Below are 144,179 nucleotides of genomic sequence, written 5' to 3'. Positions count from 1 at the left end.
AGTTCTTGGGAGGTAGGTGGATCTCTATAAGTTCAAGGCCAGCCTGGTATAAAGAACAAGTTTCAGAACAGCTAGGGATTCACAGGGAAATGCTGTTTCAAATAAATAAGTACAGAAAGAAAGAAAGAAAGGAAGGAAGGAAGGAAGAAAGAAAGAAAGAAAGAAAGAAAGAAGAAAGAAAGAGAAAAGGGAAGGAGGCTTCATATAAATGTGTTAAAAGAGACTGAAGCTATAGGACAGAAATAGACCACGTTTTTGTTTTGTACAGCTTGGTCCAAATTGTCTAGCACAATCACTGCATATACTCTAAGGTTGCTGCCTGAAACCATTATTAAAATGGTCCCACCTCTGGCCAGCAGCACACTAAGAATTCTTGGAAAGAATAAAATTATGCTTGCATTTTAAACTCTGCTCTGTAATTTAGAGTTCCTTCGTCACTCTCCGTCAGCCTGGACTTGCCTATAATTGAAGTGAATAAATCCCCCAAAATAGCAAATACTTAATACGCATTATGTGCCAGGTCCTCATCTGATCCTTTTACTAAACATTAATATCCACAGAAAATCTACAAAGCAGACACGAAACTTAGAGCCATTTGACAATGGCAAACCAAGGCCCAGGGAGGCTAACTAACTCATCGGAATCTACACAGCTAATACTGACCAAAGACAGAATGCAAAGTCAGGTAAAGACCCTGAGGAATACAAGATGAACTCAAAACAAAAAAGCAAACAGCTCAGACGTCTGCCGTGTACTACTTAGTTCTCATGTCAACTTGACATACGCTAAAATTGTCAGAGAAGATGGAACTCCAGTTGAGAAAATGCCTCCCTAAGAGACTGTGGGGTGTGATCAAGCAAAAGGTTCCTGAATGTAAGAGATAGTTTCATAACATTGCATCACTGAGTTGATTTAATGCCAAAACGCTCTTCTGCCAAAGGGGGTTTCTCAGATACTGTGTTGGTTTCGGTTTGGGGTTTCTTCCTGGAACGGAGGTCATGTTTCATGTTCAAATGTCGCTGATGGTTGTGCGGGTGCACAGGTGGAGCGCGTGTCTTCCGTGTGCCCACAGCAGATTTCACAAATGGTTCTTCCCTTAGTCATTCTTCACAGAACCTGCCCCTGTTTGGCTCTGCCTTTTCCTCGTGGCCTGTTTGCAGCTTCGCTTAAGATGTTACTCCTTGAGGATGGAGACATAGCTCAGATGTCGGAGTGCTTGCTGAGCATACATTAGAGGCTCAGTTTCCAGCACTACACAAACTGTGTGTAGTGAGACATGCCTGTGATAGCAGAACCTAAGATTTAAAATGATACATATGTGCTTATTTATATATGTCTTTGTGGGTTATAAGGAAAGTAAGGGAGAAGATATCTTAAGGAAGTTTGGGAAAGAGCAGATAATGAAACATATGTGATATGAAAACAGAAGGGAAACTATCTGGGCATAGGAAAGGAATAAGCCAGAGGTAGGCAGAGAGGTATGAGAGGGGCCATGGGGAGGGGAATATAAGAACAAAGTATAATAGCTCATATGCTTGAAGATGCTGTGGTGGTTTGAATGAGAAAAGCCCAGTTACCGGGAGGAATAGAACTGTTTGAAAGGACTAGAAGGATTAGGAGATCTGACCTTATTGGAGGAAGTATGTTACTGGGGGGTGGGTTTTGAGGTTTCAGAATCCATGCCAGGCCCAGTCTCTCTCTCTCTCTCTCTCTCTCTCTCTCTCTCTCTCTCTCTCTCTCTCTCTCTCTCTCTCTCTCTAACTGAGGATCAAGATATAGAACTCTCAGCTACTTCTCCAGAGCTATGCCTGCCTCTGTTGCACCATGATCTTGCCATGAACTATAAGTCTCTGAAATTGTAAGCCAGCCCTCAATTAAATGTTTTCCTTTATAAGAGTTGCCTTGGTCATGGTATCTCTTTACAGTAATAGAATACTACCTAAGGCAGATACTATGATACTAGCCATTACTGTTTGCTAACTACTTAATTTCAAAAATGCTGTCTCAAAACAGTAACATTGATGCCATATCTGCTATTCCTCCCTCTGTCTCCCTCTTTCTTCATCTCTTTCCACTCATCCACATTACATTCAGATATCATGAATTTCCCCCTTTCCAGCCATCCAGAAGCTAGCTGCAGCTATCAGGATATATCGCCTGTTATCATTCCAGTTCTGAAGAACTAACTGTCCCACTTAAGAGACTCACCAGCTGGCTCACGGACAACATCAGCATGCAACCCTCACCGAACCTTCACAGCTGCCCCACCACATCTTTTATTTCTGAACCATCTCAGTCCAGCTTCCGGTCAGTATTACTGTGATATACTTGGCTGTTACTCCTGTTCGGACTATCTCAAATTTGATTTTTATATTCACTTCCTTTGTTCATAATACAAATCTTGAAGCCCTTTCAGAACAGCCTGTAGTCTGGACCTGCCTTGGTACCTGTGGTTGGGCTCAAATCAGACATTTTACCAAGAGCACTTGAGTAGTATTTTTATCATTTACTTCCTTGTTTCCAAGACAGTAATTCAGGCCATTCCACCAGTCAAGCTCTGCCTGCATAATGGGGCAACCTATACTGTAAAAGCACATTTTGTTTCTGGAATTGCTGGGTCCTCTGGGGGCAGACACTTTAATACTACAAGAGCACTCTGCTCCCATAGAGCACTTGGTGGTTTGTGCATCTCTTCTCAATGGGTGGAACCGATTTTTCTATTGGGGAAGGGTGTTAACCCCCTATGTTTATTAGTAGTAAAGGTTGCTTTACTCAGCACTGAAAAAGAGAAGAGAGTGATGGAAACCCATGCAGCACCATCTTCTTAGTTCTTCCGGAACTCTGTTCCTCTGTTTAGCTGACCTCTACAATTTCTTTTTTTTTTCCTTTTTTCTTTCTTTTTTTTTTTTTTTTTTTTTTTTTTTTTGTTTTTCGAGACAGAGTTTCTCTGTGGTTTTGGAGCCTGTCCCGGAACTAGCTCTTGTAGACCAGGCTGGTCTCGAACTCACAGAGATCCGCCTGCCTCTGCCTCCCGAGTGCTGGGATTAAAGGCGTGCGCCACCACCGCCTGGCCTGACCTCTACAATTTCAAAGGTAGATTATGCCATTAAAAGTTCCTGATGCTGCAATCATTAGTCACTTAAGGTGGTCACTTTCACATGTTGGTTTGACTGTCGCCACCCTACAGGAACCCTTCCTTGTTGACTCTAAGCAAAGACAATAAATAGTTCTCTCTTGTGCCCAGGCTGTACCTTGTACAAACTAACACTCTACTGCACATAATTATGTACCGTTTCCTTCCTGAGAGCCCAGGAACAATAGGAAGCTGGTCTTACTGGTCTTCATATGCTTCCTAGTTAGGTTTTTATTGGCAGCTTGATACAACAAGGCTTCACTTGGAAGAGGAAACTTCAGCTGAAGATTGCATTGATTAGATTGATCTGCGAGCAAGTCTGTGAGGTATTTCATTGACTGTTAATTGATGTAGGAGGGCCCAGCCCACCAATGGCAGTACCATCCCTAGGCAATGAGCCTGGGCTGTCTAGGAAAGCTAGTGGAACATAAACTGGGGACCGAGTCAGTAAGCAGCATTCTTTAGTAGTTTCTGTTTCCGTTCCTGATTCTATTTCTACCCTGACTTTGGTCAACGAAAGACAGTGACCCGGAAATATCAGCCAAATGAGCAGTTTCCTTCTTAAATTGCTTTTGGTCACAGTGTTCAGCAGAGGAACAGGGAAGCAAACTATGCAAATAACCACACCCCCAGCATGAGGCTTAGTGGGTACTAAAGTTACTATGGAGTTCACACACATGGTGTACATCACCTAGCAAAAGTCCTGAGAGTTAAACAGACCACATAACTTCACATAGACAACTCAGAGAGAGTGAGTGGCTTTCCTCCATGGTTGGATTCACGTCTGGTGACAGTCAACAGCCTTGCAGTGACTACCTAAGAAATTACAGTGGATCTTGCTCAGCAGACAAAGGTTTCCAAAAATAAGAAAATATCTCAATGGCAGCTTTTTTCCCAAAATGTCTGACTCATTTACAGCAAATCTTACTTCCTTGTACACATGCTCCATTTTCTCCCTGATTATTAAAGCCATAGTATATGGATCTCATTTTGCAAAGGGGAAACAGAATCATAGAAAGAGTAAAATAACTTGCCCCATCACACTTCTAGATTCCCAAAGGTCTGGGAACTTACTCAGAGAGTCTAGGGTGAGGACCTCAGTGGTTCTCAGTGGAGTTTGCTCATGGCTTTAGTATAGAGCAAGTATTAGGACTTGACAAAGAAGAACCAGGCAGACAGGCCAGAAAGGATCCTCTATGTCTGTCCTAGAGAAAGACCAAATAACCCTCCAGGTAATAAATAGTCACAGACAAACTCAGCCTTCTTCATCCAGTTGGCCTGACTGCAGCGGGAGCCTTTGGCTATTGCCTTGCTGTCTTTAATGGTTGCTCCCTTATTGGCCTGAGCGCACCCTTTATCTACCTGTTGGAAATCAGTCTTGGGTCAAGAATTACAACCAATATTGACTGAGCACTTAGCTTGTGCCAGGAAGTTTCTGAGCGTCTGAAAGAAATCATCACATTTTATCCCTAATTTCAACCTATTAAAGAAATGTTGCTCTGAGCAGGGTTCCTCAGTTCTCATTTGCTCTGCAAACCACCATCTATGTAAAATATAATGATATTTATCTGAGCTGTATAACTTCCTTAGGAAAAGATTCACACTGTTGGTCACTTAGTTGATGACAGCTCACAGGGACCTTCAGGGAAGCTCAAAATGTAGTGCATAGCTGTGAGGGGCTGTGTCATCATGGTGGTGCCTCACAGTGACAACTACCTTCAGTGGCATTTGATTTCTTCTGCAATAAGTTTTATAGTTGCAGAATATCATTTAAAATTCTATTAGTTAAATATATACTGTGGTTATTTGAATGGGAACGGCCCCCATGCTCACATATTTTGAACACTTGGTCACCAGTTGGTGGAACTATTTGGGAAGAATTAGGAGATGTGTTCCTGGAGGTGGACTTTGAGGTATCAAAAGCCCATGCTATTCTCAGCTAACTCTCTCAACTTACGCTTATGGATCCAGATGTAAGCTATCAGTTGCTACTCCAATACCATGTGTGGTGGTTTGAAAGAAAATGGCCCCCAAAGAGAGTGGCACTATTAGGAGGTATGACCTTGTTGGAGGAAGTGTGTCACTGTGGGGGCGGACTTTGACAAGTTGACTTCCTGTTGCCTCTGAGTCAAGACGTAGGACTCTCAGCCCCAGCACCATGTGTACCTATAAGCCACCATGCTCCCTGCCATGATGATAATGGACTGAACCCCTGAAACTGTAAGTGAGTCACCCCAATTAGATGTTTCCTTTGTAAGAGTTGCCGTAGTCATGGTGCCTCTTCACAGCAATGAAAACCCTAAGACACCATGTCTGCCTGCCTGCTGCCACGTTCCCCATCATGATGGTCATAGCCTCTAACCTGCTGGATCTGTGGGTCCCAAATTAAATGCTTCCTTTAATAAGTTGCCTTGGTCATGGTGTTTTGTCATAGCAATAGAAAGGTAATTAAGATATGGTGATAAGGCAATCTGAAAATGTTCAATACCATGTACTTCCGAATACATGATACTGGAGAAGGAGCCATGGAGACAGCAGAAAGATTGGTGGTTTCCAGGGATTCAAGGGAGGGGCAGGAGGGCCCAATGTGTGGAACACGGGATTTTTTTTTTTTAGAAAATTAAATAATCCTGTATTGTTTTGTACGTATCACTGTACATGTTTTAAACAGAGTGTGCACCAAAGGTGAGCCCTGATGTAAATTTTGTACTTCAGTGAATGATGTACCAACCCCTGCTCATCCATAGCAAATGCACTATATGATTCAGTGTGCTAGCAAGAGAGCAGGATGGGAAGGAAGATAATGGGTTGTAGAAACTCTTTGTATTTCCCACTAACTTTTTTTTAAGGTGCTGGGGATTGAACTCAGAGCCATTTAATGCCCTCCAGTTTTACCATTTAGCTACATCCTTGGCTCTTTTCATTATTTTTATTTGAACGCAGAGCCTCCTATGAGCCAAGCTAGCCTCAAGCTCACTATGTAACCCCGGGCAGGCCTTGAACTTGCAATCCCCCTGCTTCTATCTCATGAGGGATTCCAGGCATATACCACCATATCTAGCCCTACCGAGACTTTTACAAACTTGAAGTTGATGAAAAAAGAAGCCTATGTATTATATATATCTAGTCTGGAGTATACCTGTGATACATACATCTGTGAAACAATAAGAATGAGAGAACAGTGTTTCCAGATGTTGCTGTAGTGTGTGGTGAAATGTCTTAAAACTGACTTTATGGGACTTCTTGGATACCTTTTCTTTATCAGAATTGGCAGTGGTCGGGACCAGATTGAGCAGTACAACTAAAGGGTTCCAGGACTCAGAAATGTATCCCCAGATACAGTCATCAAAATCCATCACTGCCTGGGGTTCAAGGAAGGAGTTAGAGAGATAGAATCATTGCTGGGGGGGGGGCCTGAGCGGCCTCTGTAGTCAAAGAACAGAGAAGGGGTGTTCAGCCCATGAATCCTCACAGGCACATGAACTCCTGAGCCCTTAGCTTGTTTCACACAAGTTTGCAAAGCCAAGCTGAAGAATGAACATCATGAACTGATAAACAGAAATGAGGGAAAGTGAAATAAATCTTCAAGGGTCAGCTGAGAAAAACCACACACACACACACACACACAATTTATAGTTCAAGAGGATGCTTTCAAACTATTTTGATGTAACAGTGGCAGGATCTGACTCTGTTATTATAGAGGGGTGAACTGTACTCCATCATGCGTATAAGTTATCCTAGAGTTTATATGTGATTCTAAAATAAATACTGCTTCTTGCCAGCTCTGTGGTAAGCTCTCCAGGTTTGGTTTAAGCATGTGTAGATGGATACATGCCACACACACAGAAACACACTCACACAAACATGCACACACAGCACAAACGTGTTCACACACACTCATACAAACACACAATCATGCACACAAACATGTGCACACACACACGCATACAAACACTCATGCATACAAACATGCACACTCTGACACACACAGTTGCACATGTGCACACACACGCATTAGCACACATGCATGCACATGCACCTTCTTTAGAAAAACTGTTTGTGGTTCATGCACTTGTTTGGAAGAGTTCTTCAGATGACAGCAAACCTCAAAAGCAGAAGCTCCAGGCTGCTACTGGAGTGGAGACCAGAGGAACCCGGACACTTTCTGGTGACACTATCCAATTCTCTGACGTCTAAGTCGGGATCCTGGTGGCACTATTCAATTCCATGACGTCTAAGCAGGGATCCTCACAGCCGTACCATGTTTAGAACTGGCAGCGCCAGTCACTGTTCAGTTATGAGTCTATGGCAATGGCTCTCAACCTTCTTAATGCTGCGATCCTTTACTACAGTTCCTGGTGTTGTGGTGACCCCCAACCCTAAATTATTTCATTGCTACTTCATATTAACTGTAACTTTGCTACCGTTATAAATCGTAATGTAAATGTCTCCTATGCAGGATAATTGATATGTGACTCCCAAAGGGGTTGTGACCCACAGATTGAGAACCACTGGCCTATGTTCAAATCCTCATCATTGAATTTCTGTTGCGGGATGCTATTTTCCCCATGACACAAATAGCAGAAAGAAATGCTTCTCCCTTGATCCTCATAATGGCAAGAATTTTCACGCAAGGAAAGAGAAAGTTTGGTGGAAGATGCAAAGGCTGTAATTTTGATTCATTAAAAACGGGTTTTGGCGAGGTGTAGTGACATGCACCTTTAATCCCAGCACTCAGGAAGTAGAGGTAGGCAACCTGGTCTACAGAGTAAGTTCCAGGCAAGCCATAGCTACAGAAAAATAAGGTTTTTGTAATGATCTTTGGCACAGTTTATTTAAGGGAAACCACTTGAAGTCTATTTTCTCTTCCACATGATGCTTGGTGTTGATTTGCCTGACGATTAAATGTGACCTCTTGTATTAGCTTGCGTTAACACTGAAAAAGAAGGGCAATGGGGGCTGGAGAGATGGCTCAGAGGTTAAGAGTACTGGTTTCTCTTCCGGAGGTCCTGAGTTCAGTTCACAGCAACCACATAGTGGCTCCCAAACATCTACAATGAGATCTGGTGTCCTCTTCTGGCCTGCAGGCATACATGCAGACAGAACACTGTATTAATATTATTATTATTATTAATAATAATAATAGCCAGGCAGTGATGGTGATTATGAATGCCTTTAATCCCAGCACTCGGGAGGTAGAGGCAGGCAGATCTCTGTGAGTTTGAGATCAGCCTGGTCTACAAGAGCAAGGTTCCAGGACAGGCTCCAAAGCTACAGAGAAATCCTGTCTCAAAAAAACAAAAAGAGAGAATGGTGATGAATGAGAATAATGAATGGCTATGCTGTTGGAAAGTTTTCTCTTGTTGGTCATATTTCTATGGGATAAGCCATTTCTCAGGCAACATTAATTTTCATTTTATCTTTCCTATTGTTACATTTGCTTTTCAGGCAAAGAAAAATTCACTTAGTATATTAGGACTGAATTTTAATAAGTGCCCAGAAAGAATAAATGGCCTCATTACGATGAATCTTTATTCATTAAGTCATTTATCTAAGTAATAGCTTTTGGCTGTTTTGAGAACTGTGAGCAAAGCCCAGAGAACTCAGTACTTAAATCTGAAATATTATAACGATGACTTTGTAAAACTGACCTTTATGTGGAGACTGACAATAAATATATAATTTCCTGAGAATTTTATTTTTAACTGCACTTTCATAAACTGACTTCCATCTCTCCAGCGTTTCATGACTTGAAACTCAATTTATAGGTAAAATAATTCAAGAAAGGTATTTTGTTTAAAATAGCTCGTAAATTAGCACACTAATTTCCAAACAGCAGGATAATTGTGAAATTATTGTATCCTTGGTTTTCATGCTTTGGGGATGATTTCAACAGGAATTTAGTCTCTGAGCCCAAAAGAAACTGAGGATGATGTCTCATCATTTGCTTTGCTCTGTAGACAGGGCCTCTCACCATGTAGCCCACACCAGCTTTGAACATGATTTTCCTACTTCAACACCCCAAGTATTGGGGTTATAGATCTCTCTCTCTCTCTCTCTCTCTCTCTCTCTCTCTCTCTCTCTCTCTGAGACAGGGTTTCTTTGTTTAGCCCTGACTTTCCTAGAACTCACTCAATAGGTTGGCCTTGAACTCACAGAGATCCTCCTGCCTCTACCTCTGTCTTTCAAGTGTTGGGACTAAAGGCATTCGCCACCACCGCCCAACTTAATGTGTGTGTGTTGTGTGTGTGTATTTCTACATTGTGTTTATCTATTGTGTGTGCAGCCTGTTGGAGTCTTTCCCTCAAATGTATGCATCCTTGAGATAGAGCTCAGGCTGTCAGATTCCCAGGGGTAAATGTTACCAGCTGAGTCTCTTGCTGGCCCATTATTTTTTTCATTCCTAATATTTAATAATTTATTCTGAGGACAATAAGACCACCCCTTCATTGAACGTAAATTGTCATGTGTCAATCATCGCTAGGAAGTTTGGAAATGTTTCCTTGACTTATAAAATGACAAGAAATTTAATTGTAATGAGCTTGAGGAGATTAAAGGACGTTAGGCCAGAAAGAGACTTACTGGGGAATGGCAAGCTGCTGGAATTCTACTGCCGTTGTCACTAGTACTCTATGGCTCTGCTCAAAGCCGTAGCACCTCCTACCCTCTTAATCCCATTTCTTTCATGTGCACTTTAGGGGAAAGAAATCTTACATTAAACCTCATTATGCTGCACATGGATTCACACTGAGTTACAACCGCCTTGGTGTAACAGGCCCGAAATCATAATGTTCAAATGTAAACATGCCAAGTGACTGAATAATACAGTTTTACAAAGAATAATCCAAATACAGCCTCATCGCTTGGAATCTGCAGGTGAGTTCTTCTAAATCCCCATCAGGTGGCTACCTGTGGCCGGCCTGGTCTACATAGAAAGCTTCATACAGACTAGCCAGAGATACATGGTGAGACCCTGTTCAAAGAAAAAAAGAAAAAGAAAAAAATAGCAATTGCATCAGAAAAAAAGGGTGTAGAGTTGAGCAATATTTCTGTTCATTTTGAGAACTTTTTCTTAGCCACACACTCACAGCAAAGCAAAGCATCCACAAGTTTCATGGAATTTGAAGGGGAAGTTTAAGTTGGCAACAGTTTCCAAAGAAACTACTTCAGGACAACTCTTATTTTAATTTCCTACTTGCTTCTAGGAACACTTGAACACAGAAAGAGACATGTAGCCTGTCTGGAAGTTCCCTCTACTGCGGCATGTGGTCACTGTCCCTTGGGAGCAACCAAGTTTCATTGTCATGCCCACTCAGCAGGAAGAGGGGACTCCCTACCCTGCTAGGTTCTTTCTTTGATATGTCCAAAATTGTCCAGAATCTTCCAGAATGTTTACCCATCATGGAGGACCACTTGTGTTTGTTTTGGTCTTGCAGCTGGAACCGGAACTTGCCCTTCCCTGAGAGGAATGAACTCTACCATTCTATGAGACTCCTCCCATTGACTGGCCACACAGGACCTGCATTGTTTCTGCCTGCTATGCACCTGAGCCCTGCACAGTGTGAGGAAACTCGATCTCACTACGGCTGGCACTGGTGGCTGCAGACACCAGACTGGTGATTCAGGGTGCAGAATGGAAAATTGTCACCACCGACAAGAATTGTCAGAATCAAAATGGGTCCGAGAGTCCAGTGACAGTCATCCTGCTACTGAAGCAGCTCTTTCCACCTACAGAGTATCTCATCCCCAGAAATGACTAATTTGGAGTGGATTCTAGTATCTTTTGCAGTTCACTTGGCAACACACTCAGAGTTTCAGCATAAGGATCAGTCTATCCGTTTTCTCTCCTCTCTCTCTCTCTTGTCTCTCTTTCTTTCTCCTAGAAAAAGAACCTTTCGTTAGAGTTTTCTATTAAAGCAGAAACAATACGATGAATATATATTAAAAGAAGACTTGATAGGTTGGCTTTCATGACACAGGCTGCATAGGCCACCAACAGCCACCTACATGCCTACATTCCATGGAGGCTGGATGCCTCAGCAGTCCCAGCCTGTCATTGAAGACCTGGAGGATTCCCACAGAGATGTGAGTCTTCAGTTCCCAGGGGAGACTAAAGGATCTGGGTTCCAATGTAAGCAAAGGGATGGAAGTAGAGGCAGCAACAGAATGGGTGCCCTCAGTAACAGGCAGTGAAGGCACATAAGCAAAGGCAGCATCCTTTCCTCTTTAGACCTCTTACATCTGGGCCATGGCCCACAGGTGTCATCCACACTGGGAGGTGAAGAGATACCATGACCAAAGCAACTTGTAGAAGAAAGAGTTTGTTGGAGGCTTAGCGGGTGAGTCCATGCCCATCATGTCAGGGAGTATGGCAGCTGGCAGGCCTGGTGCTGGAGCAGTACATTTGATCCTCAAGCAACAAGGAAATGAAGAAAGAACAGATGCAGATATAGGTACAGAAAAACTTGGACTGAGTGGGGTGTATAGCCTGGAGACTCAGTAAGTTTATTTTATATATCTGTTTTGAGGTGATGGGTTTGTTTTATACAGTGAATAAAGGGGCAGCTTTAGGGCTGGGGTCTTTATAGGGGAACATTCTTGGGCTGTAACATCTAGAAGGAAGGAGATGCGGTCAATGTTTTCTTCACATACTGTCAACGGCTGTACATGGACCAGGGGAAGATTTTGCCATTTTCATGGGGTCTGAGGCATCGGGGTCCTTGTCATGGCTATCCTCATGTCAAACAGTATACATTCACTCAAGATTTTATCCGCTGCCCATAGTTACTCCTGCTGTAATGCCTTCACTACCATCATGATGGAATATGTTCTCAAACTATGAGCCAAAACCTTGGCTCTTTAAATTGCTTCTTGCTAAGTACTTGGTCATAAGAATAGAGGAATTCATTAATCCAGAAAATTGGTCTATGAACCACAACAATGACCAGAATGGTAATAGTCCCTAAAAATACAACAGTGATATTATGTCTTGACTGTAATCAGCATCTGTCTAATTGGATTTAAGGCATGCTCAACAGAGTAAATCATGCGTGGTACTGAAAACTAGCCAATCATACCAAGATAGTGAGAAAATAGATTGTAGAAGAGGAACTACCAGTGCCATGTATCCAAACCAGAATAATTCTGAACTTCATTCTAAGTGCCTATCCTCAGACCAAGAAAGAAAAATGTCTCTGCAGCAGACAGAAACCATGCATAGAAAGTCACCATTGATCTAAATGCAGAGAACACCTGATCATGGGGTCCCTAACCCCCCTGACACCTCTGCAACAAAGCCTCTACACCTAAGGTTCAGGGAACATTCAGGAAGAAGTCGGGCAATGCTGTAAGAGGCACAGAGCCAGAGAGTCTGCGGTGAGACTGTGAAATGAGGGGGAACTACAGCCATGAGCCTCAACAATATGACTGCCTAAAGAAAACCTGAACCAAAGCATCACCAAGAGACACGCTGTCATGGAAGAGGGAAGTCTTTCAGGACCTCTGCCCCTAGATGAAGAACTATGGGCAGCTGAGGACTGTTGAGAGATGGAGAATCAGTCTTCACCAGAGATGAGTCCTCTAACTGATTAGCCAACGCTACGTGGTTAGTCCTGAGAACATATATGTACAAGCAACAGTAAACAGACCAGAAGATTAGATTTAGATGTTAATATATATGTATGTGCATGCGAGACAGCAATAATTAAAGACAAAGAAGCCATGAATTTGAGCAGAGAGGTAGAGGATGTGAGAAAGAGAAAACTATCTAATCATATTTTCATTTTTAAAAATTGCAAATAAAAAAAGATGGTCAGCTACAGGTTGCCTTTTTTTTCTGTAAGGATTAGACAGAGGTAATCACATATCATTACAGTTGAAGATAACTGACTTGGGAATTTTCGCTGTTAAATCTCTAATCCCGATCTTCAGGAAGGATAGACAGGCTGGTTTCAGTTTGGTGACATTGGCCTTCAGCATGAATGACTCTATCGTGATATTCATTCTGACCTAGGAGGGACCACGAGCCTTAGTTAAAAGACATGGATTCTTGTTACTTTAATTTAACATTTTCCTTTAAGTAATAATAGCTAGTAGCTAGGGATTGAGGCAGGAGGATTGCTTGAATCCTGGGTAAGCCTGGGTAATGTAGGAAAACCTACACAGAGATCCACTTGCCTCTGCCTCCTGAATGCTGGAATTAAAGCCCTATGCCACCTTGCCTGGCTTTTTTGTTTTGTTTTGTTTTTCATTCTTGTGTCTTAACAAGGCAAGGCAGAGATCATTGGAAAGCTTCAGCACGGACCCAGGCATAGTATGCATATCTTTTTCTCACCAGCACGTGGGAGGCTGAGGCAGGTGGATTTTATACTCCAGGCTAGCCTGGAATGTATAGTGAGACTTTGCATCAACAAAATAAAACAAAACAAAATAGGGTTAGGGAGAGAGCTCCTTTAGTGAAGTTCTTGCTTAAAAAGGACCTGAATGACGTCCCCAGAATGCATGTAGCAACAGGTTGCCCCAGTGGTGTGTGACCATAAACCCAGCACTGGGGGTGAAGGGGTGGGGATGGACATAGGCACATTTTGGGGGCTCATTGACCAGCCAGTTTAGTTCATTTGACAAGTTTCAGGTCAATGAGAGATTTCTGTGTCAAAAATCAAAAACAAAAACAAAAACAAAAAACAAAATAACAACAAAAACAGTGGATTGTGAAATGATACTTGAGCTTATCCCTTGCATGCACACACACACACACACACACACACACACACACACACACCCCCATAATAGAAAAGAAAGCAGCAAGACAAAGCTCATTCCAATTGAAATCTGTGGGGCCCAGAACAGCTTGGCCACACTACTGCCATGACAGGCTTAATAAAAAACAGCTAAAAAAATAGGCCTGAGTTTCTCGGTTAACTGGCAGACAGCACCAGATTCCAGGAAAAGCCATAGCTGACACCACCCAAGGAGGGTCACCATATAAGGGGTAGTACCTGATATTACAAGCACCCCATCCTTTAGATGAGATTAGATAAGATCATCAGATGTCCTTGAGTCCAGCAGGCAACTATTTCCCTTTCACCAGGGCACCCTTAGATAAATGTCAGCCAATCAGGGTCTTGAACCCTGGAAATCCACTCATCACCAGTCTCTAATATGATAAAAAAAAAAAAAAAACAAAAAAAAACCCTAACCTGCCCAGGCTGGGCACTCTTTGATCTGGTACCATTATATTGGACACACGGTGAGTCCAAACGCAAGCTTGAAATAAAGGCTCTTGGCTTTTATATATGGGATTTGGTCTTCATGGTGGTCCCCACAATCTGGGCATAGCAAAAACAAATTCTTTAAATTATTTTGATGAAGTACTGACTGAGTCATCAATTGCCAGGTTTATCAATTGCCTTCTTTATGTCAGGTACTGTGACAGAGAAGGAAATCCTAAGACTGCAAACCAGAAAAGCAAACAATTAGTCAATGTTCAATTTCATGAACTGCAGTAGAAAAAGCCCCGAACTCTATGTACAGAGACTCCACCTTCACCTGCCTTTTATAACCTTTGGATGGGTTCTTAGCTCAGTGTGATTTTTAGTTGCCTTATCATTAATTAGATTATATCAAAATTGCAGTATAGCACTATCTTCCTTATGCTATTATAAAAGACAAATCAATTTTTTGCTGTAGGTATTTCATGCAGGTAGAAGCTGCTGAGAAGAATTAGCAAAATCAGTTATCACATGATGCTAAGGAAGCCATCCTCAGAATTCTCTTCTTTACCTCACTTCTGGACTTGACAGATACTTGGCTCACTGAACAGCCTTGCCCATGACAGACACCTGGGCTTACTGAACAGCCTTGCCCATGACAGACACCTGGGCTTACTGAACAGCCTTGCCCATGACAGACACCTGGGCCTACTAACCAGCTTTGCCTATGACTCCTGGGCCTACTGGTATTTAGGGTACCGGGGCCTCGCCCATGACAGTCACCTGGACCTACTGAATTCAATTCAAGGTTCAGCTTGGGTGTGGGGAGGGTGTGATAGGAATTTGACTAGATAAGGGATGAAGAGTTTCATATCTGTGAGCCAAAGGTCACAAAGATTAGATGATTAAGCCAGTTTTCTGTGGCAGGCACTAGTGGGGAATCACTGCAGGAATCTGGTGAACCCTGGAGAGTGTGAGTGGTGTTCAGACCAGGACAGTTTGACAAATCAGTGACTGAGAAAGGCAACCAAGAGACACTTTGGGAACAGGAGGGAGAGCTGTCTCTATGGTGACGAGGAGGCTGTTTCTGATGCTGTGAGGCCTTTGTGAGAGCCAACAAAGTGTGTTGCGTCTCGGAAGGTTAATTTTCATTTGTTTCTTATGCCTGGCCGAGTCCCAGACAGCAGCGATGAAGGTAAATCCCTTACTTGATGGAGTTGACATTGTAGCTAGGGGGAAAGACAACACGCATGAAGGAACATGTGAAATAACACAAGGAGAAGAGAAGGCTCTGAAAAAACCCAAGGCTTGTTCAGCGGAAAGAAAGTGCTAGTGGAGGCTGGGAGGGCCGTGGGCATGTGAAGGCTGCCCCGGGGTTCTCTCTAAGGAGGCCACATTTGAGATAAAGTGTCAGAATGAGGAGACAGACCACTTTGTGAGGATGGGCCGGAAGTGCGTTTTCAGCAAATTTTAAGAGGAGGGAGATGGAGCTCCTGAGCGTCCAAGAAACAAAAAGAAAGCTGTAGAGAATGGAGTCTGGGATGGGAATAAAAGAAACCTGGGCAGTGCTTTCAGGCCACATGCAGGTTTCAGCTTGTTCCAACTGTCCTAGGCAGCGAACCACTGGGAATTTATGGAAAGTGACACCATTTCCATAATTATACCACCAGCCACGATTGACATTTTTATGTTACCATGGCTTCTGTGTGTATTAATAAAAGCTAAAATCAGATTAATAAAAGGAGAGCAGCGGCTTCACCTGAATGTGGATCTGAGCCAGAGAGAGTTTTAATAAAGGCTTGATAAGGTCTTCTCTTATCTGATGTCCTGTCACTCCTGAAGCAAGAGAGTCTCAGAGAGCCGGAGTCGGGTGCGCGGTTGCGCGGAAACAGGACAGCTGGGTGGGTAGCGTGGAAGGTGACTCAAGGAGAAAAACACAGGCGAGAAGGCTCAATCCAAACAGAAGATGGGTATCCAAAAACAGTTTATGGAAAGCAGTTATAATGTGGGAGTTTAGGTCAAAAACTGAAACTTCCCTTAATAACCTGGAAGCGAGGCGTAAGGGAAGAAATCACATTTGTGCTTCATTTGGAAACAATATAAATTTCCCTTCCGAGTGTATTTAATGGGACGAGATTTGGAGGATTGGAGGACGCTTATTATCACATACAGAGAAAGAGTCCTTCTTAACACATCTAGACTTTCCCAGAAGAATTTCATAAGGACCTGTATGTGGCCTTCTTGGGGAACACTGGAGAAACATTTCCAGCCGTATGGGGTGCAGCATGCCTGTAATCCCGGCACTTGGTCAGCGGATGCAGGGGCATCACGAGACTTAGATGGCCAGCTATTTAGAGTGTGTGAGGGCACCCTGGGCTCCATGAGACCCTGTCTCAAAACGAACAAAAAGAAGATACATTTTCATAAAATGTATTTCATAAAAATATAGGCAAAACATAAACAACATAAAACTTCAAAAGATGTTTTCATAACTATGTAAATGATACAATTAACATTTTAATTATGGTTTCCTGTCTGTTTTTTCTAGGTGGGTACTGCCCCCCTCCCACATAAACACACATATACATATATGTTTTTTGAGACAAAGTCTCACTGTGTACCTCTGACTGGTCTTGAGCCACGGGAGAGCAGCCTGCCTCTGTCTCCCGAGCGCTGGTATTAAAGGTGTGTGCCAACTCTCCCAGCATAAATGGATTTAAATTTAAATAGTATTTACTATTATAAGTGAATGTGTGTGTGTGCATTTACATGTGTGTGTGTGTGCATGTGTATACAGTGTGAGTGTATGGGCATGCATGTGGAGGTCAGAGAACAACTCTGGGCAGCTGGTTCCATAAAGGACAATTCCTGGAGAGAAGCTACTTACATAGCTGATGCACTGATAACTTCAGGGGCAATGGGGTTGGAATATTGCTGATCCAACAGCCTAGTCACAGGCTCTTTGGCTTCTCATTAGCCCCATGAAGATCCGTATTCCTTGCCAATCTCTATATCAAACCTAACATCCTGATAAACAGATAAAAAACCTTTGCAGTGTGTTAATTTAACAAACTCCTTTTTCTACCCATGGTGGTACTAAGAACTATCAGATGGCATCCGGGTCCCACCGTTGGGATGCTTCTGCCTGCTCTCCCTGTCCACTTAATGCTTCCACCAATATATTTGAAAAGTGCCTTGATTTATTATTTTTCTTGTGCTGTTACTATAAAAACCCTATGAAGCTGCTTCCACATTGGAATATTATATTTGGGGAGACCTAAATATACATTCCTAGACCTCCGTTATTCACACTTGACTACAGAATGGGCAATCTCTCGGTCCCTTTGGGATGAGAGCTGGGTTCTTTTGTGTGTACTGGCTTCTTTCCACCTTTATGTATATTCTGGGGCCTGAACTCAGGTCACCGGGCTTGCCAAGTGCTTTTACCTGTGCCTCTCGCCAGCCTCCTCAAGATGTGTATTTTGACTGAGCAATTGTAGATGCTACATCGTTTATTGTTTGTGTTTTGTCACTGTACATATTCTCTATCAAGCTACTGACTTTTTCTCCTTTTTCTACAATAATTCTATACTTGCTAAATGTAAATATGGTATCATAATGAAATTAGTTGATGTCTTACAGGGAAAAACTGATTAAATGTTGTTGTATGGCCTAAGTATGGCACAGTTAAAATTTTATACATGATAGAATTGGATTTTTAAATTTATTTATTTATTTTTTTATTTTTTTAATTGGAAGAAAGCTTTTTATTTTTTTTCTCTGAAAACCTTTATTTTATTTTATTTTTTTTCCTTGCTGATTTTTTTATTAATTAATTAATTTAATTATTAAAGATTTCTGCCTCTTCCCCGCCACCACCTCCCGTTCCCTCCCCCTCCCCCAATCAAGTCTTCCTTCCTCCTCAGCCCAAAGAGCAAGCAGGTTTCTCTGCCCTGTGGGAGGTCCAAGGACCACCCACCTCCATCCAGGTCTATTAAGGTGAGCATCCAAACTACCTGGGCTCCCACAAAGCCATTACATGCAATAGGATCAAGAACCCATTGCCATTGTTCTTCAGTTCTCAGTAGTCCTCATTGTCCATTATGTTCAGCGAGACCGGTTTTGTCCCATGCTTTTTCAGTCCCCGGCCAGCTGGCCTTGGTGAGTTCCCGATAGATCATCCCCATTGCCTCAGTGTGTGGGTGCACCCCTCGCCGTCCTGAGTTCCTTGCTCGTGCTCACTCTCCTTCTGCTCCTCCTTTGGATCGTGAGACTTCAGTCCAGTGCTCCAATGTTGGTCTCTGTCTCTGTCTTCTTTCATCGCCTGATGAAGGTTAATATTCAGGGGGATGCTTATATGTTTTTCTTTGGGTTCACCTTCTTATTTAGCTTCTCTAGAGTCACGAATTATAGTCTCAATGTCCTTTATTTATGGCTAGAAACCAAATATGAGTGAGTACATCCCATGTTCCTCTTTTTGGGTCTGGCTTACCTCACTCAGGATAGTGTTTTCAATTTCCGTCCATTTGTATGCAAAATTCAAGAAGTCATTGTTTTTTACTGCTGAGTAGTACTCTAATATGTATATATTCCATACTTTCTTCATCCATTCTTCCACTGAAGGATATCTAGGTTGTTTCCAGGTTCTGGCAATTACAAACAATGCTGCTATGAACATAGTTGAGCATATACTTTTGTTGTATGTTTGGGCATCTCTTGGGTATATTCCCAATAGTGGTATTGCTGGGTCAAGAGGTAGGTTGAACCCGACTTTCCTGAGAAACCGCCACACTGCTTTCCAAAGTGGTTGCACAAGTTTGCATTCCCACCAGCAATGGATGAGAGTGCCCCTTTCTCCACAACCTCTCCAGCAGAGGCTATCATTGGTGTTTTTGATTTTAGCCATTCTGACCGGTGTAAGATGGTATCTTAATGTTGTCTTGATTTGCATTTCCCTGATTGCTAAGGAAGTTGAGCATGATCTTAAGTGACTTTTGGCCATTTGAACTTCTTCTGTTGAAAAGTCTCTGTTCAGCTCAGTGCCCCATTTTATAATTGGATTGATTAACCTTTTACGGTCTAATTTCTTGAGTTCTTTGTATATTTTGGATATCAGACCTTTGTCAGTTGCGGGGTTGGTGAAGATCTTCTCCCAGTCAGTGGGTTGCCTTTCTGTCTTAGTGACAGTGTCCTTTGCTTTACAGAAGCTTCTCAGTCTCAGGAGGTCCCATTTATTCAATGATGTCCTTAGTGTTTGTGCTGCTGGGGTTGTACGTAGGAAGTGTTCTCCTGTGCCCATGTGTTGTAGAGTACTTCCCACTTTCTCTTCTATCAGATTCAGTGTGTTTGGACTGATATTGAGGTCTTTAATCCATTTGGACTTGAGTTTTGTGCATGGTGATATATATGGATCTATTTTCATTCTTCTACAGATTGACTTCCAGTTTTGCCAGCACAATTTGTTGAAGATGCTCTCTTTTTTCCATTGTATACTTTTAGCTCCTTTATCGAAAATCAGGTGTTCATAGGTTTGTGGGCTAAAGTCAGGGTCTTCTATTCTATTCCATTGGTCGACTTCTCTGTTTTTATGCCAGTACCAAGCCGTTTTCAGTACTGTAGCTCTGTAATAGAGTTTGAAGTCAGGGATGGTAATGCCTCCAGACAATCCTTTATTGTATAAGATTGTTTTGGCTATCCTGGGTTTTTTGTTTTTCCATATAAAGTTGATTATTGTCTTCTCCAGATCTGTGAAGAATTTTGATGGGATTTTGATGGGGATTGCGTTGAATCTATAGATTGCTTTTGGTAGAATTGCCATTTTTACTATGTTGATCCTCCCAATCCAAGAGCAAGGGAGGTCCTTCCATTTTCTGGTGTCCTCTTCAATTTCTTTCTTCAAAGACTTAAAGTTCTTGCCAAATAGATCTTTCACTTCCTTGGTCAGAGTTACCCCAAGGTATTTTATGCTATTTGTGGCTATCGTGAAAGGTGATGCTTCTCTGATTTCCCTCTCTGCTTCCTTATCCTTAGTGTATAGGAAGGCAACTGATTTTTTGGAGTTGATTTTGTATCCTGCCACATTACCAAAGGTGTTTATCAGCTGTAGGAGTTCTTTGGTAGAGTTTTTGGGGTCGGTTATGTATACTATCATATCATCTGCAAATAATGAAAGCTTAACTTCTTCCTTTCCAATACGGATCCCCTTGATCCCCTTATGTTGTCTTATTGCTATTGCTAGAACTTCAAGCACTATATTGAAGAGGTATGGAGAGAGTGGACATCCTTGTCGTGTTCCTGATTTTAGTGGGATGGCTTTGAGTTTTTCTCCATTTAATTTAATGTTAGCTGTGGGCTTGCTGTAAATAGCTTTTATTATATTTAGGTATGCCCCTTGTATCCCTAATCTCTCCAAGACCTTTATCATAAAGGAGTGTTGAATTTTGTCGAATGCTTTTTCAGCATCTAATGAAATGATCATATGGTTTTTTTCTTTCAGTTTATTTATATGGTTGATTACATTGATAGATTTGCGTATGTTGAACCAGCCCTGCATCTCTGGAATGAAGCCTACTTGATCATAATGGATAACTTTTCTAATGTGTTCTTGGATTCGGTTTGCCAGTATTTTATTGAGAATTTTTGCGTCGATGTTCATGAGTGAGATAGGCCTGTAATTCTCTTTCTTGGTTGGGTCTTTGTGTGGTTTTGGTATCAGGGTAACTGTAGCTTCATAAAAGGAATTTGGCAATGACTCTTCTGTTTCTATATTGTGAAATACATTAAGAAGTATAGGTATTAGCTCTTCTTGGAAGTTCTGGTAGAATTCTGCATTGAAACCATCTGGCCCTGGGCTTTTTTGGAAGGGAGATTTTTGATAACTGTTTCTAATTCTTCGCGACTAACAGGTCTATTTAGATCGTTCACCTGGTCTTGGTTTAGGTTTGGTATATGGTACTTATCTAAAAAAGTGTCCATTTCTTTTGCATTTTCCAGTTTTGTGGCATACAGGCTTTTGTAGTAAGATCTAATGATTCTCTGAATTTCCTCTGTGTCTGTGGTTATTGGATTTTTAAATTTATAATAAAAAGAAAAAACAATTTTTTTCAAATTAAGTTTTTCCTAGGTGTCATTGTATCTATCTATCCCACTTGTAAAAAGTCTCTAATTTTTTTTTTTCCAAGACAGGCTTTTTCCGTAGCTCTGGAGCCTGTCCTGGAGCTCTCTCTGTAGACCAGGCTGGTCTCAAACTCACAGAGATCCTCCTGTCTCTGCCTTTCGAGTGCTAGGATTAAGGGTGTGTGTCACCACCACCTGGATTTCTTTTTTCCTTCCTTCCTTCCTTCCTTCCTTCCTTCCTTCCTTCCTTCCTTCCTTCCTTCCTTCCTTGTCTGTGAATTGATACAGATGATAAATGGATTCGAAAATACACTGAATGAATGAATGATCACAGACATTGTGTGGGAAGATGTGTGTTACAGATCAAGAAATTAGACAATAATTGGAAGTAGTGCTGAGTATAAAACCGTGCACAAGTCCAGCAGTACTCTAAAAGGAAGAAGCCAATTCAGCGAAAGAAAGGCTCGTATATCAGCTGAGCACCAACTCAGCAAGATGCTACCTGAGCCAAGCACAGAACACCAACTGGCGGGAGATTAGCTCCCAGAGCTCATGGGTTGTCCATGGCATTAGACCCAGGGGAGGTCTGGGTCATGATTACACCTGCTTTGTCACCTCTCTCTTCTCCTCCCACTCCTGCTAAGCCCCTTCATCTTCCCAGTCAGCCAGCCCCTTCTCTCTCTCTCTCTCTCTCTCTCTCTCTCTCTCTCTCTCTCTCTCTCTCGTGTGTGTGTGTGTTGTGACCCAGTGAGTTCCATTATGGTTATTTACAAGAGCATGGAAACCTTATTAACAGCTACACCACTGAAGAAAATGTCTATCTCTGCCTCTGCCCCATTTAAAGTTTGTGTATAAAACCTCAGGGAAAGATGGGAACCCATGAGTCCTTCCCCGTGTATGGCAGGTGCTGATGGGCTCAGCCTTGCAGATCTGTGCAGGTCAAAGCAACTGTGCACTCAAGAGTACAACAGCAAGGCTAAGCCCTTGGGCAGTGTCTCACACCTTTTCCCACCTTTCTCCAGCACTTTGCTCTCTCCACCTCTTCTGGAATGTTCCCTGGGCCTCTGAGGAGGTGGGAGGGATATTCCATTTACAGCAGGCCATTCAACAGTCATTTATTCTCTGTACATTGGCCAGTTATGAGCCTCGGCAGTCACTGCTGATAACTTCAAAAGGAAGCTTGTCTAAACAAAGCTGACAACAGCACCGCTCCGTGGGAATAAACACGATTATTTAGAAGGCAATTTGACAGGCACATCATGTCCATCTAGCGAAACAGCAGCAATAACTCTCCTACCAGGACTTATGGCCTCTCTAGCCACAGACTTTTGATTGCATTTATAGTACCTGACATAAATTCACCCCCTCTAAAGCAGGTATCAAGTGCAATCAAAAAGCTGCTCATGACTCCCATAAGAGATCTGCCACGACTGCGCAAGTGGGCTCCTCTTACGTGTAGGTCTCTTGTACCCAGGGGGAACGGACAGTGAGATATTGGTGACAATTTCCCCTTAGCAGTGTGCAATATTATTTGGCACAGGGGCCGAACCACCAGGGAGGAGCTTCCAGCCCTGTTAATTTCTCCATCCCGTCACCAAGACATGTGATGTCTTTAGCAAGATAGTTTTACTGCTTAGTTCTTGTGGGCGATCAACAGAGGCGGCAATCTTCTTGCATGGTTTTGAGAGACCTCAGGGGCCTCCTTGGCCAATGACTTGTAGAGAGGTCACCCACCCTTGGCACCGGGAGGATTTGTTTAATAACCTCTGGCTTCTCAGAGAGACTTCATTAACCCACAGAGCTGAATTTTGAGTCTAAATTGAAATAAATCACATGCTAATCTCACTGGTCAAGAATAAGACCACTGCCACAATTTAAAGTCAAATTTGAAACAAGCTTTACTTTAATCCTGAGCTCTGGTCAGGCCCATCTCTGGTTTTCCAGAAAATGGCCCCAAGTCATGGTTTGCAGGGACTTAAAAAGGCAAAACCCACAATTCAGTGCATTTCTCATCAGGTCCAATCAGGGGCAGGCATACATCCTGGCATATTTCCTGCTTATGTGCCTCCTGCCCACATGCAGTGTAGGTGGGTTAGATAAACTTGTTTAGGGAAGTGAAAACTTGTGGCCTGTTACCTCCCATAAATAATAACCTCCAGCATTTCAGGAAGTATCTGTCCTTGGGCAAGGAACTTACAGGTTAGAGCCATTTTTGTTTCATGGATCTCTTAGGCACAGTAATTGCAACTTAAAATACAACACTAGACTTTGACAATATATAAAATAAAGTCTGGCTTATATGTAGTAAACACAATCTTTTATTTCCTGATTTTGTGTATATGAAATGATAATGATTTGGACTTACCATTTTAAATAAACTATCATTAAAACTACTTTTTAAAAATGTAGCTTCTAGAAGTTTCAAAGTCACACATATGCATCATAGTTTATTTCGATTATTGATATTGCTCTGGCAAACTACTGCTACCCAGATTTGCTTTGGGTGTCAAGACCAACAAAGAGAAACCAGATAGCTCTGGAGCACCTCTAATGTAGCCTAGCAGACTGGAGGGAGAGTTTTGGTTGAAGCCCAGGCCACAAAGTATGAACTAAAATGTTACCATGTGCCCGTGCCAATGTTACTATGTTGATGGTGACTGTAGCATTTGTGGAGGAAGGAAATTCAGCAAGCATGGAAACAGAGGTGTTTTCGTGGGGCAGTGGTAATCTTTCTCTAATTAAAATATACAGTAGCACCATTTTATGGGCATACACATGGTTATTTGGAAGGCAGTCTGACAGGCAGATCATGTCTAGCTAACAAAACAACAGCAATAACTTCTTCCCTATTAGGACTTATGGCCTCCCTAGCTTTAAACCAACTGAATTAATTTCAGGTGAGGGTGGACTAAACAGTGGGTGTAATCAAGCATGGTTTTGCAATGAAATCTCAGGAAGGAAATGGGTTCGGGATAAAATTCGGGTGTCCTTTAAACAGATGGATGGAGTTATAAAGTTGAGTTGTGGCCAACGGTAAGTGAGAGGGAAGAGAAACTTTTGACCTGTGTAAGAAGTTTATCTTGAAGGCAAGAGGACACGACACTGGAGGCGACAGAATGCAGTCAAATGCAGGCAGAACCAGAGCAAGATAGTGTTGAGGAAATGGAAAGACAGGAGAGTTGAGGACAGCAGACAGTTCATTTGTGTTTCCTTCTCTGCTTCTCCTTGTGTTCTGTCTCCATTCAGTAAGTATTTATTAAACATCTACCTTCTGAAGTTACAGCAATAAATACATGGTTTAGAAGACAAATGAAGAGAGGACTATGTTGGGATGGATGTGAAAGTACAACCCAAAATAATCTAGAACTTATTGATCTTTGCCAAATGACAGTGAGTAACCAAAGATACTACGGAACCCAAATAAGAGCCTACACCCATCATGCGGTTAACTTTGTATCTCCACATCAGCACCACAGACACAAGACTAGATGTGCACACAGATGCTGTCTCATGCATTGTGGGATGGATGTTCAGCTATATCCAAGTCTTTACCACCTCAATATCTACAGTAACCCACCCCCTACCACATTTGTGTAGTTGAGAAATCCTCAGAGGTTGTTAGATGTTCTTTAAGGATGTGGAAAAAGTACTCCTTTTTGGCAAAGAATGGCCTTTGTACCTAAGTCTTGAATGATTAAAGAATGAAAATATATAGGGTAGAATATATGGGTCCACGCTGGCAGATAACTTTCTTCTCTTGGGATCATAATGCAGTAGTTTTACTTAACTTCTCTCATAAAGGTCTGTTAGAGGTGTGGATTTGAGAATAAGGCTTTGTTCATTTATAAACTGTTGTGGGATATTTGTACTGAAAGTGTATTGCTATGATTGGTGTAATAAAAAACTGAACAGCCAATAGCTAAGCAGGAAGTATAGGTGGGATTTCTGGGAAGAGAAAGGATGAGGAAGAAGAATCTAGGCACAGAGAGGAAATAGGAGGTACAAGATGGAAGAGAGATAGCACCACATGGTAGAATATAGATTAATATAATTTGCTGGGCAGTGGTGGCGCATGCCTTTAATCCCAGCACTTGGGAGGCAGAGGCAGGTGGATCTCTGGGAGTTCGAGACCAGCCTGGTCTACAAGAGCTAGTTCCAGGACAGGCTCCAAAACCACAGAGAAACCCTGTCTTGAAAAACCAAAAAAAAAAAAAAAAAACCCAAAAAACTATAAGAGCTAGTTGGGAACAAGCCTAAGCTATAAACTGAGATTTCATAACTAATTAAAATGTCCTTGTTGTCAGGCTGTGGTGCACTCGTTTAATCTCAGCACTCAGGAGGCAATTGCAGGTGAATCTCTGTGAGTTTGAGGTCAGTGTGGTCTACAGAGTGAGTTCCAGGATAGCCAGGGCTACACAGAGAAATGTTGTCTTGAAAAACCAAAAATAAATAGATGATAGATAGATAGATAGATAGATAGATAGATAGATAAAAGTCTCTGTATCATTATGTGGGAGCTGGCTGGTGGGACAGAAAAAGACTCATCACAATAAATACAGACTCTTCGGTCTCAATGATTCTTCAATTTTCAGTATGTGGCTTTTGAGATTCCCCTGTGTGTCAATACATGGTTGGCAGCGTCAGATAGGGCACAGGTGGCTTTCATGGGCCAGGTCTGCAAGAGAAAGGCCACTGCTCACTATACTCTACTGGCCACTACAAAGTCAGCATTTTTACAATAAAGAAGGTAAGGCTTCAGAATGAAGGAGGAAAAGTGCATATCTTGAGCTATCAAAAAGTCAAATGTCACTTTGTGCTTCAAATATAGTTTAGCTTTTGATTATCAAGTTCAACTGATTCTATGTAATGAAACAAATCATAAACAAAAGAATCAATTGTACTGTTGCTGTGTGCAGACACTGCTGTTCCTGGGTCCACACTACCGAGTTTCAGTTGTTAAAGAAAAACACAAAATAATATGAAATTTATTATTGATGCTACATACTCGGTATGAAAAGTGCCTCTGAAGCAAGCGAGGAAGATGGCAATCCTACCACTGAGAGATGCAGAGCAAAGTGATCAAGCCTTGTGATTCAAATCCTGGGACTCTTTCAAATCTTGAACTCACAGAGTCAACACACCAGAATGGCGAAGTCTGAGACAGGATCCGCCATTGAACTCATATCTCGAACCACGAGCAGGAAAAAGAGAGAACAAACTGGGAATAAAGTAAGACATGAAACCTCGAAGCCCACCATGATGGACATACTTCTTTCAGCAAGGCCACACCTCCTAAACCTCTGGAAACACCACCACCAAGTGGAGATCAGATGTTCAAATGCCAGAGCCTGTGGGGGACAATCTCACTCGTATCACTACAGGTACATATGGGTACACTCACACTCGTTCGTGTACATGTACCACATATACAACAGAGAGACAAAGAGGAAAAAAGAAGGCATCAGTGAACCCTATTGGGTTCTTTCACCCTTGACTGTATCTTTGTCATCGTGTCAGTAATATTCTATACAGCACTACACTACCTCGATAAAACTGCCACTTTCTGCCAACCCCACACAGAATGGGACACTAGGAGTACATTAAAGATCCAACAGAAAATACAACATCCAGTTCATCCCAGCTTGTGCTGGGAAAGGGTTTCCCCCATATACTGCAAGACTTGATACCCAGATGCATTTGTCTTATCTGTTGGGTCTTACAACGCTCTCTTCTTTAGAAACAATATTATAAATGTAATTTGGGGCTTTGACTAACTACAAAGGTCTACCTAGGTCATGCTGTAGCTGAATTCCAGAAGCATTCATTAAGTTTCTGCAGCTGACCATAAAGAGTGCCAAATTCCTGCTGTTAGATTTGGAGGCAGCATGGTGCAATGAGTGACCACCGGGATTTGTGACAATAGTGTTTCTGGTTGCAGCCAACTGGGCAAATAAAAGACACCTGGCACCAAATGTGGACAAGGAAAGTTGTTTGATTTCATTCAGTGTCATTCTTTTCTCCCACCAGAATGCAATTTCCTTTGCCCACATTTGTTTCTATGGAATTCTGCCAGTAAACAAAATGCTATCGTAGAGAATCACATAAGCAGTTTCTGCACCTGAGTCATCTTTGGAAGAGGCATGGCTCTTTACAAATCCCCCTCAAGCCAGCCCCAGAAAGTTGAAGGAAATAGTCAGTGTGCACATCCTTGATGGGAAATAAGCATACATGATAAACATGTCTCAGAACAGCACTTTGCCGTGTGTAGAGCCTCATCTTGAGGATTGTCTTAGGGTTTCTATTGCTGTGAAGAGACCATGACCATGACAACTCTTTTTTTTTTTTTTTTTGGTTTTTCGAGACAGGGTTTCTCTGTAGCTTTGGAGCCTGTCCTAGAACTAGCTCTGTAGACCAGGCTGGTCTCGAACTCCCAGAGATCTGCCTGCCTCTGCCTCCCGAGTGCTGGGATTAAAGGCGTGCGCCACCACCGCCCGGCTGACCATGGCAACTCTTATAAAGGAAAACATTTAATTGGAGCTGGCTTACAGGTTCAGAAGTTTGGTTTATTATTGTCATGGCAGCAAGCATGGTGGCATATAGGGTAATAGAGAGAAAGCTGAGAGTTCTACATCTGGATCAGCAGACAGCTGAAAGAGAGAGACACTGAGACTGGTTTGGGCATTGGAAACCTCAAAGCCCACCCCCAGTGACATACTTCCTCCAGCAAGGCCACACCTACCTCAACAAGGTCACATTTCCAATAGCTACTCCCTGATGACTAAGCACTCCAATCATGAGCCTATGGGGTCCATTCTTACTCAAACCACCATAGGGATGATGGCTGACTGCTGTACACATTTTTCAACAGCAGCATTCTTCTCTTTCTGACCTGCCACTGCACTGGACCAGCAAAATGAGTCCTACAGTGAGGAGAGACCAGTGCAGAGCCAAGGTGGTCACCAAAGACTTGTCTTTTCTCTTGCAGGGGGAGTTGCTGGTGACTCTGAGCCCTAGCATCCTTGCTAGTCATAGCAATCATGGGTTTAGTTATGGTCAATGATGTGAGTGACAGTAATAACTGTGGATTCCAAGCCAAGGTGACAAAATAAAACCCAGTGTGAATTCACAACACTTTTTTTCTGTGGCCATCTCGAGGGCAATATCTCAAAGAGGACAGTGTCTTGAGACAGAAGGATCCTGGATCCCCATATCACTACTTGAAGTTTTGTCAAATACCATTCCCTAACTTAGAACATCCATTTTGAGTGGGGCCTGGTTGAGAAGTCAGTTCTTATTTTTGTCTATCCTAGGTGTGTTAGTAGTGCTTGGTTGGGCCATTAAGCCTACTGTTATTAATGTGCAGTGTAATTGACCAGATCAAGATTGATCTGAAGATAAATGAATGGTACCAAGTACAACTGTACTAGAGTGTGGAGCATGATCCATCATTGTGATATGTCTTGATCAATGCAGGTATTCATGAGAAGAAAGCTGTGTGGTTCTCTAGCAGAGGAGAACTTATAGAATAACATGTAATATACATATATTTTTATATAAATAATATAACAATATACACGATACTATATATATGTATGTATATATATATATATATATGTATGTATGATTTGGGGATTTATTAGAGTGGCCTAAAAACTGTGATCCAGAAAGCTGGATCTACCAATGGAAGATCTGAGAATCCAGTAGTTGTTCAGGCTACAAGGCTGGCTGTCTCAGGTGGTCTCTAGTATATGTCAGAATCCAGAAGAGGCAGACTTTCATGGCAGTGAGGAATGGACTTTCTGGAGAGAGTGAAAGCAAGCAGGCAGAGGAAAAGCTTCTTTCTTCCTTGTCCTTTACACAGGCTGCCAGCAGATGTGGCCCAGATTAAAGGTGGATTTTTCCCAACTCAAAAAATCCATATTAATAGTGGGTCTTCCTACTTCTGATGATTCAATTTAAAAAATACCCTCACAGGTGCACCCAGCCACTTGGGTTTTAGTTAATTTAGTAATTCCAGATGTAGTCAAGTTGACAACCAATAGTAGCCGTGACACTGTGTTCTGAGGAACTCAAGAGACTCCAAAAGAAGTAAACCTAGGATGGAGCACGCATGTGCAGAGGCGAGGAGAATGAGAATACATAACGAATGGAACTCACTGTGGAAATAGGCCAGGGTGGCTGGAGAGGGGGACCTATGTAGAGTGACAGCAGGAAGAGGTGGAGAGATAGTTAAGGTACCAGAGAAGCTGGGTGTGGAAAGCATCACGAGTAACAGGAAGCATAAATCCAGACCTGTCTTCCCTCTCTTACAGACAAGCTCCCTCTAGGCTGTGTGTGTACTGCCGGAACGTGTGTTGCGGGAGGTCCTTCCGCTCCTCCAGCCAATAGCCACTGAGATACCAGCCCATTGGGGCGTGGTCTCTTTCCCTTTAAAAAAAAAAGCGGCTACTTCCCTCCTCGCTCTCTTTACTTCCTGCTCCTGTTCGGGCGACTAGACTTCTTCCTAATTGCGCAGAGGGCTGTTGTCTGGGACGGTGATCTGTAAGTTTATTCCCCTTTAAATAAATACCACCCTATTAATCACAATTCCAAACTGGTGTGGGATTGTTTATGACTTGCGCCTTCAAACGTGTGGGCATTAGTCTTCATGATGGACTCGAACAGACAGTTCCCGTTCCCTCTTTGCCAGCGAACTTCTCGACTTTGTGGCCACAGTGTGAGCTGTCCTGAGGATGAGCTGAGGTTACTGAAGCTGGTCATTTCCAAAATGCTCCCCTTTGTCAGCTGATGCTATAGAAGGGACAGATGTGTCGGTCCTGGCCAAGGATTTGTCAGAAGATGCCCACTGGGAACTTCTAGAGTCATTTCTGCTCACTGATTAAAGGAAAGCCATGCTTAAGAAAATGATGTTTTGCGTCTTTCTCTTCCCGTCTCTTTTCTTCTGAAAGTAACTGTGACACCTGGAACTAGTGAAGTCAGTTTGAGACCTATAGTGGTTTGAATAATAACGGCACCCGTAGGTGTGTGTATTTGAATGCCTAGTCACCAGGGAGTGAAAACATTTGAAATGATTAAGAGGACTAGGAGGTGTGACCCTTGTCAGAGTGAGTGTGCATTTGTTGGAGGAAGTGTGTTATTGGGACTGGATTTTGAAGTTTCAAAAATTCCTACCACACCCAGATTCTCTCTTTCTCTCTCTCTCTGCCTGTTACAGAGCAGGAAGTAGCTCTCTCCACTATTTCTTCAGTACCACGTGTGCTGCCATGCTTCCTACCATGATGACCATGGACTAACCCTCTGAGTAAGCCCCAATTAAATGATTTCCTTTATGAAAGTTGCTTTGGTCATGGTATCTCTTCACAGCAATAGAACAGTGACTAAGACAAGACCCTACAAGCAGGACAGAGAGGGAAATGGGCAGACAGTGTGTTTGACTTTCAAGGGTAAACTACATTGAGACTCCCATCGACTTCCAGAGTTCTGACAGAGGGAGACAGTTGGGTGTCTTTATGGTTTCAGCTATAAAGTTTACAACAAGGCAAAGATTTTTGCTATGTGTACTAAAAGCATGCCTGACTTATGAACTCCAGAATAAAGTCTTTCTCAAAGGTCAGGAATAATTTTCATATGTTCCAACGCTTGGCTGGCTGTACCTGATGATGTCACACATGGAAATGTGTCTACATGCTGAGCAAGGAGATTTCAAGCAGTTGACCAAAGACCCCACCAAACATACGCATAAATATCTTGGGCCCAGGTACAAAGAGACAGAGGAGCCAAAAGTGAGTCATCGAAAGCCCTCTTAAAAGCAATGTGGAAACAATGCCTTTAAAGGACAGTTTCTAAAATGCAGAAGTCAAATAATTCATAGATCATCCATCAGTGACAAGACTTAGAAGCAAAGAAGCCAAGCATTCAGAAGCTAGAAGGAAATTATATTATATACAAGGGACGGTGTCATTCCCCCTGAAAAGACAATACTACTGATATTTTTAGAGGACTTAGAATTAAAGTTTTATTTATTTTTTTTTCTTGCTGATTTTTTTATTAATTAATTAATTTAATTATTAAAGATTTCTGCCTCTTCCCCGCCACCACCTCCCATTCCCTCCCCCTCCCCCAATCAAGTCTTCCTTCCTCCTCAGCCCAAAGAGCAAGCAGGTTTCTCTGCCCTGTGGGAGGTCCAAGGACCACCCACCTCCATCCAGGTCTATTAAGGTGAGCATCCAAACTACCTGGGCTCCCACAAAGCCATTACATGCAATAGGATCAAGAACCCATTGCCATTGTTCTTCAGTTCTCAGTAGTCCTCATTGTCCATTATGTTCAGCGAGACCGGTTTTGTCCCATGCTTTTTCAGTCCCCGGCCAGCTGGCCTTGGTGAGTTCCCGATAGATCATCCCCATTGCCTCAGTGTGTGGGTGCACCCCTCGCCGTCCTGAGTTCCTTGCTCATGCTCACTCTCCTTCTGCTCCTCCTTTGGATCGTGAGACTTCAGTCCAGTGCTCCAATGTTGGTCTCTGTCTCTGTCTTCTTTCATCGCCTGATGAAGGTTAATATTCAGGGGGATGCTTATATGTTTTTCTTTGGGTTCACCTTCTTATTTAGCTTCTCTAGAGTCACGAATTATAGTCTCAATGTCCTTTATTTATGGCTAGAAACCAAATATGAGTGAGTACATCCCATGTTCCTCTTTTTGGGTCTGGCTTACCTCACTCAGGATAGTGTTTTCAATTTCCGTCCATTTGTATGCAAAAGAATTAAAGTTTTAAAATCAGAAGTATATAAAATTTTCTCCATTCACCATTTTAGTGAAGGATTCAGATTAAATTAGTACAAACACTACTTTAAAAAGAATCACAGAGATCCCATCCCAGCTTGTCCCCAAGCACCCCTTTCCATCTGCAGGGTCCTAGGATCCCCCAACTCAGCCTGTTTTGGGGCTGAGGATCTGGGGACACAGTGGTGAGTGCTACTGCTACAGGGGTTTCTTTGTTCCACAGGACCCTGCAACTACCAAGCCTGCCCTTTTGCCTCTAAGGTCCTTGGCCAGCAAGAGGCCCTGCTCCTGTACCAGGAGATCCATCTGGAGGGGTAAGTGTGTGTTCGCCTTGGCCGGCTGGACACCCTAAAAACAGAGTACAACCTCCCTCCAATTCCCTAAATATTCCTGGCCATTCAAAGGGGCATTTCCCCGGCTACTGGCTTGTTCTATTTACCCCATCCCATCTTGCCACCAAGCACTCCTGTTCATCTATGGGGTCCTTAGATCCACCACCACAGCCTACTTCAGGGTGGAGGGGATCTGAGAGTCAACTCTAGTGCTGAGGGGACCTGAGAGAGGGCAGACCAAGAAAACCCCCAAGTACACTGTTAGCCACAGCAAAGATTGAACCAAGACGCCGACTCTCCTGATCACATTTGAAGGAAGAGATGGACAGGCGCCAATTCAAGAATTCTTCCAACAACCTGAAAAGCAACATGATAACACCAGAATCCAGCAAACATGCAACAGGAAGACTTGAACACCCTAATCCAGAAGAAGTAGAAGAAATCAACTTTAAATGTAACATTATGAAAGTGATAGAGACCCTTAAACAGGATGTGAAAAACTCCCTTAAAGAAATGGATGAGAAGACTAAAAAAAGTTAGAAGAAATGAATAAATCCCTCAAAGATACCCAAGAAAAACAAGAAAAATCAATCAAACAGGGAATAGAAACAGTTTAAGACTTGAAAACTGAAATCAAGAAAACATAAACCTAGGGATGGCTGGATATGGAAAATCTGGGTAAATGAACAGGAACTACAGAGACAAGTATAACCAACAGAATACAAGAGATAGAAGAAAGAATCTTAGATGCTGAAGATACTATAGAGGAAATAAACTCATTGAACAAAGAAAACAACAAATCCAACAAATTCTTAACACAAAACATTCAGGAAATCTGGGACACCATGAAAAGACCAAACTCAAGAATAATAGGAGTAGAAGAAGGAGAATAATTACAGCTCAAAGGCCCAGAAACTTTCCCAACCTAAAGAAGGATATTCCTATGAAGGTACAGGAAGCATACAGAACAACGAATAGACTGGATAAAAAAAAAATCTGTTCGCTATATAATAATCAAAACACAAAACATACAGAATAAAGAAAGAATATTAAGAGCTGCAAAGGAAAAAGGTCAAGTAACATATAAAGGTAAACCTATCAGAATTACACCTGACTTCTCTAAACCATGAAAGCCAGCCAGAAGGTCTTGGATAGATGTGCTGCAGACATTAAGAGACTACGGATGCAAGCCCAGACTACTATACCCAGCAAAGCTTTCTTTCACCATTGATGGCAAAAACAAGATATTTCAGGACAAAAACAAATTTAAACAATATGTAGCGAAAAACCCAGCCTTGCAGAAAGTACTAGAAGGAAAACCACAACCCAAGGAAGCCAACAACACCCATAATAACACAGACATCTAACAACCCTCCACCAGCACAACTCAAAGAAGGGAAACACACAAACACTACCACCAAAAAAAAATAATAACCAGAGTTAACAACCACTGACCATTAATATCACTTATTATCAATGGACTCAATTCACCTATAAGAAGGCACAGGTTAAGAGAATGGATATGAAAACAGGATCCAAAATTTTGCTGTTTATAAGAAACACACCTTGACCACAAAGACAGACATTACCTCAGAGTATAGGGCTGGGAAAAGGTTTTTCTCAACCACAAAAACAGACATTACCTCAGAGTAAAGGGCTGGGAAAAGGTTTTTCAATCAAACAGACCTAAGAAACAAGCAGGTGTGGTTATACTGATAACTAACAAAATTGACTTCAAACTAAAATCAGTCAGAAGAGATGGAGAAGGACACTTTATCCTCATAACAGGAACAATTCATCAGGATGAAGTCTCAATCCTGAATATCTATGCCTTTAATATAAAAGCACCCACATTTGTAAAAGAAACATTACTAGAACTCAAAGCACACATCAAACCCACAGAATAATAGTAGGAGATTTCAACACTCCTCTCTCACCAATGGGCAGGTCAACCAGACAGAAACTTAACAGAGAAATAAGAGAACTAACAGAGGTAATGAATCAAATGGACTTAACAGACATCTATTAGAACATTCCACCCAAATAGGAAAAATGTACCTTCTTCTCAGCATCTCATGGAACCTTCTCGAAAATTGATCACATACTCAGTAACAAAGCAAACATCCACAGATACAAAAAAAAAATTAGTAACCACCTGTGTCTTCATGGAATAAAGTTAGAATTTAGCAACAATTCTACCTCCAGAAAGCCTACAAACTCATGGAAACTAAATAGTCAACTATGGAACCACCCCTGGGTCAAGGAAGAAATAAGAAAGAAATTAAAGTCTTCCTTGAATTCAACGAAAATAAAGACACAACATACCCAAGCCTATGGGACACTATGAAAGCAGTGCTAAGAGGAAAGTTCATAGCACTAAGTGCCCACATTAAAAAAAAAAAAAAAAACAATGGAGAAAGCTCACATTAGAGACTTAACAGCACAGCTGAAAGCTCTAGAAAAAAAAAGAAGCAGATTCACCCAGGAGGAGTAGAAGACTGGAAATAATCAAACTGAGGGTTGAAATCAACAAAATAGAAACACAGAAAACAATCCAAAGAATCAATGAAACAAAGAGCTGGCTCTTTGAGAAAATCAACAAGACTGACAAACCCCTATCCAAACTAATCAAAAGGCAGAGAGAGAACATGCAAATTAACAAGATCAGAAATGGCCCGGCGGTGGTGGCGCATGCCTTTAATCCCAGCACTTGGGAGGCAGAGGCAGGTGGATCTCTGTGAGTTTGAGGCCAGCCTGGTCTAGAAGAGCTAGTTCCAGGACAGGAACCAAAAAGCTACGGAGAAACCCTGTCTCAAAAATCCAAAAAAAAAACCAAGATCAGAAATGAAAAGGGGGACATAACAACAGACACTGAGGAAATTCAGAGAATCATTAGGTCTCACTACAAACACCTGTATGCCACAAAATTGGAAAATGTAAAATAAATGGACATTTTTTTAAGATAAGTACCATATACCAAAATTAAATCAAGACCAGGTTAACAATTTAAATAGACCTAAAAGTTGCGAGGAAATAGAAGCTGTCATAAAAAAAAAAAAAAAAAAAAAAAAAAAGCACCCAGGATCAGATGGTTTTAATGTAGAATTCTACCAGATCTAAGAAGAGCTGATACCTACACTCCTTAGTGCATTTTATATGAGAGAAACAGAAGAGTCATTGCCAAACTCTTTTTATGAAGCTACAGTTACCCTGACACCAAAACCACACAAAGGCTCAACCAAGAAAGAGCATCAATGCAAAAAATTTCAATAAAATACTGGCAAACTAAATCCAAGAACACATTAAAAAATTATCCATTATGATCAAGTAGGCTTCATCCCAGAGATGCATGGCTGGTTCAACATACGAAAATCTGTCAATGTAATCCATCATATAAATAAACTGAAAGAAAAAAAATACATGATCATTTCACTAGATGCTGAAAAAGCATTTGACAAAATTCAACACCCCTTTATGATAAAGGTCTTGGAGAAATTAGGGATATAAGGATCATACCTAAATTATAATAAAAGCAATATACAGCAAGCCGACAGCTAACATCAAACTAAATGGAGAGAAACTCAAAGCCATTTCACTAAAATCAGGTACAAGACAAGGCTGTCCACTCTCTCCATATCTCTTCAGCATAGTGCTTGAAGTACTAACAATAGCAATAAGACTACATAAAGAGATCAAGGGGATTTGAACTGGAAAGGAAGAAGTCAAACTTTCATTATTTGCAGATGATATGATAGTATACATAAGTGACCCCCAAAACTCTACCAAAGAACTCCTACAGCTGATAAATACCTTCAGTGATGTGGCAGGATACAAGATCAACTCAAAAAAATCAGTAGCCCTCCTATACACAAAAAATAAAGAAGCAGAGAGGGAAATCAGAGAAACTTCAACTTTAACGATAGCCACAAATAGCATAAAATACCTTAGGGTAACACTAACCAAGGAAGTGAAAGATCTATTTGACAAAAACTTCAAGGCTTTGAAGAAAGAAATTGAAGAGGACACCAGAAAATGGAAGGATCCTCCATGCTCTTGGATTGGTAGGATCAACATAGTAAAAATGGCAATTCTACCAAAGGCAATCTATAAATTCAATGCAATCCCCATTAAAATCCCAACAAAATTCTTCACAGAACTTGAGAGAACAATAATCAACTTTATATGGAAAAACAAAAAACCCAGGATAGCCAAAACAATCGTATACAATAAAGGAACTTCTGGAGGCATTACCATCCCTGACTTCAAACTCTATTACAGAGCTACAGTAATGAAAACAGCTTGATATTGTCATAAAAACAGAGACGTTGACCAATGGAATCGAATCGAAGACCCGGATGGTAACCCACAAACCTATGAACACCCGATTTTGACAAAGGAGCTAAAAGTATACAATGGAAGAAAGAAAGCATCTTCAACAAATGGTGTTGGCATAACTGGATAGCAACATGTAGAAGAATGTAAATAGATCCAGATCTATCACCATGCACAAAACTCAAGTCCAAATGAATTAAAGACCTCAATATTAATCTGACCACACTGAACCTGATAGAAGAGAAAGTGGGAAGTAGACTGCAACACATGGGCACAGGAGACCACTTCCTATGTAGAACCCCAGTAGCACAGACAGTAAGAGCAACAATGAATAAATGGGACCTCCTGAAACTGAGAAGCTTCTGTAAAGCAAAGGACACTGCCATTAAGACAAAAAGGCAACCTACTGAATGGGAGAAGATCTTCACCAACTCCACATCAAAGATTTGATCTCCAGAATATATAAAGAACTCAAGAAACTAGACATTAAAATTCTAAATAACCCAATTTAAAAAATGGGGTACTGAACTGAACAGAGAATTCCCAACAGAAGAAGTTCAAATGGCCAAAAGATACTTGAGGTCATGTTCAACTTCCTTAGAAATCAGGGAAATGCAAATCAAAACAACTTTGAGATACCATCTTACACCTGTCAGACTGGCTAAAATCAAAAACACCAATGACAGCCTATGCTGAAGAGGATATGGAGCAAGGGGAACACTCATCCACTGCTGGTGGGAATGCAAACTTTGGAAATCAGTGTGGTGGTCTCTCAGGAAATTGGGAGTCAACCTACCTCAGGATCCAGCAATACCACTCTTTGGAATATACCCAAGAGATGCCCAATCATACTACAAAAGCATTTGTTCAACAATGTTCATAGCAGCATTATTTGTAATAGTAAGAACCTGGAAACAACCTAGATGCCCCTCAATGGAAGAACGGATAAAGAAAGTGTGGAACACATTAGAGTACTACTCAGAGGTAAAAAAACAATGACATATTGAATTTTGCGTCCAAATGTATGGAAATAGAAAACACTATCCTGAGTGAGATAACCCAGACCTAAAGAGATGAATATGGTATGTACTCACTCATTAGTGGACTCTAGACATAAACAAAGGACATTGAGTCTATAGTTCACAAGCCTAGAGAAGCCAAATAGTAAGGTGAACCCAAAGAGAAACATATAGATCCTTCTGGAAATTGAAGCCAGGCAAAAGTTGAGAGCATGGGGGTGGAGGTGGAGGTGGAGGTGGGGTGGGGGAAGGGGAGAGGGGGATGGAAAAGGGAGAAGGGAAGGATTGGGGAGAGCTTGGGGGAGTGGGAGAGCTGAGATGGAGGAAGGGTGGATATAGGAGCAGGGAAGAAAATACAGTAATTAAGGGAACCATTTTAGGGTTGGCAAGAGACTTAGCTGTAGAGGGGATCCCAGGTATCTAAGGGGATGTCCCCAGCTAGGTCCTTAGGCAGCAGAGGAGATGGTGCCTGAACTGGCCTTGTCACACTTATGAATATCTTGAATATCACCATAGAAACTTCATCCGGCGATAGATGGAGATAGAGACAGAGACCCATATCAGAGCACTGGACTGAGCTCCCAAGGTCCAGTTGAAAAGCAGAAGGAGGGAGAAGATTAGCAAGGAAGTCAGGACTGCGAGGGTTTGGTCCACCCACTGAGACTGTGTGCCTGATCTAATGGAAGCTCACCAAATCCAGCTGGATGGGGACTGAAGGAGCATGTGACCAAACAAGACTCTCTGAATGTGGCTGACAATGGAGGCTGACTGAGAAGCCATTGATGATGGCACTGGGACTTGTTTCTACTGCATGTACTGGCTTTTTGGGACCCTAGTCTGTTTGGATGCACACCTTCCTAGGCCTGGATGGAGCGGGGAGGGCCTTGGACTTCCCACAGGGCAGGGTTACCCTGCCCTCTCTTAGGACCAGAGGGGGAGGGAGGAGGATGAGTGGGGGAGTGGGAGGGGAGTGGGGGGAGGGGAATGGGGAAAAGGAAGGATGTGGAAACTTTTGAATGGAAAAATATAAAAAAAAAAGAATCGCAGAGATTCTATTTATTGACCAAATAATGTCTCAGCTCTGTCATCAAACAAGCATGATGAAGGTGACTGGAAAGCTTGTAGCTGAGAGTCCTCCATAACTGGTGATGTGTCACCAAGAACAAAACAAAATTCTGAAGGGCACCTTCGGAAAATCTGAACGAAAGAAGAGGCATACCTCTTCAGTAATAAGCCAAAGTTCACCCTAACCATGGGTTTAACTTAAGGAATTCTGTCTTCAGAGTTTCATTAGTGTTTGCATTTAGTGTTTTTACATCAAATTTAAAACATCATGGTTCTAAATATGTTTGTTGAATAAATAAATAAAATCTGTGGTATTGCTTTTCTTAGCTGGTATTGTGGTTTGACTGAAACTGACCCCCCATAGACTCAGAAGTTTGAATATTTGGTCCCCGGTTGGTAGAGCTCTTCAGGAAGAATTAGGAGATGTGTTCTTGTTGGAGAAGATGTGTCACTGGGAGCAGGCTTTGGAGTTTCAAAATACTCATGTGAGCCCTAGTGTTCTGTTCTCTCTCTCTCTCTTTCTCTCTCTCTCTCTCTCTCTCTCTCTCTCTCTCTCTCTCTCTCTCTCTCTGTCTGCCTGGTGGTTGTGTATTAAGATGTGAGCACTCAGCTGTTTTCTTTGCCCCACCACCATGCACTCTAACCCTTCTCCAAAACTGTAAGCCAAATTAAATGGTTTCTTTTATAAGTTGTCTTGATCATAGTGTTTTATAACAACAAGAAAATGTAACCAACAAAACTTGTAGAAAAAAATTCCCAATAATATAGTGGCTTAAAATAACCAAAATTTGGGGCTGGAGAGATGGCTTCGTGGTTAAGGGTTCCTGTTCCTCTTTCAGAATACCTGGACTCAGTTCCCAGCACCCATATGGCAACTCACAAGCAGTTGTAACTTCACTTCCAGGGGACCCGGCTCCCTCTTCTGGCCAGTCTTGAACATAGTACATATACAGACATGTAGGCATACATTCATACACATAAGTTAAAAATCTTTAAAAAAATCAGAAACAGAATTTTTTTTCTATAATGTGTGAGGAAGGATAGAGGTCTAAAGTGAGTACTAGCAATCCTAAATCGGTATGTCAGCAGGGTCACACTTCCCATGGAAGCCATAGAGAAGAGTCCATTCCCTGTTCTTTCCAACTTCCGGTGACTGGCAGCAATTTTTGGCATGTGGCTGCATCACTCCTATCTATAGGACATGCGTCTTCAAACCCTTCTCTGCTGTCTTCACCTTGCCTCTCTCTATTCACAAAATCTCCTGGTCTCCCTCTTGGAAGGATAGGTCAAGTTTTATTTAGTTCTGATGCTTGTAATACAGAATAACTCTCACCTCAATATCCTCAGGCAAATCTTATCTACTCAACACTGTTTTTATAACATATAAAGTTACATTAGCAAATTCCAGGTCTTAGGATAAAAGGGGTTAAAACAAAGCATTTGAATAGTGTTTTACTTGTCTTTCCATACTTGCAATGGGAATACCAAACAACATGATTTATATGGATTTACATATTTATTTTGGGTAATTTTCAGAGTGTTCAATCCATCATCCATCGCCCTATGCACTTGAGCAGAATATTGTGTTGGCAGGAACAAGCCTAGAAGTGGGAGGCTGGCCCCAGGGCTGATAGGGTACTGAGAGGGAGAGACATAGCCCGAGGCCATACATGCATTTCAAAGACATCTCCAGACAGGCTAGAGCTCCTAAAGGTTTCCCAGTCTTCCTAAACAATGCCTCTCTCTGGTTAGGAGAGGTCCTGTGAGAGTCATTCCATTGTCAAACCACAGAAATAATAAACTGAAAACAAAGGAGATGCCCAAAAGAGTCTCCAACAGTAAAAGGATGTCCCTGTTAGACATCTGAGTGACTTTGATCATTTCAGTGTAGCTCAAATCTTTATATCCAAGGGAAACAAAAGTCAGAGACATCGTCATGTACTAAAATTAATGTGATAATAAAAGAACTCAAATCAAATAACTAACCTTGATAAGCAGTCATTGAAAAAGTCCAGATCTTTCCCCAGGAGGGAATTATAAAGAGTCCATTATTGTTTGTGTGGGGAACTCTCTCGTGGCTCCTGCAGTTCACTTGGCTTCTCTATGGAGTGACAGAGAGTTTAGTAACACCGTTATTATTTTTGCAGGCTTCTGCAGATACAGAGCAGAGAGGGGAAAGCCTTGCCAAGAAGTCTGACACTACAAAGGCTGGAGGAAGTGTGGAGTACTTAGAAAATAAAGATAATTCTGCAGTTCTTGGAACAATAGAAATCTGGACTATCTTGTCTTTATTCTTTCTCTCCTACTCCTCATCTCATCCAGCTGTGTGCTTCCAGAGTAGTTGCACACATTACAGAGCTCAACAGAAAAGCAGTTAGAATTCTTCAGAGTCACCTGAGTGAGGAGCAGGAGCCTGTGGACTGAGAAGTCATTGCTGCTCTGGGGTATGGGTATGGTGGTATTATGGTTGACGGTGCATCCCAGAAAATCCTGCCAGAGAAGAATCCTAAAAACATGTAACAGAGGTGGCAGAACCCTATCGTATCAGTGGTGGTCATGATTCAGTGGATAATTTGGGAGATTGCTTCCTCCATGCCCCTGAAAATAATCTTTCCTGTTCTTTCCCCTTCTTCTTCCTGGTAACCTCCCTTCTTGTTTTCTTCCTCACCGTCCTCCTTCTGTGTCTCCCCACACTGTGCTGCTTACCCAACAGATTTACTGTTTGCCAACTTACAAAAATTAGATGTGACAGACAGAACACGCAACAGTTTCAGGCTTTAGGAAGTGTTTATCTGGCGCTTTTATTTTATTTATTTATTTATTTATTTTGGTTTTTCGAGACAGGGTTTCTCTGTGGCTTTGGAGCCTGTCCTGGAACTAGCTCTGTAGACCAGGCTGGTCTCGAACTCACAGAGATCCGCCTGCTTCTGCCTCCCGAGTGCTGGGATTAAAGGCGTGTGCCACCATCGCCTGGCTATCTGGTGCTTTTAGTCTTCAGGCAGATAGAGTCTTCCCCAGAGCTGCTGGAGGCAGATTAAAAAGCTGCAGGGGTCATAGTTTCCCCACTGGGTATGAGCACCATGGTGACTTACTCTGTGTGCCTTGACTAGTTGTGGATCTCTGTAATTGCCTCCATCTGTTCAAAAGGAAGCGTATTTGATAAGGGGAGAGAGCTATACTTATCTATGGGGATAAGGACAAGCATTTAGAAGGTGGCTGGAAACTATATTAACAACTACACGGTAGCATCAGGCTCTCCTCTAGGGTATGTGACCTCTCCAGCCATGGATTTGTATACGTTTCCAGCACCAGGTATGAGTTCTTTCCATTTGAATGGACTTTAGGTCTAGTTAGAAAGCTGTTGGTTACTCCAAGATCAAGCGCCACTCTTGCACCATTGGAGATACCTCAGGAACCAGTCGTTGCTGTGGTTCGTGTGCTTTAAAGCTGGGTAGGACTGCTGATAGCTTCTTTCTGTTGGCAGCTTGCATAGCACCTTCTGATGTTATAGGAGCTAGCTGTCAGGGAGGATGCACAGGTCAATACCAGCTTGATTTTTCCAAGTCCTATCTTGGTATCTTCAGCAACTGGGCCTTACCTTGCTATTCTGGCCGTCAATCAAGATCAATGGCAGTAGCCAACTGTTTGAGACTCACTTGGACCTTCCTAACCAGGAACTCAAATAGAAATGTTTTTTGCCTAGCACTGGGGTTTCTGTTAGATAGACGATGGCTCTTGAAGGGAACATTATTTCATCATAGGCATAGCACCATTAAAACTGTGTGTGTGTGTGTGTGTGTGTGTGTGTTTGCTAGATTTCCATTGTTATAATAAAGACCATGGCTAAAAGCAACCTGGGGAGTAAAGGGTTTTATTTGGCTTGCCTACCCAGAGTCACAGTCCATCCAGGGAAGCAAAGGTAGGAACTAAAGGGATGGATTTAGAGGTAGGAACTGAATCAGAAGCGATGGAGAAGCACTGTTTAATGACTTGCTTGCTCCTAGCTTAATTTGCCTTTCCACTTCAATTGTCAATCAAGAAAATGCCCCACATTGATCTATTGAAGGACATATGGGTGGTTTTCATTTCCAGGCAATTATGAATAGAGCAGCAATAAATATGACTGAGCAAATATCTGTGCTATAGTGTGCCAAATCCTCTGGGCCTGTGCCATGGATGGTAACACAGTAGATTTATTTTTAGCTTTTTGAGAGTTTTCTACAGTGATTTCCATTTCAACTAATAAATGGATGATGGAAATGTGGTACAATGCAGCATAGAATATTAGCCAGCTGTAAAGAAAATAAATTATGACATCTGCAGGTAAATGGACAGAACTAGAACATATTAAGGTAACCCAGCCACAGAAAGATGAATGCCACATGTTCTCTGTCATCTATGGTTCTTACCTCCAAATCTTCAGCTGTGAGCAGATAACCTGGAGTAACTACAGAGAGTAGAAAAGTAAAAAGGCATCCCTGGATGTGTGTGGTGGGGGGATAGAGACGGAATTGTGGGATACAACTGGGGAAATGGGAAAAATGAAGGGGAGCTTAATTAAGAAGGAGAAAGAAAGGCCAACACAGAAGGAGAGGAAGGCAGGAGGGTAAAACAACAGTAAGGATGTCCAAAGGCCATAAGGAATCATATCGTTATTTATTTACTTAAAATTACAAATAATACATGTAAGTGGCTATACTTACACAAACACACACACACACACACACACAGTTTTAATGGTGTTATGCCTATGATGAAATAATGCTTCCTCCAAGAGCCATTGTCTATCTAACAGAAACCCCAGTGCCAGGCAAAAACATTTCTCTTTGAGTTCCTGGTTAGGAGGGTCTTCCAAACAATTGGCTACTGCCATTGATCTTGATCGACGGCTGAAGATACCAGTCATAGGACTTGGAAAAATCAAGTTGGTGTTGACCTGGAAGCACCCTCCTGACGGCTAGCTCCTATAATGTCAGAAGGTGCTGTGCAAGCTGCCAATAGAAAGAAGCTATCAGCAGTCCTACCCAGCTTTAAAGCACATGAACCACAGCAACAACTGGACTGCCCGATGGTAGTTCTACCTACCAAGAGTCATAGACTGTCTATCAAATACCCTAATACCGGCACGAGAAGCCTCTTTTGAGCTGTTGGTCAGGGGAGTTCAGGAGACTTTCCCCAAGTTGGTTGCTCTTGTTGCCCAGAAACTGACAGTAAGTCGCTGTTCTTGAAGACACCACACCCTTCAGACATAGGACTTGTAGAAATTGAACTGGATCAAGTCGGTTCTGACCTAAAAACCTCCTCCTAGGGACTAGATTTCCTAGTACCAGGAGGCCCCGGTGCAAATTTTCATGGGAGGGAAACAAGCAATAGCTCTAGGTGCTGGGATGTCCAGGAACCCAGCAATGATCAGCATGACAAGGTCACACTTAAAGTGTGACAGTGGCATTCGTATCCCAGCAGTAACCCACAGCTATCCTGTGGACAAGACCTGCTCAACAGAGGGAAATCAGGCACAGCATTGGAAACCTTGCCATCTACACCCGGTGACTGGGATCACAAGTTTTAGGTGAGAATCTAGTACTTCTGCTTACTTAAGCCAGTATCGCTCTGAGCTTCATTCTAAATATTTATTCTTGTGCCCATAGGGTAGATTTCATCCCTTATCAAAGAAACTTCTCTTTGCAACAGAGACTACGATGTTAAACCACAACTGGTCCATGTGCAGAGAACAAGTAACTGTGTGGAGCTCCGTCCCAGCAGATACATATATACTACAACTACTGCACCTAAAACTTAGGAACCATGGGTGGAGATGGGGCAGAACCATGGCAAGAGCCAGAGGAGCAGAAAATCTACTGTGAGATTCTTTTTTTAGAAATAACAGAGAAGCTACAGCCATGAAGTCTCAACAACGTTTCTGAACAAGTACACTAATAGACATGTTAACACCGAAGGGGACAATCTTATGGTGTCTCAACCCTAAACAAAGAACTAAAGGCAACTAAGAGATGCTGAGAGCAAGAGAAGTAGCCTTCCCCAGGGCAGAGCTCCTCGAGTTATCTGATACCAAGTGGTCAGTCCTGAAATAATAAACAGGAAAATTACACAGGCTGAGCTGACTGTGCTTCCATACTTAGAAAGATGCCAAGTCAGGGCAGTCTTCCTGGTCCTTGGGTTCTCACAGTCTCTGCCCTTTCTGCCTCTGTTTCCCGAGGTTAAGATACAGGGGGCGCTGGGGTAAGGAGCTCTAGAGAGAGGGGTAGCCGGATGCAGGTGCTATGAAGGGGCAAGAAGGAAAAGAGGGTACTTAACTAGGGAGAGAGAAGAGAGGGTAATCAGAGAGACTGTGAATGCAGAAGGATAAAGAGCACCAAGGATGTATGAAAAACCACCGACATCTATTATTTTATGAGCTTACTTTAAAACACACATCTTTCTTTCTCTGTCTCTCTGTCACTCGCTTTCTCTCTCTCTCTGTCTGTCTCACACACACCACATACACACACTATCCTGTTTGCTTTTTTATGTCAAGCTGGCCAAAAAAAAAAAAAAAAAGAGTCATCTAAAAGAGGGAACTTCAATTGAGAAAATGCCCTAATCAAATTGGCCTATAGGCAATCTTGTGGGCCATTTTGCTTTCTTTTATGTTTACGTTTTTTAATATTTGAAATTAAAATGTAATTACATTATTTATTCACTTCCTTTCTCTAGCCTTTCATATGCACCCCCTTGCTTTTTCTCAAATTCATGGCCTATTTTTCTTTAATTGTTGTTGTTATTGCTCAAATTGAGATTAATCAGGCTAAGATTAACTGACAGATGTCAAGGGCCAGCTGAGTAGCTACACCGATGTTCCTTGTTGCTAGGAAGTTTTGGTGTGGCCCTAGTATCAGGTGAGGAGGCAGCACCCATGCAGAAATGATCCCATAAACCTCTGTGGAATATGAAATTCTTTTGTTGTTGTTGTTTTTCTGAGGCAAGGTTTCTCTGTGTAGCTTTGGAGCCTGTCCTGGAACTAGTTCTTGTAGACCAGGCTGACCTCGAACTGCCTCTGCCTCCCGAGTGCTGGGATTAAAGGCATGCGCCACCACTGCCTGGTCAGAATATGAAATTCTTGACTCTAAAAGAAAAGTGTTTACCTACGCTCCCACTGAAAAAGAGAGGTTCACACTAGCTAGGTGTCCCACGTCATGGTGAGAGTCCGGCCTCAGGCCACTGGTGTGAGGAGGAAATATCCAGAAGTTTTCCTCCTGTTCAAGCCTAGATAAAATTCCCAGCTCTGGCATAGTCATTCCAGTCTTCCCTGGAATTTGAACTGATTCTTTTTTTTTTTATCTTATCTTTATTTTATTTCAACACTTCCGGGATACGATAGCTACAAACTCTTCCCTATGTGAGCTCTTGGTTCTCTCTTCCTCTTTTTAGCTTATTGAGTCATTAAGCAATCGGCAAGCATTTATTGTCAGCTGGAGAACAGAACCTCAACTTTGTGCTCCAAATAGAAGATTGTCTGTATTGTTAAAATGTCATGGAAATATGGGTTGAGGACTCACAGTAAATTACTTACTCCACTGGCCAGAACCTAATAAGTGGGAACCAACAGGTCAGGGTGACTCTTCCTTATTATCCCCATTATTTATGACAAGGCTATCCAATACAGATTATTTAATCGAGGTGAGGGATGATTCACTGGTCTCCCTGCAGGAAGAAATCCTTGCGCCAGTGGCTGCCTTGATCCTCACTGTGAGTGGGATATGGGCTGAGGATTTTCCTAGTCAAGAACCTCTGGCTGTAAACCCAGTCCTCCATTGTCAGTGAAGGGAAGGAGAGGAAGGAATTGTTGCAGTCGGAAGAAGTGTGGAGTTAAGGAAGCAACCCTGCCGGTGACTCTAGAAGTGTCTACTGCCCTTGCTTGCTCAGCTGGCCCCGTCATTGGTCTGGGTTTTACCTCTGTCAGTTAGGCAACCCTGATATGCTGATCCTGAGTGAATAAAGATATTTAGGCTTTAACTGGACCTGAGGCATGTTTCATTTCTTCTAGAAAAAAAAATACATTTACGTAATGAATTCCTTTTGGCGTTTCAAGCAGTGTGGCCATTCTCAGGCCTCTTGCTATGATCTTCCACCTCTGATCTCTGGCAGGTCAGAGCACAGACTCAGACCTGAGATGAGACACTGTGTATCCAGACAGGGCAGAATTTATGGAAATATACACGTCAGCTGGCCTGAAATAAAAATAATGCTTCAAGATTAATGTAATTGTGTGTACATTCTTTCAAATAGTATTTCTCTTCATTTTTCTAATATGTTTAAGAAAATTTGATACTCATCTTACCTTTTGCTTTAGGAGACATACTTCAAAATGATTGACCCATCAAACATTTAGTGAAATCTCAAATGATTTTCATAATAAAATGGAAAAGGGGAATTCACAAGCTAAAATGTTGATTTACCATTGGAAACACAAAGCAAACAAACAAAAAAGATGCTTCAGAATATGAAATTAATAGTTACAAGATGGATCTATAATTTAGAAAACATAACTCTTCCGTTCTTTGTCTCAACATTATTTCATGAGAAAATTCCACAAATGTTAGAGATTAATGTTCTATTTTGACATTAAAGGGTTTCATCTCTTTCTAGTGCTTGTTTAAATTTGAAACTTATAACTATTCTAAATTTGAGATTTAGAATAGTTTAAAGTAGCTTTTCTCAGAATGTGTTCCATGGAAGAACACAAGTTCCCTAAAAATAAATAAATAAATGAATAAATAAATAAATAAACTATTCAAAAGCCAGAGACATAGCTCAGCAGAAGACCCTTCAGTTCTGAGCCCCGACATGTCAGTCACAACTGTCTGGAACTCCGGTCTCAGGGGATCTGACATCTTCTTCTGCCTCTTTGGGCACCAAGTACACACGTGGTACCCAGACATGCATGCAGGCAAAACACTCCTACACAGAAAAGTAGATTAGGGCAGAAAACTCACCAAAAACTAGAAGATCAAGATGGGCATGGGGAGCAAACGGTCACAGCAGCTAAAGTGGGAACTTACTTCATAGCGTGCTCCTTCTCTCTCGGAAGCTCACATTGTCAGGGTTTGAAGACTCCAGAAAGAAAAAAGGAAAGAGGACAATAGAGAAGACTCTTAAGTGTGTGTGTGTGTGTGTGTGTGCCTGTACAGATGCATGTATGTTGGGGCCAGAGGAGGACATACTTGGCTGCTATTCCTCAGGCAGCTGAACACATTATTTACATCTGATACAGAGTCTCTCGCTGACCTTAACTCATCAAAAAGGCTAAGCGGGGTAAGCAAGCCCCAGGGATACGCTTGCCTACACCTCCCCAACACTGGAATTCCAAGGCTTATACCATCACACTTGGCTCTCTTTTTCCTTTCTTTCTCTTAACGTGGGTTCTAGGAACCAAACTCTGGTCTTTGGACTTATTAGGCAAGTGTTTACTGACTGAGCCATCTCCCCAGCCAGAGATTTAATGTTATCTTACCCGACCGCTCTTTTGAAAATGCTAAGCTTCTTGTAATCATCTCACCTTGAACATTCCTCCTCTTTAGATAAGAAAATCTATACAGTGCCATAAATATATGGACCTTCAACTCAAATAACCCGTCTTCAGACACCAATTCTGCTCTCGCCAGTCAGGTGCCTCTCATCACCCACATCTAAACGTCAGTCTCACCTTCTCTAAAATGGGCATCAAAATAGATCCATTTGCCTGGGGCTGTGGGAAATATTTAAATGCCAGTTTCTCTAAAGTACCTTCCACAGCGCATGGGGTGTAAACAATTACTGAAACCTCTGTAATTATGTTTGCTATGCTTTTGTCAGAGGCAGCTAGCTAGTGTTTGCCACTAAGCTGCTTTCAAGCGCAGAAGCTGGAAGCCTCCACACATACCTCACTCACGGCCAATGGATCATTGCTAATGGGTAGCACAGGCCAGTGTGGGCACCTGTTTTCTGCTCCATACCTGACTTCCTATATCAAAGTTTCTAGAACGTACTCTCCCGTGGAGGCAAACTCCGAGACAAGCAGAGACCCTTCCTTGACTTTCTGTTTTCTCAAACTTTCCATCCTCTCGCTCACTCTTTCACCTTCTGCAGTCTCCCTGACCAGCCAGTTTCTTTGCATTTCTCTTTTGTCTTCTGTCTGCCTTCCTTGGGCTACCTGGGCCAACCAATCTGTCACTGAATAGCTGAATGATCCTTAAATTTAAGAATCCCTCCAAGTATGCAACTCCAGGATATGATTTCCACAGAGGGCAGAATTTGAATGTTTACATAATTTGAGGGAAAAGAGAAGAAACAAATCACTTAGCTTCTTTGGCAAGTGACCTAATAAAATAGTGAAATTCAAGAAGCCCTTTGGCTGAGAGAGCCAGACTGCGCACACAACAGGAAGAAGCCCCGGATCTGGTGGCAAAGGTTGTGTTTTTTATCGTAAGTATGCCTCTTAGCCAAAAGCTTTCTCCCTCAAGGCTGCTGACAGAGGTTTGGCAAAACCTCTTCCTCCTGTTGGCCGATAGGCGCAAGCCCTGTTTTATATTTAACTCGCTCCAGTGCAGGCGGGGCCGGCCTGGGGAGCCGCTGTTTATAGAGAGCTGGCCAGCCTTCTCGTCCGAACTCCTCCTTCAAGTCAGCTTCCCTCCGGGAGTCTCCATCCCATTCCTTGGTTTCCGCATTCATCCCCGGAGTGGCCCGGTGGGAACTTGCGGGACTAGAAAGGGACACTGGACGCGAGACAGAGAGGTGTGGGAAAACAAAACCAGGCTGCCAAACCAGGGGACTCCTTCCGATTGAAAAGGAAAGCCAGCTGATGATAGTTAGTTAAATTTAACATCCTTTCATGTGTGACTTCTGACTTCGGCAGGAAGATGAACTTTGAGGAGGAAGAGCGCTCTAAGAGATACTGCATTCGCGGCAAACATGTGGCCATCATCTGCGGGGTGGTGGTGGCGGTCGGATTAATAGTGGGGCTTTCGGTGGGCTTGACGAGGTCGTGTGACTCCTCTGGAGACACTGGGCAGGACACAACCACGGCTCCTACCCAAGCTTCTTCCACCACCAGCACTCCTCCCCCGGACCAGGACATCTGCCCTGCCAGGGAAGATGAGAGTGGACCGTGGACAAACTTCAGGCTGCCAGACTTCATCACACCAGTCCACTACGACCTGGAGGTGAAGCCCTTGATGGACGAAGACAAGTACACTGGCACAGTGACCATCTCCATCAGCTTGAGCAGGCCCACACATTACCTATGGCTACACATCAGGGAGACCAAGATCACCAAGCTGCCGGAGCTTGTGAGGCCCTCTGGGCAGAAGGTATCAGTTCGACGATGCTTTGAGTACAAGCAGCACGAGTATGTGGTGGTCCAGGCTGAAGAAGAGCTTGCTGCCACGAGTGGCGACAGTGTCTACCTGCTGACCATGGAGTTTGCTGGCTGGTTGAACGGCTCCCTCGTGGGATTCTACAGAACCACCTACACTGAGAATGGGCAAGTCAAGTAGGTGCTGTGCTTCTCTGACCTCAGCTTCTACAGCATCTGTTTTCCTTTCCTTTTTGCTTTCCATCTCTTATTTTGTTGGTCTGACCCCTGTCTGCCCTTGGTTTCAATTCTGCTTGTTCATCAGAGAAGCAAAATGTCTTGCCTTACTGTATTTTGAAATTCTATCACCAAGCTTGAAAGTCGTAAGTGGAATGACCGGTGTAGAGAAGCCTTGTACTTTTAGAAGTCTTTCCCTAACTGCAGCAGTATAGAGTACCACTCACCGTATCCTACATTTAGCATCCACACAAACTACCTCGGATTTTTATGAAGGTATCTATTTGGAAAATTTCACTGCTGATATTTTGGGGACATATCACAACAATTTTACAAGGAGTGATCATTTCATTTGAAATGACAATTGCATTAAACGTCAATTGTTATTTCTTGCAATTTCCCAGCAAAGGCTCTTAATGAAAATTAGACAAGATCTGACGTGTTCTTAGGTGCTCATCCAAGAAGAAAAGCCTAGCTGTGTCTTGTGGTTGTCTGTGCTCAGAAGCAGGTTCACAGGGAGTTCTGGAAAGACAAACCCTTTATGGGGTATGGATAAGTCTTGGAGCTGCTCGCTATCATGAAGCCTGCGATATGATTTAGTGAAACCTTTACAACATAAAAGACAGTCACAAATTTTTTTTCCCCCTACAGCACTCCAAGCAGAAGTGTTTATAATACACATCAAATAGTTATAATTATAAGACTAATATATATTTATTCAATCTAATCTAATCTATTATCTTTCTGATATTCACATAAATCGGTGAATTATCAGATCTCGGTAAAAGGCATAAAGGCCTTCCTTGAACTTCAAAGCCATCACAAGGCCAGGGACCCAGGCGACACTACATCTGAGCTGTCACTGAACTTGACCCTGCATGGACATTTGCCTGCACAGATTCTACAGAGTTAAATGACTGAAAAAAAACTAGGTGTCACCAATCAACAATGGGAGCTGGGGCCAGTCCTCTGTGAATCCCTTTCCTCTGTTGTCTGAAGCATCTTGCAAAACAAAGCAAAATCTCTCGGTCAAATTTCTTCCAATTGTTTAACCAGAGGGGCTCAGGGAATAAGAAACGTTGAATCAACTTTGCATTATTGTGTGGCACATGGATTAACTGTAGAGAAAGAATAATTGAAAGAAAACATCAGGGGGATCACATAGATCTACCATGCTAGCAAGCTCATTGATTTTTTTTCCTATTTTTAAAAATGACAGCATAGCAAGCTCTAGAAAGAGTTTCAGGGCTCAATGGTATCACCCACTAAGGTGTTAAACTGTACTTTAATACTTCCCTAGGCAATCAAAGTGGAAACTGTTACATTTATATTCCTGTATCTATCCGTGTGGATTTTAAAATTTAATACGTCATAAACCTTTTCTTTTATCTTTAAATATTTACAAGAATTTGATATTAAAGATCTGTGCAGTATTTCATCTTATAAATGCACTGATTCTCTCAGTTCCTATTGTTGGACATGGGTGCTGCTTCTAGTGTATTATTATTAATTATTAACACATCAGAGAAGGATATCACTGTAAATACACTTTTATATGCCCATCTGCTTATTTCCCTAGGTTGGCTATTATGCTAAAAGTTGAATTACCAGGTCAAGTATACCAGAAAAATTTTTAACACTTAACTTTCTTTATGCATGAATAATACAGTCATTGCAGTGAACCTAAAAGACAAAACAGTGAAAGTTTAAAAAGGAAACATTCACCAAGGAGTTGACTTGTGATTCAGCATTCTTCCACTAAATGACATGCTGGACACACGCTTGGGTACGATAGACATAATGTAATTCTCCCGGCTTTTCCATTAAGCGTAGCTATTTAAGTTGCTCACACACAATGTAAGGAACAACCTTATAAACAATCACTTATGACTCTCTTCAGTTTGAGCTTTCTGGTGATTTCCATAGATATGGTGAAAACTGAATTTTTGATATTATGGTGGGGTTTACGTAGTGGCAAATGAGAAGATAAAAGGCCAGAGAAATCATGATGGGAAGAAGAAAGCGATTTTGTTGCTGGGGTGTATATACAGAAGCTAACTTGTGGGAGGACACTAGAGATAACTTTGGAGAAAGAGGGAAGGGTCACTTTGGGGACAAGGGAAGAATTAGTGAGGGTGACACAGGAGTCATGGATGGTGAAAGGCAGAAAGCTCCATCCACGTAGAGAAGATATTGCAGATCAGGGTGGAGAGAAAGGCCACCCAGATGACATCAAGAGGACCCATAGGGAAAAACAACTTGGAGGGAAAACAGCTCAGGCCTGCTTGTTGACTGATGAGGAAAGGAGGGCAGCAGTTGTGGGTCCAGGATGCTCAAGATGTAGCATCCGGGTGACCGGCCTTGCCTCTTAGTGGATGCTGGAAACACAAGGAGTTGTTGGTGTCGAAGGAAGGAGAGGTTGGTGTCGAAGGTCAGTGTGAGACCTGTTGAAGCCTGTGAGACACAGCTAGCAGGAATCTGGGGAAACACCTCTGAAGCCAAAAGCTAACGTTTACGGTATGATTTAGTAGCTGTGTGAAAACAGGGTATATGTGGGAAAATATATTATCGCACACAAATGTGTATCCTCCGTCGTGAGGTTTGGATCTCGAAATGTTAGCTCTAGTCAGATGATTCTCAGCTCGTGGAAAGTTGTGAGATTACACAGTGAGATTTAGGAGGAGGTCTTGTATGCTTGTTGTGGGGCTCCTGGTTCTTCTTTACTTCAGAAGTGAGGAAATTTCGCCTGGCCTTGAATATCTTCTGCATAAAAAGCAACACAGTTTGGAATTAAATAATGGACTGGTTTATTCAATCCAACATGCAACTCCACTGAGATGTGAGGGACCACCCTGAATCAACCGAGCAGCTCATGTGCATGACGTGGGAACCCTTAACAGCCTGTAGATACAGTGCTGGTAGTTATTACCCCTACAGCATAAGCACACCCCCCCCCCCCCGCTTAAGGGTTTTAGCCAGATTATGCTGTGTGTCTTGCTGGCTCACCTTATTAAGTTGCTGAACATAGCTTGGAAGACATTCTTGGGAGCATGGTGCCAGTGATTGATGAGATAACACAGTCATTTGGGGTTTTGCTTTCTAAAGTTGATTCAGAGTGGCCAGGACTGAGAGTTACAGCAAGGCATCGCATCTCCTTCTATAACTTTCTCGAAAGCATGCTGGTTTGATGCAGTCAAGGAAGGCAGACAGAGACTCTCCCTGATGGCAAGTTAATAAGCTCCTAGGAGTAAGATTTAAAGTCCAGTGAGTGGCTTATTAGCATGGCCCAGGGAGGCCCCCTAGAGAAGTGGTTTGCTCAGCACATTTGCCTGGTGTAATATTATTCAGAACATTGCAGAGTCACTGACGAGTATCTGCCGCTGTTCTCAGGCAGTCCTCATCCATTTGCAGTCCGGCTCAGATTTTTTTAAAAGGACTTTTAATTGTGAGATAAAGATTGTGATCTAAAATCTCTTTATATTGCTATCTTATATATCTTATTTTCAAATTTGCTTAGCAGTTAGGAAATTCTGGTGGCAATTCAAAGAACTGGCCATCTATCAACAGAGTCTTCTGAGTTCTTCAGTAGACCACCAAAGAAACAAGAAATAAGTTAGCTTTTCTTGTTGTTGTTTTGGTTTGTGCTGTTTTTGTTTTTGAGGCAGGGTCTCACTGTGTAGCTCTGGCTCTCCTGAAAGCCACTATGTAGACCAGGCTGGCCTCAAATACACAGAAATCTGTCTGCCTCTGCTTCCCAAGTGATGGAATTAAAGGCATACCCATCATGCTTGGCATAAGTTGCCATCTTACAATATGATTGTATTACTGTTAGGACTTACACATAACATATTTTTTCCAGTGCATAGTCCAGCTAATACATGGATTTTAAATATTTTAGATTGCAGAAAGCACTGTGTCAGGAAGTCTGGGACTGGTGTGGTAGTCCATGTGTTAATCCCAAGGATTCAAAGAAAAAGACCACCAACCCAAATCATCATGGCCAAATTAATTAAAGCAAGCTTTTTTAGTTGTGTACAGGGTCTGTCTCCCTCTAAAGATGGGGTTCAAGAGATCAGCATTGGAAGTGAGGAAGAAAATGTTTTTGTAGTTTAGGGATAAGGGGTTTCCAAGTGGAGGATGTAGCAGGCTAGTGGGGTTACAGAAGCAGAACATAAACATAATAAGTTAGTCATAACAAACACATGAAATAAAGATATGATTGCAAGGTGGTCATACCAATGCAGTCATATACAGGTGGATGTCATAACCTTCTGAAATAAAGGCATGATTGTTTTTTTCTGGAACAGGCAGTACAGAACCATTTATAGCAAAGGTTACAGGAAGGGCATAGCCCAATCCTTGAGAAACAGAAATTTAATCATAAACATGAATGAATGTAATTTATCTTTTTTTTTTTAAGACAGGGTTTCTTGAAAACAGGTAACAGTCCTGCCTGTCTTGGAACTTACTTTGTAGACCAGGCTGGCCTCGAACTCCCTGAGCTCCACCTGCCTTTGCCTCCTGAGTGCTGGGATTAAAGGCATGCACCACCATCACCCGGCTGAACCTATTTTATCTTTACTATAAGATCCTTTTAAGCCAAAAATGGAGGCAGTTCATCCCATTTTTATAATCCCAACTCTGGGGCAGCTGAGGCAGGAGGGTGAGGAGTTCAATGTTCACCTGGACCACCCAGCACAGCCCTGCCTCAGAAAGACAAGGAAAGCATAGTTTAGCCAGGCAGTGGTGGCACAGGCCTTTAATCCCAGCACTCGGGAGGCAGAGGCAGGCGGATCTCTGAGAGTTCGAGGCCAGCCTGGTCTACAGGACAAGCTTCAAAGCTACAGAGAAACCCTATCTCAAAAAAACAGAAAGAAGAAGAAGAAGAAGAAGAAGAAGAAGAAGAAGAAGAAGAAGAAGAAGAAGAAGAAGAAGCATAAGAAGCATAGTTTATCACGAGATTTACATGGAATAGCATGGGGTGTGTCTTGGCACTATTATACCCATTTCAAAGACATCACCTCCTGGGACAATCCCTAAGGTGTGTCAGGAAAGACTTACTCTGGTAAGGGCAGGTCATACCGCGTGAAGACACTAAATCAGGTGTGACTTGCTGAAGGTCACATGTGGGAAGATTAGAATTAAGATTAGAACTAATTAAGATAAGAATAGAATCTCGGAATTTTTCCTCTTAGAGAGCTTTTCCTCTGAAATCACAGGGCTCTTGCACTTGGATGAGGAGGGGGAAGGGGAAGGAAACCCAGTTCATATTTTGCCTGCCTGCTGGCAATTAAATATCATTCACTTTGCCTACACAGCCAGGTCTCTGTGATTGTGTCAGACTCAGCGTGACAGCTGAAAAGGCCACCGAGGCCAAGAAAACCCACTGCATAGGGACACCTGCTGCTCTCTGCACAAACAAGAGCTAGAGCCATCTAAATTAGAACAACTGGTCAGAGATCCTTTTAAAGGGGAGTGTGACAGGACTAAGCCAACCTTCTTCTCTCACCTGGCTTCTCAGGAGTTTATACTCTAGCATCTTGCAGAGAGTTGACATTTGTAAAATCTACACAAAATGAATGACTGTTGCCCAGAAGGGCAGCTCCATGCCCTGCTTACTCTGGGTTTTTGTGATGTGCTTGCACGTGTACATGCATGTGGGTGCACGCGCATGTGCGCACGCACACGCGCACACACACACCACACACATACAGAGTCTATCACTTTTCTGGCTTATTTCTGAGGAGGACTAAACTGCAACAGGATTGTTCCTCCTCCCCCCCCCCCCCCGGTCCCCCGGGTGGGGGCGGGAGGGTGGGGACTCAGAAGTCAAAACAACTCCAAAAAGAAAAGGAATCTGGACAAGCATGGGTTGTCCCTAGCTGCTTCTTGTCATGAGACCTTTGAGGCATTCTTCGTAGACTGATGTATTTCCAATCCAGAATAATCTACCAAAGGCATAAAATTAAGATTTATTGCAGGACATGGTGGCACATGCCTTTAATCCCTGCAGAGGCAGAGGCAGGTGAATCTCTGTGAGTTCAAGGACAACCTGGTCTACACAGTGAGTTCTTGGGGTAGCCAGGGTTACACAATGAGACCCTGTTTCAAAAAAACAAAACAAAGCACAGCGAAATTTTCTTTACTGAACTGTTAACACCACCCTAACCAATAATCACTCTGTTGCAGAACAGACTCTTGGCTAGGCTTTTTTTAAATAACTTGATTTAAAAAAAAAAAAGCAAGAATAACAAGAAGAAAACCACTTCAAACTTACAGAAACGCTACAAGAATGGTATTTGGAACTTCTAAAAATAATTTACCAGATTCATCAATTATTTATATTTTTCTCCCTTTGGACCCTCTCTTCTCTCTCTCTCTGAAAACTCATTTACATGTTGACAACAGGGTATATTTCTCAAGTACAAGGCATTGTCTAACAATTATACAGCAGCTTAAAAAAAATCAAAGAATGTAGCATCAATCCAATTATGTAACCCAGGGTTCAAAAGCAGTCTTCTTCAGTTAACCCAGTAATGGCCTTTCAATTCTTTCCTGGTCCCAGTATCCCATCTTGGAAGTGTGTACAGCACTATGAAGTCCTTCAAACCCAGGTTCCCCCCAACCTTTCTTCGTCTTTCTCCATGTCAGCAGTTCTGAAGGGAGACGGCCAGTTATTGGAGAATGCCCCCTAGGTTTCCATTTATGTGGCTCTTTTTAATGCCAGAGAACCGTTTAGATCAGGAGTATCAGAGAAGGGAGGCTGTGACCTGCTCGGGAGGTGGTACAACTGCTTGTAAGTCAGTTATTGTTGCTGATGTTACCTTTAAAGCGTGCCCTTCTGGTCATTTCCAACGGCTTTCTCCAGAGTGGGAGTCACGGGGTTTACAGGTCATTTTTCCAGAGAATATTTGAAACATGCAAACACATCTCCGCCCAATTCTTTTGGGTAAAGAATTTTCTGAAGATTTTCTGAATCTGGTAGTCCTTCTAAAAGTATTGCTCTCTAAGGGCTTGGGATGGGTCTCATTGGCAGGGTGCGTGCTTAGCGTGCATAAACCCCCAAGGTCAGACTCTAGGATTGCAAGAGAAAATGTCTATAATCTACTTAAAAAAGAATTTAAATCAAACTCGCAATCAAACAAAGAGTTCATGGGCTATCCTAATCAGCTGCTCTGTTGCTGGGATAAATACTGACCAAAACCAACTTTAAGAAGAATGGTTTGGCTCATGCTTCCGTGTCACAGACTGTCAAAGTCAGAAGTCGAGGGAGAAACTCAAGGTGGGAATCTGAAGTAGAAGCTGAGACAGAAACCATGGGGGAATGTTACTGAGTGACTTCATCTCCACAGCTGATGCAGCACCACCCCTAATTGGCTGGGCCCTCAAGAAAATGCCGCACAGACACACCCATAGGCTAGTATGATGGAGGTGATTCCCCAGTTAAGGAATTCCCTCTTCCTACATGTCTCTAGTTTGTTTTTTTGTTTGTTTGTTTTTTGTTGTTGTTGTTGTTGTTGTTTTTTTGGTTTTTCAAGACAGGGTTTCTTTGTGGTTTTGGAGCCTGTCCTGGAACTAGCTCTTGTAGACCAGGCTGGTCTCGAACTCACAGATATCCACCTGCCTCTGCCTCCCAAGTGCTGGGATTAAAGGCGTGTGCCACCACCGTCTGGCTCTAGTTTGTTAAGTTGGAAAAAAAAATCTAACCAGAACACTAGCTCAGTTTACTCACAGATCCTCTTTGGCAAGTCTGATGGCCTGAGTTTGATCCCTAGAATTTACGTGGTGGAAGAAGAGAGCTGGCTCCCGCGGCTGTCCTCTGTTCTTCACACTCCGCCACAGGGTGCCCACCCCATCACACATACCATAAATAAAGTGTTCAAAAGTAGTTTAAAAAAAGAAAAAGAAAGGGTGCATGGGTTCTTAGTTTATCCAATGGGTTGGATTCCATTCTGTTGATTTTGGTGCTTCAGTTCCCACAGATTTGGCAAGTAGTAATCGTGTCGAGCAGACACCCGTGTCCTTTTGACTTACTCCCATGATTCTCTGAGCATTTCTTACTTTCTTGGTGTGACAAGATGATCCGGGTGGTCATGGACTTCTTACCTAGTCTAGAAGCAACTCCTTCTCTAAGGAGCCCTGGCTCCTGTTAGGAGAGAATTGCATTTGGCACTCATCATCTGGGAGCAGAATAATGTTTGTAATGTGTATTATTATTATGAGTATGGTGTGTGTGTATCTGTCTGTCTTTCTGTAAGCATAGGGCATAATAGTACTTTCAGAATAAATGAAAAGTTCTAATAATTTAGCTTTTTTGTTGTGGTGATGAATTTTTTCTTTTTGTTGTTCTTTTTTAATGTGTGTGTGTGTGTAGCTTTTTTGTTGTTGTTGAGACAGGGTTTGCTGTGTACCCCAGACTAGCTTGAAACTCAACATAACCTTCTGTTTTCAGCCTCCCCAGTGTTGAGATTACAAAGGTGAAACTCCCCTTCTGGCTCCTTAGCTTAGAATTGCGATACAGCTTCTTTAGTTCATGAGAACACATGTTACCTTTGTTCAGATTATTGGTGATGTCGATCAATGTTACCTTGCTTCTGTTGCTTTTATTTGCTGTTCTTTCGAACGAGCAAATATGTGATTATATTTCTTCCTGTAATATGCTTATATATGTGTTTGTGTGCATGTATATATGCTTATATGTGTATGTACATATGCTTATATATGTGTGTGTACATATATACATACAAAGTTTAAAAATAGTATTTTCATGTTGAAAGTCTAGAAATGTTAAACATTAACAGTTTAGAGAATACATGTGCCTACTAGCAGCCCTCAGGAATACTGCTGTCTTTTCAAATGTGGGGTTTTTTTTTAATTTAAAAAAACATGCAGAAGATTGCACCCAGGACCTTGCATGTCTCAAGTGGATGGTTTACCACTGAGCTCTTTCCTCAGCCCTCAAAATGGGGCTTTGGACCAGGCTGATATTTCCCTCACTAGGGAGAAGGCTCAGCATCCATTTTGTCTGAAGATGAATAGCAGTTCTGTCCTTGCTGTAGTGTAAACATGGAAGAATGTGCCAGTAGGACAGAAGGAGGGGTGTGAGGAGATACTCCTCTACTCTGTGAAAGGACACACCTGCTCACAGCTCCCCACACAGAAACAGGCAACTGCGTGTGCGTGTGTTTGCCTCCTTGTGGCTCAGTGGCTTTGGGTAGAATACCCTCAAAATTCTAAAAGCCCTTTGACAGATATTTGATAGTCTTTCAGACGGCTCTCGTGAAAAGAAATGGTAGCTGTTATAATAACATGGCTCATGTCTTCTAGAGCAATAGAAACACAGGGATTGTCAGAAGCAGCAGCATGCATTGTGTCTGTGTTCATTCCTAAGGAGCATAGCAGCCACTGACCATGAACCGACGGATGCCAGGAAGTCCTTCCCTTGTTTTGATGAACCCAACAAGAAGGCAACTTACAATATATCCATCATTCACCGCAAAGAATACTCAGCACTTTCAAATATGCCAGTATTGGTGAGTATTTGTTTCTGCACATACACTGTTTACAACACTACTTGACCTGCCTGATTCACTATGAAAGGGAACTCTGAATCCTAAAACTAAATGAACTATAGCTATTAAAGACTAAGAAGACCTTCTAGCAATCCTTTTTTCTTTGACTCAAGGAAATTGTCAGTTTTATAGCATCACAATCCAGTAATAAAGTCACCTTGAAATTTTTAAGAAAGATATATACTATACATATAGACTGAGTGGGGGCTCTGTTTAATTAAACACACACACACATACACACACACACACACACACAAAATCCATGATGCACTTAAAGTGGCCATACTCACAATTTAGACTTTTCAGTTTAATACAACCGTCTTCGTTGTTGCTGTTGTTGTTTTGTTAAAGCTATTTAAAAAAAAATTACTTCAATTCTTGATTGTGCAAACCAACTCCTAAAAATACCATGTCCATAGATTTTCCTCCTAAAAGAATCTGACAAACATTGAATTCTGCCTGGATACTTGTTAGCACATGAATCTTTCCTCTTCATAATGGGTGGCATAGTTAGCTAAAAATCATAACCTTGAAGTTAAGGCTTATCATACACATCACATATTTGATGCATAAGAGAACCAGGCTTATTCTACAGTATTAATTGTTCTTTACTTTCCATCTTTCTGATTCACTAGCTGAGTTATTACTTAAACTCATCCTTCTATCAGTAAATTGACCCTGGAAAAGCACAAACCAAACAAAAGGAGCAAATGTATGAAGATTAAAATGTAAAAATGTCCCCAGCTCCAGAACAAATCTGTTTATCAGATTTGTTTTCTTTGGGCACCTGAGAAGTGAAGTACGGATAAGAGAAGAAAAAGTAAAGGGCTAAAATTCAAGTAGGACACATCAATTAAAAATATATGCTCAGTGTACAGGAGGCACCAGAATGCCTTGGAGCAGATGAAGGGAGATGGAGGTGGGAGGAGAAAGAAGGCATCCTGGTCCATCTCTCCTCATGACCTAGTCATTTCAGACGACTATGCATCTTTAATTCTGCTAGATTCAGATACTGGCTGGGAGAAGGCTGGCTCTCTGGGTCATTAAGAGGTAGACCTAAACTGATACCAGTAGACTTTTATTGTGATGTAACTTTTCTGTCGGGAGCATGCACTTAGCCACAAATGGCAAGGATGGTCCCATCTAGAGAGTAGTTACATGAAAACGTGCAGACGTTTAAGCAAGAACTTGGCAGGTGCTTAGGGCTGGCCATTGATTGACGTGGGAGAGGGGGAGGTGTCAGAACTGGTGTGAATGAAAAAACCCAGAAGAATTAGTAGTTGTGTTAAACAATAGACACGACTCTGACGGTGGTCACCAGGGCATTGACTTTAGTGCCCATGGCATGGGTCTTCCATATAGATGGACAACTGCAGTTGCAAGAGAGAAGCCAACACTGGTTGTTCACACAGTAGTTAACCTTTTACACACAGTAAACCAGCTGCTGTCCAATTAATTCTTTCTTCTTCAAGACTTTCAGCCTGATCTTCATTAAGGGGTCAAATTTCCCTTAAAAAATGGTCAGCATTGTGTGTGTGTGTGTTTGCAGAGAGATAAACTCCTGCTCACTTGATATGCCACTTAAACTTATTTTCTCCTGAGAAATACGAAACAGTGTGCAATTCAGTCATTCCCCAGTCTTGAAAACAAGGTGACTTTTCCTACAGCCTCTTTACCACTCCCGCTTATCATCTGACCCCGGAACTTTGAAAATGAACTTTTGAGTAGGGAGTGGGGCTTGGGGTAGTCATTTGCTTGTCTTATTCATGATTGATCTTATGATAAATAAGACTATCTTTTGCTTTCCATAGAGAGAAGAGACGGTGGATAACAACTGGAACAGAACAGTTTTTATGAAGTCTGTCCCCATGAGCACTTACCTGGTGTGCTTTGCTGTACATCAATTCACCCGGATAGAGAGGACGTCCAAAAGTGGCAAACCAGTGAGTCTTACTAGATTTCAAAAACTCACCACCAATGCATTTGTGGTTAAATTTCTGGCTTCTAAAAAAATAATTTCTTATTTATTAATAAACCCTCGTTAGCCACCAGGTCTGGGGAGCTTAGTAATATATTAAACAATATAGAAAAGTACCAGCCACAAGGACATGGGGGATAAACAAAGGTGACAGGCATAAATATGCACAGCCTTGAAATAATTTAAAAGGATAATTCACTAAAAATCCAAAACTAGTTCCCATATAGACTGGCATAAATATGTCAGATGACGTGGCTCAACCCAACTGCATTACAAGGTGAGGCATACATGTTAGAAGGAGCTTTTAGGCAGAGAGGGGGAGGACAGGCAAATATTCTGCCAGCAACAGGAGCTGGACACTTACAGTGCCATTTCTATGTGTTTGTTTGTTGTTTGTTTTTTGAGAGGTAGTTTCTTTGTGTAGCCCTGACTGTCCCGGAATGCGCCCTCTGTAGATCAGGCTGGCCTTGAACTCAGGGATCCAACTGCTTCTGCCTCCCAAGGGCTGGGAATAAAGGTGTGTGCCACCACCACCTGGCTCTCTATATAATTAAAATCAGGCAGCAGCTTCCTGAGATCCTGACTCAGGAGAAACAAACATATATTTCAAATTATGTAACTTTTAAATCAACAAATTGATACAGAAACATAAAAAGTCAACAAAATAGCAGAAGTATTTTGAAAGTATAAGCATATGTTTTTAGGTGACAGTTTCAATAACTTTCTTTAAAATTATTTTTATGATTGCTTATTTATTTACTGTGTGCATGTGTGTGTATGCCTGTGTGCATGTATGAGTGTGTGTATGTGTGTGTGTACACGCATGTGTGCACTATAGCATACTGTGGTGGTCAGAGGACACCTTGTGGGAGTTTCTTCTACCAAGTATGCTCTTGGAATTGGACTTGGGTCTTCAGAGTGTCAGAGTGTCACCAAGTCCCTTTACTTGACAATTTATCCTGCTGTCCCAGTGATTTCCTTTGAAAAACCCAAAATCATTTTTACCTACAAGTTTTTTTTTTTTTTTTGGTTTAGGGACTAGAGAGATGGCTCAGAGTTTAAAATCACTGGATTTTCCAGTGTTCCCAGATTTGATTACCAGCACCCATACGCCTCAATACCATCTGTAACTCTAGTTCTAGGAAACGTGATGGCCCTTTTAGGCTACCTCAGGTACCAGGCACATGCATGATGCACATACATGCAGGCAAAACACTCATACACATAAAATAATAATAAAATAAATATTTAAATTTTTTGTCTTGTTTTAGGAGCCCTCATTTTGTTATTATTTAAATTCTTGTTTTGCTTAGAAATCAAGTCAGTTTACCTTCATAACATATATATGACCATATATGCACACATATATATGTATATGACCATATATACTCTTCACAGTACGCATTTATAAGGAAGAAGTCACTACTCCATTTTACAGATGAGAAACTTGAAGCCAAGGGAGTTCAAATGCTTTGCTGAAGAGCCATCTGAGGGGTGGTAGGGACTCCCGTTCTGTATTCTTTCTGAATCACCATGCTCTGCTAAGGTTTCTGGGAAATGGATGCTCTGAAAATCTCATCACCTCCTCATCAATCACTGCAGGGGAAGGGCCAGATGCTTTTACTTTCTGTGAAATTTGTTCCTGGGGGAAAAAAAAAAACCGCCTCCATTTAGGTATTGATGGAGTTGCTATTGAGACATGCTAAAATTGGGTTTCCATAGTGAGTGGGGGACACGGTGACCTTTCACATGGGACTCCACCTCGACTTTTTCTCATGTCACTTACGTTGCTTTGATCAAGGGCACCACCAGTTCCTAAAGATAATACTGAGTATGGGGGAAACGGCATTGATAGAGGATGGAGGATGCTGCTTTTCTAGACTCCGCCCCTTCACATAGTCGATGGCATATCTATCTCTGGTTTGATGTAAAGTTGAGTCCTTTAGTGGAGTTCATGTTTTTCTCCCACTGTCATAGCTCGTGTGGACTATTTATTGTGTGCTTTCTTTAGAACCACACTCCGTCACATACAGGTGTTTTTCACATTAATTTTTACAATATGATTACATTCTTAGCATTTTTTTTTTTGAAGAGAACATCAAGACAAGGCAGAAAGGCTGAGCAATTCCTCTCTGCTCATATAATTTTACGAGTAAGACTGCAGCCAGGCAGCCAGCAGAGGACATTACTCTCTTAGTGACTTTCCTGATAGCAACTATGAGCTTGAGTTTCCGGATGACTCCTTTCACTGTTCCCTGAGCAGTTCTGCTGGCTGGGTGAGTCATTGCGGTATGTAGCAGCTTTTGGCTAGATTCTAAAGATGGATTTCAAGTAAAGAGATGGAGCAGCGTAGTGGAAAATACAGTTTTGCCGAAGATTCTCAGCAGTGGTAAATACTTCTTAAACGGCTCCCCTGAGAAAGCTGGCAGCAGAAGGTTCTTTCTAAAACAGGCAGCACTTTTTGCACTTTGGAAGGGGAGCAAGGGTCTCCTGTTGTGGCATTCCTTTCTGACCACCTAGGTCACAAGAGACCTCAACTGCCTTCTGAAATTCCCCAGATCCTCTAGTCAGAATTCAACAAAGTGACCCGGAGCTGGAGCTAGGGGGCGCCTTACCCTCATCTTCTGGTACACAGTGAGGTGGTCTCCTAAAAATTGAGCAGAACTTTTTCTGAGGACCTGAAGCACTTAATGTTGACTCTAACGCTTCACAAAGCTCCTTCCTTTTCTCTGGATGGAAGGCTAATGTCGGCACCCCAGAAGAAAGCTCTCTCGGTGTGTAACTCCAGAGAGAAGCGCTAGGAAAGCAGCCTCCATAGGTCCACGGAAGTGTGACAAAGAAGAAACTTACCTAAGTCTTATAACCCTTTAAAAATGTGTTACAATCAATTTGTTGCAAAAATTACCTAACATTGCAGTTAGGCAATCAGGTAGTCCAGCATCATGAATGAGGTAAGACAGAACAGTTAGGCCATCGGGCAGTCCAGCATCATGAATGACTTAGGCAGTCCGGCAGTCAGCTAGGCAGTCAGTCTAGCTTCATGAATGACACCTTGCCCTGGCAGTTTCTATCCTGCATTTCTCTGACTCCCTTCCTGTCCTCTTAAGTGATTCTCAGACAGAGGTGAATAAAGGTCTCCATAACCTTTCACCCCATTGATAGGTTCTCCCCCATACTGGTTTTCCTGTATTACATTGATGGACTCTTCCATGTATGGGTTTTCCTAGATCATGGGCACAAATATTTGTCATTTGGAATTTTTCTAGATTATTTTACCTAAATATATTTTTAAAAAGAGAGGAAAACAATTCTCCACTTAAAACTTATTGCCCCTTATGTACTAGTGCTCTCTATTACAAAGATTTGCTCCTTTACGACATTATACATTCTTACATCATCTTACACGTGCTTCAATTTTTTAAAAATAATTTTACTTTTTTTTTTTTTTTTTTTTTTTGGTTTTTCGAGACAGGGTTTCTCTGTGGCTTTGGAGCCTGTCCTGGAACTAGCTCTGCAGACCAGGCTGGTCTCGAACTCACAGAGATCCGCCTGCCTCTGCCTCCCGAGTGCTGGGATTAAAGGCGTGCGCCACCATCGCCCGGCTTAATTTTACATTTTAAATTGAATGTAATTATGTCATTTTCTCCTTTTGTTTCCTCCCTCCAACCCTTACTATGTCCTCTCCCTTCAAGCCCTTCCATAGTCCCTCTAACTCCCTTTCAAATTCAAGGCTAACAAATCTTTTTTAAAATTCTTTTTTATATAATGTATTTTGATCATGTTTTCCCCTCCCCTAATCTCTCCAATGTCTTCCACATCTCCCCACCCAACTGCATCTATCTATCTATCTATCTATCTATCTATCTATCTATCTATTTATCTATCTATCATCTATCTATCTATCATCTATCTATCTATATCATCTATCCAATCTATCCATCTATCTATCCATCTATCTATTATCTACCTATTATCCATCTATTATCTATCATCTATTATCTATCTATCATCTATTATCCATCTATTATCTATCTATCTATCTATCTATCTATCTATTATCTATCTATCTATCTATCTATCTATCTATCTATCTATCTATCTATCTATCATCTATCATCTTATACCTAACATCTTCCTCTCAGTTCCCCACTCTCTCTCACTTTCAAAAACAAAACACAGAAATGAAAATAAAAATAAACAAATCAAAGACTAATAAGGTAAAATGATAAAAACAAATCCAAAAGTGGAACCAAAACTACACACACACACACACACACACACACACACACACACACACACAGAAAAACTAAACAAAACCAGGGGGAAAAAAGAGAAAAATGGAACCTATTTTGTGTTGACTGGCTGGTTACTCCTGGGCATGGAGCCTGCCCTGGAGTGTGACTGATAGACACAGTTATAAACCATTGAAGAAAACCTGGTTTTCCTTAGCCAGTGGGTATCAATTACAGATAGCTTCTTGGTTAGGGGTGGGGTCCTGTACCCACTCGGGAAGCTATTGCTTCAACTCCACCCACTGCTTCTCATCACAACTTCCGCAGAGATGCATCAGCTAAAGCCTGCTCCGTGGAATGGGCTTCCCATTTTGTGTTTTACCCACCACTGCTGCATGCTGGGATCTCTGAAGGTGCGGCAGAGAACCGTTTCCTGCACCATATGGACCCGAAGTCCTGTTACTTCTTCAGTAAACCCTTTAAGGATGGAACTAGATCATTGCCGTGCACACGGCATTCTTCAGAGAAACTGAGTGAAGCCGATGGCCATTCTTATCTACACCGTTTCTGACAATACAGCTCTGGTACATTAACCCGCTGTCAACCGTTCAATGGGTTTCTACTATATAACACGTGAATCTGGGACACTCATTAAACCCGGTGAGCTGTAGATAGTCGACCCTCTGACAGGCGTTCCTTCCCATCCACTATCAGCAACTTGAGGTCTGTAATTTACTGTAACCAGAAGAAAGGACACAGTGAGCATCAGTAGTGGCGCTGTTGGTTGAAAATAAAGTGTTTCCCTATGTGTGAGAATAAATTATATGGAGTTTCAGGATAGCTCAGAAAACTTTTGATTTTCTGTACTTTCTTTTTTTCTTTTGGAAGAGTAGTTGTGTTTTTATTCAATCAACTGAATGTCAAAAAAAAGAATAAAAAGAGAAATTTGAAGGATTACTTACAGTAGTTTTGTAACTATTGACTAGGCACAAATAGAAAGATGCCCTCCCTCCCTCCCTCCTTCCCTCCCTCCCTCCCTTCCTTTCTTGTTTCCTTTTTTTTTCTAGCTCTTGGCAAACAACCCCCTCCTGAGGCTTTTTGGCATTTAGTTGATTGGTTAAGGGTTTGTAGCAAATGATATCACCTTAGGAAAACAGACCAACCTACTGACCCTGAACCTGGCACAGTATAGAGAAAGTATATGATGTTTTAGCTGTGTGAAATAACTGTACAGCTGTGGGTGTAAAAACTGCCATCGTCCTTCTAGAAGTCACATCGTAATTACATATATTAGCTGAATTACTAATAATATTATTAGAAATATTTCTGCTTCAGAGTTTCACTTAGATATATTGCAACTCATTTTCAAATATAGAAACAATTTGGATTTAAATATATTGTTTTATTTTTTCCTTAAGCACCAATTTAATAGATAGTTTAGAAGAAAACAGGAACTGAGACAAATTTAAATTTTCAAACTGTCACAAATGAAATAATTTCCTGTTAGTAGGTTTGCGGTGCCTTCTCTGACATAGTTGATGTACAGTAGCTTTTCCAGAATGTATTGTCCTTGTAGCAAGCTCCAAAGAATCAAGTCCAGGCCAAGTTAAATGTTTTTGGGGCAGTTGGCTCCTGTCTTTTGTAAAGAAGCATATATAAAAAGGAGTATTTACCTTGTTGGGGAGTGCCCTTGGCTTTCCTAGTGAAGGAGTAAATCAGAGTGTCTATCAGTGTAGATATATGCTACAGTCCTGGCAACTCCAGTAACTCTCAGAGACTGTACTGAGTTTTCTTCCCCAAAGTGTGGAAGGACATTTCCCAAATCAGTGTGTCCCGAATTCCTCCTGCGGATGAAGCCGGGCTACTTGCACTAGATTTCTCTGTCACTCTCATCTTAGTTCACTGGTTTCTAAATGAAAATGCTTCGTCCCCAGCACTCGGGAGGCAGAGGCAGGCAGATCTCTGTGAGTTCAAGGCCAGCCTGGTCTACAAGAGCTAGTTCCAGGACAGGAACCAAAAGCTATGGAGAAACCCTGTCTCGAAAATCAAAAAAAAAAAAAAAAATGCTTCGTCAAAGACTATGTTGGCCGCTGGATTTTATCTGTCTATTTCAAAGAAATAGACTATATTTAGGAAGGCTTTAAGTTCTTTTAATTATTATTTTATTTTATGCAAATGAGTGTTTTGTTTGGATATCATGTGGGGGCCTGGTATCCATGGAAGCCAGAAGAGGGCGTTGGATTCCCAGAACTTGAGTTACATCTGACTGTGAGCCACCATGTGTGTGCAAGGCATTGAAACTGGGTCTTCTGGAGGAACAACCGGCGCTCTTAACTACTGAGTCATCTCTCCAGCCCTAGGTTTTAACTGGGCTGGGATCTTAACCTTTGCATTTCACTTCATAAGAATTATCTCACTAGAAAATGCTGTTTTAATAATGGAGTATATTTTAACACTGTATTTTGAAATAATTCACACTTTGCTATACTGTGTCAATACCATACATGACTATTTATCATTCCTTCTTTAAAACTAAGAAATGAATATTTATATAACACAATTGACTAATCCACAGCCTTTTCTTAGGATTTCAGCAGCTCTCATTTTCCGTTTCCTATTTTATGACCTGTTTTGTGCATGTGTTAGTAATTCATGTATATGTGTGTGTGTTTAATGCATACAGCCTCAACATTTCATTGTCTTCCTAATGAAGCTGAGTGGGTGGAGCAGCTGAAATCTCATATCTCCAGCCATAAGCGTGAGGCAGAGAGAACAGTGGGGGCAGCAGGAGGCGTGTGAAAAAGCCCATCCCCAGTGATACACGCCCTCCAACAAGGCCACTTGTTTCCAAACGGTCCCACAGAGGACCACGTATTCAAACATGAGCTTGGGGAAGCTTTTCTCACTTGAGTCACCGCACGCTTCTCTTCACTTGCCAGCGTTCACACTTTTACTTGTAAATCTCCTTTGAACTCTCAGATTTTAAGGAAATGTCTACATCTCTGGAGCTGGTTTATGCTAGAAATCGTGTGTTAGGATGTGCATGAAGGCTTGATTTTCAAATACTGATACATTTCGCGGGACTTGATAATTAAACAGTGTGTGTGTGTGCATAGTTTAATTATCTCTACCTATACATGTGCTATATATATATAGATAGATAGATAGATTGATAGATAGAAGGATAGATGTATTTTCCATATATCTATATGCATTTGCAATATAAATGGGGAAAAGGGAAGATATGAAAATCCATCTATCAGTTATCAGTTCAGGTCAGGTGATAGTACCAAATTAGCTCAGATAGATGATGTTTTGATTTTCAGAACTCTGTGGATTTTCTGATTGTGGTTAAGAGGTTGTGGGAACATGATCTGTGTAAGACTCTCAGTAAAATACTCAGAAGTTACATAAAATACGGCATTCTATTAGCAGTGGTGCAAAATTCACAGGACTGACATGTAGCGTGACAAGCTCCTTGCAGGAGAAGGCCCGAGAGCATCTCCTGCGGTGACGCTCGTAGGTAAACACCGATGAGGTGTGTGCAAAGCTTAAGGTTTAGAGACATAAACAGGAACTGAGGGGGAAGATGGTGTAAAGATCCATTAAGCTGTTCTAGGAAAAGTTGGTCAGTCATGATGATCGAGTCTAACAAAGAGACACGTGAAGTGAGAGACAGCGATCCGCTAGCTAGCAACCCTCCGGAGCTTAGGTCTCACCCCTCAAATTGCTGGAGACACTGGAAAGACATAAAATCTAAACACCTACTTATGGGGCTGAGAGCTGGCACAATGGTTATGAGCACTTGTTACTCTCTCTCTCTCTTTCCAGGACAGGGTTTCTTTGTGCAGCCCTGGCCCTCCTGGAACTCACTCTGTAGTCCAGGCTGGCCTTGAGTTCACAGAGATCCACCCACTGCTGCCACCCGAGTGCTGGGATAAAAGGTGTGCGCCAAACCACCTGACTGCACTTGTTGCCCTGGAGGACTCACATTCGCTGCTCACCACCACCTACCTTTAGGGAATCTGACATTTCCTTCTGGCCTCCTCGGGTACACGTGGCATACACATGGTACACAGGACATGCCAAGCCTCTCATTCGTGCAATCAAAACACTCATACACAGCAAATAAAACAGATGAGGCATTAAAATATTAAGCCTGCTTTATAAGAGGGTCCAGTATGATAAGAGAAAAGCAACTAGAATAATGGCCGAGCCGATGTGAGTTTTGAAAGTCCAGACCGTGTGGTAGACTTAGTGTTTTGAGGTGGGGCTAGTCCTCTGAAGTAGTGGTATGTATCAGGAATTTAATTTCCTCTGAGAAGGTGCTCTACTTTAGAAAATAGATGTTTTTAGGCTCTACAGTTAGGCTTTTGAATTCTTCCATTTACTGATAAAGATTTTAAACTTCATATTTAACCATTAAAAGGTTCCCTGAGAGCAAGCGTGTGAACTGGAAAGAGGAGAACCATTAGTAAAAGTGGTGGAGATTCAGGGAGACTTTGTTCTGGGCACATGTGCTAAGAAGCCAGAGAAAGGTTAATGTCTGCTGAAGCCCAGAGGAAGGAGAAGGTGCAGGAATGGGGCATGCCAATGCCACAGTCAGGGAGCAGGGGTGAGGATGTCTGCAGAAGGGATGGTGTGGTCCTAAGTCCTCAATCAAACCAGCACAGGTGGTCTGCAACTGAATGGGTGCTGCATACATCACGCATGGGCTTCAAATGACAACTGAGTTGTTGTGTTCACAAAATCTTCCATGTCGAAATATGTTTCTAACACACGACAGAGAAAATATACTCATGAGTGTGCTTTGGCTAAATGCAAAATCTTGAGGATTCTCCAGATGTTATGATTATAGATAAGGGATTGTGGAGCCAGTACAAGGATTGTGACAGACGACCAGCATGCTGTCCTGTGGTTCCTTAGCTCATTGACTGAATCTGTGTTCGTTTGTTTGTTTGCTTTTTTCTGAGACAGGATTTCTCTGTAGCTTTGGTGCCTGTCCTGGAACTAGCTCATGTAGACCAGGCTGGCCTCAGACTCACAGAGATCCACCTGCCTCTGCCTCCCGAGTGCTGGGATTAAAGCGAATCTGTGTTTTAAAAAATATGACCTGCAGTGGTTGTCTGTAAAGGTGACAGGAAATCTGTGTCTAGCTGGGTGCAGACAATGCACTCTTCTGTGTGGGGATGGGCGAGGGAGGTTCTCTTAGAAACACGTGAGAAAAAAACTGCTCCAATTCCCAGTGAATGAATGTTGCCTCCCAAGTGCTGGGATTAAAGGTGTGCACCACCACCACCCGGTTTGGCTTTGATTTTTCATGGCCAGGTTCTGTTGTTCTGTCCAGTGGCTACCAGCTAGATCCTTAGGTTTAGTCATTGCTTGGAGCAGGCATGCCATAGCTTACCAAGAGGACAGGAGAGGGTGGTAGGAATGGATTATCTCCTCTCTCTGACAAGTAAAAACTAAAAGCCTTAAGGAATGGGAGGGGGTCACTGACCGTGGTGGGAGTTCATTTCTATTTATGCAAAAGAGGTGAGAACTCCACATAAGGGACATTCTCTCATCATTTGTCCTTTAGGTTGTGGCCAGAGCTCTCTTCTAAGAAATGGGCTCGGATGCGTGTGTCCAAATGAATATCACTTACAGTAATTCAGTGGGAACAGGAAATGAGTAGGTTTCATCTCCCTCTCTTGTGTTTTTCTAATCTTGAATCATCTGGTCTCGCTGGGTCAATGGTCTTGAACTTACTATGATGACGGCATCGGTCTTTGCCCGAGGGCTTTGGGTCAGGTCTCCGGGTTAGCCCACGCCAGCGTTTCATCTGACTTTCTTGCTGAGGTAGCAGACAGACTGCCAGATGAAGCGCTGTTTCTCTGTCACTCACGGAAAACTACTAAGCAACAAGAAGGTTCCTGAGCGTCTGTTCGTCTGCTTAGAAGGATTCTTACTTAACCTTTCTTAATAAAGTCGTGCATGATTAGAATTGGAAAAAAATGTCTGCACTCAGTACTCAGTTTAATTCGTAAATTAGGTCATAGAGGCATAAAACAATATCCTTGCAACTCAGAAAACTGATGAAGCTTACTCACTCTATCTTGGGAAAAGTTAGGTCATCATATTTAAGGTTCAGGGAGTAAAATAGAAACATGGCTACAGCCAATTAAAAAAACAGTGGACTATCCCAAAGAGGAAATGTGTAGTCAAACGCACCTTAGATGAAAAATAAAACAGAATGAATTTGTTTCAAGGAACCGCATAACAAGACAAGTCAGAGGATACTAGGAAATGTAAACAGATACATAGGGCTGTGTTTTGTTTTTTAGTCTTTTTAAAGATGATTCATTTAATTTGATTTTATGTGCATTAGTGTTTTGACTGCAGGTGCGTCTGTGTTGAGGATGTCAGATCTCCTGGCACTGGACTCATAGGCAGTTGTGAGTTACCCTGTGGGTGCTGAGACTTGAACCCAGGTCCTGTGGAGGAGCAGTCAGTGTTCTTAATTGCTGAGCCATCTCTCCCACCCCAGACAACACACATTTTAAATACAAAAAAGTGATAATATCTTTTAATGTCTGGGGCACTGTTCCTATTTATTTACTTATTTCTAGTTACTAATGGCACACAGTTATATCTTAGTGACCTTTCACCCAAGTCTGAGAGCAGCGAGGTCATCTGCCCAAGGCTGCACAAAGCTGCTGGGGATGAGCCTACTATGAAGGAGGCTTGGTGTTCAATCTAGATGCTCTGATCCAAAGGCCTTCTTCTTCCGATGGTATCATGTTTCACTTTGTGCATGTGTTTTATCAATGAAGATTCACCTCCCTGAATGTTTGTCTTTTGTTTACCAGCTCAGTATTTATGTCCAGCCGGAGCAAGCTCAAACGGCGGAGTACGCTGCGAACGTAACTAAAATTGTGTTTGATTATTTTGAAGAATACTTTGCTATGAACTATTCTCTTCCTAAACTGGGTGAGAAAATGCTTTCATCTCCTCATTTTAAGCTGCCTTTGTTTTTGTTTATTTTACCTGAGTTAACCTAGACTGTCTAATTAGATTACCATTGATTACTGATCATTCCTGAGTCTTTTTACAGGTGCTACATGTCTGACATTTACCACAAGCCCAAAGATCCATTCTAGGTTCCTCTAAAATGTCTAGGCCTTCTCTACTCTCATGTGATGAAGATACCATCTTTGATTTGCAATCTCCGTATTAGAGGGAAGAAAATTCTGGAAGAAGCATCAGTGTTCCATTTCCAGAGTGTTCTTCCCTCTAATACGGAGAGAGGCGTGTTTTCTGTGAAGCACGGAAGGACCGTAGTCCAAATGATGGAGCCTCCATCAAGAGCAGAAGCACTTTAATAACAAGCTTAAGTGGCTGCTTTGAGTAAAACTCTAAGTCCCTTGAAGAACTTGTAAGGAAGGTGTAACTTGAACCAACCAAGAACCCACTTCCCTATCCAGCTCCTACCGCCATAATAAATCCTGTGGAAGGCAAAAGAAAGGCTCTATTGCCCTGTGTGTGTGCATGCCTCAGTTTCTCCTCAATGGACTTTTATGTTGCTTAGCAGTTATTAGAGGAGACAGAAAGATAAGTAAGTTTTTATTTATTTATTTATTTATTTTTCCATAGTCAGAAGGGAAATTTTGAAAGAATGGGGAACCCAAATCCATGGGTCTTCTCATCTTCTCCTCACTTGTAGTGATCAGGATGACCCGAGATGCAGGACCCACACCAATTCCCTCCTTTCTCCTCCTCTTCTCTTTTCTCACCGTATATTTTTCTCTGCATCTTCAACACTTTCAGAATTAGCTGGGTAATAGAGGTCTTTGGAAATGGTGTCCTCATTTATATCAAAGGGTAATCAAGTTGATGTCAATTAATTATAATGTCTGTATTCACCAGAGGAGATATTACTTTCATTTGCAGAAAGATTTGTGTAAATTATACTTTCCAACATGTGAAAAAATACCTTCTCAATCTTTAGTGATATTCTTATGCCATAATCACAGCATGGCAAGAAAATCGCTGTTAAGTTGATTTCTACTGAAGATATATACTTTTTATTCTTCTATAAAAATCTTTAAGAAATTTTATTGTAACCAGAAAGGCCCTTTTCTCACATGCTAGAAAGTAATTTAACTTTTTTGGATTTTGCTCCTCATTTAAATTATAGTAGTAATAAAAAATGGCATTCAGATTATAGTTCATTGTCCAGAGAAGCTCTATTTCCCACTAACCAACATTTTTCTATTTAATTTTTCAATTTAATATGGAAGTACCCAACACTGCATCCTCTTTTTGGATGGCTCTGTCTAAAATTTAGAGAACACAAAAGATAAAAATTCATGTAGCATGCAACATTTTAGAACTGGAGAAAAATTTAGGGATGGCAAGGGGAAGCGGCAGTAGATGGATTGAGAGTCACTGTCCTCATATTGTATAGCATTGGAGGTAGTGGGGTTTCTAAAGTCTATGGCCTTGACGTGTGAGCTGTTTTCATGAACTCATAAGGTCTGTCTTTCTCAGTCCTCATGGAAAGACTTCTTTCTTCCTAACAGTACACCTCCCAAACAGGTGCTGTTTATAACCGAGGTGATAAATGGGGGATGGGGACATAATAAAAATGAAGCACTGTGCAGAGAAGAAAGACATAAAATTATACGGGCTTTGGGGGGAAAAAGTCATGTAACCATTAAGCAAAAAAGGGGGGAGGGGATGACCCATTGAAGTCTGGAGCCTAGAGGAACTGCTCCGTGGGAATGCCGAGTGCATTAGGACCAAAATGTTTGCATAAATGATTCCTGTTTCTCACTTTGAGAAATTATTTTTAGCCTTAAAAAAGTCATCCAAATAACCTAATTTGGTAAGAAACGCTATGAACACGTGGAAAGAATCCGTTTCTCACTGGGCTGTCTTTTTTCCATAGATAAAATCGCTATTCCTGATTTTGGCACCGGTGCCATGGAAAACTGGGGACTGATCACTTACCGGGAAACAAACCTGCTGTTTGACCCCAACGAATCAGCCTCATCCAACCAACAAAGAGTGGCCAGTGTGATTGCCCATGAACTTGTACACCAGGTACGGGCCTGAAGCAAGTCTACTGTCTCTTAAAACTGTCCTTTGTATTACATAGCAGTAATACAAAGTGTGGTTGAATAGAGAAGTGGGAAGGGGCAGCTCAGAAAAATGCTGTCTGGAAACCAATCAGCCTTCACTAACCTTGATCTGTACAGAAACTTTCTAGTGACCCCTGGGGGGGGCACCAAATGACCCTTTTACAGGGGTCACCTAAGACCATCAGAAAACACAGACATTTATATCAGAATTCATAACAGCAGAAAAATAGCAGTTTCATAATTATGAAATTATGAAAACAATTTCACACTTGGGCGTCACCACAATGTGAGGAACTGTATTAAAGGGTCGCAGCATTAGGAAGGGTGAGAACCACTGCTTTAGACTGTTTTGCCTTTAATAAACACACAAGAGACTGTCCTATAACATTTTATATTCCTTAAAATATGGGAATAAACTGGAGAGTTTAACATTCTCAGATCAAGATAAAGTGTGAAGCATTTGTTAGGTTCAGCGTTGGCCACTTCTACATCAGCTACAAATCCATGCTACAAAGCTTCCTACGCATCTTTCTACCACAAGGATAAACGTCTGACTACTTCCTCCTTGCTTCTTATTCCAGTGGTTTGGAAATATTGTGACCATGGACTGGTGGGATGATTTGTGGCTGAATGAAGGATTTGCTTCTTTCTTCGAGTTCTTGGGAGTAAACCATGCAGAGAAAGATTGGGAAATGGTGAGTCTTAAACACAAACTCTCTTGAACATATTTTCTTAGTGGAAACTGGACTGAAGCCTTTGAAGGAGGTCTTGGGTCAGGGTCAAGTACTATGGCGGTCACAGGTGTCCGTGGAGAGGATAGGATGGGGCCGGTGGCTTCCCCTGAGCTGTTCTTTGCCAGGAGCCTTTATCCAGTCATTGAGCCAGTTGGGAGTCATAGACAAACACCTGTCGGGAAGGGAGGGGTGTAGGAGAAGGAAGAGTAGAAAATGCCCGCCTTTCATTCAGCGAATATAGTGCTGCCCTCAGAAGTAGTCCTTTTCCATTAGCTACTTTACCCAAGCAGATTGCTGGAGTGTGGTAAAGAGATGAAGGATCTACTTAGCGGTCAGATACCAGATCGAATCCTAACTCATCATCTCTTAGATACACAGCAGGACACGTGGTCATGAACAAGGTGTCACCTCTGAGTCAGGCCTCCCTTTAACATCCAATGAGAGTGTTGTTCTGTGTCAAGTAAGCTTCCTAGTTCCCGCACTGCATGCTTGCTTAGTGAATAGTCACACAATGTGCCCGCGAGGGACCTGGGATAAAAGTTTCCAGAAATGCTACCGAATTTTCTTTAGGAAAGTTAGGCTTTCTTGTCTGTCTTTAGATCATGTGAGCATTCTTCTGTGACTGTATGTATATATGCATGTATGTACACGCTGGAGATGTGTATCCCTAGCTCTGTATAGAGGTAGATAGCTGTAAAGTATGTAGAATACTGCCCTCTACTGGAACAACTGTTCTTAACAGTGAGTAATGTTTAATTACCTTGTCTGTATCATTTAAAGAGACGACAGAAAGAACTACCTCGCTGGGTTGTTGTAAAGATGAACAATAAAGTGTATTCAAAGGGGATTAGCCTTCTGTGTGAATTTGATAAAAAATAAACAGGATTACTTAACTTGGAGGGTTTTTTTAAAAATCTTTTTCTGACTTCTGAATGTAATTTTAAATGACTCCTAAACTTTAGTGTATCCTAAGTAGCGTAAAAGTCTACTAAAGGCAAATTTTAAAATTAAGAAAAACACCATCCAACAGAAGTTTAACTTTCTTGGGGCTCAACAGTCTGTAACTGTTTTCTTTTCATCTTTAAAAAGTAATTTTTTTCTACCTGGGTTCTTTGCCTTCTGTCTCCTCCTCTACCCCCTGCCCCCACTTCCCCTTCACAATTTTATGTCCTTTAAGAAACAAAATGAAACTAAAGTTAATTAAACAAAGCAACACGTTGGTGTAGGACGAACTGCTGGAGCTTGGGTAGCTTTCCGTGGCCACATTCCTGGGAGAAACTGACTCCTGTGGTCCACAGCAGTCATTACTATATATTATATATATATATTATATATTGGTTTTTCGAGACTGGATTGCTGAAAGAAACAATTTTTGCAAATCAGTTTTTCTATTTTTCTTTTTCTTTTTCTTTTTCTTTTTTTTTTTTTTTGGTTTTTCGAGACAGGGTTTCTCTGTGGTTTTTGGAGCCTGTCCTGGAACTAGCTCTTGTAGACCAGGCTCGTCTCGAACTCACAGAGATCCGCCTGCCTCTGCCTCCCGAGTGCTGGGATTAAAGGCGTGCGCCACCACCGCCCGGCAGTTTTTCTATTTTTCAAAGTAAATTAGGGAGTGTGCTTTAGGCATTTCTGGTTTGGAATATTTCTTGCTCCGCCCCTTCTCCTCTACTCTTTTTGTCTTTTATTTTTTCCTTCTAAAATACCTTGCCGTCCTACCTATATCAAACACTTGTATGAAATTATAACATACTAACACTCAAATGTCATAATTTTATACACAAGTTCCCCTTTCAGAAATATTTTAAATTAACAGAAGGAATAAAACTTTTGATCTTTAAAAAAGTAGTACTAGTTTAATGGAGTGGTTTTTCAGAATCTTACTCCATATTAATCAAAATAGCAATGATAACCACTTTGTTGGCTTCCCCTGAGTTCCAGGCACTATGTCAGGTGCTGCTGTCCTTGAACTGGAGTCTGAATCCTGTGCAGGAGTCCAAAGAGAAGGTGCTCGGACTGCTAGTGAGTCAGGGAGCTTGTTTAAGTGATGTATCAAGAAGATAGAGAGGCTGTGTTCTCAACCCGGAAGGTTAACCATACTGCAGGGCCATACCCGCTCGACGTGGCTGAGAAAAAAACCAAGACTAAATCATACTGATCACTGGAACCATAGAACGAGTCAGGGTTTCCTGTGGTTAGTTAGGAGTTTTCCATATTCCAATGACAAGTAAAAGAAAGCAACTGTGGCCAGTCAACTCTCTGCCTCTGAATTTTCACAACCACCCTGTGTGTTGACATCATTCCCGTTACACAGACTGGAAACTCAGAGAGTGTGGTCCAGTTTCAAGGGCAGCATAGCAGCAGCAGGCGTAGATATTGCTGGGTCTGTCATACAGGAGTCAAAAGCGTTCTAGCTAGACGACCAAACCAGCGTGGAGCAGCTTCTGGGAGGGGATTCATGTGAAGACCCAGAGACCACATTGTACGATTGGGGTCGTTTTCTTTTCTTTCCTCCACATTGATGACACGCGATGGTGTAAGTGGGAAGCGATCCGAAGGACGAGCTGCCCTCCTTTGCTTTCTGTCGTTCCAGCTCAGTCAGGTGCTGATTGAGGACGTGTTACCGGTGCAGGAAGACGACTCCTTGATGTCCTCTCATCCAGTGGTTGTCACAGTGTCAACTCCCGCTGAAATAACGTCTGTGTTTGATGGAATCTCATACAGCAAGGTAGGAGGTGCGCGGCGCTGCTTTTGAACATCTCCCTATTTACTGACGTTCAGTACATGTCCAACAAATTGTTTGTAAGAAAAGGTTTGATTCTGCTGTGAGCTCTGGAAAAGAGTGGAGAACATAGTCAGGACTGAATAGTAAATAGTTGATATTTTGCAGGCGAAGGAATTGATGACACAGAAACGAATTTCTTTTCCCCATTATTGTTTAAAACGACTTTCATTTTGATAAATAAGCAATTATCCCTTAAACATCCAATTTAATTGCTTTCTTTAATTTTTAAAATTTATTCTGTGGTGGAGGGGCCATATATGTAAACGTGGAGAGCAGGGCAGCTTTTCTCTTTTCATCTTGGGGATATGGAAAATTGAACTCAGGTTGCCAGGCTTGACCGCAAGCACCCTTCCCCACTCAGTCATCCCACCAGCCCGTTCTTGATTTTTCTGAAAGATGATAGATCTTACTTTTTTTGCTGTGTGGTCTGTGAGGAAACCCATCTACATGGGCACTTTCAACAGGAGAGCACTTTAATGTTCAGAGCAGATATTCTAGTGTGTGTGTGTGTGTGTGTGTGTGTGAGAGAGAGAGAGAGAGAGAGAGAGAGAGAGTTAGTTGAAGATAACTGTGTTTGTGTCTGCTAGACAAGGCAGTTTTTAGCCACTGAAACTTGAGGAGCTCTAGTTGAGAACGGTCCGCCCAAGCCTTTTGGGACATTCTCTCACAATACATACCGCCCACAGTGTCTCCTCCACACATATTTCAGACTTGTAAAAATATAATATAATTGATATCTTTATTTGGGTAACTTCCTAGCTCAGTTCCTCCTGGATCGGCCTATATCCGTGCTGCTGTTATCTTGGATGAACCCTGACAGAGTTGTGTTTACTTATAATTATCAAAATGAATATGTATCAAATCAGCTTAAATGAGAAACAGTTATTATTTGATGTTGGTGCCATAATTTTTTTTTAACTTTTTCACATATTGTTCCCACAACGTCTTTTCTGTCTTCTTTTAAATGATTATCTGTCTTGGTAACTCACAAAGGAAGCCTCGGGCTCTAAGTCCTGCGTACTCCAGAGGCTAAAATACTGTCAGAAATAAATATGTTTCCAAGCCTTATTCTTGCCGTGTCCAAATGCAGTTTAAAATAATTGGGAAATGTAGTAATAACTAGCAAGTTAAGTGGGAAGTAATATTTTTCGGGTACATTATTTGAAAACTTATCTTAAAATCTTAGACGTAGTGTGCCTTCGTATTAACCCACATGGAAGAATCTGGAAATCAGGACATTCCTCAAATTCCCGAGATCTATAAAACCAAATGAAACAAACTGCTTTTGGTTTTGTGGCTACATTTTGTATCTATTCATACTATTTAATACATTACTTTCCCTCTGTACTTCCTTCTGTTAAATATACTTATTGTCTCTTATGTGGAGGTAGATTTAATAATTTGCCATAATTTTACCTTGAAATTAGTGCTTCGCCTAAGAATTGCCAAGGAGACCATTTTTTTCTTTCATTAACAAAGCGCCACCTGTCGACCCACTTGGGGAAGTGCAATAACCATTTGGGTCTTGAGTCACTGGTAGCAAGGCATATTTGATCTCTTTATCACTTGGTTATTTAAAAACACACACAGAAGGGTGTCAAGTCTCGGGGTTTTTGTTTGTTTGCCCGAAATTACAGTACTATAATTATGTAATTCATCAGAATGCTCTTCAAGAAACACTCGGATATAATCATGAAATGTGCTGACTTTAATGGGTCGCCTTTTCTCATCCTAGGGAGCTTCTATTCTGAGAATGCTCGAAGACTGGATCACACCAGAGAAATTTCAAAAAGGATGTCAGGTATGGTTTCTCAGTTGTAGCAGAAGTACAACCATACTGATACGAAGCTGGCAATCACGGGTAATTAGGGTTAGCGGCTTTCTTTCCTTCCCTCACTTGGACAGATAAGTAAGAGATAACAGTGACTTCACATCAAGTTAGGGCTCGGTAATGATCACTGACCAGAAATGTCATGGAGCAGGTCAAGTGCACTGCTTAGAGAGACTTTACTCTTTACACACGCCGTCTGCAAGTGGGCTGCCATGGAAAGACAGGGTAGACCAGGTGCTTTAACAACAGACATGCGCTTTCCCACAGCCTTGGAGGTAATGAAGTCCAGGGTCACGGTGCTGCCGTTTCGGTTCCTGGTGAGGGTGTTTTTGTTCTGTAGACAGCCCCGCTGTGTCCTTATATGTCACAGGGAACAAGCAGTCCTGTATCTTCTGTAAGAACATGAATCTCACTGTGAGGTCAAACCCTCATTATCTCATACCAACCAGATGCCCTCCAGATGCTCTGAGGCCATCATGTAAGAATTTGGGGGGCTGGGGACATGATTGGCTTCATATAAGCATGGCATGGACACTTAAATCTGTCTCTACTAGTCTTCCTATGAAGAAAATATAAGGTCTTTTCCTTAATATTGATTTGGGAAATTATTGATATGAATAGCCATATTCTCATGAACTCAGTGAATAAGGAGATCTTGCTCCCTTTGGGAAGATAAACAAGAATTTTTTTTTCTGATGTTCTGCTCACATCTTGTGTTAGCATGGCACTACACTGGACATTCCAGTTCATTTTCATTCTTCTAAAAGACCCTATGTCAGTAATCTCAGGGTTAGTGTCTCCTGACCTTTATTGAAGTCACTACAATGTGTCCTTCTAACTGCCCCATCATCTGGTTGGGCCCATTTCAACCTAGAAATGGAACCTCCAACCTCCTGTTGTGCTAACCTGGGAACTTGATAAGCTGTTGCTGGTGGATTGCGGCCCACAGAACATAAGAGAGACAATTTCCACACTGACTACTAGTTCTTTGTCATTTGTTTCCCAGGAATCATGCCACTACAGGACAATGCCACCACTACCCCAGTCGCTCTCCGTGTGGCTTTGTCTCTGTGAATGGCATTTATCTGTCTCTTTGATATCCCAAAAGGAAATCTCTGTGGGGAGCTGTCATAAAATGCCTCTGTGCCTACCAAAACAAGAATAGAGTAAGATTTAGGAAGTATTTAGGGTGCCCATAAGGACAATTTGATGATTAAAAAGTTGTCCCGTGAGGACAAATGGCACAAAGGGAGGGGCTGTGTGCTTATATAACTTTCCTTGAGCTTCCAACTCCATGGTCACCACGTCCCTACTGTGACCATCTTCATGGCGGCCCTGTCTCTTATGTCCTCAGGCCTATAGAATTCTTCACGTATTCAGTGATCCAGTAGATTGTCCTGAGTGGATATCTATAGTATGCAGTTTGTTAATACCTATAATATAGTGTTGCACTAGAAATTTAAAAGAAGCCAGGTGCAGTGGGGTCCACCTTTAATCCCAGTATTTGGGAGGCAAAGACAAGTGTATCCGTGAGTTCGAGGCCAGCCTGATCTACATAGTGAGTTCTAGGCTATCCAAGGCTCTGGAGTGCGACCCTCAACATAAACAACAACAAAAATCTTTTTTAAAAGAAAGAAAAAAGAAAACTTGCTTTCAAAGACTGTTACAATTCTATTTGCAAAGATTTCATCTTAATTTGCCACTTAAACTAACACATTCTTGATACTTTAAATTAAATGGTCCTTTGTGTCAAGTTTTGTAGAGAACTATCAAAAAAGCCCTTAAAATAAACAGCTGCACTAATCATTCAATAAATGCTCACTCCTCTTTAACCTGCCTGACCTATAGTCACTAGTTTTAAAAGTCTCACCTGGGACTAATAAAGCTCAAGTTATAACAGCCTCTAATCATTATGATCCTAAAGATTTATCCCAGAACAATGGATAATAGGCAACACGTTTCATACAATTATAGTGCCGTGGAGTGAATTTATAGGAAAAAGAAACCCCAAACCCAAACTGATATTTTCAGATATCAGTGAAGCACTCACATTATCATTGAAGCTCTCATCAGAATCCCTCTTGAGCTGCTCGTCCTCACACTGTGGCTGTTGTCCCAACATCCCATGGTCTGGGGAAACTGGAGTTCAGGGACTTTCTTTTACAGATTCTAGCTTTCTGTCAAGACTGGTCGTCCATTAGAAAAGGTGGCCAGTGCAGAATCTGAGTGGACTAGTTGTCTATCTGCGTTTGCATGTGTGTTCTCTTCACCAAGTACAATGTTACACAGCAAAATGATGCTGCCATTAACTGGAAGACCCGTGGCTGCAATTACGCATTTTAAAAGTACATACATGGTTGGACATTAGCAGCAAAATATCATCATGAGAAATGTATATATCTTTTCTTGTTCTACTATAATGAATTAGTAATATCCCTGGAAAAGAAGAACGGTTGAGCTGGGGAGGCCTTTTCCTTCCTAGGATACTAACAACATACACCATTCAGTTTTCTTTTGTGCTCACCAGAACCAACCAACTAGCAAGGGGAGCAAGGCCCAGGTTGTCATGTGATTTAGACTAGAAAGATGATGAGACTGTGATAATGGAAAAGGAGAGAAATTCTTAGTATAGACTATATGGAACTCTGACCTAGACAAAACAAAAGCGGCACATTTTAGCAGTGTTTCTGGAAAGTTCAGTTCAGCTTCTGCTTCATGAGAAACAATAAACTAAAGTAAAGAAAAAACCCTGACAACTCGATGAATCCACCCACAGTGATCCAGCACTCAGTCTTTTGCCCACGAGTTTCAGGGGCGTCTCTCTTCCTCCAAGGACACAGACATTCGGTCATGGCCATTTCTTTCACCTCTAAAAACAGGAGCATTGTAGTAAATAATATTTAAGTTCATATCCAGCTCCAAGATGACTTGCCTATTTCTCAGCTCAAGATCTTGTAAGTATCCAAAAAATGCATTTAGCTGGAGGGTTAGACACAAGGTCAAGGCCAACTTCTACTTCACAGGGAAATCCTGTCTCAAAAATAAACGAAAAACAATAACCAAACATCCACTGAACAAATGAGGTCCTCCAAGATGGTTTCCGAAGGGCACTATTCTGCATGAATCTGTAGCTACAGTTATAGCTGCTATTATAAAGTTTCTGAGTCTGGAAGAAAGACCAGACACAGGCACACTCTGCCTTCCTTCGCCTGCCCTCTGGTGGTAGTGTTGAGAAGTGAATTAACCAAAAGAACGCGGGGGCAGTATTCCAAACCGACATCAGGGATGCTGGAGTCCTTCTGGGATTCTAAGTTTATTTTATCCTTACGTGCCCAAAAATAAAGAAGAATCCTGAAGATAATATGACCTAGATATATACCCTCCTGGAACATTAGAGCAATTTAGAGATACAATGTTACATACAAAGTTAAGCGCTGGGAGCACTAGTCAAAGTTTGCTTTCTAGGTAAGATTCCCAAGTGTTAGATGGCACAGGTCTGGAAAGCCATGGGGACAGAGATCGCAAACACTGGCAGATCTCTGGAAGACCACACCCCAGGAATGACCAACTATGGGATTGAGAAAAGACTGGGAATGTTCTCTGGGGGCCTATTCCCATGTCTCCTCGCACAGAGGGGTCTTATGGTTAGAACTGACAAAGGGGCAGCCTTTTATTTAAAAGATTTATATTTTAAAGGTATTTGAAGATTAAAGACTTACTCTCCACAGTGAGTAATTTCTCCCACTTACTCATAACCATCTTTATCGCTATTCAGAAGACTACATACATATTCATTTCCTTAGTGCAACAAATTTAGCCTCTGCCATTTCTAAAGTTCAAGCGCTAAAGATGTGTCTAGCTTTTACACGGCTGAGAAATGGAAGGGACGGTTGATAATAAGGAAATCACACAACACCGAAATAGCAGTGTCTGTTGATGACATTTTTCTACAAGAAAGCCACAATGTGTGGTTTCTTGTGTCTCATCTCATACCATGGACGCAGGACGAGCAGTCGAGGGGAAGTCTAGACGAGGCTGTGGAGGAACAAGGCTGGCATCTAAAGCGCTCATCTTTTACAGGAGTATCTGAAAAAATTCCAGTTCAAGAATGCAAAAACTTCAGACTTTTGGCAGTCACTGAAAGAGGTAAGGAAGGCGACCCCCTCAAAATTTTCCTTGTCCAACTTAAAAGTGATTTACATTTTAATATCACTAATCTTTAACTTCCCCCTTATGTCTAAACTAATGGCTCTCCATTGGTTTCCAACAACAGGCAAGTGAACTACCAGTGGAAGAAGTTATGGCGACCTGGACTAACCAGATGGGCTACCCTGTGGTCAATGTGTCTGAAAGGCAGAAATTGAAGCAGGCACGCTTTCTGCTGGACTCCAAAGCTGATCCTTCCCAGCCACCATCAGCACTTAAGTAAGGCTTTATGACAAAACACTTAAAAGAACAGTAGAAATTATTCAGCAGAGATACTGCTAGCATTCTCAGGTCCTACTCTCGTTGTGTGGTTGACATGTGACAGTCTAAAGGCACGGCCTTTGGGCGACAGAGAGTCCAGAGCTCGCTAAGCGACAGGCTGAGCATCCACAGCTATACCCCTTCTCCTTAGACGCTGTTGGTAGAAGAACAGAAACAGCAGAAGAAACCAAGCTGTGATGGGGATGAACTTGCATGGCGGAGAGCTGTAGGCAGTATGGAATGCTGGAGGAAGGCCGAAGGAGAAATAGTGGCCCAAAGGGAACAGGGAAAGATGCTGTTGGATAATGACAAGGGTCTCCCCGTCCCTAGACAGAGAGCAATGTGAAAGGAAGCTGAGAATAGATCGAGTCATGAGTCCAGACTGTGCCAGCTGGGCCTCCACCCTCTCTTTGTTCCCAATCATCGCCATTGCCTCGCTGTAGAGAACTCTCAGAATCTGGCAGTGACAGCGGGCAGCAATCCAGATGGCTTGTTTCCCCCCCCAAATAGACTAAAACAGTAGAGATCAGCCGAGGACTTCCACAGTGGAGGCCCCAGTGCAAAGCTTTCCTTGCACATGCAAGGCAGGTGGGCTGGTTCCCCTAAGACCTGCTCACGGGAGATGCTTGTTTCCAAAGCCTACAGTAGAGATGGCATCCTGACCCCAAGAAAAATCAGTTTGTGCTTGAGAGATGATTCAGCTGGTAACAGACTTGCCATGTAAGCATGAAGGCCTGAATTAGAATCCCTAGGACCCATGTGTGGCCATGCGAGCATCTGTAACCTCGATTCTTCTGTGGTAAAATGCGGGGTGGACGCAGAAGAATCCTGGGATCCTCAGCTAGTCTGCATACACAGAAGTGGATAATAGAGAGACCTCGTCTCAAATAAGGTGGGAAGTGAGAACCAGCACTTGGTGTCATCCTCTGACCTTCACACAAGTGCTACTGCATGTGTGTCTACACACAGACAGGTACATGCAGCATACATGCAGACACAAAACAATAATCAGCTCAATTTCCTTTTAAAATATGAGTAGACAATAGAAAGTCAGAGCACATAAAAGTCTCTAAATATAAAAGCTTAAATCCTGTGTGGATAGACGAATGAAAAATTCCTGACTTTGTGGACATAATTTAGGAAGCAAATAACAAAACAAAAAAACATAGAAAAGGGGTTGGAGAAATGGCTCAGTGGTTAAGAGCATTGTCTGCTCTTCCAAAGGTCATGAGTTCAATTCCCGGCAACCACATGGTGGCTCACAACCATCTGTAACGAGGTCTGCTGCCCTCTTCTGGTCTGCAAACACACACAGACAGAATATTGTATACATAATAAATAAATAAATAAATATTTAAAAAAAAACATAGAAAAAAAACTTGAAATGTATTCAGAGATTTTTTTTTTGAAAAGCTATTTTGCTCATCATCTAAGAAAGAATGTCTAAGAAAGGCAAATTGAGAACACAGAAGGCAGACTAAAATTTAGTCGAAGTAAATTTGGGAGAGAGTCTCCAAAAATATAAACCAGACACAATGTAATGGGCAAAATGAAGGAGACAAATGGGAAAACCTTGTGCCTGAGTAAGAGGTGACCCTCAGAGAAGCAGCAAGGCATAGTGGCATCGTCTATAAGAAAAGGTTAGGAGCTGATCCAGGGCTGTCTCTCTTCCCAATGTCAGGGATACTGTTTGTCGCTTGTCCCTGGGCACCATGGGCATATCTTGTGGAAACGAGCAAACTCTGTGAAATATCCTCTAAGAACTGGTTGTGAAGCATCAACTAACACTCAGTGGCCGGTATCAATTTACAGAAACAGCAGTGATGTCAAAATCCACAAGGCCAGAATGGGGGGGGGGTGGAACTCCCTCTCGGAGGTCCGCCTGTGACGCATAGAGAAGCCTGAAAAAGCGTTTATTTTATTCAGTATTTTTGTTAACAGGGTAGAAGGATGAGGAACATAAGAGAGCTAACCCATGCCCTCTCATGGATAAATTAGAACATATTGGCTGAATAAATTAGTAAAATTAAACCGCAGTTAAAACCAGAAGCCCTTGCCTGAGGGAGGGATGTGAGGGCCTGGGGTTTTCATCACCAACTCTTCGTATTGTTGATTAGTGATGAATTTATGAGCAAATTGCACAAGTCAAAGTCCCCTGATCATTCAAGCAGCACTGCACTTAGAAATTTAATCAAATTCTCTTGCATATGGCGTAAAAACTTATAAATAAAATCTAGTTCATCCAAACACTACTAATTAAAACTTTATTAATTTAAGTCATTCCTAAACCAGATAGTGGTGGGCACGCCTTTAATCCCAGCACTTGGGAGGCAGAGGCAGGCAGATCTCTGAGTTCTAAGCCAGCCTGGTCTACAGATTGAATTCCAGAACAACCAGGGCCTCAGAAACCCTGTCTCAGAAAACCAAAAACCAATAATTTCAAAGTATGAACACCCAATTAAGTTGTATAACTCTATATCATCTACATTTTTATTTCTTATGTATTTTTATAAATCTAATTAAAGCACAAATACAGAGCCAGTGAGAGGATCTAATTGGGGAGGGGACTTGAAGTCAAACCTGACAACCCAAGTTCTCTCTCTGGAGGTCAAAGAGCGAAAGGAGAGAGTTGTCAACTCCAGCAAGTTGTCTTCTGACCTGCACATGTGTGCCCCCCCACTGAATAAATAAGTAAATACACGCAGGAAACATTAATCCCACATACAGAGTATATCCAAAGACATTTCATCCGTTAAAAATAAAACCCACAGGGCTGGAGAGATGGCTCAGAGGTTAAGAGCACTGACTGCTCTTCCAAAGGTCCTGAGTTCAATTCCCAGCAACCACATGGCGGCTCACAACCATCTGTAAGGAGGTCTGGTGCCCTCTTCTGGCCTGCAGGCATACACACAGAATATTGTATACATAATAAATAAATAAATATTTTAAAAAAAATAAAACCCACAATTTTGCCAAACAAGATCCTCTCCCCCGCAATATTAAACATAGTTACTAAGGTCAGATGTTTTAAGAATTTCAACTAAAATTATAAGCCAATATGTTATTCTCTTTGATTTGCTCGATTTTTAGAAAATGTTTTAAAAGAACATGAAGTCGGCTAAAGCGTGTTATCTCCTAACTTATTACAGTTGAGTCTTAGTCGCCAAAGCTCTGTCTCAGTCTGCAGACATGTGCACAGTTACAGAGTTATTTTGCACACATTTCTGAGGGACCAACCCACAGCCCTCTCACTGAAGGGAAGACAGCTAGGGTGTCAGGACACCAAGGCCTGGGACCAGCCCCGGGATTCTGGCTGCAGTAACCATCCCAAGGATATCATTCTAGTCCAGCTCAACCTTCCCAGCATGCACTTAGGTTATCTGGAATGTGATAATACATCGCCAATCCCTGGGCATCGCACCAGTCCTACCCACATCCAATTTTTTTTATGACCTTCCTTTATGTTTTTAATATTCAGTTTGAGTGGAGAGACTTCCGCACCTACCCACTTCCCAGGCACCTTGCAGTCTACACGGCTTGATTCTTACTGGAAAGACCCTTGCGTCTCTTTAGTGATAACTTTGATGATATTGTATGTAACTTTTTATTTTTGTGCCATTGTATGTCACATGTAAATGATCTCAAGTCAATTATTTGGGAGTAATTCCTACAATATGAGGGAGGAGAATGACAGGATATGAAGAAGACATTTTGAAGGGTTTTAACAGCCATAAATTGGTTTCTTTTGTCTCAGTAAAGCTGATTGGTCAATTTTAATACTGCTAGATCCTTTTATTTCCAAAGTATTTCTCAAATGTGGACCAAGTACCCGTTTGGGAAGCTTCATAACACTTCTTTTATTTTTTATTTATTTTTTTTTTGCTTTTTCGAGACAGGGTTTCTCTGTGGTTTTGGAGCCTGTCCTGGAACTAGCTCTTGTAGACCAGGCTGGTCTCGAACTCACAGAGATCCGCCTGCCTCTGCCTCCCGAGTGCTGGGATTAAAGGCGTGCGCCACCACCGGGAAGTTTCATAACAACCGTTCTCTCCTGTCGAATTCGTGCACTGATTTGGAGGGGTGTGGGAAGTGTACAGGTATCACAGGTTTCCCCAGGGGCTAGTATTTAAGGGGAAAATGAGTGCAGAGGGATTAGTATAACAGGCATGAAGGTCTCAAAGTTTGAAAGCAACACCGGGCATTGAGGAAGTTCGTTCGCTTCCCCAGACCTACGTTTGTGTGAGTCCCCGGGGCCTATGTTCTTCTCTTTTTACTTTAGAGATGGCTATGATGGGAAAAAAAACTAGCTGCTTTTCACTCTTTATTTAATTACACCTGGATTAAAGCATAGATTGACTTGTCTTCAGGTGATAATTCAATTATAAAAGTCAACTTAATTGTTTTTGTATCTGATTCCACTAACAGTTTTAAGCTGTTTCACTTGTAGGTGCTGTTTTTGTTTCAGCAAACTACATTGACCATATATAATTTTGCCTATGTGCGAATTTTAAAATGTGTAGAACAGCAGCATACTTCTGTCTTGCAAAACAGGCTCGCACTAGGCAAGTTTCCCAGTAATTGTTTCCTCCAGTCATGTGTACCCACTGATTTATTAAAGCAAAGCCAGTCATCCCTGGCTTTGTTTGAGCTGGCAGAATTGTAGTTTTCTGTTTTGTTTTGTTTTGTTTTGTTTTAGAAAAACAACTACTTGGCTATCACGTTCTCTCTATGCAGATCCCCCACCCCCCCAAAAATTATAATCAAGTAAACTAAGCATTTATGTTCATATTTTTGAAGTTTTAACCAGATACTGTCACACATTTTATTTTAATTCCTAGAGGCATGAATTTTAGAGATCATTTTTCATATAATTGATTTATTTGTCTCATGTTTATAAAATAAAATTATATAGTCACAGGAAAAGACACAGAAAATAGGATCCTCCCAAGTGAGCACATTTGTTAAAAAGTCAACAGTAACGGAACAAGAAGGCAAGAGGCCTTAAACCAGAAGCAAGCTTTCTTTGTTTCATTATATTAAACGATAGATTACACAAGGCAGCGGTGGCGCACGCCTTTAATCCCAGCATTCGGGAGGCAGAGGCAACTAGATCTCTGTGAATTTGAGGTCAGCCTGGTCTACAGAGTGAGCTCCAGGACAGCCAGGACTACACAGAGGAATTCTGTATTGGGAAAAAAATAGCAAAATTAGATTACAATAAATACTTCCAGGCAGACTATTATCTTGTACAATTAACATGCACTAATAAACAAGTCTGAAAAGTACCTTCATCCAAAATCAGAAACTATAAAGCTGGTTCTTCTCCTGCACTAAGGCCTGCTCCCATCTGTTCAGAGTTGCTCTTATTTGGTAGACAGTGCACTCACAGTTGCGCTGGGAGCTGAGCTGTGTCTTCTGAGAGTGTTTCTCTCTGTTTAATTCAAGATGAGGAGAAGCTTAGTGAACAGAAAGTGTTATCATTCAAACGAGCCCTAGGTGGGTCACACTGTGGCTGTCACCATCTCTTCAAATGGACCATTTCTCATCTCTGTCAGTGGGGTTTCTTCCTATGGGGGCCTTGGGTGCCCATTCCATATTGAGAGGCAGAAGAATGGGAGCGGGTGTGCCTTCTTGGATGACTAAATCAGTGGCAGTGGAGAAAATTAGAGTGCCCATTTTTGATGGAGCCTGTAAGAAGCCAGGGCTCTAATTATACCTTCAGGAACAGTTCCTGGTACCCCTGCATTTAGATAACAGGTAACACCCTTTATCACTTCCTTGACATGATTTCCACCCTTCGGCCCTTTATACTCCTAAATCTTTTCCTTTATTCAGTCGAGATCAGGTGTGATACCATGAAGCTAAAATCGGAAAGCAGTAGTGCCCTGCCTTCTATCATGTTGACTTAAGACACTCTTAGACACCCCAGGAGAAGATGCTTTGTACCTGTTTATAGTAAGTAGCGCAGCTTTTACCAGCCTTTGGTATGGTATAGTTCCAGAGAGGATACTACCATATGTAGACTGTGCACACAGATCATGAAGCCCCCGACTGTCCGTGTTGGGCCAGGCTGACACTGTGCAAGATGGAGTAGAAGAAAGTGTGGTCTACTGTCTTCCGGTTGGCACTGCACTAACAGCACGGCAAGAACACAGAATGGTGCTCTTTACAATACTTCTTTGTCCCTCTTCTGAAGAGCTGTAGGGCTCACTAAAAACAGACCTGGAGATGACCATGCCAGCAAAAGTGGGGAGCTGGAAAGTGGGGGTGCCCAGCAGAGGTGCTGCAAGAAGCAACATCAGTAGAGAGGAACTGGCTGCCAGCTTTCAGGGAAGCTCTGTAGCCCACACAGATGTACCTGAGAGATTAGATAAGATGGGTTGTCGCTACCATCCTACCATGGCAAAGCGCCACATCCAGAGGAATACATTTCCTGGAACTTTGGGCCTTTGGGCTCCAGCAGCCTGAGGTGGTTCCCAGTTAGCCAGGCAGGAAAGTATACTTGAGTAGGGAGGTGGAAAAAAACTGCAAGGAGGTGGCATTGGAAAAGCCTGAAGCACCCATGGCATCCACTGGAGGACCTAGAAAACCATTCATATACTCGTGTTCTGAAACATGCAGCCTGACATTCTCCTGGAAATGAGAGAATGGCACATTCAAGACCTTTCTGGGCTGCAGAGTGAATTCAAAGCCAGCCTGAGCAGTTTAGAGGGGCCTTGTCACCAAATGAAGTTAAAAAGTAGCTCACTGTTAAGCGGCTTCCTTGGCATGCAGGAGGCTCTAAATGAACCCTCCAGTTCCGTAAAAGAGACAAGCAGAACACTTGGGCACCCCAGAAACAAGCTCACCTGGTGGTTTTCCTTTACAGCCTTGATTCTCATGGTTGGGATTTTTAAGTGATTTCTAGGGCACATTCTGCGACACTGAGTGGGTAGGAGAGTAGAAATCCAATATAATTGGGCAGAAAGCGCATCATGCCGGAACCTATGCAGGCTTGAATGCAGAGGTTCTGCGTTGTGACATAAAATGCTACATTTGTGCAAGTAATGCAAGATATTTGTTTCAAAACAAATTATTTTTTTACCAAGCACTTTTCTTCACCCTTATCTAATTTTTATGCAAATTTCTGCATTTCATGGGTATATAGAGACCGAGAGCTGTCAGTGCCATGACCTATCTTCCTCCCTGAAGTTCATTTTACAAACTGTATATTTTGGATACTACACACTGGCCCATCACATTTAAGGAAAAATGCTGTCTGTTGATTTTGACATTTAAGCCCTTCATGATTAAGTTAAATGTTCCTTTCTTAAAATTTTTAGTTACAGATGGAATATTCCAATTAAATGGACCGAAAATAACCAGTCATATGTCACAGTTTTCAACAGATCAACAGAAGGTAAATATTATTATATTATTTAACACATTCATTTCTTCTTTGAATTGATACATCTCAGTAAATGAATACAAATACACTGAAGCAGCAATTAAGCCCAAACTTATAAATTTCAGCTAAAAATCATCTCTTAAATAACATCAATAAATCTAAAACTTTGTCTACAATGGGAACATAGCCTCCTCCATGATCTTCTGAGTAATTTATCGTGGCAAACAGGAATACATAGCCAAAGCTAAAGGAATCTTCCTGACCTGCCAGTCATTGGTAAACCAAGTTGTAAGATTCCTGCTTTTCCTACCTTCCTTCTCCTCCAATTCATCCCTCTGTTCCTTCTTCCTTTCCTCAACTCTCTTTCTTCTTCTGCTCTTAAATCAAAGAAGACATTTGGATTTCTTAAAATGTCATAAGAATGGCCTGTTTTTCAGATGTTCTCTTTCAATTAGAACAATCAGCTTGCGACACGTTTCTTGTTCTCTCTCCATTGGTTTTTCTTATCAGTATTTGAAAAAAAAAATATAGGGTTCTTTAGAAACAAGGTCTTATCACAAACTTCAAGATTCCTGGAAAAAAAGAGAAACCAATAAGTGAGGGAGGTTTCAGCGTCGATCCCAGGAGAATCTTGTTTACTTTCCCTTTTTTAGGAGATACTTTATTTGTGCACTTTGCCCTATTAGCAGGATTTCAAGTCACTTGAGAGTAAAGACCACATTAATACACCTTGTATCACAGGAACCAAACCATGGAAAATCTTGGCTTTTATGATGTGATCATTGTAGTTGTTTTGAGTCGCAAAACATTTCTCATCTAAGACAGACTGGATTTCTTCATTCTGTCCCATGGAAATGTGGTCTTAGAACAGCATATTCTGTACCCTTTCCTTGGGGTTCTGGGAGCTAAAAGCAACGGACATTCCTTTTTCTGCACCTGGTTACTTGTCCCCAAATTCACCGGTCTAAAGTGGGTCACCTGAGCTGGGGTTAGAGCTCAATTGGTAGAATGCTTACCCGGTATTCACGAAGCCCTGGGTTCAGTTGGTGGCAGCACATATAACCAGACATGGTGCTGAGCAGCTGGAATCCCAGCATTCAGGACCTAGACGCAAGAGGATCATAAGCTCAGGGGTAGCATCAGCTACCTGGAGAGTTCAAGGTCAGTCTGCAGTCCAGGGCAGCTTGAACTACATGAAGCCCTGTCTCAAATATTTTTTTAAAATAAAGTGTATTATCCAATCTTTTTGGTTAAGGTTATAACTATGTGATATCATCACCTCAGAAAGAGACCCTTAGGGAATGCAAGCTGGTACAACCCCTTTGGATGTCAGTGTGGCGATTTCTCAGAAAATTAGGAAACAACCTTCCTCAAGACCCAGTAATACCACTTTTGGGTATATATCCAAAAAATTCTCAATTGTGCCACAAGGACATGTGCTCAACTATGTTCATAGCAGCTTTGTTTGTCATAGCCAGAACCTGGAAAACAACCTAAATGCCCCTCCACTGAAGAATGGATAAGGAAAATGTGGTACATTTACACAATGGAGTACTACACAGCAGAAAAAAAAATAACATCTTGAATTTTGCAAGAAAATGGATGGAGCTAGAAAACATTATTTTGAGTGAAGTAACCCAGACACAGAAAGACAATTATCACATGTACTCACTCATAGGTGGTTTTTAAACATAAAGCAAAAAAAAAAAAAAAAAAAAAAGCCAGTCTACAAACCACAATCCCAGAGATCTTAGACAAAAATAAGGACCCTAAGAGGACATACATGGATCTAATCTATATGGGAAGTAAAAAAGGACAAGATCTCCTGAGTAAATTGGGAGAGTGGGGACCTTGGGGAAGGGTTGAAGGGGGGAGGGGAGAGGCAGGGAGGGGAGCAGAGAAAAATGTAGAGCTCAATAAACATCAATAAAAAAAGAAAAGTTAAAAAATTTTTTTTTTAAAAAAAGAGAGACCCTTTGTGACTTCCCCTCCATGCCCACATGCCCAGGTTTTAAGCAATTGCTGGACTTGTGCCAATGAGGACTTAGCTTGTTCTGGAGATCTGTTTTATGAAATGATAAGACTGTTTTTCTACCATCTCGTTTCAATTAAGGCAGGTTTTCCAGGGTTCATCCATGTTGTGGCAAGGATCAGTGATTCATTCCCTTCCATACTGGATGTATATCATCCTATATTCATATCACTTGCTGTTCCTTTTTCCTTTTATCATAAACTCTCCTACATTTTTAGTTCTATGGACAACTCTTCCGTCCTGGCTATTATGAAGGTAAGACTCATCTCTGGGCTGTTCCTGACAGGAAATATGATCGTAGGAAAATTCCCTCTTCATTGTTTATGCTAATGATTGCTATGACATTGTGGCCAATGGCTCTGAATCGTTCCAGAAATTTCAGATCAATGCCTTTTTGTCTCAGTAGTCCACATATTTACGCTGTGCTTGAGTTCGTAGCTGAATGTCTTGCGGTCTGTCTGCTGACCGTTTTCCTACTTACAGGCAGGTTTGCCAATGGAAAATGAAGAGGACAGAAAGAGAAATAAAAGACAGTAAAAATGTCCCGCAGCACTCATAAAAGGCACAATAAGATGGTTAGGGTTTCAATGCCTTCAACTGAATCATCACCACACATGTTCCCCGTTGGTCGCTGTGTTTAACTGAGGGTAGGAAGACTGTCTCGGCAGCAGCTTGATTTGCTGTTTACAAATGTAAAAACATGAATAATTCATCCATTCTAACATAATTTTTCCAGTGTTTTCCTGGAACGAGGATTTCATTTAAGAGAATGTTCCAGAGAGTGAAAGCTCTTCAGAAAACAAGTGTCAAGAGTTTAGAATAAACATTTTTTTCCTAATATTTGTTATATATTTATTAGAAAGAATTTTTTGGATACTCAGTCCTTAATTCATTAGTTCATTCTTTCAGGCAACTTTTGTTTTGTTTTGTTTTGTTTTTGAGACGGAGTCTCATGTGAGTCAGGCTGGTCTCCTACTTGCTATGTAGTCAAGAATGACCTTAAACTCCTGACTCTCCTGTTCCCCCTGAGTGCTGGGATTACAAGCATGAGCTTATACACCTTCTCTATACCATGCTGGGGATGGAATCTAAGATTTCGTGCCTGTTCAGCAAGCACTGTAATAATCAAGTTAGCTATGTTGCTAGCTCAAATAAATATTTTTTAAAAAATAATTTGGGGTGCAGTTTGGGAATGAACATCAGGAGAGCGAAGTTCAACCATTCCTATCTTGTAGACTCCTGCCTAGGGCAGGTCAACAGAGAGGTCTGTTATAACTGTGACCGTGACGCAGGTGATAAAGGGCACTCACAGGACAAGGACTGGTGGAGGAAAGGTTGTTGTGGACATAATACCTAGGTCAAAACTCAGTTACGTCTCGTTAGTTACACCTCACTAGAGTTTGAGGGTGCAGACTGATGAAGTCCAGAGGAGGTCTGTGCCTCAGACAGCGAGAGGAGAGGGAACTTGCCTGCTCCCTCCCAGCTCTCAGACAAGTCCAACACGGCGTTTGTGTCTCTATTGGAGTATCTGTGCCTCTCTTCCTTATAGAATGTTCTTTAGAGGAAGTGAATGACTTTCTGGTTGTGGCTGCTGCTCTGTTGCTTCAGCAGACACTGAGTGATTATTTATTGTATGCATAAATGGATAAATAAATAAATGCATGCAGGGCTCAGGTGTCTAAGGAGCTGTGATACCAGACCTCCCTTTATCTGAAACTTCAGAATCACGACTAGTCTCTTGGTCAGAAAAACACTAGACACCTCTTCTTATTTCAAAGGGCCTGCTCCATTTTCAGGCTGTGCCACGAGTTCCTGCTTCCTGTTTGAGAACGTCTTCAGCCCAGGGCACAGATGACAAATATGTCCTGAGTGGACTGGATGGGCAACCAGCTCATGTTACCTATCTCACATCCCTGCTCTTGACCACTCTGATGACTCATCAGTTATAAATGTCCCAAGCAATAACAGGATTTCCGGGATGTTTTATTTACACAAGTATTATACATAATACTTTAATCAATGGGGAGAAAATATGTGGTATCTAATAAGAGAAGTACATCACACCAATATATGTATTTTCTGGCTGTTCTAACCTAGACAAAAAAAAATCACCCTCATTTAAATTGTCTTAACCCCGTTAAACTGAATTTATTTTTATCAACATATATTTCCTTTACTGCTGCTATTTGTGGTCACTGGCAAGATAATCATCCTAAGTATTTTTTTCTTATATAGCTGATTCTGGCAGCATCATGGATCCTTTTATTCTTAGTGTTAGTGGTTGGTATTTGGACAAAAATCATAGCTTTTCAAACTCCATTTACTCTCTCTTCTTTTTCAACTAAATTATAAGCTCCTGGAAGATGCAAGGTGCTTACTTACTGTATCTCTTGTCCCCATCGATTATCAACAGCTGCTAGGTTGTTGGCACATGGCACATGACTTCGGCAAGCACTTGCTTAGCGGAGGGCTGCTTGCCCTGCCTGTTCTCCCTCGATGTTAGCTGTGTTCTACATCTAGCAGGATGCCATCTTTATGCTTTGATTTGTTGCATCCTATTACTTAGATGACATTTGTCACAGGACAAAGGAGTTATTAGTCTTGCTTGAACACTGTTTCTGTAGGCATTACTCCAGGACTGGGGCTAGGAAAGGGGCTAAAATATTACCTTAGGTGTGGAGTCTAAAAGACAGCCTAAGACATTACTATAGGGGAAGACCTAAGACATTACTATGGGAGATGACCTAAGACATTACTATAGGGGATGGCCTAAGATGTTACTATAGGGTACAATCTAAGACATTACTATAGGAGATGGCCTAAAATGTTACAATAGGGGATGACCTAAGACATTACTATAGGGGAAGACCTAAGACATTACTATGGGAGACGACCTAAGACATTACTATAGGGTATGACCTAAGACATTACTATAGGAGATAGCCTAAGAAGTAGGAGAGAATCTAAGACATTATTCTAGGAGTGAGGTTTTGGAGGGGGCCTAAGTTGTTATTCCAGATGCAAAAGCTTGAAGAAGTGTTTCTGACTTGCCACATCTTCAGGTGACTGTCGAGCAAATAACAGCTGGGAAATTCTGTTTTCTTCCATTGTGTAGGCCCAATGCCACCTGGATGTTGGAATCCTTCATGGGTCTTTTCCAACCAAGATGCACAGAAAGATGCCAGAGGGACCAGGGTTACTAAACGACCACTTCTGTCTACATTTCACATCTCATTTTCAATAGTATGATGCTACTCAGCAGTGAAGGAGACTAGTATATACAGTCTGGCTCTTACCTAGCGAAGGGGACAGCTAGCAGGTTTCTGCCATGAATGCTGTTGACTGTAGAACCAGACCTCTCAGAGGTTAAGAGAAGTGAGAATGCCCGTGCGGGCTCAGACGGGCACCTGTGTCCTGGGGCAGGTGGGAGACACACCAGCACATCTTCACCCTCCAGCTCTTCTTTGTAGGTATCCTTCTGAATCACCCAAATGACCATTAAGGAAAACCCTTCCTCATGATAGACAGGTTGCATTTTTTTTTCAGACTTTCTTGAATTGCATATTATGTATTAAAATTGTAGCTGGAGGCTGAGGACGGAGGGTCATTTGTTCAAGGTCAGCCTTGGGTATACAGCAAGTTCCAGGCTAGACTGAGCCATGTAGCACAATCTAGTCTCAAAAGCCAAAGAACAAACAAATGCAAGCGACTTTCTTGGCAGGCAAATGCTCTGTGTCGATTGCTAAACTCTGGGGGAAAACCCTGTAATTTTAATTCACACAATCATGGCTCAGTTCCTCGCTTCCCTCTTCCTCCCCATCTCTCTTCTCTTCTCCCTTGCGCCACTCTGGGATCTCAGTAAGTTTCCCAGGCTAGCCTTCAACTCCTGATTCATGATCCTTCTACACCAGTCTCTCGAATAGCTGGAATTACACACACGGCACAATTTTTGTTGAAAACATTACCGCAAGTGGATAAAAAAGTCCATTTTACAAAGGGTCATACTCAATTTTAGAGAGTGGAAAATTTAAATTAACTAAAAAAATTTTATTGTGCGTGTATGTGCGTGCTGTAGGCATGGGTGTGCACTGGTGCACACACCCTCAACTATGTGTATGAGTATGGAGATTCGAGTTCAGGCACTCTCCACCCTTAGTCTTTGAGGAAAGATCTCTTTTTCAACCTGGACCTCACCGTTTTGGGTTGATTGGCTGGCCAAAGTCCCTGGGGATCCACCTCTGTTTTCCCTCTCAACACTGGGGTTACAGGTGTGTGCCTGCTAGGCGATGTTGGGGACCACAGCTCGAGTCTTCCATTTGTGTGGCCAGTCCTTCACTCACTGGATCACCAGCCCTGGGAGTGAAATTCCTTAGAAGAGCCCTCAGCCGGGGATAACTTATTCGGCATTTGCTGCACCAAACTAGTGAAAACAGAACAAAAGCATTTAGAAAGTGGGTGATAAGAGTCCCGGTGGTCCTTGCAAATCCATTTTCAAAATATAAGACTTCAGAGTATAACTTCAAATGACCAAAGATTATTAATCATGGAAAGAGTAGGTGGAGCACCATCATGCTTGTTTGTGTTTGCTTGTTTACACGTGTGGAAGGGTCTCCCACATGTACACATAAAGAAATTTTAAAGAAGTAAGCTTGATGACTAACTTTTATATTAGCATGTATACTTTTTTGGGGTTTGGTTCTGTTTGAAACAGGATCATTTCTGCAGCACAGATTGGCCTCGAACTTGCAGCCATCCTCCTGCCTCAGCCTCATGAGTACTGGAATTGCATGCAGTTCAGGCATGTGCCACCCCACCTGGCATTCTTTATACTTTATTTCCTGGGTATCCCGTGAAGAACGCATGCTAGTGTTACAATCGTTAAAAGGAATACAAACAGATGCTCACTCTTACCCGTAAGTGGGCATCAGTTCTTCAGTTCGACCTGCTTCCTTGCATCATGGAGCAACCCTACAGTTTGCTGTTGCCAACTGTTCTCAAAGTAGCATGAACTTGGAAAGTCCTTAACTACCGACTTCCTGGGTCTCAGCTTCCTCATCCATAAAGTGAGAAAAATCACGGTAACGTTAGACAGGCTTAACTCGGCACATAGAAAGCACAGTAAATTACCGCAGTATTTAGATGGATTGCCAGGAACTTCTCAATGTTATTTATATTTGCTTGGCTATTTCTAGAATTGGCAGCCTATCCCATTTCATAATAATGGGGATAGCTACCACCTGTTGGTCACATAACACCTAACGATGTGACCCCGCTTTATCTGCGTTATCTTACTTAATCTTCACAACAGCCCCGAGAGGGATTTTGATCCCCGTTTTCCTCCTGGAAATCTGGAACACAGAGAGGTCAAGTGATTTGGCTGGTGTTACACAGCTTGCCAGTCTCGTAGAAAGGATTTTATCCCAGGTCTGTCAAACTTAGAAGTTCCTGTTCTATCTTCAGTAACATATGGCTTTACCCTTACCAAGAAACTCTCCTCCCAGTACAAACAGTCAAAGGGTGAGGTTGCCAAAAGATTAGCTTCCTTTCAACAACTTCTTCATGGCCAAATGACAAAGAACGATGAACACTGTGGGAGTGAGGTAAGGGTTTGTAATTTGTCAAGTACCTGCTCCGAAGGTTCCTAAGGAAACCGATTGTCTTGTTGAAGAACTTACTTATATATTATGAAAAACTACCGTGTCCTGGATATCTTCCAGACCTTACAAATGCTTCCAAAATTTAAATCATCTTTCCTCCCAAACTTGCCTTCCTCTATTCTCTGGCGGCAACACCATCACTCATCCCACGGTGCAGGCCTTCGCCCTGCCCTCCCCACTCCCAGGCAGAAGGAGGGCTGTGCCGGCTTTCTCTCTACCGTGTCTCTGCTCTGTTCTCATTGTGGCCACATGGGCCCAAGTTCTCACCCTTTCTTGTCCCAGATTATTACAGCTGGGCTCCAAATTGGTCTTAGAATATCTTCCATATTACTGTCAAAATTATTTTTCTAGAAAACAGACTCAGGCATGTTGTTCCCTTGTTTGACCATCTTCTCTGTGTTTTTCCCCCTCGAAGGATGGTTTCTTTCACCTGGTATGTGCCAGGAACTCTGGTCTTCTTTGCCAGCCTCATCTGCTATTTCCAGCGTTATTCCTTACGTTGTCACCACAGTAAACTCCTTGAGATCTCGCACACATGCTATGTCGCCACACCATTATTTGAATAGTCCACTTTCCATGCAGACAAAACATATAATTAATAGACGCAGTACTGACAAATCCTTGTGGTATCTGAGCACAGCTATTGTTTTCAAGGTGTTTATACGACCTAAAATTAAGTCTCCATCCCTTCAGCATTGGGCTTCTAAAAGCTCGACGCTGGAGCCCTATGTGTGTATTGGGTGGCACTTTGGGAAGAAAGTTAATTTGCTAACTTTACTGATAAAAAAGCACTATCACCGTCAACTGAGATAAGGACTTAGACGACCTTGCAAAGACCAAGAAAATTGAAAGCACGTGTGGGAAGTGGGTTGCCAAGTAAGAACGTTGTCTTTGGGAACCAAGTCGTTTGCAGCGCACCCTGACTCCTTAATCACGTCGTGATTTTCCCATTAGTACTTCGCGGAGCAACAATCTGGGTCCATTTTGTTCTGGGGATTAGATCTGGGGGCTCCCTCCTGCTGGGCAAATGCTCCACCACTGGTCCACATCTCCAGATCGGTTTCAATTTGATTTTGAGGCAAGGTCTCACTAGGTTGCCCAGGCTGGCTTCTGAACTCACGTGGCGAATATATAATCCACCCCAGTCCTACGAGTAGCTGGAATTCTAAACATATACCAGTAGGTCCCGCTTCCGAGATGATTTTGAAAAGGTGTTCTTTAAAGGTTTGCCTCTCAGCCCTTCCTTCTCCAGGTTGTCCTAATGACACAGCCTTCACACATTTAATCCATTACACTTGGGAATGTGAGGACTCCTCTTAGGAAGCATGGATTTCTTTGTGCTTGGGCATCGTTTTCTTTACTGCAGGACTGACCAACTTAGAGTTATTGCATTCATGTGGCAAGTTTCTGCCAGGGAGGAGTGTAAGTTACAAATGGCAGGATGCTTGTTGACATTACTTATTTCTTGTTCATCTCGCTCACTCCAGTGACATTCTAAAGTTAGACAACTAAATAAAAATTAGGCTTAGGGGCTTTGGGTCAAAATCAAACTCTACTCTTTGAGCTAATATTGCTTCTCTTTCCTTTTTTTCCTTTTTGCCCTCTGGGTCTAATTTCTCTGTGTTTACAGTGGATGCAAACATGTTTCTCATTAGTGTTTATTTGCTACCACAGAAATCACTTTGACTCCTAGTCCTGGTACAGAAGATTTTCTCAAAATAAACCCAGATCACATTGGGTTTTACCGTGTAAATTATGAAGAAGTAACTTGGGACAAGATAGCCGAGAATCTCTCCTCAAGCCACTCGGTAAGAGACAGCGTGGCTAGGAACTATTGTCGTTTTGTCCCAACAACAGCATTTTAAAGACGCTCTTTATTTTTTTTTCCTCCAATGCTCTTTGCTTTTGAGAATCATGGCTTTTGCTTTTTTCCTTCCTCTTCCAGAGCTTCTCCGCTGCTGACCGTGCAAGTTTTATTGACGATGCTTTTGCTTTGGCAAGGTATGTCTCACGATGTGGTTGGGCCACTTACAATACCATGAGTTTTCCCATACATCTTCAAAATTAATAACAACTGCACTTAAGTATGAAAATTTTTAAAAATTGAAAACATCCACAGTCTGTATTTTAGACATTATTGTTATTTATGGGGCTCTTTTTAAAAAGCTTCACATGAACCTTATAGCAAATCCTAATATTAGCTATTCACAGACACCCGAGCTTCCCATCCCTATTTGCTGGCATGAGGTGTGATATATTCCATATCAGGGTCTCTGGCTTGCTTAGCAATATTTTAAAATAAACGTGCATCTGAAACTGATGGTATGGCTCAAAGGGTAAAGGTGGCTTCTGCCAAACCTGACGACCTGAGTTCGAGCCCCAGGACCCACATGATAGAGAGAAGTAATTCCAAAATACTGCCCTCTGACCTCCACATGCACACAGTGGCAGGCCCATCCCCCTCAAAATAAAGCAAGTGAAATACAAATGACACTGTTTTAAAATATACCTTCATAACTCGATTCAACAGACATACAGTGTTTTAGTTTTGTGAGCCCAAGCTTACTCTTAGATATTTTGGTCTAGCATTATGAATTTTGGTCTAAGTCACTGGGACAAGAAGGACAAGCCACAGTGCTCTTGTGCTGGTGAGCATTTTGGAACTGTTTTGGAGAGTTGACTTTTCTTCATGATCTGAGAGTGATCTGAACTTAGAGAGAGAAGCAACTTCTTGATGTTTTTCAGATTACCTGACCCTAATAATTTTTATTAAGTTTTAATTTATTATTTAAGTTTTTGACTCTCTGCAGTAGCTAAATACACAGCTGATTTGATTTCTTTGCTTTTCAGCAGCTTTGTCTAAGCATGAGGGTAGATGTGGATTCCTTAGGAAACCTCTTCTGGCTCCTCTGCCTGAATTGGGCATTATTCTTAGGTGCCCACTTTTTTTAACCATTGTACTGCATAATCATTACTTATTAGTGTCCATACTGCCCAAGAAATCCTCTTATGAGAATGGGCATCCAAACCCAACTCATTGCAATATGTGACTGTTGGAGTTATTGTTCAATAATTATTAGCCAATCAGATTGATGGCTCCTATTTTAAGCAGAAACATTTGACGTGGACTCCTTGATAACATCAGAAGTCCAAAAATGTTGACGTTTTCCAAAGGGTTAAACAATAGACTTTTGAACCTGACTAAAATCCTGGTTCAGTAGAAATTGGAGTCACCTTTTAACCTCTGTCTGGATCGATATCCTTATAGAAAACTAGAGGTGACTACATATTGTAAGTAATTAATGAGAAAATAGGTAGATGGGATATAAAAGATGATCCTCCTTGCAAGTTATCATCTATTACTTGACCAAAGTGCATACACCTCAGCTTGTTAACAGCAAAGATGTGTTTCCAAAACTCTCCTGAGTTGGACCTCTTCTGCAGTGTTTCCTGAACCTTACAGGGAAACATAGAGATGTCCAACTTAGAACTGCATGTTCAATCATCTCTTAATCTCAGCTCCTAGTGCAGCCATGCATCTTCTTCATTCTCCTCTGCTTATCACCTAGAGAGACTTCTCTAGTCAAGACTGCGAGTAGCATTTTCTGTGTGTATCAACATTCAAAATGTTATGGACAAGTTTTCTAGCTAATATTCTGTTCAAATATATCTGAACTGAACTTTTAGAAATATGTTTTCATAATTTTTTGTGGTGCTGACTATCAGGGTACCAGGCAAGTTCCCCATCACTCAGCTTTGGCCAAAACTTTTTTCTTGAGTCTCAACAATAAGTGCAATTTTTAAAAAAGATATATTCTTAAAAAAAATAAATAAAAGAAAAAAAAGAAAAAAGATATATTCTAGCTTTTTACGTGTGTGTGTGTTTGCACATATGTGTGGGAGTCTGCAGAAGACAGAAGAGAGCATCTGAAACCCTAGAGATAGAATTGCAAGCAGATTGTGAGCCTCCTGACAGGGAGGCTGAAAACTTAGGTTCTCTGCAAAAACAAGAAGTACTTCTAACCACTAAGCCATCTCTGCAGCTCATAAATGCAGTTTTTTAATTGTTTGGTAGGACTGTAACTAGCGTGAATTGCTGGACTCGCCATACTGGTCCTTTCCACTGAAAGTCCAGGTTTCAGTTAGTTGTCCGATGTGTTTTCTTTCTCAGAGCTAAACTTCTGAACTATGGAAAAGCTCTGCAATTGACTCAGTATCTCAAATCAGAAGAGGATTTCTTGCCATGGCAGAGAGCCATTTCAGCCGTAACCTACATCATTAGCATGTTTGAAGATGACACGGAGCTGTACCCCATGATAGAGGTAACATTGATGCTCTGAGAATACCACAAATGTAAATGTTCAGTAAACTAGGGTGACTTCTAAGGAAAGGGGCTCTTGCAGGCTATCTCTCCAACACATGAAATCATGAGATGTACGAGGACTTGTCTCAGTAAAGCAGACAGATGGTTTGATATTTTCCACTTTGAAGTGTTTCATATTTGTATTTCAGTATACCTCAGAAGAGTATGCATTTTAGTATCAAAATGTATATGACTATTTTATTTAAATTTATAGCATTTTAAACTATAAACTAAAACTACTTTAAGATGGACTTATCTGCTAAAACTAGTATTCTTGACAAAATTTAACAAAATAAGAAAACCATATTTTCTTACTCTCATCTCCACGTTGGGATTTTCCTTTAAGTTTGTCATTTCTGTTTACCTTTTTTTATCATTTCAATAGGACTTTGGCAGGCTGCTTGCAATTTTAAATAAATCCTAGATCCAAATATGGCTATTTTGTGTATTAAATGAAAGATCTTTGAAAAAAATGATTTGATATTTGTGAGGCTTAATTTCATTTGTGTACCAGGAACCATTAGTACTTGCCTGCCTGTAGTAATGGGATAGTGAGGACTCCTAAATTATCTTTGTAAATCTAAATAGCAATCACTTTTTAATATTTCATCGACGCTTAAACAGTCATCTTAGTATCAGAAGCATGTGAGGTGGTTTCTACTTATTACTATAATGAAGAAATAGTTGGGGTTTTATTCCTGTTGCTGTGAAAAATACCCCAATAAAATCAGTTTAAGGGAGAGGGTCTATTTGTTTCACAATTCCAGGTGACTGTCTGTCTTGGATAGGGTTTCTATTGCTATGAAGAGACACCATGACCGTGGTAACTCTTATAAAGGAAAACATTTACTTGAGGTGGCCACCTGGTTTCGAGGTTCAGTTAATTATTATCATGGCAGGGAGTAAGGCAGACATGGTGCTGGCTACATCTCAATCAGAAGGCAACAGGAAGTGGACTGTGGCACTGGATGATATCTTGAGCATATATGAGATCTCAAAACCTGCCTCCACAGTGAAATATTTCCTCCAACAAGGCCACACCTCCTACTAATGCCATTCCTTATGAGATCTTGGAGGGCAATTACATTCAAACTGTCGCACGCTCCATTGCCAGGAAGTCAGGGTGGCAGGGACTTGAAGCAACTGGTGGTCCCTTTACATCAACAGTTAAGAGAAGAGAGCAAAGAACTAATGCGTGCTTATGACTGCCCAGTTTACTTTCTCCACTCTTAACCTAGAATGCCCTTTCTAGGAAATGGTGCCACTCATGGTGGGCTGGGTCTTCCCACATCAAATAATGGAACCAAGACAAATTCCCATAGATTTACCGGATCTAGACAGTCTCCCACTGAATCTCCCTTCTCAGGTGACTCTAGGTTGTGTCAACTTGACAATCAAGCATCAAAGGCAGTCTCAGTTAATATTTTTAGAACATATTGAGGAAAGATCTAGATGATCTCTATGTTTAGGACAGAAGGAAAGTTCAGTGCTATAAAATGTGAACATTTTCTTTCTCTATGTGCTGACCCAAGCTTCTCAAAACTAGTAGGACAGAGATTGCAGTGGGGAATTCTAAGTGACACAAAATGCAGATAGAAAGCAGGTTCTTACTCATGGTATATTCTGCTTCTATTTCAGACGTACTTCCAAAGTCAAGTGAAGCCCATTGCGGATTCTCTGGGATGGAACGATACTGGAAGCCACATCCAAAAGTTATTCCTTACCTTTTACAAACTAATTTTTACTTAACATTTGTGTGTTTGTGTTTTAAAATATGATGAAAATGTGCTAAGGCCCTGGCTCTGTGCTTGTTTGTTTCTTAAGGTTACTCCGTGCCTCTGCATTAGGATTTGCATGCAAGATGGGAGACGGAGATGCCTTGGCCAACGCTTCCAAGTTATTTGAGGACTGGGTACAAGAGGGAAAAAGGTGACTACTCATGTTGTTTGCTTGTCTAGAAGATTTCAATAGAGTTGGGAGTAAACACATGAAATTCCTGAAACATTGTTTCTTCTGGTAGCATTCCTGTAAATCTTCGGCTTCTGGTGTACCGCTACGGGATGCAGAACTCTGGCGATGAGAGGTCATGGAACTATACTCTAGAGCAATACCAGAAAACCTCCCTAGCACAAGAAAAAGAAAAATTGCTCTATGGGTTAGCTTCCATCAAGGATGTTACTCTTTTGGCAAGGTAAGTTCTTTCTGTTTGCTTTGTGGTGTTTGGGATTAAATTCAACCAAAGCTTTGTCCATGCCAGGCAAGTCTTCTAGTGTTACCACGTACACTTAGGTATAATTTATTTTATTATTACTTTTTTGTTTGATTTTTGAGACAAGGTTTCTCTGTATAACTTTGACTGTGCTGGAACTCACTTTGTAGACCAGGCTGGTCTCAAACTCATGAGATACATCTGCTTCTGCCTCTGCCTCTCGAGTGCTGGAATTAAAGGTGTATGCCACCACTTTCCAGACTAGGTGTAATTTATTTTTAATTTTCTCCTTTTTAATTTTGTTTTTTAGGCAAGGTCTCACTGTGTGGCCCTGTAGATTAACATTAAGGCAATCTCACTGCCTCTGCTTCCCACCAGAACTGCCATGTTTAATATGTAATTTAAAATAAGTTTTGGGGACTGGAGAGATGGCACAACAGTTAGAAGCACTGGTAGCTCCTTCAGAGGACCCTAGTTGATTCTTAGAAACCACAGAGTGACTCACAACTGCCTTTTAATTCCAGTCTCAGGGGAACTGATGCCCTCTTCTGGCTTCTATGGGCACCAGGCCCTCAAGTAATGCACAGACACACATGCAAGCAAGATGTCCATACACAGGAAATAATTTCAAAAGTTAAAAATGACTAAAATAAAATTGGTTTAGACTAAATAAGAGGACATAACCATCCTGACATACGTCAAAGCATTATTACTAGATGGCACGGTGCTAATTATATTTGTTAAGGAATTTAGCAACTACTTTAGTTGTCTTAGAGAGACACTTGTGGATGTAGATATAGAAGAGAAATCACACACACACACACACACACACACACACACACACACACACACACACAACTTCAGGGCCCACCACATCAGTATAGTTTCTTGAATTTCAATGGTCTAGTGTGCTAAAATAATCCCCTAAGACATTCATTGTCAAAAACAGGTTGCTCTACCTTGCACCATTTGCCTTAGAAAGTAATTTTGTGGCCAGTGGTCCTTAGAATCTGAATTTGAAGCAATTCACATTTGAGATTGATATTTCAAGCATCCACAGAGTCCTCCTGAACTTGGGTGTCGACCAGACCCAATGGAGGTTTGGCTGCAAGTTTGGGGTGAAGTGAGGGGTCCTCTGGAATTCCTTGCTTATCTAAGCATATGGTAAACATGCTGTATTTCACACGAAAAGTGCTTAGAAAGGTCACCACCTTTGTTTTCTCTCCAACTAGTTCTAAAAGCCAGCACAATGAGGAACCACTGACACCAGCTGTTTGTCTATAAGTCTGGTTTTAAAATGAGTCATTAAACCCAAACCCTAGCTCAAACAGTCTATTAAAGTAAGTGCCCTATATTTTCATCCCTTGCACATTTTCCTTTTATACAAGGAAGACACATTTGTAGATTGCAGGATGTCCATTTGTAGTCATGGAGGAAGGAATGCTCTGTTTCTTGCTGGTCTTCTTAAGGTGTTTATCCATTTTGGTCCTGGGCTAAGTCTGTTGGGTTTTAACCGGTCCCATCTTACCTTCTAGAACTCTGTCTTCTGGGGATGAATGCTGTGGTCACAGTCATATCCTCCACTCCTGAATTACTTATGCTGTGTAACACATTGGTTTGACCAGAGACTTTTTCAGAATCCCTACACATTTCTTTTCAAGACTGAGGATATGTCTAGGGTTCCTTTCCACCGCTCACAAGCCCAAGAACCATGGGTGTTCCTTAAATCAATAAATCTAGTCACCTCATCTTGCCTATGATGTAACGTTGAGCTCCCATTCCACACTGGGCGTGGTACAAAGTTAGACGTTGATTGACAGAACTTTCCCCCTGCAGAATGAAGGGCTAGACTGGTGTACTCTGATGTCCCACAGCATATGAGCTTAACTTCAAGCCTGTGTTTTCTTCAGTCTCATGGGAAATTTCTGGCATCAAGTATCTTCCTTTCCTTTCACAGTGCCAGAACACATTAAAGTGAGGACAGGTTAATTCTGGCTCATGGCTCAGAGATCTGAGTTTGTGTTGCAATGCTCTTGGGCCTGACAGAAGGCAGAAATATCACAGTAGAAGAGTAAAGGGAAGGAAGGCTGCTCACCACGTGGAAGCCAGGGATCAGAGAGAAACAGGAGGCAGGCAGTGTACACTCTCAAATTGATCCACCTCCTTTAACTAGGCAGGACCACTTCACAGCCTGTTGAGTTAGGTATTCATCACAATGGACCAAACCACTGACAAGGACAGCACCATCACGATCCAGTTACTTCTAATACATTACCACCTAGGGACCAGGCCTTCAACTACAGACCTTTGGGGACATTTCATATCTAGACTCCAGCATTAAGTATACTTGATATTGATATATTAAAAACTTTTTTAAAAAATCTATAAATTTCTTTCTTTTTTGACAAAGGTCATCTCTCTAATTTATCTCTCATGTCTCATGTTTTGGGTAGTTAGTAACCCCTTATCTTCCCTATGAGTAGGAACAAGTTGAGGAGATTATGAAAATATGTTTGATTATCAGCAATAGATATTTTTGAGGTGCCTTTCTCATAGTAAACAAAACATGTTAACTTCATTTAGATAGAAACAATTCTAATAGCAATGTGGACTTAGAAGGTCAACTCTAGTTAAAACCACAGCATAACATTGAGGAACATCTACCCATTTGTTCTTTAATTCTTCCTGGACTTTTCCGTATTACCCTATAATTATAGCTAGCTAATCTAGCTATGTAAGCTTACATTAGCAAGTAAAGTATAAGCTCTGATCTATAGAATAAGACCTAAAGTTTTTATTTAACAGACACTTCTTATACATTCAGTGGGGTAACAGACAAATAAGTACGTGTATTCAATTCAATAAATGCTCTTTTATTAGAGTAATATTTAAAATTTAGTTTTAATTGTTTTTGGTGTTTTCAAATAATTTAAATTTTATATTAGTTTAATTTTCAATAATAGCTGTAATATTTAATATTAATTAGCTAAAATTGTTAGATTTAAATGCTTATATTTTAGCACGCCTCAAAATTAGAGGTTAGTCTTTAAAAACAGCTGAATACACTGATTTTTTTTTTCTAAAAAGCCCGTTCCCCCATTTGTCATATTTAATTCACTCTGTTAGGATATCCTTCAAGAATTGAGCTGCTGGGATGAAAGCAGTGTGGCCCTAAAACTTACATGACGGTTAACAGTCAAAGTTCATTTTGAAACAGTTTTCTTCTTGCCTTCACTTAGGTATCTGGAAATGCTCAAAGACCCCGATATCATCAAATCTCAGGATGTGTTCACCGTCATCCGCTACATCTCCTACAACAGCTACGGGAAGAGCATGGCCTGGAACTGGATACAACTCAACTGGGACTATCTGGTCGACAGGTGGGATGAGCGGATGATGGCTTCTTGTTCTCTTTGTTTGACACTCTCTGCAGGTGCCTTCTTTTTCTCTTCCGTGTACTTTCTTTGACTTCTGTACCATACCCAAAAGGCATATTGTCAGAGGTAAAGCACCAGAGCACTGCCCTTCCAGGTCTGTTGATTTTAGCCATGATTCTTTTTTTTTTGATGAAAGTTGCTGTTCCTAGCTATCAGCAAGATTCTGAGACCTGGAGAGAGAACTGAACTGCAATAGGTTTTGTTTAATTAAGACAAGTTGGCATATTTCTGCTCACTGTACTGATAGATACATAGCAAAATGTCAGACACATGTTTCGTTCTCAGGTACTGTTCACTGAGAACGGGGTGAGACATCCTGGAGCTGGGCTCCAAATAGAACCCTGCGTCTCCAGAACTCATATATACAGCAACTTTCCATTTCTCCATTTTCTTCATTAACTAGATAATAAGCTAAGTATTCCAAATGCATCTTAAAAGAGAATGCATTTCTTAGGCAATAGCACTTTGGGGGTGGGTGAGTGGAGATTTTGTGTGTGCACATCTCTCTCTCTCTCTCTCTCTCTCTCTCTCTCTCTCTCTCTCTCTCTCTCTCTCTCTCTCTGTCTTGTGTGTGTGTGTGGTTTGTTGGTGCTGGAGGATCCAGGGCCTTTTCTCTGCAAAGCATAAAGCACACACTCTATGACTGACCTACCCTCATGCCTAGTAATAGCAGCTTGGAAAATGGGAACTAGGGATGACAAACGAAGAGTAGAACAGACGAGAGATGTTTCCCCAAGCTTCTTATTTCTTTGGCCCCCATGCAGAGGATGTGCTGCCGTTCTTGGCTCTGGTCCTCTAAGCACATTGCTCAATTTCTGTTAAAAAGACATTTCTTTGGCTGAATATAAAATCGAATAGAGACTAAATATATTTCCCTAATAAATGTGTACACATTAACGAAAGGTCATTCTACCTGTAAGCCTCATGTTAGGAAATCTCTTTGTTGTCTGTATTAATCTTTCCTGTCAACAGTGGTTGGTAATTACTGTCCTCTGAGAAACATAGCCACAGGGATGACTTTTAACCCCCTCTTCTCTCTTCTGCAATTCCCCACTGCCTTTGTGTCTGTATTTCCTTTCTTTCTGAGATGCACAGTGTATCTCTACTTCTCAACTGAAGTTTTCTACATTGCTTTTGTCGGTTGCTGATAGATTTTTGCTGTTTCTATTCTTGTAACTGGTGAGAGTCACTGTTCTTCCATTTCTTGTTTTGTTTTGCTTTTTATCGAGACAGTTTCTCTGTGTAACTGCCTTGGTTGTTCTGGAACCCACTATGTTGTCCAGGTTGGCCTCGAACTCACAAAGATCTGTCTGCTTCTTCTGCCTCCCAAGTGTTGGGGTTAAAGATGTGTGTCATCACTGCCTAGCAATGTTCATCCATTTCTAAATACTAGTCTGAGGACATATGCACATAGAAGTTCATATCCATTGTTTATCAGTTTATAATTGTTTCAGTGAAAGGCTTGGTTTGGACTGAGTGAATCTGTTCAACAAGAACATGCTATCTGAGCATACTTAGAAAGATGGATGCCTAATAATACCTACTGTGTGTTTTGTGTTAGCTGAAAGATCACACGTCTATGTATGCTGCACGAAATTTATATAAATGAAGTGCAATGTTTGCTTCTAAATTCTTGTGAAAAAGATAAAAATATCTTTTGCTTATTATATGTCTTATCAATTAATAAGTAGAAAAATGAGTTTTGCCTTGCTATAGAGACCGTCTACATCTGACTTTAAAATAAACATATTAGATTTTATAAACCAAACTATTTTCCAAAGACAATGAATTGATTAACCATTGTCAGAGCTAGGCTCACAAGCCTTGACCAAGGCTTTTAATATTTCTTCATTGTCTGATGCTCTAACTTTCATGAGATATTATTGCAGATGGCCCCAACACACAGATCATACAATAACCACATGTCTTTTACACAAAAGGCAATATTAATTATGTCTGGTTTGAAGAAATAGAATTTTCCTGTGAAAGATTAATAAGACAAGCAAATTGAAATGAGCCAAGCTTTATTCAAATATTTCCAAACTCTTGAATGATTTCCAAGTTTTCAGTTGTGTGGTGTTACTGTCCCTATTTCTGAACAATTTATTGTTTCCCTCAAATAAATAATCTGTTTTTCTATCAAGCTTTTTCCATGTGACCTCTATAACTGCTGTTTGCCAGGTCACTACTGTGCCCTCCAGCTTAAGCCTTAACCCCAAAGCCCAATATCTGTGAGAGATGACTCTTTGTTCCTGTGTCTTCTAAACCCTTAGCTCTGAAACTGGGAAGCTCCATGAGCTCAATGGGTCTGTAGTGGGGTTTGACCAAATTTGATTTTAGTTTGCTATAGATGAAAAAAAAATCAATAATTTTGAGATAACGAACATGATCTAAACATTTAAATATTATCTCAAAATAACTTAATAAGAACTCAATTATAAGTTTTGAATACATCAAAGTAATTTCTGTATGATGTAATATTAGGGCATATAAATATGAAGTCAAAGAAGATGACGTCATCTAACTTTTTAAATTCCCATAGTTTTAGCCACTTTGATGAAGGCACGGTATGTTTTCACTATTTTCTGCACTTTATATTACATTAGGCCCCTGAGATAAACACATTATGCAGGTAGTGTTTACACAAGTATTTGGAGTTTTTATTTGATGTATATGTTGCTATTTCCCAAATATTTCTTCTAATTTTTAATTACTAAGAGTAAAACAACAATAATTCAGGAAGTAGAGGCCATTCAAACAACAATGACTTGCAGTTAGCATCTGTTCTTGGGATTTGTAGCCTCTTTGCAGCAACACGTATTTCCTTCTTTTTGCTTCCTGCCCTCCCCTTACAAAACTGATAGGTGTGGTTCTTCAGAAGCTGCAGGCGATAATAAGAATATTTAAGTAATCTATAATAGAATCAGCCAGAAGTAATTCCTGCTGTCACATCATGGTTCATTCCTAAGTCATTTCTCCATGGCTGCTGGCTTGATACACAGAGTCACACCGTCCACAGGATTTTATGATTCATTCTTCTTGTAACGTATTGCTACTGAAAGAAAGGATATTGCGATTTCTGATAAATGACATTTTAGAGTAACTGCCCATTTCCCCAGTATGTTCCTGCACTGTGTTGTTCTTAAATATCCTCATTAATACCTAATTTTGTTTCTATATTTTTAATTTAAAAATTTTCTTATTTTATGTTTATAGGTGTTTTGACTGTGTATATATGCATGTATGTGCACCACATACAATGTCTGGTGCCTGGGGAGGTCCGAAGGCAGTTTCAGAACCCCCGGAAATGAAACCACTAAGGGTGTTAAGAATTATACCTTGGTCTTCTAGAAGAACAGCAAGTGTTCTTAATTGCTGAACCATTTCTCTCACTCCTAAAACGTCATTTTATTTATTTATTTTTATTTTATATGTGTTGATGTTTTGCCTGCCTGCATGTCTATGTAAGGGTGTCTGATTCCCTGGAATTGGAACCTCAGACAGTTGTGAGCTGTCATGTGAGTACTGGGAATTGAACGGGGCTTTCTGGAAGAGCAACCAGTGCTTTTAACCACTGAACTATGTATCCAGCCCCCTAAAATATCATTTTAAGTTAAATTCTTTGGCTAGTAAGTCATGTAACTCCCATGCTTTGTGTTAGATTCGATAACTGGCATTGGGGCTACAATAAGAAATGGACCTCGCAGAACCCCTGACGTTGGTGAGAGCAATATTAAGTCAAGAATTATTAAAGCTAGCAAGATTAAATCAAGAATTTTGCAAATACAGACACACAATTACCCAGAAAAGAAATTCGGAGTACACTAAAATAATGCAAAGGGGAAACTAACCAGCTTGAAAGAAGTTGGAAGTGAGGTCTGTCTAAGGAAGTACTAAGTGAATTGAAGGAAGGACAGGAATGAGTTAGGTAAACAGAAGCAGAAGTATCTTGGCTGAGACTACCAGGAAAGAAAGATATAACCGTTAAAAGGAGTAGAGTCATGTTAAAATCTGACTTTTATTCTAAGAGCAACGACAAGACGTTTGTAAGAAACTCAAAGAATGGTTTCATGTTGAAAATGAGTGCTTCCACTGGTGATGGGGAAGCATGGGCACTGGTGAGATCAGAGTGGATTTGAGAAACACACTTAACTTCTGCAGCAGTCCCAGAAAGACAGGGGTCAGCTGGCAGCAAAAGACAGTGATAAACTGGACCGTAAAGTGATGGTGGAGGTGAAGGACTCACAGAACACAGCGAGTTGGAAAATAAAAGAGGAAGTGAGGGAATAAGGGCGATGCTTGAGTTTCTGGCAAGGTTCAGCTTGCTACGTATGTGTTTATGGTTTTCTCTTAAGGGCAAGAGGGGAGGTTTTCTTCAAGACAGATATCTTGTCAGATGCCACTTAGAATTTAAGTAAATTGAAGATAAAAAAGTCAGTTAGTTTTACTGATAAAAACAATGTACTTACATAAAATTAGTGATCTTGGAAAGCAGTGTTTAGGGCTAGCGACATATCGCTTAGTTTGTGTTTTGTTACTAAGAATTAGGTTGCACATCTGTACCTAGTTCTGAGGGAGACTGAGAAGCACTGTCATTATCTGTGCACCCTTGTTATCAGGAGGAATGAAAGTATTTTGGGGGATACAACAAGCAGTCTACCATGTCTGAGAAATGGTATGAAATCTATATGCAAGACGAAGTATGGACTTTATAGACAGCACTCGTGAATGTGATTATAAAAGTGTTGGCTTTTAAATGTTTATAGATTGTATATGTGTATTGGTCAAAAGATGTCTTTTAGGAGTTGGGTATTTTTTTTCTCTTTCCAGTGTGGAATTTGAGGATTGAACTCAGGTCTCAGACTCGCATGGCAGGCACGTTTATTCTCTGAGCCACCATCATATTTTATTAGTGTGTTTAGCTTCTTTGGAAAACTACTTCACACCCATATCCACACATACACCTTTTTCATATAGAAAAAGAGATTTCAGGCTCAGACACTAATATTCTGTTTTACTCCCTTCCACTCCTCTTCTACAGATTCACAATCAATGACAGATACCTTGGCCGGATTGTCACCATCGCTGAGCCCTTCAACACGGAGCTGCAGCTCTGGCAGGTATGGGGACGGATCCCCTTCTGCTTCTCTAGGAAGGAACAAGCTTAAGCTTTTCTCCAAAAGGGACGTGGTAATTTCTCCAATCAAATCCCAGACACAAGAAGAAAGAGAAACCCCTCATATCAAATCAATTATATGCTGCTTTTTTACTAACCTGCAAAGTGACCCAAATGAAAACAGCTTTAAAAACTGAGAAATGGAGCCGAGCAGTGGTGGTGCACACCTTTAATCCCAGTGCTCAGGAGGCAGAGGCAGACAGATCTCTGTGAGTTCGAGGCCAGCCTGGTGTACAGAGCGAGTTCCAGGACAGGCTCCGAAGCTACAGAGAAACCCTGTTTCAAAAAAACCAAAAAACAAATAGGCAGGAAAACAAAACAAAACAAACAAACAAACAAACAAAAAACATGAGAAATGGAAGGCCTGGGAAGGCTGGGGTAGGCTGGGGAAGGCTGGGACAGGCTGGGACAGGCTGGGGAAGGCTGGGACAGGCTGGGGAAGGCTGGGACAGGCTGGGACAGGCTGGGACAGGCTGGGACAGGCTGGGACAGGCTGGGACAGCTGGGACAGGGTGACAGAAGGACGTGGAGTGGGTCTTCCTATTCAGGTAGCTGCTGGTGACTCTGGGATAAGTTGGTTAAGATTTGAGTCCACTCAGCATTGATAGTTTGGGAATTTTGAAAGAAATCCTAAATTGCTGAAATCTCAGTGAAGAAAAAAGTATGTCCACTAACGCAGGACAAAAAGAGATGTCCTGAAGTCTCCATGTCTGTGCATTAGATGAGCTGTTTAGATTCGTGCATATGGTAAGAAACAAAATAATTCTTAGTTTTGAAAATGGCAGATAATACTCTAGTTCAGTTTTTGGGGGACAGAGCTTGGAGAGTAGGCAAGAATATAGAACTATGGTGAAGATAGACTTTCCCTACATTCATTTAAGAAATGAACTGAAAGTATAGGAAATTCTCCAGCCCCCTGGAGAAAAATCCATCATGCCACAGGCCACATTGTCCATGGGACACTTTGGGAAAGGCACGGACAACAGAGAAATCCCCAGAAGTGGACATGGTAACCACGGCATGATGCCCTCCTTCCCTATCTTAGCCTCTTGTGGTTAAACAGGCTCTCAGGGCCCAAAGCCAAGAGAAGCGAATGCTCACGTGTCTGGCAAGCTCATTCTGAGTGCTATACCGGGAGCTGCCACTGCAACAAATTTCCCATAGGAAGCAACAAAGCCAGTTTCCAAATGGAATTCCTGAAGATGCGGCCTTCAGCTGGGTCTCCTGATAATTTCCTTCTCTCTTCTAGATGCAGAGCTTCTTTGCAAAATACCCAAATGCTGGAGCTGGAGCACAGCCTAGAGAGCAAGTGCTGGAGACGGTGAAAAACAATATTGAGTGGGTAAAAGAAAACAAACAGTCCATAAGCGACTGGTTTAACAGCCTGCCGAAGGACGGCTAAGGTACTTCATCTTGTGAATCAGCGTGCCGTGGAGCCCGAGGTGGCCTGGTCTACAGACTGCAGAGGGAGCCTTGGAAACGGGTTCTGCTTATGCTAAGAACTGTGTTTATGTCTCGCAAAGCTGTTAAATTATTCCTCTTTGTTTTTTGAAGGAAGATACTAATAGAGTGTTTCATATACTCAGGGATTTCTCCTAAGTGTACTTCACAGGGATGTCTTTACAAACTGAAGGGTTTAATAGTCACATTAATGTCTTTAAATATCATTCCTTGTATCTTAAATCTGTGAAAATAGAACAATTTGGTCCTAGCTTTACATTTTTAGTACCAAAGAAACACCACTTAATCTTCTCTCTTGATTGATTTTTAAAGTTTAAATACCAGTACTTGCGGGACATATTGCCATCTTAATCTTTATTTTATTATTCAGAATTACATAGACCTAATATCATTTTATTCACATATGTCTCACTGCCTTAAATCCTACCAAAGTAACCTTGGCTTAATTTTTGTTCAAGGATTGAATGAACAAGCCAAAGAAATGATTGACTATTGCCTTTGCTCTTACTAAATCAATCAGACGATGCTGTATTCTTTTTTAAAAAAAATAAAGTTAAATTATTGCCTTGAAAAAAAATTGCTTCCCAGTGTCCCCTTGCTCTGAAGTGTACATAATGGCAGCATTCCCCAAATAGTTTAGCACATTATAAGTATGCATCGAGAACCTGGCCTTGGTCACGCATGATGCTCTTTCGTCTCTCTTGATGCATACAAAGCTCTGTCAAATGCGCTATGAAATTAGCGGGAATGGGGAGCTTAACTGTGCTCTGTGGATTTGATAGGGAGAAAGGAAAGTAGTTGGAAGCTGTTCAGGAAGGAGAGAAGGCCGATTATTCTACCAAAGCAAAAGGGCTTAAAATCTAGCTTTGCCCTCTCGAGCAACAAAAGTGTGAAAACGGAGAAACTTGAGATTGTCTCCAGCACAGATGCATGTATAAGAGCATGTCTTCTTATACGGAAATTTTACCTAGACACCTTTAAATCCAAACCCGTACAGAACACCACTGATAACATCTCTACATGTAGGCCAATGAGATGGCTCCGCCTGCCACCCTGCTTCCATCCGCAGGCTCCACGGGGTAAAGGAAAAGAATTGATGCCTGCAGCTTATGCTCTGACCTTCAGACATGTGCTGTGGCGTGTGTGTGTGTGTGTGTGTGTGTGTGCCCATGAGCATGCGTACACATACACATACTAAATTAAAAGATAAAAATTTTAATTTATGTGCGTGACTGAAAGAAAGGCATCAGTTTCATAGAAGCTGGTGGCTGGGGTCTATTGACTGTGGCCCTTGATGCCCAATAGCTCACAATGGCAGTCCAAGAGGCAGAACAGACCGAATTTCTTTCTTCCCATCTGTTCCATTTAGAAAAAGTCCAAGTTTACTTGGAAAATTCAAGATTGGTGGGGCTGGAAAGATGGCTCAGCGGTTAAGAGTATTGCCTGCTCTTCCAAAGGTTCTGAGTTCAATTCCCAGCAACCACATGGTGACTCACAACCATCTGTAATGAGGTCTCGTGCCTTCTTCTGGCCTGTAGGCATACATGTAGACAGAATTTTGTATACAGAATAAATTTAAAAGAAAAGAAACTCTGGCCCTTTAAAAAAATTCAAGATTAGGTTGATGACAATTGGGGGCACATGTGTACAATAAAAACTGTTGGCTCTCACTTTATTTACACAACATACTCCAAGCCCATACTCCAGTGCCATGCTGATAGCTGCCTGCGATCCTCAAGTGGCTTTAGAAGAAATGGGAAGATGGCATAGCGGGGGGGGGGGGGCAGGACGAGAAGAGCAGGGTGGAATAGATGCGGATGGACTTCAGAACCCGTGTTTTGTCCTGAGACTTCTTTGGAACATCTTTAAATATTAAAGTGCCACAGATAAATGTAAAACATTTATGCCCTCGTGGCGATATGCTCTCAAGATTGGTTAGATAGCGTTCACTCGCACAGGGTCACCCTTCAAACACTGCAATACCCTATCCTGCTCTGCACGGCTGGGATGAGATGCTGGGCTTGTACTTCCTAGTCTTCATACAGCTCAAGACCCACAGCTGATGTGTACCTGCATGGAGTTTGGAAGATAGTAATCAAAGGGGTCGCCCTTTTCATGGCAGTGGAGAGATAGGGGTGTCAAGGAAAAACACAAGTTGGTAGTCTCTGAACTCTGACCCTTCCACCCTCACCTCCACTCCGCTCAACCCGCAGTCCCCTCCCTCCCCCACACTTCTCCCTACCCCCACCCCTAGTCCCTTCAACCTCCCTCCTCCCCCACTGTCACCCCCACTCCCAGCCCCAGTTCCATCAACTCTGACTTCTCACCCACCCATAGTCCCCTTAACCCCCCACTTCTTCCCTACTCCCACCCCCACTCGCAGCCCCAGTCTGCTCAAACCCCCCTCTCCCTCACCCCTACCCTCCTCCCGGTCCCTTTAACCTTTTACTTCTCCTCCACCTCCACCCCCAGTCCCCTCAACCCACCTTCTCCCCCACCCTTGCCCCCAGTCCTCTCACCCCCACTTCTCCCCCACTCCCACCCCCCACTCCCAGTCCCAGTCCTCCCACCCCCCACTTCTCCCCTACCCCCACCCCACCAGTTTAATTTTCTCCACCCCACTTAACACCTCCGTGGTTCAAAGCATTAGTAGCATGACACCTAACTCACTCACTCCTGGATGATCTCATTTATTTCTGGATTAGAAAGACATGGTTGTGACTTCTTAAAACAAGGAGCCTAGCACTCATCTCTTCTCTACTCAAGCCCCTTAAATGGCAGATAAGTTCTTCATTCCCTCTGTTAAATGGGAAACCTAGAGTAGCCAACCCTGAAAGATACAAATTAGAATCACAGAATTTTATTTTGCTTTGTGTTTCCATTAACCTAGTGCTTGTTTTGCTACTCATTGCTCTTCACCCATAAAGGCTGTCTAGTGTAGACTGGTGGACTAGGGTGACCCCCAAAGACTCTGCTTCAATTCTAAGGAGCTTTAGAATATAGGCCTATAAATCTCTACATTAAAGCTCATTTAGTACATTGAGTTATTTGTTCAATTTTAGTGAAAAAAGACCCTCCAAAGCACCTGTCTATATATATCACATATATGTGCATATATATTTATATGACAAGTGCTATGTTAAAGAAATCCTGAAGGCTAAAAGAAAGGCCCAATAAGCATGAACGGGAGGAAAAATAGCAGAGGCAGGGAAGATAGAGAGTGGAAAAAAGCTGAAAGTATTGTTATAATTATCAGCATATATTTATGTGTAGATACGATGACTCATTTCATTTGTTTTCCAATAATTTATTTCCTGTCAGGGAAAACACAGTCATTTGTTTTTCTCTCTATTTTAAAACCAAGTGAAATAGTTTGTTGGTCTGTTTTCCACTGCTTGACAGCATAGTTGAAAAAAATCTACTTAAAGGAGATTTGTCTCAGCTTCCTGTGCCTGGTTATCCGGCCAGGTTGTTTTGGGGCCTGTGGTAAGGCAGAATAACAAGGCAGAAAGACTTGGTAGAGATGGCTACTTACCTCCTTGTGGACAGGGCAGTTGAGGTCAGGGAAGATAGCCAGAATCCCAAGATCCACTTTAAGGGTAGGTCCCAATGAGTTGCGTCCTACAACTGGGTTCCACCTCTGGAAGCTCCCACCACCTCCCAAAAGTAGGGAAACAAACTTTCAACACATGAGTTTGTGGGGGACATTTTAAGGTTCCCACCATAACAGATGGTGTGCTGGTAGCTGAGCACAATGCTATTTTGTTATCATTAAAGCACAGTCTATCAATCACTGAAATTCCATGGAAAAACAAATGAAAGAACTTCCCTCCCCCAAACTAGTAAACAGAGCACAGGAAGGACCAAGAAACACAATGAAGCAAGACAGCACATAGCCTGAAGGACTGGCTGATCCATTTAACCATGTGTCGTATTAAATCAAGTATTTTGAAATGCCCAGGGAGAATTTTTATTTCCATGACAGGTACCAATTTTTTTTTCTAAATCTCTTTTCGGTGAGAAAGAGAAGGACTGTCAGTTGCAAAGCCGAATTGTATATCCCCGAATCCACACACTTCTGGAATGTACATAACCATCCAAGTTCACAAACATGGTCTTCTACAGCTCTTAGCTGGCACAAAGTCCAGGGGTAAAGATGTGTTCAACATAGATTTTTTGGAAATAGTTATGGCTCTTGTTTTCCAAGCATGTGTCATCTAACAGTGGCCCCTCAACCGGAGTGGCCTCTTTCATTTTTCCTCACTTGACCACATCCTTTACTATATCAAAAGCAAAGTCACTGAAGGGGGAGGTCAGTAGCAGTCAGGGACAAAATACTACACCAGCGACAGGTCAGTGCCTGCTTAAGTGCATGGGCAATGCTTTCTACCTGTGGGCTGGGCTCTATCATCATTCCAATCCACAAGGCATTCTTTCTCTTCTGTCATCAGTATTTGATTTTCTTCTTCTCTCTCTATCAGTAGGGAAATGTACCATTGTTCTTCCAAAAGGGAGAACAAAACAACAAAGTTTTCATGGCATCTTTACCAGGTCTTGATGTATCTTTCCCACAAAATTTCTCTAATGGGTTGTTGACACTCACCTGAGATCTCATTGAGCCCATTCTACGAGGGCTTTGATCTCAGTGATCCGCTAAAACTGTATTTGCTGAGGTAAGCCATCTAACGTCAGTCGTGAATTGTTGAGACAATTGTGCAGAAAGTCCAGGTTATAATGTACGAGTGGAGTGTTAACTGACAACTGGCTAATATAAAGCCAAACTCAGAATATTAAAATGAATGAAGTATATGCTTCAGAAAACTCCGACTCCAATATTATTTTAATGGCAGTCTTGTAAGTTTTATCAAACCAGAATGACTTTGAATACAGATATTCTTCCTTGTTACTTAATAACTGGATGAACTAGAGACCATGCTGGCAAATACTTATGAAAGCTCAAAAGCACCTGTCAAGATAGAAATCAGTCTAAGAGTTGTGCCAAGGTAAGGGTGTCCCACAGAAATCATTCTGCATCCATTTGCTCTAATGCATAGAACAATTAGTAAAGTCCCCCAAATTACAGGACACAGTGGAGGACTCCAATTTTTTAAAAAGCTTTACAAAACATGTTTAAGCTTTCTTCTTGGCCATTTCCCCTTGGAAGAGAGAAATGAAACAGCTCTTGATAAAGTAATATGTAATCTATAACTTTCATCAATACATCTTTGCAACTGACACTTTTAGATCAATTGAATATGTACTTTAATCGGAGGATCATGTGTTAAAATTGTAACAACGATTATGCCTGAGCAGTCAGCATGACTGATTCTCACCCAAGGAATTAAAGGTCCGGATCTAAATATCAATAAAGGATAAAATAAATGTATGCTTTTGTAAAATATTTACTTGCAATCTAATGAGAAATGATGTTTTAACTTTTCAAAACATCTAAACTTGAGGCTTATTGAGAAGGAAGTCATAAAAGTTTAGACAAAGCATCAAATAGACTAACAGGGCCATAATTGGGGGGGGTAAAGAAAAGGCTGTGATTTTGGTCTTTCTTTTAAATGCAGATGATAAACTATGCTCTAAATCCAACCAAGATTAGTCAATAATTGCACATAAAATATCAAAATTTGGCTTCAACTTTAGAATCAAACATGCACTCACGAAATTAAAGCAGAAGACCTACAACATTTAGAATAGTTAGCCTTGTTTATATGGTTGAGACTTACCATTCAGCCAGAATCAACTCTTTGAGCTTACCCTAAATTCATGCTTCAAGTTACTTTACCTTAAAATATATCCTACATCTTAATTTTGATTTCCAAGCTAAGAGTTTTACATGGAAACTTCCTTTGTGTGTGTGTGTTTGGTATTAGAGAGAAGAGGTGTTTTATTTAGGGGTATTAAGGTGCACAACTTAATATAATAAGATCTTATGTGTATGCTTTGGCTTCACACATGCCATTTGACTTGTTTGGTTTACACCTTCTATATTGGTCAAAGATTCAATGGTGTGACAAAAGTAATTTTGTCACATTGCTGAGGGAAATAATGTAACAGTAAGAAAGATTTCTTTTGGCTCATGGTTTCATAGGTCTCAGTCCACAATCACTTGGCCCCATTGCTTCTGGCCCCAAACATGGCAAGGCAGAATTTCTTAGCTGATTATATATAATAAAGAAGATCTCTGTGATAGACGCTGATGAAGGCGGTGCCTATGTGGTCCAAATGCTTGCTCAAATCCTATCAGCTGACATGCAAGCCTGGAGCACTTGGGCCTTTGGGGGAAACATTTCATATCCAAATCATAAAATTCCTCTCAGAGGTCCATGTCTATCTCAATGCAGAAATGTCTTTATTCTTTCTCCAAGAGTCCCAACCCTAAACAATTCTGACATTGCTTGAATGTCCAAGTACAAGATCTTTTCCAAGACTCAAGTCAAATTTTAAGCCGCGAGTCTCTGGGAAATTAAACAATTTATATATGCCAGAAGTACAATGTCACAGAGAAAATGTTCTCATCTAAAAGGGAGCAACTGGGTTATAGGAAAGAAAGATGAGATCAAAGCAAGGCTAAAACCTGAAGGACAAACATTAAATCATTGTCTAGCACCTGGGGTACACACAAGATAGCATGGCGAGTGTTCCAACGGGCTTGACCCTTCTACCACAACAGGTTTTCTCTTAAGCTACTCTCCTTCCTGGCTTTGCTTGCCTCAGCAGATAGTCCACACCCCCGGCGTTTCTATCTCCCTGGGGTCTCCATTACATCTCTGTCTTTATTCTAATCACTTTCTATGTCTTTGGGGCTACCTAAAGGAATCTTCACCTTGACACACATTACCTGGCCTCCTGGGCCTTCCTTTGAAAACTAGGTGGAAGCCTCCATGACCCCACAACTCTTGAGTTCTTCATAGCAACAAAGTCAGTATCACACAAACAATGACAAGATCTATCATCAGCTCAGCATTAAGTAGATTCATATAGATCGTAGCTTTAGTAACCTCTGAATGCCCAAACAGCTGTACGTGGTGAAATGAGTCCCGAAGAAACAACTTCTCAGGTGAGACTATTCAAGTGGAGAACACAAGAGACGCGCTGTTCTCAAGGGAAAGTCTTTCAGGCACTTTACTCCTTAATACCCTTGAGCTGAAAAATGGGTCGGGGCTGGCCAGTTTTAGAAATGCCTTCAAAGCAACTTTTCTACTGTCTCTTTGCAAAAGACCTGGGTTTTTGCTGTTGTTTGTGATGATATCATTAGAAACTATGTCTTCTTTCGCTCCTCCTTTACTCCAGATTTTCTGGTGAAACACCAAGGATTTCAAGCTTTTCTGCTCTGATTTGCACTCCTAATTCTCATCTTGAAGCTGGATAAGAGCAACTATTCTCATGCCACAGCTTGAATGTTGGACTTCCTCAAAATATCTTCCAGAGATGAATCAAGTGATAGTGCCCTCCTCCTCTCTCCCATTTCTTTCTTTCTTTGAGACAGGGTCTCTCTATGTAGCCCTGGCAGTCCTGGAGTTTATTATGTAAACTAGACTGGTCACGAAGTCACAGAGTTTTGCCTTTTCTTTTCCTTTTTTTTAAAGTTTACTTTTTAAAAATTTTATTCTGTGTGCCTTTCACATCATGCATTTTGATCCCATTCATTCCCTTGTCCCTTCACATCTGCCCTCTACCCAGCAACCCCCCCCCAAAAAAAAGTTTAAGAGAAAAAAATTAAAAATCTCATCATAGAAGCTTCAGTGTGACTCAGTGAGTCACACAGATAGCCCCTTTGTCCATATATCTTTACTTGCACGTGTCATTGGTCTGGCTCAAGGCTTCTGGTTTCTACTACATTATAGATGCTGGGCCCTCACTGGGACTCCTCTTTGATGTCCTGTTGTCGCCCTAGACTGTTGAGATCATGAAGCTTTAGGTCTGTGAGTCAGGCACCTTCGCATTCTCTAGCAGATCATAGATGGGGTGGATGTTGGGGAGGGCCAAGTTGTAACCTTGTTCTGGATCGCAGCAGCTGCACGGTTGGTCAGTCTGCCAGTTCTCCGCTGTCCTTACCACCAGGGTGAGCTCTCCATCAGTGCCCCCACTCCTCCCAACTTCCCCTTCCCCCGCTCCTGCTAATTTACCCCTTGCAGCAATGAGGGTAGGGCCAGTTCCCTTGCCTTCAAGCCCTCAGTGTTTGCTTTCCCACACCTACACCATTACGACCAGCCAGCTCTGCTGTGTTGCTGAGGCAGGGTACAGGGGCCACTCACTGTCCTGAGCACCCCAGCTGGTGGGGGGCAAGGACAGCCTTCCGTCCCCAGGACCCCAGAGCCAGCTCCTCCATCTGTCCCAGGTGTTGATGGGTGGGTGGGGGAGATGTCTCTCCTCTGGCCATGCTACCACATGTCAGGTGAGTAATGGGGACACCTCCCCTTCTCACAGCTGGGTCACTCACACCTCCAACAACAGAGTCAGCTGGGCTATGTTGCCTAGGTGAGGAGCAGGGAGGGCTGACTTTCCTGAGTGCTGCAGCTGGTAAAGGGTAAAGGGGAAGATCTGCTCTCTCTCTCTCTCTCTCTCTCTCTCTCTCTCTCTCTCTCCTGTTGCAGAGTGGAGAAGGGGGTGTTAAAGGATGAGGGGTATGGAGGGCATCTCTCCCCCCACTCACATGACAGATGAGTAGTGGGGACAGCTCTCCCGTGCTCTCACAGCCCCAGGGCTGGCTCACCTACAACTCTGCTAACAGGGTTGGCTGCTAGCTGCTATTGTGCTGCCCTGGTGAGGTGCAGGGCTTGCTCCCCACAAGTGTTGCAACTGGTGGGGGTCACTGCCTCTGCCTTTCAAGTGCTGGGATTAAAGGAATGTACCATCCCACCCAGCTGTTGAAAATATCTTTAAGCTCAGTCTTAGAGCATCAAAACAATGTAGACAAATTCTTTGATATAACACAACATGCCTGGCTTCTAACCTAACTCTCAATGGAGTCTTTGTGCTCATCAAAACTTCGTGAGGACCGTCTTTACTGTCTCCATTCGTATTGGCATTCTGGTCTTCTGAAAAAGGATCAAAACTATCTTCTGAGCTCTACTTAGAGAATCCTAGGGTTCTGCAAGTCCGCATCTCCAAACTTTTCCAAATTCCCCCACCCACCGGTAGCAAAGACTTTGAACCCTTGATGATCTTGTGACCACAGCAGCATTCCCGCTTTATGGTACAAGTTTTCTGTGCTAGCCAGACTTTTGTGGCTACGACAAAATACCCGAAAGGAAGAACTCAAAATGAGAAAATATTTATTTTGACTTATGGTTTCAGGCCGTGGTTTCGTCCATGTTGAGATAGAATATGTGCATAACCTGTGGCTAAGTGACTTACCTCTTAGTGGACAGGAGGTGGGGGGGTGAGGGACAAGATATTCTTCAAAGGTCTTCCCCAGTGTGATCAACTTCCTCTATCTAGGCCTCATCTCCCAATAAAGCAATCAAATAAAGAATCAATTAATGAATGAATCCACTGAGGAAGATAGAGCCCTCAGGAATTCCCATTGTTTACTATCTGGTTGTCAAGCATTTACCCCTGGGCCTTTGGGGGAAAACTCTTCACATCAAAATGGCAACACTTGTTTTGTCAACTTCCAGTCTTTTACGAGCCTGATGCTAAGAGGAAAGGGAAATTATAAAATATGAGTGCAAGGGTGAAGCTAGCCACAAAGAAGGCTCAACACTGGGCTGATATTCAGGCAGACTTTAGAGACAGTAAATTGGGATTTTTGTTCAAGTTCTCTAGAATATTGATGAAAATGTTATGAGTATCTAGGAGCTACTCTGGAAGAAATCCTTCTTTCGTTTTTTTTCCTCCCCAAGTTTAAGTAATGAGGTAATTCCTAATTTCAACCGTGTCCTTAAAAATGGAGGCTCCTGGATCTGGAGAGACAGCTCATTGGTCAACAGCACTTGCTGTGAAGCCATGAGGACGGGAGTTCAGATCCAAGCACCCACGTTACAAGCAGGGCATCCCATCCATGCCAATAACCCCAGCTCGGAGGGAGTCGAGACAGGAGCATTGCTGTGACTTGCTGGCCTCTAAGCTAACCAAGAAAACATGAGCCTCAGATTTTAGGGAGAGACCCTCCTCAAAGGAATAAGCAGAGAAATAGAAAAGTCCACCCAGTGCCCTCTTCCAGGCCCTGTGCACACACAGACACATGTAAGCAGAGATACGCACCTCCTCCCAAATGTTTACAGCCTAAAACTGCTGCCTACAGAGCTCTCCTACAAATACTACCTCACCCCTTCCCCTACGCTGTACATAATAAACACACTGAAGTTCCATGTTGCAGTGGTAGCATGTAGAAAATGCCACCTGATGCCAGCTTTATTGTACCGGGATCTATGTTTCTGTCCTTTCTTCATTCCCTCATCATTGGGTCAGTGTTCCAGGACCCAAGCCCAGAAGGTCGGGACACTAAGGAGACTGGGAGTGATCCATGAAACTCTGTAGTTTTTTTGTCTTGGAACTTTCTCTCTATAGCCTTGGGTTGTCCTGGAACTTGCTATGTAGACCAGACTAGGCTCACAGAGATCCACCTGCCTCTGTTTCCCATGTGCCAGGATTAAAGATGTGCCCCATCATGCCTAGCTAAACTATACATTCTTTAGGGTTCTGCACATCCTGCCTGCCACCCTACATGCACATACACACAATTTTTTTTTAAAAAAAACAGACTATAATATCTGCTTCATCAGACATTAACATTTATAAAAATGTTAAATACTGGCACAGAAAACATTGAGAACAGGGCTGCTGAGATGCTCAGTAGTTAAGAGCCATCTTGCATAGGACCTGAATTTGGTTCCCAGCACACACGTGACACCTCACAACAGTTCCATGAAATCTGATGCCCCCTTCTGACCTCTGCAGGCACTAGGTACACAAGACATATGCAGGCAAACATTCATACACGTAAAATAAATAAGTTCCCCCCCCCCAAAAAGCTCTAAAATAACCGAAGTAAAACAACACATCCTGCATACTAATGTATTGTGCACATGTGAGACTCATGGATGTTAAATTAGTAGTTTGCCATCTGACACAGAGGGGTAGTTCTCACGTGTCAGAACTGAACGCAATATGCTTCTAATAAGAAGAGGAAGCCTCCATCAGCTACTGGAACTGTTCATAAATCTTCACCTTGAGCCATCCAGTGTTTGCTTATTTGAGATCTAATTATATCATGCCTCTCTGGAAGTCCTTTCTGAGTATCCCTTATATTGTTCAAACGGGACTGAGGAAAAGAGAATGACCATTTAACCCACTGTAGTGGGCTGTAAGAACAGCAGCAGACACAGTGCATTTTGGCCATGAACTCTGCCTTTTATGCAAAAGGTTTCTTTCTAAGAACAAAATTAAAAATAATTAGTTGTAGAGGCCGCAAGCATTCCAGGTATTATACTACACTACTTTGAAATACAAACGCATTAAAGCAAAAGTAAGAATTGTTTTTATCTTCTACTTGGATGCCCACAAAAATCAAACACTGGTATGAAGCAAAGAAAAGACAGAAAAGGAGGGAGGGAGGGAGGGAGGGAGGGAGGGAGGGAGGGAGGGAGGGAGGGAGGGAGGGAGAGGACGGGAAGAAAGAAAGGAAAAACAAAAGGCTCTCCGTGGGGATGAAACATTGCAATATGAATTGCAAACCAGGACCACCTCCAGACGTTGCCAGTTCTCGATTGCGGGGGTGGGAAGGTCTCTCGCTACTTTAGCCCTCACGTATGAAGACTTCAGAGCAGCCTCTAGCGGCAGATTAAGGACTTTACAGTGACCTTGCCAAACCGAGATGCCTTCTATTTCTTTTACTACTGAGCAAGCGCTGAGCCAAAATAGCTAATCAGCCTTGGCAGAGTTACACATCCAACTGTCCTTAATACTTACTTCTGTTTGGGTTTGTGCGCATAGTGCCAAAGCTCCCAATGCGTTGCAGATGGAGGGGGACCCTGTGGTCTCGGAGCCGAAGCGTGCTGGGTACGGTGGACGAGGGTTTTACTTTAAGGAACAAAGACTACACGAAGACAGATGGGCTTGACCACCTTCAACATGAAGCCCTTTCCTCCGGTGTCTTTTTTTTTAATCCTTGGAATTATTGTAGGAGGGACTCTGGGAAAAAGGGGCCAGCAGTGTATTTGCTGTGCCCCTCTCTAGTGGAGTAACCGCAGCAGAGAGAGATTCTTCAGGTCCGGGTGCCCACTGGTGCTCCCGGGGCCCCTTCTACTCTCTGGGTTCCGTTGCATTGCTCTCTCTGGGCGGACACAGCACAGACCCAAGCCCGGGAAAGACGCCCGGTAAGGAAAGAATGCACCCGGGATGGCGCTGCGCCCGCGTTCTGCGGGCCCCCGGAGGCGGACCAGAGTGCGCCCGGGGCCACCGCAAGGAGGCGGAGAACTGCGGCTGCGCATGTCTTCCCCAAGGATGCAGCCCCGGGTGCTACCGGTCCAGAGACACCTTGCTGTCTCCTAGCGTGGTTTCAGCTCCACAGCACCATCCTTTATGGAAACAAACGTCTGGACCGTGATCCTCAAGCTTCCCGAGGTAGCTCACGAGCAACCCAGATGGAAGGATGAGAAAGAACATTTTATTTATTCCTTCATTTTCAGTTTTTTAGCTGGTGAGAAGCCATGGTTTGAGGTGATAGATTGAAGGAATGAGAAAGGCAGGCGCGTGGATTGAGAAAATGCCTGTTTGCCACATCGACACTCTTGAAAGGACAACCTTAGGGAAGTTTCCCGGTTATGCCTACTTTTCGTTCAACAACTTCACACACCTATAGAGTGAACTTTGGTTATTTTGGCAACCCTCCATGGCCCTCTTTTGCCCTCCTCCTCGCCCACTGAAACCCTTCGAATAAATCCTTCTGTTCCACAGAGAGTGAACAATAAAACAGCGCTACCTTTCTTTAAATTTTTATAATTAATCTTTTTATAATACAGTCTTTATAATTAATATAAACATGTAATAGTTTTAATTCCTCGGCGTGACTACACGGATACTTTCAAATAAATTAATCTCATTTTTTTTGGTTATATCTTGTTTATTAAAATTTTTTTTCACTTTGGTAGGAAAGCTGCAATGATAAATATTTGCTGAGTACCTGGAACTAAAAACAACATGAAACATGATGAAATTACTCTATTATTATTGATACAAGAAAACAATAACTTGATGGGCCTGGTAGCCCTGTGCCATCTGCTACATTAACTGAATTTACTGTTGGAAATGGGCTTTGCCTATTTAGGCCAAACAGTAGAATTCAGTAATAATTACCCAGGTAATTCAAATTCCCAGAAAAAAAATATGAGAACCTATTTTGAAGGAAAGTCTCTTGATTGATTTAGTTTCCTTTTCTCTATTATTATAATAATCGTGTTTAATCATTTATATAAACAGATAGATTTTTCATGTTATCTTTCCAGTTATTTGAAATAAATTGTTTCAATCTGTACTAAGAAAGTGAGGGGAAATCATTTTCTTCCCTTCGTAGAAGCCCTGCTTCTCAGGTATTGTAGCAGAAATGAAAGGAAAACTGCCGGGAATTTCAAATATTTTACCACGGCTCTTGGTTACATAGCCTTTCTGGCTCCTGGACAGGAACAGACTTTAAACATTAAGACAATTGCCTTAACTCCCCCTCTTCACTTCACTAACTCCACTGACTTCAGCTCTCAAAATCACATGGTACTGATTGTGTTTCCGAAGTAATCTCCAGAGTTTTAGTAATAAATTATTTTGTCAACACAGGGTTTTTTAAAGTAATGTTCCGAAGTCGCCAGCGAGCAGCTCTAATCAATCATTGAGAAACTTTTCTATATTCAAGCACAGAAAACATTAAAACTTAATATTGCGAAAGCAGGCCAGACCACTATCATCAACATAATCATCCTCATCATTTATATAACATATTCAATTGACTCTGCGCAGATAGGCCAGCGAGCAAAGCCGTGCTGGGAGATCACTGGAGGCAGTGATTCTTTCTAGCAAATCGGTGTCAGCTCTGATGCTTTTTAACCCTAAAATAGATCTACTAGACATTTTAGATCATTCGAGAATACAATTGTGAAGGATCCATGAGTGAGAGCTAGGTGTAGTTGTGCTATGACTCCGAGCATCCTTGTAAGTTTTTCTTCAGCCCACTGAGGAGAAAGGAGCTGGAAAACAACTCAGGAGCAGGTCTGTCTGCTGGATCCCCACCACTGCCACAGAGGTTGAGAATTTAAGGAACATTTTCGTCTTCCAACCCATGAGGCATTGTTTAGAATTTGAATTGCCACATCTGTCGGTTCTGAGTCAGTTTTTCTAGTGGTTATTTATATGTGAATGGACCACATACAAGTTACTAAACTTTTAAAAACACACACGGGGGTGCACCCCCCCTTACACACACACGGGATGCGTTGGGGTAGGAAAACAAACCGAGTACTTGTGCTGATAAAGTGGTGTTTTTGATCCTGTTCTTCTGAATAAAGAAAGAGGATTGCTGTGACAGAGTGATTCTTCGGCACGGGCACATCCACGTTAACTCTCTCTTTTTTTCTCACTACTTGTGAAATACTATGCAGTCCTGTAGTTCTGTGTACTGAGCAAGGCACGGACGTTCATGACATTTAAAAATACAGCTTCTGTAAAACAAAGTACGTGGCCAACAAGACAAAACGACAGCCTACAGAATGGGAAAAGATTTTTACCAACCCAACATCAGATGGAAGTCTGATCTCCAAAATATACAAAGAACTCAAGAAATTGGTCATCGAAAGAACAAGTAATCCAATAAAAAAAAAAAATGGAGACAGACCTAAACAGAGAACTCTCAAAAGAGGAATCTAAAATGGCTGAAAGACACTTAAGGAAATGTTCAACATCCTTAGTCATCAGAGAAATGCAAATCAAAACAACTCTGAGATTCATCTTACACCTGTAAGAATGGCCAGGATCAAAAACACTGATGACAACTTATGCAGGAGAGGTTGTAGGGTAAAGGGAACACTTCTGCATTGCTGGTGGGAATGCAAGCTGGTACAACCCCTTTGGATGTCAGTCTGGCGATTTCTCAAAAAATTAGGAAACAACCTTCCCCGAGACCCAGTAATACCACTTTTGGGTATATATCCAAAGGATGCTCAATCGTGCCACAAGGACATGTGCTCAACTCTGTTCATAGCAGCATTGTTTGTCATAGCCAGAACCTGGAAACAACCTAAATGCCCCTCGACCAAATAATGGATAAGGAAAATGTGGTACATTTACACAATGGAGTACTACATAGCAGAAAAAATGACATCTTGAATTTTGCAGGCAAATGGATGGAGCTAGAAAACATTATTTTGAGTGAGGTGACCCAGACACAGAAGGACAATTATCACATGTTCTCACTCATAGGTGTTTTTTAAACATAAAGCAAAAAAAGCCAGCCTACAAACCACAATCCCAGAGAACTTAGACAACAACGAGGACCCTAAGAGAGACTTACATAGATCTAATCTACATGGGAAGTAGAAAGTAGAAAAAAACAAGATCTCCTGAGTAAATTGGGAGCATGGGGACCTTGGAGGAGGACTGAAGGGGGAGGATGGAGGCAGGGAGGGGAGCAGAGAAAAATGCCTTATGTATTTTTCTACTGAGTCTATAATCTGTAGTGAGGACCCCAAAACAACTCAAAGGTCTTCACGTGGGAGAGCAACAAGAAAAGGTTTGAGGGCCAGGGAGATGCTGCTATCAAGGTGAAGGTGCTGCTATCAAGCCAGAAGAGCTGTGTTTTATAACAAGACCCTAGATGGTAGACACGCAGAACTGACTCCTGTAAGTTGTCCTTTGACCTCCACTTGCATCCTGAGACACGCGTGCACCCCACACTTACAAAGGTGGAGTTGTACACATAGAGAAACAGATATACGAGTGAGTGTACACATGGGCTCACCTGAATTTACCCCTCACACACGTATAGAACAAATACATAATTGGAAAAAAAGTGTAAAAGACACAGAGAAAGGAGAGAAATGGGGAAAAGGGGATTTTGAACATAACATTTTCCCCAAGAACACAATTAAGAGTGAGCTTTTTGTACAGGTTGGTTTTTTGGAAAGAGCTCTGAATACTGAACTCTGTGATGTCGAAAGAAAAGAAAAACCTACTTCACAATTCATATGTAGACCAATACTAAATATGTTTTCTAGACAAATGAAGATGACATCTCAGGAAAATTTAAATATGAAACTTTAAAACCCATTTCATAATAACTAGACTACTTTCCAACAACAATAGAGAACAAATAACATTCATGTATTCTCACCAATATTAATCCCCGCTTATGGGTGGCAAAATAGAAAAAAAAAACTTCAGAGGCAATTAGCCAAGAAAACCTACGCTTTTCTTTCTTTCTCTGTAAAGAAATACCACATCCAGCACAATCTAATAAAGTGCTGCAGATAACCCACTGTTCATAATTGTCAGCCTCATTTTACAGTAATTTCTAAATTGTTTTTAAGAATGGGAACGCCAATTCATCTTTTTAATTTTCTTTTTACTAAAAATAAGCTGTAGAACATAAGACCCCCCTCCCTAAATTGTGACTGTTACCTTGAGGATAAAAAGCACTGATTTCTTTCCCCAACAGTGCCATCAATAACTAGGAGGCATTGGCTAAGGGAGGGACAATTTAGCACTTCCATGTTTGGGACACGAAAGAACCTCTGCCCAGTGGAAAATAAGATGACTCCCGTGGAGCAAGTGGCCTGCGGCTACCTTCTTTGTACTTTACAACATGCAGGTTAATCTTAAGTCTTATGAGTTGCTCTAAACCACTGGGTTTGTGCTTTATTATGAAGATAAAGATTAACATGGGTCTTGGCTTCAGAAAGTATACCTATCCTAGAGAAACCACCTTTTCGGGTTTTAATCTTTCTATAAAATAAGGTGGATGAGTGTTGGTGGGACCAATTGAGTCCTGACCTTCAGCTGCTCTTACCTCCTAGAGCCTTCTAATTGAAGTTACTAAAAGCTGTGCTTTACCTAGAGGATTAGAGGATGCGATTTTCACCTGTTGGCCATTGACGGCTGTGTATTTAAGCCTCCATGGTGATATTAAAGATGGGCTTTGTACCAGTGATTGGAGGTCCATGTGTCGGTCTGTCTCTGTGTGAGTTTCCTCAACCTCCAGCTCCTTTCCAAACTGGATTCTAGTGCATAGAGCACAGACCGGGGGGGGGGGGGGGGGGCGGGCAGATGAGAGCATCCTTTGCTGCGTGACTAGATGTTCATGTATCTGGAAAGCAGCAATGTATGCTGTTTATCTGAAGACAATCCATGGTGTTACCCAAGGTAGCACTTCCATAAGATTTTGAGATTTTGGAACATACATGACAGAGGCCCTATGAATCTGATGCAGTAGTTCACTAAATAAACGGGCCAGATCACATTAGACAATAATGTCGAGGCAGTTTTTTTTTTTAAGTTTGTACAACTGTCCAGTTGAGGATTTTTCTGCGTACATATTTTGAAGATTGTAGCCCTACCTGCATTGTAGCTCTTTCAATGAGAAAGTCATAATTTTGGTAGACAATCTGAAGTACCAAAATATTGCATATGGCTGACTGGAACCTACCATCTCATCACGTTCAGTCTTTTGTTTTTCAGGACACCAGATCCATGGGAAATATCTGTTACATGTTCCTTGAATTACTGGTTTAAACATGTACAGATAGTCACGCCACTTAAATCTCTTCAAGGACAAATTCCTTGCAGCAGCTGTCTCGAGCATTCTCCATTACACACATGCTCCACAACTTACAATAAGGCTGCACATCACTGAATACGCTGCACATTGAAAATGCAAGTCAGCAATGCATTTAATGTACCTGCCTCCCAGCCATGATAACTCAGCCACAGCACACACAGGAGAGCATTAGCAGCTTCCCCTATTCACTCTGTGATTGACAGGGAGCCTCCTGCTGCCCCCAAGCACCATGAGAGGTTCTCACAGCATAATTACTTGCCTAGAAAAAGATCAAAATTCAAACTATAGTTTTTACTAGGTGTGCATTTCTTTGGCTTTATCAGAAAGTTAAAAAAAAAAAAAAACCCTCCTAAGTCAAAATATCCTAAGTCAGAGAGTCTGTATTTTGAGTATTCACCATTTTTTATACATATTAATCCCAGTTCCCCTTCCCTCCCCTTTTCCCGCCCCCCACACCTTCTCCTCACCCTATCCCCCATCTGCTCCTCAGAGAGGGTAAGGCCTCCCATGAGAAGTCAACGAATTCTGTCACACCACCACGTTAAGGCAGGACCAATGTCCTTCCTTTGTGTCTAGGCTGTGCAAAGTTTCTCTTCATAAGAAATAGGCTCCAGGGGGCTGGAGAGATGGCTCAGAGGTTAAGAGCATTGTCTGCTCTTCCAAAGGTCCTGAGTTCAATTCCCAGAAACCACATGGTGGCTCACAACCATCTGTAATGGGGTCTGGTGCCCTCTTCTGGCCTTCAGGCACACACACAGACAGAATATTGTATACATAATAAATAAATAAATATTAAAAAAAAAAAAAAAGAAATAGGCTCCAAAAAGCCAGGTCACTTATTAGGGATAGCTCCTGGTCCCACTCCTGGGTCTAATGGACCCACAAACTTCCCAAGTCACCCACTGTTGCCTGCTTTTTAGGGGGCCTAGATCGGTCATATGCAGATTCCTTGGCTTTCAATCTGGAGTCAGTGAGCACCCACTGGTTTGAGTCAGTTGTTTCTGTGGATTTCCCCATCATGGTCTTGCCCTCTTTGCTCATGTTATTGCTCTTTCCTCTCTTTGACAGGACCTCGGGAGCTCTGTTTAGTGGTTAGTTGTGCAACTAACCACTCTGCATCTGCATCTCGGCATCTGCCTCCATTGCTTAATGGGGGAAGGTTTCAGGAGATCATGTCTATTTCCCCTTCCAAGGAGGATCCATGTATGTCTCTCTTAGGGTCCTCTTTGTTACCTAGTTTCTCTGGTGGTTGTAGACTGTAGGTTGGTCATCCTTTGCTTTATGCCTAGTATCCACTTCTGAGTGAGAACCTACCGTATTAATCTTTCTGGGTTTGGGCTACCTCACTCAGGATTTTTTTTTTCCACTGAGTATTCACCATTTTGATAGTCCCTTGGCTCCTTCAATGTTTTGGACAGTATCTTTCAGAGTGTGAGAATTCAAGTATGCACAACATCTCATATTGTATATGTCTAGAACGGAATATGGAAAGTCTTCAACTGATGCAGGCAAAACACACTTAACGTTTTTAAACAGTTATGTCATACTCCAGCCGCATACTGAGAGCGCAGGTCATTGTATTAGTTACCTATTGCTGCATAGCAAATTACCCTCACACTTGGTAGTTAAAAATGACAACAAACATTTATTATCTTACATGGTTTCTATGGCTTAGGAATTTGGACCCAGCTTAGCTGAGTGAGTCTGGATCACTCTCACTCTCGTGAAATTAAACTCTCAGCTGCAGCATACCCTTCTAAGAAAGCTGGTATGAGAATGAAGCCTTTCTTCTAAGATAGCTTACTCACATGACCGTCTAATTCACTCTAGCTTTGTCCCTTACCACACAGACTTCATAGCACTTGTTGAGGGTCCTCGTGGCATGGTCTGATGGCTAGCTTCCCTCAGAGTAGGTGGTCCAACAGAAAAAAAGCAAGAAGCCACAGTATCTTCTCTGTGTTAGAATTGGAAGCCACACACTGTCTTTTCCATTTCCTATACCATGGATGGTACAGATCAGGTTTATCGACTGTGGGAGGACACTATACAGGAGCATGAGGAGAAAGAATTATTTGGAGAACATCTTGCTCACTAACATGAGTTCATCTTACATCCCTCGCTGACTATCCTCTACAACCATCATCACCCATGAGTGAAATATCCTTACATCCATCTTCTCATGGCTTTCAACAGCCTCATCCCATAGCAACAGCATCCCAAAGTCTAGACTCTTGCATGCCAATCAAGTCAACGTGTAGATGAAGCTAAAATAGACAAGATGCCCCCCACCACACATATACCACACAACAATGGGGCAGAATTGCAATAACCACCATAAACACTGCCATTCAAAGCACAGTGAGTGCAGGACATGCCGGAATCACCGGTTCATAGAGATGCTGGAATCTGGCTGGGCAAATATTCGAAGTTCTTCATGCCCGCTCATTCCTGCTTCCTGGGACTGGCTATCCATCTATGACTCTTGGCTCTTTACACGTTTGCTTCTGCTATGGAGTGTACTTCTTTTTGGTGATGTGCAGTTTGGTTTTTTAAGTTTGGTTCCTGCCTACCGAAAACTGATGGTCTAGAAGCTCTCTTTTTCGTTCCATCTCCGTTCTTTCCCATATAACCTATTGATATTCCTGACAACTGTGTGCTCATGGAAACAAATGAGTACCCTGTGAGCTTTACTAGGACTGATTCCATTCACACACACACACACCCACACACACCCCCCCACACACGTCTTTCAACATCATTTCTTCTCTACTTACAGATCTAGCTGAAATTACTGAACTAATGAAATACACACCACATTTGACTCAGTCATTCTCTGGAGCACTACTTTGGATCTTCCTAAGGTTTTAGCAGAGAGTTTCACAATCCTGTCCTCGGCTTCATTTTCAGGCCAAGATTGTCTGGCAGTCCTGCCTTGGATCTTGGTCTAGAAGCCATTTCTTTGTTTTGGCATTGTTTTCCATCTTGGAAAGCCTGGTCATTTTGAAAGTCAGAAGTTTTTGAGTTTTGCTGGTTTGACAATTCTTCCATTCCTTTGTCTTTGTCTTCTCACATTTCTCTGTGAACTGCAAAGGAAACCAAGCAACATCGTCAAAGCTCTAACTGGAAATCTGTTATCCAAACAACCCAGTTTTTCCTCTTTTTCCTTTTTCTTCTTACAGTGCCGGGGTTAGAACTCAGGACCTTGTGTGGGTATGGGGGCAGGGTGCAAATTCTCTACCGCTGAGCTCTTCTCCCAGTTCTGCTTTGCCTTTTGGTTTATTTATTTATTTATTTACTTACTTACTTTTGTTGTCATGCTGTTTGGCAGCACCCCACTTCCAGATGTATTAGTTAACTAATAATACATAGCAAATTACCAAACTCTTTGAGTTGCTATCTCAGTTTCTGCGAGTCATGAATTGGGGAACAGCTTATCCAAGTGGTTTAGCTATAGGGTCTTTTATGAGGTTGGATTGATACTGACTGTCCTTGTAACCATCTAAGACATGACAGTGGCTGTAGTGTTGGCTTCCCAGGCACTTCCCCATGTGGCTGGTAAGCTCTTGTTAGGCAGTCTTAGTTCTTTAATCTTATGGACTTCTTCATAGGACCGTCAGAGTGACCTCATGACACGGCAGCTGCTTCTCACCCCATTGTCACAGAGCTAATCTCAGGAAAGCTAAGCAAAAGTTGTGTGTCTCTCATCTCTTAGTCTAGGCAGTGGCATTAAATCATTTCTTCAATATCACTTTTTCAGTTAACATGTTAGGGATTGAACTGAGGACTTTGTGCATATTAAACACGTGGTCTACTGTAAATACATGCCTATACCACCCTCAATGTCTTCTAGGTATGCAATCAACTGTTAATCACTGTGGAAAAGGCTGCGGAAGAAGGTCAGTCATAGGATTCAACAATCATTGGCACTACCATAGAAGTTAGTGGTCACGCTCAGCAAAATCAATGATAATTTAATATTTAGGTGCTTCAATTAATCCAGCTTTACCTCTTTAGGTACTTAATGAGTTTTACTGTTTAAATTTACCCTTATTTATCCATTAACTATTTTTACGTTGTGTAATTTTGTGGGTTGAATCCAAGTCTTCACATATGCTATGCATTCACCCAACCACTGACACCTTTCTCAGCTGTCAATCACTAAAGCTTGATCAAATTCAGTTTCATACACCACCTAATTTTTTTTGAATCGTATCTCTGTTATATAAACAACATTTTTTGAACTTTGAATGACTGATTAGTATGGTCAATAGTGGAGTTTATTTGTTATTGTTTTTGTAGGGTATGTGTGTATAAGCACACATGTAGAAGTCAGAGAACAATTTGCAGGAGTGAACCTACATTATAGTATGTCACATATGCCATAGGCCCAACTTCTTTCAGAATTCGAACACGTTTTTCTTTTTTTTTATTATTATTTATTTATTTATTAAAGATTCCTGCCTTCTCCCCGTCACCACCTCCCATTTCCCTCCCCCTCCCCCATCAAGTCCCCCTCCCTCATCATCCCTAAGAGTAATCCGGGTTCCCTGCCCTGTGGGAAGTCCAAGGACCACCCAGCTCCATCCAGGTCTAGTAAGGTGAGCATCCAAACTGCCTAGGCTCTCACAAAGCCAGTATGTGCAGTAGGATCAAAAACCCATTGCCATTTCGAACACGTTTTTCAAAGACTGGATTAGGCTGACAAAGCCCTCAACAAGTGAGTATCGAAGATTACGAGTGTAGATTTCTAATCAGGAATCTATTAACATATGATTGAATTGCTAGAGTTATATATACAGCAAGTACTAATTTCTGGCAAAATCATGAAGTAGGATAAACCCATCACCTTTGCCCACTGCACTTCTTAAGAGCAGAGGCAGTGCTTTTGCTGCTATTTTTATTGCCCCCCACATTGAATTTTGCTTTATGACTGACATGCCGTAGATTTTCACTTTTTCTTTCCCGTTGCTGGGATTGAGCCTGGGAACTTCCATGGGCTAGGCAATTGCTCCACCATGAAACTATAGCTATTGTCCAATGGGTGCTTCTTAAGTGCTAAGTTGGCTAATAAACTGTTATTAGGTATAAAATCCCTCTCTTGGTACCCAATTTCTCCTATTACTAGGGACACTCCCTAGCCAAAGCCTATCCCCAGTTTTCTAACCTGGCTATTTTCTAAAACCCCAATCTGGAGCTGGAGAGATGGCTCAGTGATTTTATACTTCCCCAGTTCGGTCCCCTCAACCATTACAAATAATAACACTAGTTCTGGGGGATCCTACGCCTATGTCTCTGTGGGCCATAAACATGATATACATAAACTTATGCAGGCACACACAAATACATACACATAAAAAAATAAATATTATCCAGGTGGTGGCGGCACATGCCTTTAATCCCAGCACTTGGAAGGTAGCGGCAGACCATCTCTGAGTCTGAAGTCAGCATGGTCTACAAAGTGAGTTCTAGGACAGCCAAGGCTACACAGAGAAACCCTGTCTCAAAAAACAAATCAAATAATAATAGTAAATATCTTAAATGAAAAACTCTATTCAGTTAAAATTTATCTATTTTTTTCTTATTTTCTACCATGAGCCCAGTTTAAATTATTTAGCTTACCTCTCACAGCAGGGTCCTCCGACCACACACCCTCATCACATTGGAACACAAAATCAACACTCATCCAGCTGCCCAGAAACCTCAGTCCCAGCTCCTCCCCAGCTCTGTGATGACTTGCCAGTGTAGTTTCGATTTCAGTGTCTGCCGCATTCTAGCCACAGTTTAGCTTTCCAAATGTATCTTCCACTTCTTCCCCATACCATATTATTTTTGGTTCACCAAATTCATCCCACACACCCTTAAGTCTCAATTTCACATTTTCCTCCTCTGCCCCAAATGTTATGCCTTCACTTTCATTAAAATTCTACCAACTTTTTTTTTTTTGAGACGGTTTCTCAGTGTAACCTTGGCTGTTCTGGAACCCTTTCTGTAGACCAGGCTGGCCTTGATTTTACGGAGATCCACCTGCCTCTGCCTCCCGAGTGCTAGGATTAAAGGCGTGCGCCACCACTGCCCTGCTTAACCCGACTTTTAATGGAAAAGTCAGTAAGACTTGAAAACATAATCTTCTCTGCTACAAGTGTTTGTTTTTGGCCCCTTGAAAGTTCATGGTATTATGCATCACATTGTAACTGAGATTTAGTCATTTGACTGCTTGATTTCTATTGTATATTTTTAGTTTCTTAGGACTTGGGTAGCAACAATCCATGTGCAGTGGTTAGCACATCTGCCTTACATGGAGGTTCTTTGTGAGTTATGGAATGGACCTAAATAGGCCTTGGCTGTTAGTTTTAGGTGGTGGGTAGTAGTGGAGTGTTGTATATGGTTAAGAGAAACATCTTTGGAGTCCAAACAATCCCAGAGTTAATTAAACTGGATGATCTTGGGTAAATCAAATCTTTTGCCACCTCAGGTTCTTCATTGTCTAAATTAGAATGGTATGCTTTATCTCATACTCTGTTATCATAATTAAATACCACACTCTCTCTAAGGTACTTCTGTGCCAGGTGTCCTGTCACATGCAGTAATCCCAGCACTCAGGAAGAGGAGTAGGAGAATTGAGAGTTCACATAGTGATACTCTTTATCAAAATAAACAAAATTAAGAAGTAATTATTATCTTCCTTTCCTCTCTTATGCCTAGCAGAATCTTGTAAGTGCTTTCAATATGTTTTGATAAAATAACAATTAAAAATAAAATTAATGAAAAAAAAGTTGTTTACCAGCTCTGCTTCACAAGCACGTGTTACCTTGGCCTTGAGGATCAGAGGATAAGGTTTTCACCTGTTGGCCCACGTGACTATTGGGTATATAAGCCTCCATGGTGCTATTGAATAAAGGGCTTCTTACCAGTGAAAATAAAATAAAATAAAATTAATGTTGCCAGGCACGGTGCCACATGCCTTTAATCCCAGCATTTAACAGGCAGAGGGAAGCGGGTCTCTAAGTTTGAGGTTGGATGGTCTACAAAGTGAGTTGCAGGACAGCCAGGGCTACACAGAGAAACCCTGTCTCAAAAAACAAACAAATAAGAAATTTATAAAATAAAATCAGTCACTTAAAAATAAGGGCAAATGAAGAATTCTGAGTTGCAGAACAACTAAGAAAAATGTTAGAAATATATGGAAAAAGGATAAAGATGATAATCAAGATTTTTTAAAATATATGTTTTAGTTTATTTTTATGTGTATGAATGCTTTGCCTCCATGTGTATGTGTGTACCACCACTCCTGGTACCTTCAGAGGTCAGAAGGGGACATGAGATCCTCTGCAACTGGACTTACGGATGGCCGTGAGCCGTCTGTGGGTGCTGGGAACCAAATCCAGGCAGTCTGCAAAAGCAACAACTGCTCTCAACCACTGAGCCCAAACTCCCAACTTTTTTTTTTTAAGTTAGCTTGAAGAAATTTAATCTTTCTTGTTAGTTTGTTTTTTAAACTGTGTTTCATGGTCCATGCCTATAATCCTGCAGGAGGAGTGGGAATTTAAGACCAGGGGCTGCGGCTTAGTGAGTTCAAGGCTAAATATGAGACCCTGTTTCATGAAACCAGAAACAGGCACAGAATGCACCGGTGAAGACTGGAGAAGCAATTGCAGGAATCTCTTCTTTCCTTCTACCAGGTAGGTCCCTGGCCTCACACTTGGGTTGTCAGCCTTGATCGCAAGCACCTTCACCCTCTGAGCCATCTTGCCATCCCTAGCTTCTAATTTCTTCTATAAATTTGTAGCATAGTCTTAACAACAGAATAGGATGAGAATTCCTTCCAGTTTTCATATGGGAAACATTCAGTTACCTGCTATTATTTCAAAGACTTTGCATCTTAAATTACAAACAAAGATGTTTAAATACTCGAGCTTACGAAAAGTCTAAGCAGACCTAGAACTCAGCCACGGGACAAGGGTTGAGATGGACCACCCACATCGAAAGTGAGCTGCTAGTGTTCCTCCTTGTCCACATTGGTATTTTCTCTAAGGAGCACTCTAAATGGTAGTAACCATTTGCCTTCGGAAAGGCTCAGGGAGAAAGACACCTGAGAAATTACTAAACAAACGCAATTTATTTGTTTCAAGGCTATAACCTTGAAAGCTGAAATTAATACCTTCAACATGGCTGTGCTCCTAAGCCTCTGTGTGTAGGTTTGGGCTGCCTTGTATCAGCCTGCTTCTTGGGAGGAGGAGAACGTCCCACGAGGAAAGCTAGAGTTTCAGGGCACGTCACGCCATTTAGTTATAGTTAATTGAGAGTTTGGGTTCATTTTTTTTTTTTAAATAACCTTTCCCCAAATGTCTTTAGAACCAAGTCCTCCAAGCTGCAGCACTGCATAGCATTGGCATTTAAGATCATGTTTCAGGTTCCTTAGGATAATCTTATCCTAAAACTCCATAAAAGACACTTAAGCAGTGGGCCAAACTCAGATAAGGTGTGGAAAAGTACAGGGGACCTTCACCCCTGATTTTCCAGTTTTGTAAAAGATAATATTCAGTTTGTTTCATTTCAAAGATATTATCTTATCTGTAATTAGATACAGTTTGGAAATCTAGTGTCTTGAACTAATACAGAGCAGACGTTTTTGGAAGTGCGGGAAACATAATAGACCTTCAATAAGTGTGACAGCAGAAGCAGAAAAAAATCACAAAAGCAAACAAAAAACAGCTTAACAGGTGTGTGTGTGTGTGTGTGTGTGTGTGCCTCTAAATTCAGAGATCCTTCCTTGGGAAACATGTAAAAAAGCTGCCAGACCCCTGGGGCTCGTCCATCTTGTGCTGTTTTAGCTGAGTCAAGTAATAGTTTAAATTTTGCAGATTATTTGAGCCAAAATTTCCTGTCCCAAGTATTGAAAGCTGTTGTGCAGCATAAATCCAGAGTGTGGTTATCATATACAGCCTGCCTTTCTATAGTTGGGTAGACTCCTTCTCCAAGAATTTCATCTTGGGGGAGTTCCCTACCTCTAGCTTTATTCCACTGTGTGTATGTGTGTGTGTCTGTGTGTGTATATGTCTGCGTGTCTGTGTATAATATGTGTGTATATAACATGATCCTCCTTCACCCCCTTAATACCACCCAGGCTGCATTAGCTGAGGGCCACTAGAAGATATTTTATCTATTTACCATTGAACATCTGAGGACCTCAACATGTAGTGTCCAATTTTGATTTAAAAAGTGTCCTCTTCTCTCTAAGAGAGAACCTATGAACATGGGGAAGGGCCATGTCTACTGAAACAGGAACTCTATGTTTCAAAGTGGTAGAGACTTATCATGTCCTACCTCAGGCAAATATATATGGGCCTAAATAGCAGGATCTCAGGAAGGGCACAGTTTTAAAGGGACTACACACATTCTATCAAAGTGCCCCCCGC

The 144,179-nt window shown here is 41.8% G+C and overlaps 1 protein-coding gene across 1 annotated transcript; it reads left to right on the top strand.

Annotated features, from left to right (window-relative positions):
* The first annotated feature begins 49,662 nt into the window (after positions 1-49,662).
* Positions 49,663-117,559, top strand: Enpep (glutamyl aminopeptidase). The gene is made up of 20 exons (XM_057793236.1): positions 49,663-50,514; positions 59,945-60,086; positions 61,937-62,068; positions 73,187-73,307; positions 75,268-75,422; positions 76,042-76,155; positions 78,782-78,916; positions 80,709-80,774; positions 84,885-84,950; positions 85,078-85,229; positions 92,591-92,667; positions 102,019-102,152; positions 102,290-102,345; positions 104,516-104,666; positions 106,346-106,419; positions 106,532-106,636; positions 106,728-106,898; positions 110,156-110,296; positions 115,395-115,473; positions 116,779-117,559. Exons 1-20 carry the CDS (start codon positions 49,883-49,885, stop codon positions 116,929-116,931), a joined length of 2,856 nt encoding a protein of 951 aa, XP_057649219.1. The 5' UTR covers positions 49,663-49,882; the 3' UTR covers positions 116,932-117,559.
* Positions 117,560-144,179: the final 26,620 nt, after the last annotated feature.

The sequence above is a fragment of the Chionomys nivalis genome, chromosome 18, assembly GCF_950005125.1.
Source record: "Chionomys nivalis chromosome 18, mChiNiv1.1, whole genome shotgun sequence".
Classification (NCBI taxonomy): Eukaryota; Metazoa; Chordata; class Mammalia; order Rodentia; family Cricetidae; genus Chionomys; species Chionomys nivalis.
Note: the sequence above shows the minus strand (reverse complement) of the source record. Positions and strands in the feature narration are given on the sequence as shown.

Bases quoted from the DNA above. Each gene is read 5' to 3' on its own strand.
- Enpep (XM_057793236.1), top strand. From the start codon at position 49,883: ATGAACTTTGAGGAGGAAGAGCGCTCTAAGAGATACTGCATTCGCGGC. The intron at 50,515-59,944 runs GTAGGTGCTGTG...TTCATTCCTAAG, and splicing joins ACTGAGAATGGGCAAGTCAA to GAGCATAGCAGCCACTGACC. The intron at 102,346-104,515 runs GTATGTCTCACG...TTTCTTTCTCAG, and splicing joins GATGCTTTTGCTTTGGCAAG to AGCTAAACTTCTGAACTATG.